Source organism: Thalia democratica, chromosome 8 (genome assembly GCF_965202585.1).
Source record: "Thalia democratica chromosome 8, ktThaDemo2.hap1.1, whole genome shotgun sequence".
Classification (NCBI taxonomy): domain Eukaryota; kingdom Metazoa; phylum Chordata; class Thaliacea; order Salpida; family Salpidae; genus Thalia; species Thalia democratica.
In genome coordinates, this window is record NC_139172.1 from 7339245 (window position 1) to 7483423 (window position 144179).

Sequence of the window (144179 nt, forward strand, 5' to 3'; positions counted from 1 at the left end):
TTGAACTCATTATTTTCAAAACTTTGTCTGTTTTAAACTTGAATTTAAGTTCATCGTTTAAGCGTTTGTAACTTTCATTCAAAGAAGTAGTATTTTTGAAGCGTAAGTCAGATTTATTTTTTTGTTGATTACTACTTTGTTTTAGTAAAGTTTCTAACTTGTTAACTCTTTCTTGAAGGCTTTGATTTTTAAGCTCAAGACTTCGATTTTTAAGTTCAACTTTTGATTTTTCTTCTATAGTTGTGTTTAGTTGTGTTTTTAAATACTCCTTTTCTTTGTCAAGATTGCATTCTAAGTTAATAACTTTTTCAAACAAAGATTTTACTTTGTTGAGTAGCTCGTTAATACTGTCTTCTATAGCTTTACTAAGTGATTTTAGATCAACTACTTTACTTTTTTCACATTCTATTTTTTCGTTCAAACTTTCAATTTCAGCTTTGTAATTAAAAACTTCGTTTTCAAAATTTTTGTCATTACAACCTTTATTTAAGTATTTTGTTTCGGCTTCACTCAAACTTGATTTGCATCCATTTAACATTTCAATAAGACCTTCAATTTTTTCTTCGTATTGGTTAACTTCATTTTCTACTAACTTATTTAATGTCGAAACAATTGTTTTACCATCATCGCTTAACTTGTCTCCTGTTTAAATTAATTAAACAAAACTTTATAAATAAGTTCTTAAAATATTTCAGATATTAAAACATTAATAAAAACCTGAGTTTATTTAATAAGACTATTAACCAAAATGTGTTTTATGCTTAAAACAAATATTCTCTTATATTTTTAAAATAACTGTAGCTATAGCTTTTCTTTTAACTGTTAATTCACATATTTGTAAAACTTGTTTTACAATAATTTTAATAGTTGTCACAAACAACCAATAGTTTATGATAACCTTAAACATCAAAGTAAAACGTAAATATTAGTTTAAGTAAAAATATAAAAATTCATTTAAATTAACTGAAGTTTAATACATACTTGATAAAGTGACTACTTTGCCATTATCTTCAACTTTTGTTGAGTTTAAATAACAATCACCAAAAACTGTTACTTTAGGCTCATTTTGCCTGTTTATTTAATTTATTCGTTTACATCTAAATATGCATAATGCTCAAACACTTAACATAAAAGTTTAATCTTACATTTTTTTTTTGAAACTCGTCAGTCAGTAACAACCCAAAAAACCTGCAGTAGTCAATCTATAAACGGTGTATTTTACCATGTGTTAGTATGATCAAAACTTTATTTTAATTTGAGCTTGTCTAATGGCATACGAAAGTCCAGGCTTAAGCTTTGTAGACTTTCGTAAATGTTTTCTTTGGCAATGCTTAAAGATGAAAAATAATAAACAAGCGAGATATATAAAATATGGGGTCAATACAAAACTTTATTACTTTTATCTAACTTATATAATATTTTTATTTAAAAAGTTTATTTTTAGTAAAAAAAATTCTAGTTTGCATTAAAATTACCCACGATAAAAAAAAATAGTAGAATTCGACTAAAAAGCTTAAGCTCTAAACAATAAATAAAATGCCCTTACTTTTTAAACCAGTTAAAGTTACTGATTTACTTAACTGAACATATTATTATAAATTAATCTGCCTATTATTGTTAACAAGAACATTTCTTCAATAAAAGAATATTTTTGTATTCCAGTAGAAAAAACTTTTTTTTTTCTTTTAGAAAATAGCTTTCTTTAAACGTTGGTTTTTTAAATATAAAAGTAAATAAAAAGTTTAAATGTTAAAAATAATTTTAAAAAGCACAAACATTTTAAATTTTAAATATGAATAGCTTTTATTTGCAAACTTAAAGCATATGCAAACTTAAATAGCTTTTACTACTTTAAATTTTTACTAAAATAGTTGTTTCAAACAGTAACAAAAAGTTTTAGGATCAAACGTTTACAAGCTAAAAGCTGCACAGAAATTTTTTTAACTTTAATTAAGACTAAACTAATAAAAATTTATACTAGTACATATAAGCCTAAAATAACTCACATTTTAAATAACTAACTATGCTATTTTAATAAACCCAAAGGTGTTCTATTTCTAAGCTTTTGTTAATAATGTTTGTACAGTGGCTTTTTTATTTGTTAAAATAATTCTCCTAAAAATTCTTTTACGCTGATAAACTAATTGTTATACTTTTATCTACACTTCAGTAATTTTCTGTAATCCTTAAAGCTATATGCTTCACAAATAATCAAGAACTTATGCTAAAAAATAATTTTAGTTGAAAAAGTTAACCATACATACTTTATACTGATATTTTTTAATTTGAAAGACTTTGTTACTAAAGAAACTATAAAATATTAAACTCAATAAAAAGATATTTTATCAACGTACAAAAACTAAACAAACGTGTTTTCATTTTTATGATCAGTTTTAAGCTGTATCATACCAGAGTAACATTTTAAAAAAATACACAGTTTGATATTTAATAAAGTTTTGATAAATAAAAAATGAATCACTAAATGTATGCTACTTAAAAAAAAGTTAACTTTTAAAACGAATGCCTTAGTTTACTAGATAAATAAACAGGAAAAGTGGAATTCTAGTTCTTTTGTAACTAAATATTTGTGTTGTTGTTTAAATATCATGTCCTTTTTTATTTTTTTGCGTAAGACATTCCCCTAAAAAATGTTATGGTAAATCACCAGATAGTAGAACAAGTAATCAGTATTTTTTGAACAAAAAGAACTGTATCAATAGCTTTAAACAATCATTCGAAAAAAAACTTTGTTTTGGATAAAACGGCATTAAAAAACTTAAACAGACGATAGTTAACAAAAAAAAAATTACATAAAAAACAGTAATTTTCATCATTCTTCTCAAATTAACGATGGCAAACTTCAAAATTTTATATATTTTCAACAAAAGTTTTATATACAATAAATCTTTGCTTAACTGTATATTAAAAGCTTAACAATTTTTGCTGGATGAATTTTATCTCGGAGTTCAAGTAATGTTGTTAAAAATCTATTTTGTAAGTACTGAGAGTTTTAAAAACGTTTTCATCTTTATGAAAATTTGTATTTTTTTTTTTGGACGTCAAAAATATTAAATTGTTGAAGTAAATGACTAAATACTTAGTTTTATGTAAAAATACAAAAGTCTAATAACTAAAAATAAGAAAGTTAAATTTCAATGCTCAAAATTATGGTAATTTGAAAAAAAAACATTTCAGTCATTGAGCTACATACCTTAAAATGCCTTACATGGCTTTTACACTGTTTTGAGCTTTAATTTTTAAAATTAATTGTTATACTATTAAACTAATAAACTAAGTAATAAATTTAATTTAAAATATTGGTCACTCATTTTTAAATCCAGCAACAGCCAGTATTGAACCTGGAAAGTCTCCTTCCTTAGGTTTTGATTTTTACGATCATTTACGTTCATATTTTTCTGGTTGATTTTTCTACAAAAGCAACAACAAAAAATGCAACAAACAACTCAGTAACAAACAAAAAGGGGGAAGTGGTAATGTCACTATAAATAAGATGTTTAGTATAACATAAAATTGTAAAAGCACAATGTGTTTTTAAGTAGTGTCTGTCTATAGATATTTTTTAATGTGATTATAAGTAAGTAAAAAAGTTTTTTTTTCTAATTTAGGTTATAACTAATACAATTTCCTACTAATAGCTTTTAGTAACTTTTTTAAATATAGGTGCTTTATTAGTATGATTGTGTTTATAAGGTTATGTAAACATTTACAAGCTAGGGGTATATTCAGATTGTTTTCTTGAAGTTTATGCAACCCCGAAAAAAATAAAAAATAAAGTAAAAGAAAAATCTTAGAAAATCCACACTAGAATATATAGTTTATTGAGCGACAGAAAAAGCGCTACAAATACTAGCACCAAGAACCTTTCGGTAATCGAGTCACACACCACGGATATCTTTTAAAGTCTTGTCCAAGACTAAAGGCGTTGCTTAACCAAAAGCTTTACATACATTAATAGATTTGCTTCTGTATTCTACTAAAAAAAAAATAAAATTAATTTTGATTTTACAAGATAAAAACATTTAAACTCGGTAGTTTAATATTCTGCAAGAAAAATTTTAGAAATCAGCTGATTTAAAATTTTAATTATTAGTTCGTTGTAATACTATAACAAATTAAAAACGAATTGAGAGCCTAGTTGCATTAGGAAACTTTTACTCATAAAGAAAACATCGGCGTAAGTCTAACAGAGCCTGAGTTTGGAAATTTGTATGCAGTGAGACAAGATCAAGTTAACACTTATAATAATCGATAATAAGACCACAAGCTTTCGGTAGACTAAGACCAAGACTTTGTTCTTGTTGAAACTTTTCAGTCAATCGAAACCAAAAAACCTCCTACCGTCAATCTACAAACAGTTTATAATGTTTACCATGAAGCTGACGTTTGCTAGTGTGATCAGTGATTTCATCTTTGTCTGTTTGTTGTCCAATTTTTGTCCACTATATGCAAGACAACTGGTACGCTTGTTTTAAATACGATCAAAAAAACATCGGCGATTACTCGTCAGTCAGTCCTTAATAAAAAACCTGCAATCGTCAATCTTTAAACACCTGATTTCAAACAACCGAATTTCAGCATGCGACAACACGATTTGCTGGAACTACAAAGAGTTGATTACTTAAATTATAATGTTTTAAAATATTAAAGATTTTTAGCAAAAATAGGTTTTGAAATTATACAACTTTTTTTTTTAATGATTTTTCTAGATATGATTGCTACTTATTGTTTTATTAAATATTATTTCTAGCTTTTGTTACAAAGTTTCTAGTTATCAAAATAAAGCTGTTTTTTTCTTAAACTAATTTGTTAAAATTCCTATAAATGTATTAACATAAAACTTTAAAAATACTAAAATAAAATTGAAAATATGTTTAAAAATATCATTGATTTGTATTAGGGAAGTGGAAAGTTGAACATGTAAAAGCTAATAAGATTTTATGTAAAAAGCTATAAGATATCAAAAAAAAGAAAGTATTGAAAAAGTTTCTGCAAAACTTGTCATCATTTAAATTATTGTTTACTAAACGACAAAAAAGTGCTAAAAGTAAAAGTTTACAACTGTTTTTGTTCAAAGTAATATCTTTTTAATCGTTATATGAAAAAAAAGTAATACAAAATATACCTTACAATCTTCAAAACAACCTGAAAATAATTAATAAATAAAAGATTGTACTGATATACTTTACAAAATTTTCAACTTAATAGTTAATACTCTAAATTATTAAACAATTTTACTAATAATAAAGTTTAAATGATTTTTTTAAATAAAAAAATAGTAGTTTAGCATGTTGTAAATATATGAATATACGTAAACAAAAAACAAAAACTTACATTAAAGGTTACATAAATTAATACTTATAAATCTAAAAGAAGCTTTTTTGTTCCTTTGACATAGATAATTAAATCTAAGTATGTAATTACTGAAAAGGTAATTTAATCCTACTTTTGATGTGTTTAATAATAAATAAAATTCTGTATTATAAAAATATTTATTTATAACTTAGGTATTTCTCATACTTTCAAAATTTTAATATTTTACATATAAACACTTTTTAAAGTTCTAGGCTTTTCTTGGTTTATACATTATTTTTGTTTAAAACTAAACGATTTTTTTAAAGTGTAAAACTCCAAATTTATTTTCCTTAATTCTCAAATTTCAGGTACTTACATGTTTTCAATTAAAATGACCACCTTGTTTTAAAATCGTATGTAATTATTTAGTTTGTCATAAAATTATTTTTTCTTATCATTCTAAAAGCTTTAAGAAAAAGATTTTTCGCAAAAAAAACTCCTGAAAATTGTAGGTTAACTGCTTAAGAAATGAAGAAGAGTTTCTTTAGTATATATTTCAAAGTTCTGAGAAAATAGTTGATAAAAAAAAACACAAAACTGACTATATCAAAAAATTAATTTAAATCTTTATGTGCTTCAAAAAAATCTTAGTTTAGAACATGAGCTTTCAAATAAGAGTCAAAGTTAAGTTATGTAAAAAAAAAGTAAGATCTTCTTATGCCTTAAGGTTTCACACAAATTAAACTTTCTAGATTAGCCAACTAAAACTAAAAAATGATATCTAATAGGTGGTCTAATAAATAATCTAAAAGTTAGTTTTAAGGTTTAAGTATAATTAAATACAAAAAAAAGAATTCAATTAAGCTAATAAATGTGTAACACTTTTATCAATGCGAATATATTTTAAAAAAATTAATACAATATAAAAAAAAAATTATTATTAAAAAATGTTTAAATTGTTGAGTCTTTGGTTTTTTTCTCAAAAGTTTATTATATAGAAAACTAGAGCAATTTGCCAAGTGTTGCTACCCGTTTGTTTAGCTGTGAGTTTGTTCTGACATTATGACTTATATGGTTTATATACTTAACATTTCTTGATTAAACTTCAAAATTTAAAATAAAAAGTGTTTAAGTTTTTTTTTGGAATTTATTAAAAAGTTTATGTTTTTTTTCAATCTAATTCTAACAACCACTTCAAAAATTAAGTTTTGTAAAAAGTAATCTCATTAAGTTTGTTCAAATATTGCTTTAGTTTTTTTTTAGTTTCAGTGCAACATAAATTGAGGTAAATAAATAAAATTTTCAGTTATAATGAGTCAATACATCGTGAGTAAAGCAACTAGTCTCCTGTATTTTTTTATTCTCTCTTTAAATTTAACAAATTATATACTTTCATAGATTGCTAAGGAGTATAGTAAACATACTTGTATGTTAAAACTGGTTGATGGCAGTGCAAATTTAAGTAAAAATTGTAACTAAAAACTACAAAAGCAGAGTCTTTCAATCTTTAATGCTAAAATATATACTTTACTGCAGATTTGCAGAAACGTACTAGGTACATACCATGATCACAGTATACAAATAAATTAAATCATATTTATTTCTCAGTAATAACATTTTTTTAAGCTTGTGACCTTTTGTTTATTATTTTAATCCTGACTTTAAAAAAACAGTAGCAACGATTTCTTTTATTTAACAAAAATGACAAACAAGTTAGATGAAAACTTAATTTTCAAGCTAGTTTTAAATGAGCAGGATCTTTTATTTAATCTTAGTAATTAAATTAACTTGATCTTCTTTTCTAACAATCTCCCTTAAATTAATCCATTCTAAAACTTTTGAGCGATCATAGCAGTTAAATACTTAATACGCTTTGTTCCATTTTTAAAAGCTTTAAAATATACACTTATATTTAAAATATATACATAACTTACAATTCAATACTGCTAATGTTTGTAGAAATTTACGTCTGAAAAGGTTTATTTACAAATTAACACTAGAAAATATAAGTATGAAACTTCTTTCTAAAACCTGTACTGACCAAAAAAAAATTTAATGTATTAAAATCGTAAGTAATTTAACATAAAATATTCATTATCGTGAAATGGTAATATAATTTAAACAAGTAATAAGTTTTAATATTTTATTAGGAAATATTTTACTTACAAAAAGTTCTTGGACTAATTAGCGTTAAAGTTCTTTGAATTTGTTATTTTATTAACAAAAGAACATCTTGGTTATTAAAATGATATTAGAATTTTAAAAGTTTTTGATTAAAAAAAAAAGTTTTTAAAAAGTTCAGTATTCTATTATTTTAACAGTTACATTGACTTGAATTATATTGTTTAACAAATAAGTTTGATAAAAGAAATAAATTTAAGGTCAATAAAGCTTGTTTTGTAAAAACCTACATATCACTATCATATTTTAAAATATTAATTGATATCAAACACATTTATTACTAAAATAAACTTTAATTATGAACTTGGATGCATTAGTCGTATTTTTTTAATGACTTGTTTGTGTAAAAGTTAAGTTCATGTATATTAATAGTGCAAGGTTAACTACAAAAATATGCAATGACTAATAAAAAACTTATTCATACGTACATATTTGTTATTACACTTAACTATTTTTATCTCTAAAAATTTATTCTAATGTAAAATTATAACATAAAAACAAACTCATGAACTATTTTTATTTAAAATGTCAGTAAAACTGATGGTGTAATTTATAAAAACTTATTAAAAAATTGTGCTGAAAAAAAAATTAAATAAACTGTAATTCAAAAAAAAAAACGTGTATCACTAAAACTTTTAGGCAATATGAATAATGTTACTATTTTATGCAATTTAAAAAACTTTTAGTGTAATAAAATGTGTATGTTGAAGATATTTTCAGTACAAAAAAAAGCTTCATATAAAGACTTGTTTTTAGACACAGTTTGAAATTTGTTTCGACAACAACTTGCTTCAGTTTGAGCAGCTACATTAAAGCTTCATAAAAGTGTTAATTTAATTTAAAACAAAGTAAAAACGTACAAGGAATGGTGGCTTAAAATTAGTAAAATTAAAATATCCAAAAGCCTTGATTATGAACTGGAGTTAAAATACAAAATTAGTTTCTTAGAAATTACAGAGCAAGCTTTAATGATGATGTATCCATGATTAAATACCCAAAAAACACCCTTCTATTACAGTGAAATTTTTGTTTTATTTTTTGTTTTTGTTTTAAATCGAAATTCCTTGCTTCTCTGACTTCACAGCTAAATACTGCCAATCATGGTCGATTTCTCCGTACTGTAAAATATTTTAATAATTAGATACGCACTGTATCCAAATAATTTCAACCTACTAAAACTAGTTTAAAAAGTACTTGTGCACTTTGAACAGTCAAGCGCTAAAGTAGGTACTTAAAAAAAAAAGCATAATTGCCATAATTTAGATCTTTTTATTTTTGGCTTATGTAAATTAAGTGCTAATTCACAAAAACGTTTTTAGTGATGGCAAGTGTGAAAAATTACTTTCAATGTACAACAAACAAACCTGAATAGCGGCAAGATGTTTGTAGAGACGGAGGGCCAGACTTTCGTTGGGGGTGGGGATGTAAAGGGACTCGTCCATGTACAAGATTCTCTTGATGGGGCAGACCACACACGCGGTACCAGCTCCGAACATTTCAATCAACTGTAAATTTTAACATACTGATTGGTGTAAATTTACTTTGAAGCAATTAAATATAAAAAACAATGAAAAACCGATTTGTCGAAAAAAAATCATTTAGGCCATAGGGGGATCCACTTTTTCTTTTATAAGTTCATATAACTTTGAAAATTTTTATTCTAACTATCAAACAATGTTAGCCGCTTAACAATATAGTGTAGCATATAAGAAACGAGTTATTTAAGTCAGCGAGTTCAATAGGTATAAAGTAGGCAAAAACTAAAACTACTTCATCTATGTATATTTAATCCATCATTCTTTAACTAATCCTCTTACAATTAGTCCATTACTACTATTTAAACAACTAAATTTAATAGGGCTGCCAAAGCTTTTTTGTAATTTTCTTCCAGGTTTTTAAAAAACAAGTTTTTCAGTTTATTTTTAATCTAGATTAAACTTAAGTTTAAAAAGAAACAGTGTTAAATAAAATACTTTAAATAACAACATTAAAAACATACTGTATAGGTACTTTAAATAAGTTTTAAATCAAAAAAAAAGTTTAATACAATTTTTTTTTCGTGATAGATTTTTTGCATATTATTGAAATTTCAGTACTTTAAATATAAAAATACTTAAAAATTACAGGTTTTTTAGTGACTTTTGTTCAATATTTCTTAAATTCAAGGTTTTTTGGCAACTCTAACTATTTCATAAAATTTCTTTTTAACTTTTGTAATTTAAAGTTTTCCAATTTTTCATCTTTTTAACTATTAAAAGAATATTTCAGGAAAATTGAAGTATTTTAGTGAATTCTTAAATTTATGAGAAAAATGACATTCTAAAAATTCTTCTTATTCAATTTAGAAACTTTATATAAATTTACGAAACTATAAATTTATAGTATTCCATCAAAACTTTACTTAAAGTTTATACTAAATCTTTCACGAACCAATGCTAATTTTAACAAAAACTGCCTTTCTTCCTATATGGCTTATTTACTAATAGTTCAACTAACTCTGTCCTCATTGATGGCTTTGGTGAGGTCGGCCATGGTGAGCGTCTTCTCGGTAACTTTGAAGTCTCCCCATTCCCGGCTCACTTCCAATATTGACTGGCGAGTTATACCCGGCAGCACTATTCCTTCGCCCAGTGGCATCGTTGCCAGTTCCTTCTCTGTTGTATATATATTATTTTGATTACCTTAATTTCTTGACAACTTTTATAATTTTTCTCAAGCGGCCAGAAATCAAAATAAATAATTTGAAAAAAAAACGTACCAAAAGTTTCTATTATTAACGATAATCATAACAAACTCAAAAGATATATTCACAACTATTCAGAATTTGAATTTTTGCGTAACAACAACTAATAACGGAAAATACAATAATTAATTGAATCGGTAGACAAACCTCCGTTTTCGTTGTACCAGTGAACAAACACGTTCATGGTTCCAACCTCGGTGATCTGGTGGTCCTGCCCGTACAACCACAATACTTGCTCGCAACCCAACTTCGCCGCCTCCTGCTGAATGCGGATCGTCGGCCCGTAGTTGCTGGTAAGAAATTTATATTTTTATAGTTATAATATATTTATATTTATTTTTTGCAAGAATATTTTTTTGATTGTTACAAACAGGTTGAATTATTTATTTTGATAAAAATGGAGTTTTAGGCCTTGTTGATTTAAATTAAACTTTAATATCTAAAAGTTTGACAATGAGATAATATGTTTGATATACAAATAAGTACTGAAATAAATAAATTACAAATAATTAAGTAATAGGTTATCATGCATTATCATATATTTGAAGTACTTTAAAAAACAAATAATTATTCTCGAATAAAAATAGGTTAAATTACAAGAATATGACAAATTGAAAACTAACCAGACACTTACAAATACTTAATGACGCAGTAAAAATCGTGATAGTAGCTATTCACTAAGTTATTTTAATTTACTAAACACTTTTATTCAAAAATGTACACTTTCGAGTTTAATTTTACTTATTTGCACACTTTATATATATAAAAAAATATGGATTTCTTTGGTTTCTATTTATACAAGATAAATTGTTCCATACAACTAACCAAAAAAATAGTGTTTTTTACTATAGATATTATTTGTGGTTACAAACTTGTGTATGTTTTTAAAATAACTTTGGAAAAGTTATTTGGTATTAAATATTAAATAACTACATAAAGTAACTTATATTTATTAAAAATTATTTGTATGATATAAAATACTTATTACCAATGTTAAAGCTGAAAAATTGAAAGAAATCTAGTTTTTTATAATGTTCCGAACAAAATATAAACAATTTTTTTCTAATTACAATAAAATATGAGTACAAAAAAATATAAGTATTTCCTACTTATTAAACTTTTACCAAATTTATAAGAACTAATTTTTTTTTTGTTTTATTGTTAAGAAATAAAAAAATCAAAAGCCGGTAAATTTTAAAACTAGTCATAAAAAATTAAGAGCAAACAACAAATGACGATTAAGTTGGAAAATGACCAAATGACCAAGAACTTCAACTTGCACAGATTGTACTTGTGATATTATTAAACTATTCACGCGCGTTGCAACATTGCGTCAGCGCTGCTCAGTAACATTTTGCGAAACTTTCCATTCCACATTCGAGCGGCAACTTTTTGTTTTTTTGCAGCGCAGCAGCAGAAATTTTCAACTTGAATTTTTTTCAATGAATTACTATTACTGACGCTGCGCATTACGCTTATTATATTTTATTTTTATTATTATCTTATTATTATTACTCTTATCTTATTTTAGTTACTTATACTTGTGATGTCTTCAAACGTAATTTTTACATAAATCATGTTAAGAAACTTTTTAAAGAATATATAACTTATTATGTTATTTTTGGTACATTCAAACAGTTTAAAATAAAAATGACTAATACAAAACGTAATGTCTAAAATTGTAATTTGTTTTGTACATGTTATTTTTATCTTAAAATATCTAAAGTTTTTCTAAAACTAAAAAATGAGTTTAGTAACATCCTTTATAATTATTTCAAAGATTTTTGTAAAGGTATTTAAATTTTTAACTACTTAATAGTTGATTTTATTTATAAACAAAAAAAATTGGTTTAAAATTAAAACAAACTGTAAGAATTATATTAATTATTTATTCCTAAAAAACATATATAAACTATTTTTATGCTTAATAAACTTTTAATCAAATTTCTTACTTCATACCAAAATTCAAAACAATAAAAATATCTGTTTTTTTTTGAAAATAAACGTTCAAAACTTTAGAATATATTTATTTAGTTATATTCTAAAACTATGCTGAAGCAATAACTTTAAATTACCCTTTTTTTAAATTCAAAATTATTTTACTTAGGTTGTAATATATTTCAAATATACATTTTTCAAAACCCTGTTTTTAAACTCAAGTTTTAAACAGAGTACTCCTTATGTTGTACTCTTTATTTTATTAAATAGTTTGTATATGCCATATGATTTCATTAAATTATATGTTTTATGTATATTTGTTTTATATATGTATAAAAATATATATAACAAATGATATATGTAGAGATTTTGTAAAAACATACTAAAATTAGTTTTCCGTAAAACTGTAAAATTACCGATTTAAAGTAGAACAATTAATGTACAATTCATTTTATTCAAAATATAACGAAATTTAGGTCTGAATACCAAGGTAGTATCTTATCACTGTTTAAAAAAAAATAATAATAGTGTCATGAAGTAATACTATGTAATATACACTATTAGACAGTAATAAACATGAGCAAAATTAAACTGTTTCTAAAAACAACTTATTGCACAAAAAAATTACCAACTTGTAGTGAAACAACATTTACTCACCTTCCGAGCTTGTAAGCGCCGAACCCCCCTTTAGCGGCTCGCACAAACTTCGGGTCGGCCATCAGCGACACTGCTTCGAACGTTCCGGTTGCAAAATACGAGCCCACCGGGCACAATATGCAGTAGAGGAGGGCAGAGGTGGACCGGTCCACACCCAGTGTCGGCTGTTCATTAAAAAACTTATTATTTGTTTATAATACCAGTTAACTGTAGCAGGGAAAACAATCTTGAAAAAAAAAATTAGTAATGGAAAAACTTCTTGAGTCTTATTTTTTGAAAAAGTTTAAAAAAAAAGACTGGTAAAGGCCAAAAAATATATTAAAAAACAAACTTGTATTTTTAATACTATAAATAGTAATAACAAAAATACACAAGTAACACCTTTTGGATTAAAAAGCATAAATGGTAAAGTTGTATGCAATTTTAAGTCATAAAACAAGGCTAAAATTTAGAAAAAATTAAATAAAATCAAGCTTGATTATTTAAACTTATCTAAAAAAAAATTTAAAGTAACTGAGTTTTTTTAGGTATTAAGTTCAAATTCTAAATAATGACAAATAAATATATGAACATTTTTTGTATAAATTGGAATAAATTGAGTAATTTTATTGACCATTATTTCTATAATTTCAATAAATCTTATGTACCTTCTTTCTTTAACTTATCTTAACTTTTATGTGTTTCACTTAATAAGATAAAAAGCTTTAAAGCAAAAAGATTTATTATATTTTTTTGTGATTCGATTCTTACTAGTTATGTTATCACTGATTTGGGAAAATAATAAGTTGTGTTTAAAGTTTCATGTATAAGTACAAAATTATTTGATCAATCATAATACTTTTCTTTTAGTATACTAAGGCATAAATTTAAAAAACAAAAATATTTTTCACAAACATCAACTAAGCACTTTACTTTTGTTAACAAATAAAACTAACATCAGTTCCAATGAACGTGGGTCTCATGTAAAGAGATGAGTTTTTCGAGTAAGGCACCCAGTCCTGGTCCACTCTCACCAACTCTGCTATGCACTTCAAAAACTCGTCCCCGTCAAATTGCTGAAATGTTAAAAATATTTTTCTTGTGTTTACGATAATTATACAGAAAAATATATAAAGTGCAGTGTCTTTAAAATTCAAAGTATATATTTTACAACTCTAGGTTAACATACAATGTTTTTATAGCTTAATTCGTAATTCAAAGTAAGTTATTGCAATATTTTGAAAACATTGATTTATTTTAGATGTCATGTTGCTTATTTTTAAAAACAAACACCAAAGTCTTTTTCAATAAACTCAAAAAATTACCAAAATAGATCTTATGAACTTATATTAAAACTTTACTTTTGAATAATTGATAAAACCTGGCTATCACAACAAAGTTTTAATGGTTAAGTTAGAAATTAATACAGCATGGTAAATATGAATAGATTTCCTTAATAAAATTTATTTTCATTAGAGTTTTACTTACAGGCAAACAAGCTTTATGAGAGGATCTGAGCATCCTGTCCATATTCAGTTGGGGTCTGAAGAAAGATATTTCGTTTTTTGGTGTTCTGTAAGCCTTCATGCCCTCAAAAAGCTGAAATAGAATTTTATTTTAACAATTTCAACCACATTTTGAAAACATACACTGTGTAAGTGATTGGTAAAAACTGTAGTACAGTATTCTTCCTGTTGAGTACGCATTTTTGGGCAGTATTCAAACTGCAAAACTCAAGTGTAAAATTATTGTATATAAAAAAGCTTATTATCTAGTTCATAGGGGTATGGTTAGTTGTTTACTAGTTAGTCTTTTTTGCTTATCTTACTTTATATAGTAATTATAACTGTTACGTATTATACTTTATACCATACTTTATAAACTAAACATGCACCCGAACAACTTTAAAGTTTTAAGATTTAAAAAATTAAAGAGTGAAATAATTTTCTTAATGTAGGTACAACAACTAAATAAAAATACTATTTGTTTAACAAACCATTTTCTCAATAAATACACAAGAAATTGCTTTAAAGATTTTTAGTCAACCTTCGTTAAACAAAAAATAATTTAATGAAAAAAAAAACTAAAATGAAGACTTAGTCTAGTTAAAATCATGTTTTTTATTAAATAACATTTAACTTTTACAAAACAAACTTATGCCTTATATTTTTAGATTGTTGTATAATAAAAACCTAGAAGATGATAGACAGCATTTTAAAAGTCTGATAAAATTGATAATGAAAAAAACTGTATTTCAAAAGTTTACATTTTACAAAACTAATAATATCAAATTTATTTTGTGAAAATTTGTAACAAATATATGTAGATTTAAGATTTTATTTAAATTTTTTATGTATGTTATTTTAACAACATAGAAAAAAAATCTGACCACTCCCCAAAACATTAGATAAACTTATTTCAACATTGAAAAACAATAACTTGTGAAAACAATACTAACAAACCACAGCATAAAAAGACGTGATAGAATTTTAAATGTCATTTAAAACAATGATAAACAATTTTATAAATTCAGCAGCTAAAATTACTTGAAATGTTCTAGTGAATAATAGAAGTTTACAACATATTCTTACTTCAGTAGCGTAATGGAAGACGGTGGTGGCAGGGTGCAAGCTGATGTTCTTCAGGGGATGGATGACCGGATTGGCCCAACCATTGTCTTTGTCCCACTTGACGCTCAGCATGTGGTCCGTAAATGTTTTACCAAATTGGCACTTGTCCGGGTCTTCTGGTTTTGGCTTCAGCTTCTTGCACAAGTTGTATTCCAGATCCTCAGCCTGTTTTGATTGAACGAGTTTATTTATAGTTTAAATGAAGTTGTATTTGTTTTATTTCATAAAAGTTCAAAATTGTATTACAAGTTTTAAATAAAGTGGGAAACACATTTGATCTCAACCGTAAAAACTAAAAAAACATTTAGTACAAAAATTTTGTACATACAAATAATTCTTTATATCAAACATAACAAAGGTAGGAAGGTATACTTACTTAAATTTAAAATAATTATAATTAAAGTATCTTGTAAAAGTTAGTCATATTATTCAGTTAAATAAACAATATGATAGTAAAGACGCATGTTATAAAAACTTTTAAATAAAAAACATTTGATAGATATTAATGTTTAATAACAGAGTATTCTTTAGTAGCCTATTAGGCCTACATATTTCTTTCAGTATATACAATGTGCATTTGTTATTGTGTATAAAATTGTTTTAAGAAAGAAAGAAAAATGTGAACACTCACAACTATGGTCAATGGATTGGTGTGGAAAAAAACCTTTTGGTCATCGAGCCTCACACCATATATTTTGTAAATAACTTTGATAAGTGTTTGTTAAAACTTTTATAAAATTTATCTCTAAGATGAATTTTGTTTTTCTTTAAGCTAAATAAAGAAATTAATTCTAAAAAAATAAAGCTTTTGAAGTCAAGCTTTGGAATAGTACTTACGTTAATATAATAAAAAAGCTACTTAAACAATATTATTAAGGTTTGATTTATATAATAACACTAAGATTATTTAAAAAGTCATTAGGGCCTAAATTCTCTATAACTGTAATAAACAAAAAATACATTAGTAGACTTTATTAACAAGTTCTTTAGATTTTAGTAGAATATAGCAGTACTTACTCTGAAAGTTTCTTTGTGTGCTGAAATAGATGACAGTGTTAAAGTTCTTCTACCCTGTAATTTAGATAAATTGAGGTATTACTTATATTTAGATTATTTATGAAATAATTAAAGATAATAAAGAGTAACTTTATGCATAAATCAAAAAATTCATTTAATGTTTTACTACTCAAGTATTATATTAAACTTTTTTTTCATGAAGCATGAACAGCCTAGCTAAACTTAAAATTTTAAATAAATTATAAGTAAATAGATTTTTTTAAAGTTTATATTATGAATTGAGCACAAAAATTTTATAAACGGAATGTGAAATTTTAACTTTAGCTAAAAGTAAATTGAAATTAAAAATAATAACAAACTGTGATTATATTTTTAATGTTGAAAACTTAAGTGGTTTTTTCATATATTGAATGACAGTTTAGTCATGTTATATTAAAAATAGTTTTTATACTTACAGTAACAATGTTACTTAAAAACTTTCTTTAAAAAAATAAATCATTTAACTAAGATTAAAAGTAATAGTTAAACTTACAATTATAAAAGGCAACATTTTTCCAATTGAGACTTCAAGTTTTCCCATGATTGTGACAGATATTAATTAGTGTAATTATTTTAATTACTAAATTTAAATTAAATTACTCAATTTAAAAAAGTATTAAATACTCTAGCATTGTTATGACAACATTACATGTTTAATATAAATAACAATTCTTTTATTTATGTATGTAAACTTTTAATACAAACTTTCTTCAGCTATCCGAAACCAAAATAAATTTATGATCTATTAACAACTTATTAATTATTATAATTAGTTATTTATTAACTAAATAGTATTTTAGAAAAAGGATTATTAGCAAGTTGCAATACAATAAATGGGCTTTCAGCATTCTCTATTAAAACTTCATATACACTAGCTCTGATAACTAGAGTTATTATTATTATTCTTTTATTTACTAAATAGAATGTTTGTTTTTTTTGTATTACTCTAACTACGTTTTTACATCCTCATAAAAGTTTTTACTTTAATTTTAGCACTCTTAAAGTTTGGGGAACTGCATAAAAAAGAACAATAATAAAGCATTAGAAAATTAAGCTATTTATATTTTGATTTTAATTAAACTACTTTTCTATTAGATATATTTAAATCATTAGCTTAATGATTTTTGTAAATATGTAATTATGTAAAATTCTATATGTCTTAAACTTGGTTTCAAACTTGCATTCAACTCAGAGTTTTCAAAGCCCATTAGGACTTATAAAAGGTAGAATACTTTACCAACTATAAAAAAATTTAAAAATCTTATTAACTCAATTAATTAGAATTAGCTGTCCATATGTTTTAATGTTGTTTGTAAGCTAAGTAATGAATGGAAATTTACAGAATTTTTACCAAATTCATTGCATTAGCATTTATTTTAAATATCAAACTTAATTCGAAACTTGGTATTCAAACTATAATTATATACTGTAAGGACCGGAAATGGAAAGTATACGAATACATGATAGTAGTGAATAAGTTAAATTTTTAAATAAAGATAGAAATATTGAAGTCAACAGTATTAACTTTAATTTGTTAAATATTGTAGAAAAAATCATCGTTTGATGTGATTAAGGTATTTTTTTAAAGTTAAAAGTGTCTTACGATTTCTGTTCAATTGAACATAAAAGTTGCAGTAAAAAAAAGTTTAAGTTTGTTTAAATAAAATAAGTAAAATAATAGTGGTTTACAATTCTTACTAAACGAACAAAAGAAATTTTTCTATTGTATACTTAAAAAAAAATACTATTAAGTTTATTTAATTAAATAGAAGTTGTTTATCAACTGCCAAAAGTTGTAACAAGCAAAAATTTATTAAAAAAATAAGTACCAGCTGAATAAAAATTTTAACAAACTATAAAAAAAACTTTAAGTTAATTGCCCGGGCAGTAAAAATACCATCTGCTTATAAAACTAATGACTTTTTTACATGGTTCAGATTTAAAAAAGCGCTTTCACATTGATAAATGAGAAAATATAATTATTTTTATAACTACTTTAGGTAAAATAACATAAAAAACTTCTTTTTTCAGTTTAGATTTGTCCTACATTAAAGTTTAGATTTGTCCTACATCAACAACAATTATTTTTTAAGTGCATCAATAAAATTGACGTAAGGAATATTAACTAAAACGTATTTAGAAATAAAACATTTTAAACTGCAGCATTAAAAGCTAAATCATAAGTTTTTTTTTAATTTTTAAAGTTAAGTTTTTATCTAAAATAAAATTTAAGTAGATCTTTTTAACAATGACTTGAACAAAATAAAGTTATAAAAGGCTTTTACATTAAAAAAAGACGAACTTTACAATGCTGTTAAAATAAAAACACTGTTCAGATTTTGATTTGAAAAAATACTAAACCTAAGTTTAAAAGGATACAATGCTACTATAAAAACTGTAAAATAAAGATTTGTGACTACAAATTTACTTTTAACTTAAAAATGTGCCGATTTTTTCTCTTTATTAAAAAACGAGAGAAGGAGGTGTTTCAAAAGAAGGCGTTTCACGTGTGCTTCGTTTTGATTGGCTGAAAAGTGGCGAGAACTTGCGTTTGGCACAGAATAACCTTTCGTGTCTGATGTTTTTCAAGAAAAGACTTTAAAGTTTTTATTCAACGATTTATAGTTATTAAATAGATTTTGTTGTTAAACTTGTAACCCTTATAAAGTTGAAGTTACAAAGATTTAAAAAATATTTTATAGTTTTACAATCTTTTTTTAAAGACGCTTTAAAAAAGTTCAAAAAACTGAGCTTACTCGGTATAACAAACTAAAACATGTTTTTAAAAAGTTTAAATAGAAAACCTTTTATGAACTTAATTATAACAATATTGGTTTAATGCTTATTTTCAGTTCTTAGCATATCACATAAATACAAAAAACAGTTTTAGTTTGTTTTATTAAATAAGAACATATGTTTCATATTTGTAACAAGTGTTTTATAGGTTTTTTTTGTGTACAAGCATGTGTAATACGTAAGCTTTTAAAAAATTCAAAACAGTATTCGTTTTTTATAAATTCTCGCTTTTAGCAGTTATATTATGTATTTTATATTTTATAATAAAAAAAGGGACCTTGTTTTATAATTACTGAACTTACTTTTACTTTTGTCTAAAACTTTTTATAGTAGTTCCTAATTTATGTGATACTAAGTGTACTTATTTCTATTTATCTTACTCCGTACATTTTTGTAAATAAAGTAATGTCACCAAAATGTATCAAAAGTTCAAACTAGTTATAACACTTTAAAACCTTCTAAATAGTTTTAATTAAACTTGTTATTAGAACTCATTTAGTGCGCAAATGGAACGTTTATCTAAACAATTCTAATTATAAAGTTTTTTAATCATTTATCAAAACTTCAGTTTGAAGTTGAAAAATATATTTTATAAAGTTATTAAAGCTTTGGTTACAATAACTTTTTACTTTATGTAAGTATTGAAAAATTTATATTTTTCATCTTTTAAAAAGGTTACAGACAAAAATACACGCCATAAAAGAATTTTCTACAATAGAATTAATAAAATTACTGAAATTAACTACTTGCATTGTTATTTGTGTTTCCAAAATAAATTAATGATGTTTCTATCTATCATCAACAATCATCATATTTATTAAAGTTTTTAATTATTTCACTATTCGAAGGAAAATTTAAAATGATTGGTATTGTTTTCCCAATTTTTTTTGCGAGATAAAACGAATACTATCAGTAGATTTTTATAGATTAACCAAAATGTATTTTAGAAAATAGTAAAAAATATTTTTCACGTCAACTTTTCTTTGTAGGATTAGTATTATTTCTACGATTTATAACAACCTGTACTAAAAACTATCGTTCATCTCAAAAGAGTTTTAAACAATCAATAAGTTTTTACAGTAAATGAAAAACATACAAAATGCTTTACTTCGTGGTTAGTTTTACTTTTTAATTATCATAAAGTTTATTTGATTATAATTATTTTTGCATTAATTCATTTTTTTAAATAAATTGTAAATTCAGATCATTTGTTAATACATTTTAATACAGTGACTAATAATTTCATAATAAATATAAATACTTATTTACTTTCATTTTTTCTACTCCGACGACATCAAGTGATTAAAATGTAAACATAAATATAGAGTGACTTAGTTAAATTAACAGTAATTAAAATAAGCTTCAATGAAGACTAAATAACAAAATCAAAAGAGATTAATAAAAAAAAATAGTGAGTTGGAAACGCTAACTTAATAATATATTATTATTTAAATTGCTTCCTTTTTTTCTAAAAGTAAAGTTAAATTATTACTCATTATATTCAGATTTATCTTAATTACAAATTTTTCAAAATCAAACTCATTTCAAAAAATATATATACCGTAGCCTCAAGTAGATAAAATAATAATATTTTTTGAACTAAACAAAAAAAGTTAATTGTACAAAGAACATTTTTACTTATAGAATTCTATTATAACTACCATTTTGAAACTACCAAGTATTCCTTTACAAGTTTTTTAAAATTAAATGATAAAGCTACTTAAAGTTTGTTGCTTCTAAGGTGATAATATATTGCTCTTTCTAACAAAGTCATTTTGTGTAAACAATATTACTCAAGCATTAAGTATATAAAACCTCTAAAAGTGTAACTTATTATCATCAAGTAGAAATTATTCTCATATAAAAATACTTCAGATAAAAAAATCATGATACATGTTTTAAAAATCTACTTTTAAGAGAAACTTTACTATCTTAATTACAAATTTATTAACCTTTTGAATTATTATAAAAAGAGATTTACAAAAACTTACAATGATCATTCATTTGAAAATATTTAATGACTTAACGTCGAAAAACCATAAATTATTAAAAAGAGTACTGTTAAAAGTTTTTTCAGATAAACTACGGCTAAGTTTTTAAATTGATATAAAAGCTTATAATAAAAATACTCATTTAACAAAAACCATAAGAACGTGTAACAGTACATTTATATTTAGCTAAAAATGTTAGTTAACGAGTCATACATTTTATTATCATTAAGTTAGTTTTATTTATATTGTCTATGTTCACAAATACTAAACATTTACTTCAAACTAAAAAGTACCACTTTAACTTTTACGGAGATTAAAAACAACTTTATTCATTATAACACCAGTAACTTCTCAGTTAATTAAAATGCTTATGATTTACCTCACAATCTTTCAATCTTTAAAGTAAATTTTAAAAATATATAAATTTTATGTTGTTATTTTATTATTGACTACTTTATTATTGAAAATGTTTGAAGATATGCTGTGTTAAGTTATATAAATTTTATAAACATTTTTTAAACACTTTTATGTGCTTTATTTTATATTTTTGTTTTGTACTGAATAGGTCATATTAGCTTTAGCTATGTTATGATTTCTCTCAGCATAATTTTAAATATTTCTATAAAAATTTACTTGTCATAATGATAAAAATTGTGCAATAAAATAAAATTTTAAATTATGTTATTAGATACTTTTTAAAGGTTTAAAAATCTTTACTTCTTAAACAGTTAAAATAAGTTTATAACCTCATGTGTTAGTAGTTTAACATTTTAGGTATTATTCGTGGAATTTGAGCATTAAAGTTGTAACTGTAATATAAATTAACAGTCAATAGCAAAAGTTATTAAAAAGTCCTGATCGAACTGCACAAAAGTACTTAAACAGGGAACGGGTAAAATATGCACGAAAATTTTTTGTACGAAGACAATTTTGCACGAAAGTAAAAAATATATAAAGTAAAAGACAGACTGATCTTTAAGCATACTAGCCTTTTTCTAAGCAAAATTCTCAAATTCTTTTTTATAAATTTAAGTCTCAAAGTAATCACACACTTTCAAAGTCGTAATACAGTTTTTTTATTAAAATTTTTAATATTTGTTTAATTTATTTGTTTTTACTCTTAATTTTTTTTTTTGAAATTAACTGACTCATTTCGAAATTAAACCAATTAGAAAACAATTTTGTGTAAAATAGTTTATAACTAAATTTTCTTTTTTCTTTATATTGCAAACTCATATAGTTTTCTGTGATTGTTCTCTCTAGATACAAAAGTTTGAGTCAATATTTTTTGATGTTTGACAAGATTTTTAAAAATAGCCAACTTATTTTCTACCACAGAATTTTTTTATTGACTTGTGAGCTTCATTTAGAATAGTAATACTTCTTGATAACTAGTAGCAATTTTCAGCAAAGTTGAGATGAGATGTTTTAAATTAGGACGGGTTAAATATATACGAAAGCATTTTTGCACGAATACATTTCTGCACCAACACATGTTTGCATGATGAGTCAATTTTGTACGAGAGCAAAAAAAAAAACCAATAAGGACAAGTTTTATGGGTAATAGTGATATTACAAAAAATGTTATATAATAAACAAAAAAATAAGTCAAATAAGTATGATAGTAAAAAAATAATTAATTAAAAAAAAATTCAACCCGAGCAAAAGTTATCCTTCGTGCAAGAGTTTCTTCCTGTAGTTATTTTTCCATTTTTATCTAATTATTTTTTATCACTTATAATTTTACTCTAGCTTATTTGTTGTATTTTTCATTTCAAATTCACTGTTTTAGTTTGTATTTGTTAAGCATTTTTATCTTATTCGCATTAAAAAAAATTGTATAAGTAAAGACTTAATCAGATTTCTACTCTTTTCTTCTCTTTACCTATTCACTCTTAACTGTACACCAGTTTTTGGACAACTAGAATGCACCTTTAACAAAAATGTAACTATCGTCACCATAATTTAAATAAAACAACTTTTACTCCAACTAGATTATAATAACCTTTGTTCCAATAAAAGAGAACTTGTTACAATTTAATGAGTCTACTTTTCAACTTTTTTTACAAATAAAACTATTTAAAGTAATTTCATCCATTATTCTATGATAAGTTTAGACGAACTATTTAAACTGCTTCGCGCAGTACAAAATACATACCTGTTAAATAAACATCGATGTTAGAAAGCAAAAATATTCGAATGCTTTTAAGAAAGTTGTGTAAAAACGTTGCGGTAATCTAGTCGTTACGTCATCACGACTTTTTCGCGCAAAACTTTTAAAAAGTTTATTAAATTGTTTTAACTTTATTTGTTCTCAATTATTTTACAAAACAATTTCGTACTTTTTTAACTCAATATATCAATTGCACCAAGGGGCCCTCAAAGCATCATTTTGCGGTCCGCGATATACTTTTCAGAAAAAAAAACCCTTTCTAAAATAAATAAAAAAGTTTAGTTTTAGTAATAGAACTTACAGTAAAGCTCCATTTTTAACTATTATTAATTTTCTATTATTTCATATCTTTTTAATTTTTTTAAAGTAACTGCAGCTTGAAAAAAAAAAATTTTTCTATGAAGTGCGGCCCGCAAAAAACTTTTGGTAAAAAAATTAGCCTGCAAATTATAAAACTCTTTTCACCCTTATTTAACACTTAAATAATGAATTCTATAAACACTTATTAGACAAAACATATTTCCTATAACTTGGTAAGAATTTTACGAGCAGTATAATTAAACTAAAATAAAAATAGATTACCAATGTACTTTAAGGTAGTAATTCTTAAAATGTACAAGAAAAAAAAAACTTTTAAGTAACAAAACTAACACAAACATGCGCATTATGTTATAAAACCGCTTTGATTTATCTTATTTAAAAACGTGAAGTCATCTTTGTGTGTAGTAAATTTACTCAAAAAACATTATATTATATGTTATTCTAAAACTTATACTTTTTATTACAACAAAGTCTTAAAAAAACTTATATGAGAATTAATAAAAAAGTTATTGCTATACTTAAAACAATATTCAAACTTTCCATCTACAATGTAGAACATTATGCAGTTTTAGTTAAACTAAAAAATGAACATCGAGTATTTATTCGTAAATGTTAATTTTCTCGTTACAATTTTTTTTAGTACAAAACGCTAATTACGGTTCCTACAAAATCTTTGAACGTAGTACTTATTTTTATAATAGAAAATCTTTGAACATTTTAGTAAAAAAAATTAAACATTATAAGTCGAAAAACCTAGGAAAATTCACTTTTTATATAAATTAAAACTTATTATATATACTTTAGATTTAAACACATGTTTTAGTTTCTTTATACTTAGTTATAATTTTAGGAATATAAAATTATTTGATATAATGCTCACATAATAACTTTTATAAAGTATATGGTAAAACTTTAACAAACTATTTGACATCGTTGAAATTTCAAACATTATAGTGTTATTATCAGCGAAATAAAGTAAATAAAATTTAATAAAAATGTCGTATTTTATAAATGAATGGCTATATATTCTATGTATGTATAATTTTTTACTCAAATTCAATACATTAAAAACTTCATTAAAATTAATTTTAATTAACTGTAAAATCTTGTTTTTGCTTACAGTTTTCATTAAAAAAGGGCAAAAAAAGCTGAGTTAAAAAAAGTCATCTAATAACACTTTTTTTAATGCAAATTTCTTAAAGTCCAAAAAATGTTTTTAATGCGTTACCACACTGATAAAACATTTTTCTACTTATTATACTTTTCATATTAACAAAGTTAAGTTGGCGATTTAAACGTTACAGCTATTACATCTATTTTTGTTCGAAGTATACTAGATAAGTTAAATTGTTTGAGTACTTTTAATGAGTTTATTTTATTTTAATATTTTTATCACTTTTTTTACCAATGAACTGAGAGAAATACTAAATCATGTAAAACTTAAGAAGAATTAATTTAAGTAGTATAAAAAACTTTTAAAAAATCAGTAATTTTTAATTAAAAAAATTGTTTAAAGTTAGTTATAAAATATTAACTTAATCTAAATTGACTACCTTTTTTTTCTATACATATAGTTTTCTTCCTTAGCCTTCCCTTACAGATTTTTTATTCACTTTTTTTTAGTTTTGTATAAATGGTACATGCTTTACAAGGTAAAGATATACTTTTTAAAAATCATCCTTTCAGTAGTACCTTTTTATATAAATATTTATCTATTTAAAAATGTTTTTTTATGTATTAAGTTATCGCTTTAGATTTAGTTTTTTTTTATAGCTTTTTTTTTATTACTATCTATTTTAAATAAGTTAAAATAAGTTGATAGTAGAATCTAAATTCTTAAACATACTTTTTAAAAGAACTTAAAAATTCTTTATTAATTAATTTTTTTTTTTAATCATTTGAAAAGTTAAATTATTTTCTAAAACTGTTGATAAACTTTGAAAATAAAATCAATTCAGGTTGAAACCTTAACTTTTAACGTAGAGTTCAATATATATTCTATGTGTGTATAATGTTAGATACTATTGTAAATAAATTCTTTTTTATTTTTTTGGATATTTTTTTAGAAAAATATTTAATTTTGTAAAGCTTAATAGTCTCATTTTTCATAGAGTTTTTCGTTTTAGAGTTTAAGTTTTGACAGTAAACTTTTTTTTTCCTTTTCATTTTTTTATTTTTAGCTCATTATAATTTATATTAAACTGGGTATGCAACTCGATGACCGAGAGGTCTTTTTGCGTATCGAGGTCCTTGAACCAAAAAATTTTGAGAAATTATTTTCTTTCTTCAAAAATCCACTATTTGGAATCCAATATTGCACAATAAACATAAAACAACAAATAAACACACTAGAAATTTAAAGTGTTTTTTAAGTAATAAAGTTCTAAAGTTTTTTTTTTATCACAAAAGATATCGTTTTATATAAAAATCTTCTTACCAAATATTTTAAACAGCCCAAATAAAGGGAAGTATCTTGCAGCTAACGTTACAATTTATTTTGATATTCTTCGTGAGTTTTTTTTTAGTGAGGCAGCTTGCAACAATAAGCTTGTTGGGTAAATAATAAAAATGAGTGTTTTTACCACTCTGGTTTCTTAACTTTGAAAATAACATTTTGGAACATTTATTCAGTTATTTAAAGCGTTAAATCTTAAAATAAAGTTATTCGTCTGTAACTATTTTTTTAATTTACGTTAGATGTATAACGCTTTAGCTGTTAACAATCTAACTCTAAGTTTGTATTTTATTTAAACAGAAAGGAGTTTATAAGAAAGTCAAAGCTTTTTGCATAGATTTATTAACTTTTTTTCTGTTAAGATTTTAAACTGGCGTTCTCTTTGTAATCAGATATGCTGTGTTTTAAACACCAACTTAAAACTTTAAAGTACTACTGTTGTACACTAAATCTTATAGTTGCATAAAATTTTACAGATTCTAAAATCAAAATTAATAACAGTCGTTTAGTTATTAAATTTCCTAGGTTATTTTTTTGTTTAATGTCGTTGTACTGAATTAAGTGTAAAAAAATTAATAAAATTCCGCCTTTAGTCTATTAAAATAGCTTTGAGTCTCTTAATGCGCAAAGGTCGGATGTTTTAATAGTTTTTCGTAAATTCTCAAAGGTTAAATCGTATTAGCAGAAGGACAGATGACAGTTATAGAGATATAGAAACTTTAACTAAAAGAGAAAAGCTTTATTAGAACAGTGGTCTTCAAGTTAACAAAAAATATTCGACCAGTAAACTGCTTAAAAAAATAAACTTTGCACCTAAACTGTAATTTAGTGAGCTTCTAGTGATAGAAACACGTAAACACTTTTAATTAAACTCCTACTTTTTAATCCTACTGCAATTTATGCGCTTAAAACTAACCTAAAAAACTTTCTTTTTACATGAAAACTTCCGATGCTCTTATCATCAAAAATTTTAAACATTTTTCCTTTGTCTTTTTCATATCAACTATAGCCAATAAAAAAATTCAGGAGGACAGGCAGCTAGAATCATAACTAGATAATCAACTGCTATAGTTGCAAGAAGTTTTTACTAAAGAACTTAAAGTGTTTAAACCCAGAAGTCTGAGTATTTGTCACGGAAGTAGTTTTCTTTAGTTATAACTTAACTTAATCAAAAGGTCATTAATAGCTTTATCCAGTTTGTAATCTTCATCATTCTTAACGATAACTTTATGTTTAACTTTCAGGAAAATACATAAAAGAAGAAAAAAGGTCAAAATTATAAGATACAAACTACTTTAATTTACCTTCTAGCTCATGTTTTCTGGCTAATCGTTTCCCAATTGTATGGTTTTAAAAGTTTGTAAAGACTTAAAAAGTTTAAAAAAATCTAATGTTTTTGGCGAAGTTTATTAATTTTCATTTCATAGGTTTGTAATTATTAATAGTAAAAACAATCTCTACTTTTTTCTGCAATGAAACATTTAACTTATTAAGTTTAATGAAAGTACTAGACAAGCAGCTAACTCTAACAATTCATTTTAAAACTCTGAACAAGTTTGCACTTTGACTCTACTTTAGTAAAAATCAGCTTGAAAACCGTTAAAAAAGTGTTGTGCACTCCAAAATAACTTTAGTGAACACCGTAAAGACCCATGTATATAGAGAAGGGGTGGGCAACGTACGGCCCGGATCCGGCCCCCGGAGTCAAAATGACCGGCCCCCAAACCTTTTTTTAATTTAAATGGAATCCGGCCCGCGAGTGGATGATCCGGTCCGCTCGGCAAATAAAATTTATATGAAATCCTAAAAGCAAATATAAATATTACAAATTTTGTACAAAACCTTTTTTAAATTATTTTCACAAAATAAACTGTAAGACTTAAACGTGAAAAAGTTTTTTAAAATGACTTTTAATTTTTGTAGTAATAAAAACACTGTTTTGTTGTAGTACCTTGTTTTGTTTCAAGTCAGTTGAATTAATTCTTTCTCAAGTTATCAAAAAAAATTGTTCGCTGAACTAACTTTGATGATCTTGCCTATCATAATGATTTTCATAAAAAATTACATATAAAAAATTGATGTTATTCCCAGATGTGTAGTGAGTTGTTCTTATAAATGTTAAGAAAAGTAGTTTTAATAGCATTGACACCTACTATGAGTAAAACTGATCAACTTAACATTTTAGTAGAATATTCCAAGTTGAAACTACAGTTTGCACTCTTTTCTGCTATTGATATTTTAATCAAGGAATTTTTGATTAAATAAATGGTTAAGTTTAATGTTGACCAACTGATGAAATATTTCAAAACAATATCTCATTAACTTTAAATATTATTTGTTTAGGAAGTTTATTTAGTATGTTTGTAATAACAGTATACAATCTAACAAAATTTTGAATTAATCTTTATAAGTTTTTTTAAAATGAAAGATAGTAGTTTAATATTGTAATGTTAGTTAAGTTATGAATAACATTATTAATGTAGCCTCGAGCCAAGGATTACCAAAATTAGAATATTTCGAATAGTTAAAAAATTTTAATGTTTTTGTTTGAAATCTTAGGCTCGAGTATCTTTTTGTGAGTAAATTATTGTTTTTTTAAAACTAACTAGTATTAATTCGGTCCAGAGTTGAAATAAATATAGAATTATGATTACCTAATAAAGATTAGCTTAAAATTTTATACTTGAGAACCTTGGTAATTAATAAATTGATTCAAAATTTTAAAACACCAGATCAATTAGCATCCAGCCGGATCCAAGTCTTTTGAAATTAGTTCTATTAGGGTACGAAACCTTATCTAAAATTAGTATTTAACCGGACCCGGATAACATTATGAATAAAGATCCAGATCTAAAAAAGGTCCAACTGAATCCGGTAGATCACTTACTCGAAATGATCCGACCCGCTGAGGACTAATTTTTTTTGGATATGGCCCGTCAATTATTTACGTTGCCCACCCCTATATTAGAGTAATAACTTTAAAATAAATAAAAAAATTTGTAAAAAATTGAATAGATTGTTTGTTGAAAAAGTTGATTTTTGACTAGTTTTTTAATTACTTAGTTGTTAACATTAAGACAAAAAATAATTTTTTCAAGCTGTGGCGACTACAGATGTGATGTCTGTTATATGAAACTCTGTGCGAAGAACCTTAAGTTGCTTCAATATGTGGTACTGTGAAATATTTTTCTGAAAAATCACCTTGAAAAATTTAAGTTGAAGCTTATAAAATGGAAAAATAAATTAAAATAACCATTTTGACTCGGGTGCACCACTATTCAATTCTTAAAAAAGATCATTTTAAAGTTGGGTTTCCCAAAGATTTTTTCAAAAGGCACTCTTCAAAGAAATTTAAAAGCTGTGGCCCCCACCAACAAGATTTATCAAAAAACTAGCTATAAAATTTTCTACAACTTTTTTATTTATTTATCATCAACTCAAGAATATCTAATGTAAATTTCAAACTATGGACTTGTGGTTTTCCCTTTTACGGCTTGTAGCCTCCTTCATTTCCAAAAATGTTTTCATAATATCTAGGATAAGTTTCAAAACTAACATTAAAAATGCCTTAAATATTTTTATCTTTTGCTGTTCATCATCAACTCCAGAATATCTCGTGTAAATTTCAAATTATGATCTCATAGCCCCTTTAATGCTCATAGCCCCTAAGGGTGCCATTTGGCCCACTTTGGGAAACCCTGTTTTAAAGAGATACACCTAATTTTTTCATAGTTTATTTTGTTGGAGCTTTGACTTTACATTAGTTTTTATAAAAATAAAACGAGGCAAAATAACTAGAATTAGTGCTAAAAATAAATATAAGAGACAAATTAATTAACACGATATAAAAATTTATACATTATCATTACATAGTAAGATAAATTACAAGACTAATAACAAAATTTTGGTAAACAATCATTTATAAAGATTGAAATAATATTTAGACAAAATTCTTATTGGTACGTAACACCTGTTTTAGTTAATCGTTTGTTTAAAATTGCAGTATAACGTTTTATAAAAATCTAATGGTTTATAAGTGTCATGTCTTATTGTAAAAATAAACGCTCAAGTTCGTCAAAATATAAAGATATATGTGAAGGCAGCTCAAAAAAATGATTAAAAGCTATTTAGGTTGCATTAAATTTGTATATTTTTTAATTGTAGAATATCAACAAAATATTTTTTCTAATTGTTTAAAAGTATTCTTATTAAATATTGTCTTTTTAATTTGTTTAAACTAATTATACCTAGTTAACTTTAAAATAAAGTCAAAAAGTTTAAGAAACTTAATGGAATCAAAATAAAACCTGATCAAAATTTTATTTTTATTGAAACAACTCAGAAAAGAGCCATCTCAACTTGACAAACAGGAATAATAAAACATAATTGTTTACTTTTACTGTCAGTTTTTTCAGTATATGCACGCATCACAGTGGGACAAAATCAAGCGACCATATAACGTTTCAGATGTTATACATAGCTGTACTTAGTGTATTTGAAATTCTTTTTACGAAAAGGTTCAGTTTTTTCAATATGTTTTAAGCATATACGTCTATTTTTTATTTAGAAGCATCAAAACTTTTTATTTTATCACATAATAATTGTACAACAACTTTTGAAATCCAAGTAGTAAGTTGTATTTAGTATAAAACGAGAACACAAAAAGCAAGAATAAATGAAAGACTGCAATTTCAAAAACTGCTACATATTATAGAGAATCAGTATTAGTAAAAAACAAAAGTTAAAAATATGACAAAGTAAATTAGCACGTTAAAAAAATAAGTTTTAGTAACTTATATGAAACTATTTAAATTATACGCTTTTCAAATAAAATATTAAAATCAAACTGTCATAAATAATACTTATAAAAAAATGTTTTAAACAACGAAATGCATGGAAAAGTTTGAGATTTAAGGACACAGTTTATTTTCGTTATGAAAGTTAATTGCTTGTCGTACAGAGAGAGTAGCTGAATCAAAATAAAGAAAAAATAAAACAAGTTCAACAATGCTGTTTTTGTTTAAAGTTCATGTGAAGTAACTAAATTGTTTCCTACTTGTAACTAGTTTTATATTAGTTTCTGCACACTAATACAACTATATAAAATAAAAAACATATTTTGATTTTCAAATGAAAAACATTTGTAGTAAAATTTTTAAAAACAAAATGTTGTACATTATCAGAAAATAATTTTTCTTGATAAATGTTAATAAATGACAAAATTCTATGTAGCAACCAACACAATTTAATTACAACAATAGTAGTTTAATTAAAAAATGTCTATATAAAAATCCAGTTTGTAAGGTTTTTGTTTCGAAATAAAATTGTGCACTGATTTTTAAAAAATTCGACAGCCACTGCTTCAAGGTATAAGTTTAATTTTAATAACATTTAATGGAAAATTAATTTACGAACTTCATAAAATATCAATTCAAAGTCAATTTAATCCAAAAAATTAATTTAAAACTTTTACACGTTCTCAACGCCTGACCGGTGATGTTCAAAAAACGACTTGGTAAAAAACAAAAATAACTTGGAAGATCTCAACATTGTGTCCTTCTGAACTGAAAGTTGTCACTTTCCCCTGTAGTGGGCCGCCAGGTCGCGCGCCGTCTCGCTGAACGTCTTCGCCTGGTCGGCCATGTCCTGCGTCCGCGACTCCAGCTCCGACACCTTCGCGCCCCTCTCCGCCACCTCCCGCTGGTTCGAGCTCATTTGCGACCGCAAGTCTGTTCGCAAGAAGTTGTTGAAGTTTGAACGAAACTGCGGTACTGCGTTCAGAGTTCGCAAACATGTAAGCTTGCGATATGTAAAAAAAACTGAGGAAATATTCACAACATACGTTACTTTTTCATAAAAATCAATAAATTTCTCTATTATCCAAATAAAAAATTCAGAAGCAGTTGAATTTACTTATTGTCGGTTTCAAACACATGCAAGGTTTACAATGCTAAACAAATGAGGAGACACTCAATTGACTAGAAATCTTTGAGTAGATGTTAATAAAACAACGAATGTTGTTTCAATGTTTCCAAAACTGCAAGGCACATTTTCCAGTTGAAAAAAAAGCATCGAGTATTTTCAATACACCGAATTATGATGCCGTGTCCAATGAATGTGACACGCAACGTGACGTCATAATGCTCTCTAGTATGCAAACAATGTTCGTGAAAACATTTCGCCATATTTTGTACATAATGCACTTTTTTCAGTGCTTGAATGCTCTTTAAAATCATGTTTTTTTTTTTCACTGAAAGCATGCTTCAACTTTGATGCGTTAAATTTATTAAACAAAATTACGTTACAAAAATTCGCCGATGAATATTTGTAGTATGCAAATTCAAGCCTGGATAATTGGTGCTTTTCATACCAATTATACTTTAAAATGAAGACACAAGATACGAGTAGTTGAAAATATAAGTATTTTGATCAAAAACGTAGTTCTTGTTTCAAACTGATAATAAACATTTACTTGTTTTTCTTTTCAAATTTTTTGAAAAAGTTATTATTATAGTTTTAAACGGATAAAAAAACAGGCAGCAGTTATTATATTTATTGTAAGTAACATTATATAGTGGGCTTGTAAAAGCCATTTACTTTTTGCTTTTGGTGACTTAAAAAAAGTTTCATACATAATTGGATAGAAAAAGACTTCTTGTTTACAAAATTTCTTTTGTTTATTTTCTGCTCCCAAGTACTTTTAAAAAGAGATCAATTTTTGATCATTTAAGGTGAAAATACTCAAAAAATTCACAATTTGAGCTAGAACTTTAGACCTATTTAAACTACACAGAAATATCTAAAATGCTTACATATATGGCTATTTTTTAGCGGTTTTCTATAGTGCAGTGATTTCTTTAAAAAAAGTTCATGGAAAATTAACAATTTTTGGTATACTTTTATTTTCAAATTCAAAATTTCTGAAAAATTATAAAGATATTTTAAAGACAACTTTAAGATCAGATCACATAACTCATAAAAACCTATTGGATACATTACTTCATTTTCCCCCAGTTTGAAGAACATATAGGGGGCTATAAACATTTTATACAGAAACAGGACTTTTTTTTGTTTTCGCAACCAATATTTTAACGTTTTTTTGAGCTTATTTGATATTTTTATAAAACTAGAAGATATAAACTTCGTGTTTGCAAACAATTTATCTTATTTCTTATAAGAGTTTTAAAAAACTTAACTATACTTAACTATATGTTTAACAAGTTTAGTTTTAAATTTGCAATTCAAGTACATTGGTATGGTATTCTATTACGACAAACATCAAAACTACTTATCTATGTCGTTTCAAACCATAACAAAGATAGAATAAAAAATACGTGTGATAGAAAAGTGTGTTTTGAATCAAGACATTTGTGATTACAGAGACTTCAAAGTCCACTCTCTACTTTGGTACTTACCCTTAAACGGAACTGGAAACATAAACATTGAAGATAAGCACAAAACTAAAACAAAAAATAAAGTTAAATTATATTCGAAAGTATTAAAGCAAAGTTGTTTACAAAAGCTGAAAAGTGTTTGTAACAACTGTGAAATAATTATTATTGATAACTTTAGAGCATACTTTTTGATTGATTTTTTAATTATTGTTCTTTAGTTTAGATTACTTTAGCTTTTCGAAAAAACCTAAAGTAAAACTTCACTTACGCTACTTTCAGCTAATTTAAAAATCAAAACATAAGTATTTAAAGGTAACATGAGCCAGAAATGAGTTTAAACAACTAGTTATTAATCAAATAAAGCGAACAAGTTCTATATATTCATCCAAAAAAAAAACGTGACAATAAATAAACGGGAAATTTGGAACGAAAGTGGAAATAGAAACAAATATAAACAATATGCGGCGGAAAAATTTTATTTGAAAATAAATAATTTATCGCGTATCGATCCGTATACGTATAAACTTGAAACATTCACAAGTACCAATATAATTCTTTAATTTTCTACACCAAACTTATTAATGTATCATAAACTATAAAACATTTAACGTTATAAACTATTAAATTGTACTTAAGAAAAAGTCGCTGAAATACTAAGGTTTTATTAATTTAAATATTTTCTACAGAGGTTTTTGGAGTTGATATAACTGATTTTAAAGCTACTAAAGAAAAATATGTAATATAAACCAAAACAGACAACTATTTTGTGAGTCCTAAGACTTTTTTATTTTAAAATTCTACTTTTATAAATAACTAGTTTTTTATATAAAGTTAAGCACATTTAAATTACTAATGTTAATAACAATTTTAAATTTTTTTTAACTAAAAATGCAAAGAAAATACAAAAATAACTACCTAATTGATTACAATGCTAACCAAAATTTCGTTATTTCTTTAACTGTAACTTGGGATATTAAAACAGTATCAAATAAAGAATGAAACATTGATTTAGTTTAACGAAATAAATGAACTTAAATATAAAATATTGTACTCGAACTTAGTACTGATGTTTAAAAAAATAATAATAAATTGTTAAAGTATTCTACAAGCCTTTTCTAAATTTAATTTTTATCTATTGTAATTAGTTTTTATCACTAAACTACTTGATTTAAACTAAATCACAACTTTTTATAAGCTTACATTTAAAATTTTACAATGCTAACAAAATAAAGATTTAGATATTAGTAAATATATCCTAAAATCAATTTGAAAAGTTGACTTGAAAAGGTTTTAGAACATATTCTAACTTCAAAATTTCTTACATTAGCATTTTTAATTCTTCATTTGATGTTATAAAATAAGTTTTAAGTTTTTTAAATTAAGAATAAATATTAAAAGACAATATAAAAATTACATATATAAGTTGAATAATACTGTTAATTTGATTTCTAAATTTATCATAAACTCATTGTTTATTATTTAGTAAATTAAGTACTTCTGTTATCATTAACACATTTAAGTTATTCGACATTAAGACAGTTATTACAAGTATCAGCAACCACGAAACAGCCCTGCTTATTAGCGCAAATTTAAAAAACAGCCATTTTACAACAACTACACGACACTGACAACTAGTGGCAACTACCTGATAATCCAGTTGAATTGAAAAATTTCCCGAATATTTCCCCTGTGTTTTCATTGAAAGTTGTTTAAAACGTTAAATAGATACACTTTATTGAATTGAGAATATGTGAATTATTTTTTTACTACTTAACAAACTTTGGATTATTTCAACCACACGAATAATAATAATGTTATTGACAAGGCAAATTAAGACGTAATTAAACAAATTTATATTCAACTTGTATTTAAAAAACATTCATATCTAAGGGTACGTCCTCTGAACAGCTAGTTTTTCGAAACGGTATAAAACATTTATGTTAATTAAAGCCTTAAGATTTTTTTTTGGATATGCTTCAATATAATATTTTTAGCTTTTTAAATATGTTTATTAAAATTAAACTCATTAACTTATCTTTCAATATTAAGTTAGTTATAAAAATAAACAAATGACAAAATGCATATTTTAATTTTTAATCAGCTACGTTTTTATGTAAGTTTATAGTTTTTATATTAAATAAAGTATTCAAATAAAAACACTAAGCTATTTTTACTGGTAACAGTAAAAACTTTAAATTTCAGTAAACTTTCAAATTATCATAAAAAAGAACGGAAAAGGTTGGCAGCAGAGTTTTGATGAAATTGAAGAACAGTCGGTAGTCCATCTAAATTATTAACACCCACTGCTTACTCTAAATGTATATACTGCTTAAATTCGCTGTAGCAACTTGTTAAGCTCATTTGCACCTATTCTATCAAAATTGTATTTTACTACACTGAAGAGGGCTTACTCCGATTTTTTACTTAATATTTTGTAGGTATTAATATTTTATAGCAAGAATAGTATTTAACCCACAATTCAAAAATTAAAAGTTTTCATTGGCGACAATAAATATTTTTAAAACTTTTTCACTAGATATTAATCAAATGTATCACTATTTTTGAACTTTTGATAGTTGAATAAATTAAATGTCAGCCTTTTTTCGATTAGTATAAATTAAAAAATCTTGTTAGAATTCTTTTTTATTAACTAGAATAAAGAAGGACAAAACATATATATCGTCACATTTCACAAAAATATAAAGAGCTTTACAAGTTTAAAAACGAATTCATCAGAATACTTAACTAGGATATTTTAAGCATACTTATGCAGTTTTTTATTCAGCACTTTTTTAATGTTTTAAGTTAATATTCTTTGTTGAAGGGACAAAGATTTTTTTAAACTAACTACACTACATTAAGCTTTTTAAAAGTTTTAAAGTAGATATAAAAAAAATCTTATTTAAAATTTATTTAAATGCTAATTTTTTTTTAAATTTTACTAAGTGCTGGTTTGTTTTATAAACCTTTATAATCTTATTAAATTTTTATTTTAAAAAGACGATACTAATACTGTCCTTACATTTATACATCCTTAAAATATTTTTTAATGTATATAACATTCTAGATATAATAAAAATCTTTTAAACCTTATCAAAATCGTATTTAAAAACTATTGTCAATTACAACGACGATATCAACATATTGCGACATATTTTGTCAGTTATAAAAATGTGTTGATTTTACTTATTGTTATACCACGAAATAAATAATTATATGTTAAATGCTTTTGCTTAAATTTAGTTTAAAGATCTTCATATAATATCGATAAAGTACATTATGTTTGAATTAAAACACTTTTAATTGAAAAATTAAAGAATATAAGACTTAATCTGAAAAAAGCTGGATTCAATAAGCATTAGTCCTAAACATATGTACACTGGATATTTAAGACTTATACCCAGTAAACTATTTTTTTAAAGAACTCTATATCACAGTATAAGACTTGTAATAATTCACAGCATTGAAAAAAGATTAAAAACGGTAAACAGTCAAGTGTTTACGTGTAAAGAAGGCCGCAAAAAGAGAAATTTGGATGAATGTGTGCGGGTGAAAAATTGGAAATAAATTAAATTTGCTTCTTTTGCCTTCTACGGCTAATTTGCTTCTAATCGATGGGAGTCGATCGTGTAGTAGGAAGGTTTATTTGCTTAATTACTTCGTTAAAAATGCTCATTCGCTTGGATTAATCTAATTACAGCGCATTGATTCAACTTCTTAACCACTTTTTGCAGACTACAACAGCTTGTTTACTTTCAAATGACTTCACGTTTGTTGTATAACAATAATGAAGGTAAAATCAATAATTGATAGAAAGAATATTATGTAGTTATTTTAGTGATTTTTGTATTTGACCTTTAATATAGAATAAAATACCTCTTAATATAATCGAGTATTGATCAAGTTTTAATCCTTAAGATTTTGTATATACGACACAACATTTCAATATTCAGAACAACTTTTATCAATATAAGCTTAACTAAAAGTTGTATAAATATTAAAAATTTATTACTAATTAAAAATAAATATAGAAAGTTTTAAGTTTTTAAAAGATTTAACTTATTTTCTAAATTAACTGTTACAAACCAGATGTGTTGGGCAAGTTCTTCTTTACTTTGTTCGAACAATTTTCAAAAACTGGCGGTGACAAGTTTGGCGGGAAATACTTGCACGCTTGAGCGATTCCTTCCAAAAACTCCTCTTTGTGATTGGGTTGAGTGCACTCGAACCTGAAAATTCTCTGCTGCTGGAAGTGCAGGTGGATTTGCAGGCAGCTAGGAGAAACGTCCCTGCCGTCCACTTTCTGTTTGTTTTAAATATAATATATGTAAAAAAATGTTTGTCTGTAGTGAATATAAAATCAATGATAAATGACTGAATACTGCGTAATACCGCAATTTGTGATTGTACCACTGATTAATACGCTGTTGACTAAATTGTTAAACAAATCTAACAAAATAAAACATAGTTTATATTTAGACTAAACTAAGGAGACGTAAAGAGGGGATAATAAAATAAAAAATAATACAACTTTTGATCTTTTTAATATGGCACACAAATGTTTACAAAATATTTGCTGATTTTAACGCATTTATTTTACATTTACAACTTATTTAAAACTTAATTGATATTAATGGATAAAAAAGCCTTTTTTTGCCTTAATTTCATATGAATTATTTTTATGTAAATTTCATTTTAAATGGCGTGTACATCTCGAACCAAAATACTAGCACTTTTTAGGCAATAAAATTAAATAATATATTAGCCAAATAAATATTTTAAGTTAAAAGTAAACAAAATCTTAAAAGCTGATAAGTTTTGTTTGTATTTATTTGAAATTGATATTAAATCAACAACAAATTCGGTTTTTAATGAAATAAATCAAATGACTTGTACAACTAGCATAATTTTAGCAAGTGAAACTGGAATATACATCAAAGCAAACGAAACTATACACTACCAAGTTTACATATTTTGTATGTTTGAAACAAAACAAGGGTTTTCTGTATAAGTTAAAACATTTTTATCAAAGCACAACATGGTACTAGCGCTGATCAAAGTTAACCAGAGAAATTCTTATTATTATTAATGCGCGTTGGGAAAATGATGCATGGCATTGATAAACATCAAAACATATTTCCCTCAAGAGTATCCGAGTATTATTTCGGTTCCTACTTAATCTTTGAACATTGTAATATTTAAAGTGTAAACTTGTTAAAGTTTTTTTCCTTCACATTGTTCAGTTTAGTGTTGATAGTGGCCGACGAAAAAGATATTAAAACATCACTGATGCTACTTTAACTTAAATATTTTTTTACATACAATCAAACGCTGAAACTTCGCTATTTTTTAAACTACAGATTTCTTTCGATTGCTTTTATTAACTGATTTTGTATTAATTATTTTAAATCTACTTTACACTTAAAGTCTTAAAGTTTTTAAAAACTTAATGACTTTTTAACTTTAAAATTTGAAACACTATCTAAAATACTCTTTATAAATGATAAACTATAAAATAAATATTTATCAAAAACACCAAAATAATCTTTAAAGTCATCAAAAATGTTTTCAAAAGAATAGAAATTTATTACTACTCTTAAATGTTGTCATAAAGCAAATAATCTTTAAAAATTTAAAATCGTATAAAGGCGTTTTCAGGATGTTTGTCTACCAAAAATAATTTTAATAAAAATTCCTTTTTTTTCACAAATGCAAGATATATAACCATTTAAACCACTTGTTAAACCATCTCAACATTGTTAGGTTTAAAAAATCATTTCAAAGAAAGTTATAAGTATTTTATTGAGTTAAATATTAAAACATCTAGCACTAACATCATTCATTTTGTTAAAATACTTAAACCTATCTAAAAGCTTAAGAAGTATTGAAATGTTTTTTAAATTATAACAATTTCTAAATAAAGGCAATTTGCATTTGTTTTATATTAAATCAATAACTATCTGCTTAAATTTCTTAACATTTGCTTAAGTGATTTCATGTTTCAATTAGTAATGTGAAGAATCTTAAAAATAAAGTTTTTGAACATATCGTTACTTAAAAGCGAAGTTACTTAGAAAGAAACTAAAACTTGTTTCAAATTGGTATAAACACACTTAAATTGCACCAAGTTTGAAAAATTTATTAACTTTAGCATAATGCAATAGGTACAACTGTCAAAAAATGATTAATTATAGTTTTCATTTGTTTTAACCGCATTAATTTTTAACTTAAATAGCAAAACCAAACTAAGCAAAAAGGGGTCAAATAAATAAAAAAGATAACTTAAGTAACTTTGTTATATAATAAAGTTTAATTTATTGTAAAAAGCTAGAAAAAAAGGTAATGCTTGAATAAGAATGTAACCTTGTTTTTTTACATTAAACATTCTAATCAATACTTTTAATCTTATTTAGGTATAACATATTTTAAAATTAGAATACCAACTAAAATAAATACATGTATATTTTTATTAACAATTTAGTTACAAACTTTGATTATATACGGATAATTTAAAAACTGAGTTTAAAAAACAAATGTCTCTAAGTCGCGATCTTTTAAAATTAAAGTATGTCAGTACCTTTATTTCCAAAATTTTTTTAAAAAGGATTAAAGAGTCTTTAAAAACTGACTTAATAAAAGACAAATTAATCTTTGAAAACAAAGTTAGGAAATAGTCAATTCAATTCGTTAGCCATCCAAGATTTTCAAACTGCATTAAAATCAAAAACTTGCCAAAAATTGATTTTATTTACATTTAAGCTATTTCCTAATTTATTTTCGTATAAAAAATATATAAACCAGGAGCCGTATCTGTTTCTTTAGTTGCTAAATTCTACAAACTTATAAAAAAATCTATTAATTTAAATGCATCAGTATTTTAAAACGTTGAATTTTATTGTAGATGTAAATACGTTAAGTTGAAAAATTTCGGTTTGATTTTTGTTCTACTTTTATTGATTTTTTAAGAAATAATCCATGTTTACATGTTCAGTCAATTAATCCGAAAAATTCAAAAATAAATAAAACAAAGTTTAAAAACTATTTGTAAAAATTTTTATTCTGTTGCATAAAAGACATTCATATATAATACTATTTTCTTTTATTTATTTAAACAAAGTATTAATTGCGGCTTTATTTATTTATATATATAGAAGCTAAATACAAAGTTTAAGTTGACATTATAAATTTAAATGTCAATTCTTATTTTGAATAACAGCATATTTTGATATTAAATTTCTTTGGTATATGATAAGTCGAGTAATTATTTTAAATCAGAATATATATTTTAAACAAAGTAAACAGAAGTATTTAAAGATTTTTCAGATTTAATTCAATCCATTACATTTGTAAGACGTACATTGACTAAAATATACATATTTCAATCTAGATATTTGATTATAAAGAATATTTTAACTCTTTTATTGCTACAAAACACTTTTTGGCAAAAGTTGGAGAGTTAAAATAATTGAAGCTGCTTCACAAAATCCAAAAAAAAAATTTCAATTGATTATTTTTATCAGTATATATATGCAACTAATTTCAACTACAAAAAGGTTTAAATTTATAAGTTATATATATCATATTACTATTAAATGTATATATATATATACATGTATATATATAGATACAAATTTTTTTTTCCTATGAAATAAAATACAAAATCTAACAGTTAATTCCTCGATTGGCCATTTTCTTCTTTCCTCATAACCGTCACCTTTATCCGGACGTCTGTATCTGAAAACATAAAACATATTTACTTTTAAATAACAAAATAATTACACTAAACTACATGAAATTGAAAAAAAATTAGTGTTTAAAATTTTAATTCAAAGTGTTTAGTTACAAGTACAGTTCGAAATTTAACAGCCAACACTATCCAAGTTTACAGTATAACTAATTATTTAACAAGTTAAGAAGAAAAATTATTAAAAGTTTTGTCGAGGGATAGCTCTACTAACAGGAGCCAAAAATAAATAGGTGCAATTTTACACTTAAGAAGTTTATTACAATACACACTGTTTTAACCATTAGGCAATGATTAGAATTAATAACTCTACCAAACACAGTACACTACTTAACTTATACTTATAGGATAACTAACTATAACAAAAATTATTTATGATTTTTTCATAATTGTTTTTGTTAAAACAAGATTCGGATCTAGGCAGATCCTAAATTGTGGATAAAATTTTTCTGTTCTACTTGAATAAGATTTTTATTTTCTATATGAATAAAATTTTATTCAAATGAAAATCTCGTTTGATTTAATTTAAATAAAAGAAACGTTGTTTTGTTTATAAAATATTAAAATTTGAGTTGATCTGGTAGATCACTAGTTTTAACAAAACTTAATTTAAAATAAAAAAAGTTTGTTGTATCAAAATTTTATTTGAAACATATAAGGGATTGAAAAATTATTTACTATGCATTACTAAAATTTTAGAATAAACTGAAAATATATCTGAAAAACACCATAAACTTAATTTAATAATTCTACCAGACACAGTACACTACTTAACTTATACTTATAGGATAACTAATTATAACAAAAATTTATTCATGATTTTTTCATATTTTTTTTTGTTAAAACAAGATCCGGATCTAGGCAGATCCTAATTTGTGGATAAATTTTACTGTTCTACTTGAATAAGATTTTTATTATCTATATGAATAAAATTTTATTCAAATGAAAATCTCGTTTGATTTAGTTCAAATAAAATAAACATTGTTTTGTTTATAAAATATTAAAATTTGAGTTGATCTGGTAGATCACTAGTTTTAAAAAAACTTAATTTAAAATAAAAAAAGTTTGTTGTATCAAATTTTATTTGAAAAATATAAGGGATTGAAAGATTGTTTACTATGAAATACTAAAATTTTAGACTAAACTGAAAGTAGATCTCAAAAGCACCATAAATTTTAACAACAGTTATGAAATTCACCTGCTTATGTAAACTTTTTGTGGTCTTTTTGTAGTAACTGAACAGCATAAATAATGAACATTTTCTTTATTTTTCATGAAACTCAACCCGCTTGTCTCGGTTTTTGCAACCTACAAACACAATTTGTTGAAAAATAAACTAACTTTTGTCGTCCAATTAATAAACTATATAAACCCTCTGAAAAAAAATATCATAACAATCTGAGTTGTCAGAACTTGAACTTTTATGTAACCACTACTGTCAGACATATTTAACATTTAACTTATAGAGTGGTAGCTCACTTAATGTTAAACTTTTTTAATAACTTTAACTACAGCAACACTAATACAGTCACTTTATGATTAGTCCTTCTCACTGTTAATGTATTTACCTTTTGCAGATAATCCTTTAATACCTTAATTGAAAAATATATATTATAAATCCCTACTTAAAAGTACAAAAATTAAATGTATATTGAAAAAAAATTAAGTATTTAAAAAATTAAAATGGAATTTAAACTTAAGCTTAATTTAAATTTTAACTTAAATTTAAGCGTTATTACAGACTATTTGTAACAATTTGCCATCAAAAAAAAGATAACCAGATTTGGCTTGTTTAAGATAGTAAAAACTTAGTTTAATAGAGACCATGTTCATAAGCATGTATCAGAATATATTTACAAAACTCTATATATTTCATAAGTAAACTTGATTTTTTGTTCTATAAATTATCTTATAGTTCAGTAGCTGCAAAATTAAGGTAGTTGTAGGAAAAAAATATTGCCCTCTTTGGGAAAAATTCATTTTTTATTAGAAATAAGTTTTTTATCAATAATCATTTTCCAAATGGGACAATATCTCCCCTTTTAGAAACCGTGTTATAGTACTAAACATTATGTGTTCATATAAAACTAACTTAACTTTGATTTCAAATAACTTGATCTTTATAGCCTTAAGTACTTTTTTAAGATCAGCGTGATGAAACATATTCTTTTGTACTAAGTATTTTTTGAAATGTATAATTAAATTTTTAGTTTCAATAGTATTTAAAAGACTAATAACAGTACAATAATTAGTTTTTGGTACTATAGTTAATAAAACGTGATCAGCAATGTTTGATCATGCTGATCTTATAAGGCTTGTATATTAACAACTAAACCTTAATCAAGGACATAGGGAGGTCCACCTTGTTTTTTACAAGTTGATCTTATTTTGTATGGGTTTATTTGAGCAGTAGCAAATTTAATTGCTTGAAAAAATTTGATGTAACTTTAGATATATAAGCAATCAAAGTTGCTGTGCTCAACAGGTACCCAATAGAAAACACAAACCAAAAACACAAAAAAAAAGACTTTTTCAATAAATATCTATATTCTCCTAATTAATCTTCTTGAAATTTTTACAGAAAGTCAATTACTAATGCCTTAATCGATCGAATACAGGAATTTTTTTAACTTAAAAAAATAAAAATCACTTATTTTTTGTTTTTTTTTTTACTTTTTAATATTTTTAAAATCATGCTTTTTACTGATTTCAAATTGTAGGCAACAATAGGTTACTTATGGAAGGCGCAAACTAAAATGGCAAAAAAAAAGACTATTTCACTAAAAATCTAACTTTTCCTATGTTTTTTGAAATAAACACCTTAAACTTTCAGGAAATTTTCATTGCAATATTTTTAAATTTCTGTGGAGGGAGTTTTATTTTAATTATAAATATATATATATATATATACATACTTTAAAAAGACAAAAAAAGATTTTTTTTTTGTATTTTTTCAAAAAGTTTTGATTTTTTCATTTATATAATAAAAATTTCCTGAAAGTTTGAAAACCTTTCTTGAAAATTTGAGATCTCTTGCTCAAAAATTGAAGGAGAAGATTGATTTTTAGTAAATTTCTAAATTTCCAAGAAAATTGACACTGAACAAATATTGGTCAATACGTTTGTATAGGAACTTTTACAAAAACATTTATATCTCAAAAACTCATTAGAAATTTTTACCTTAATATAAGAACCATAAGTTTAATATATTGAAAAAAAAATGTTGGACCCACCTACGCCCTTCAGCATATTTTTATTAAAAAAAAAATAAATTATCTACTGTGTCTGTACACATATTTTTATAACAATTCACCCCTTCTTTTACCTTGTATGTACAATTATGTACCTTAAACTAAAATCAGTAAGGTTTATACTGTAAATATTTTATTTTCACACTTGTTTAAAAACAACAATTATAAGTATTTTAATTTCAATTAATCATATGTTTTTACCTAAAATTTATAATCATCGAAAGTAATTATTAGAACTAAAATTAAATAAAGAATATTAAAAACTGAATGAACTTAAACTTTTTTAAATTTTTTAAAAAACTAGTTAAGGTTACCCTTAGTAGACTGAGCATGTATCAACCCTATATTTTATGTATAAGGATTTTTTTATAATATCACCTGAAAAGTATTGTGTGAGAGAAAAAACCAGACTAACTAGTTAACAAACCTGAGTGTAACCAAATTTATACTGTAAATATTTTATTTTCACACTTGTTTAAAAATAACAATTATAAGTATTTTAATTTCAATTAATCATATGTTTTTACCTAAAATTTATAATCATCGAAAGTAATTATTAGAACTAAAATTAAATAAAGAATATTAAAAACTGAATGAACTTAAACTTTTTTAAATTTTTTAAAAAACTAGCCAAGGTTACCCTTAGTAGACTGAGCATGTATCAACCCTATATTTTATGTATAAGGATTTTTTTATAATATCACCTGAAAAGTATTGTGTGAGAGAAAAAACCAGACTAACTAGTTAACAAACCTGAGTGAAGGCAAGTAAACGTTCACCATTTGGATGAAATACATTTTTGTGCAGAGTATGTTTAACTTCATGAGGTCTTGGTGTTGGCAGAGGTGAAGACATCTTCAAAGAGGCTTTACTGATTAAATCAACCTCTCTATTGTTGCTTTAACTTAATTTAAAAACAAACTGCAAAGTTTCTACCAGTGTACAAAGGTTTAATCGAACTGTTTATAATTACTGTATTGTTTAGAAAAAATAGATTTCAACTGAAAGAGTTTTTATACTTTTTGTTTACACTTTACAATTTTAACTTTAAACAAAATCCAACATAAAAATTAAAATGAAATACAAATTTTATTACCTTAGATTTTAAAATAAAAAACTTTGGTTTAGTAATCATAATTTAAACATAATAACAATAGCTTTCTAATTTAAATAAAGAAATACTTACAATACGAAAATAAACATTTGTAAAAACAAATATGATCATGTTCAATAAATACTAAAAGTTACTTTTTACTCTTACACCTTATGAAGTTAAAATTTTTCAACAAAAATGTTTTCTTTTTTTTATTTATTTCTGTCAGTTAATCCTAGTAATACATCAACTGGTTTGTATTTCCATTCGTCTTTTTCAGATTCTTTTAGAATGCTTCTCAGATTTTCCATTCTTTCACAATGTTTTGCCTCTTCTTGCACTTTCAAATACCTACCTTCGTTGGACTTGGCTTTTGGGACGGCTTTTCTTGACTTTTTTGGTGCTTTTTTGCCCAATGCACTGCTGGAGGTTGGTGAGGCAGAGTTGGTTGGAGTTTCTTGTTGGCTTCTTTGCCTCCTGTTGCTTACTCTTGGCATTTTACTTATTTATTTGTCTGAGAAAATATTATTCTTTAAATTTAACACATCAAAAAGGTTGTTTATGTATTAAATAACTGTTTTTCTTATAAGTAATTTTATCAAGTTATTTTGTTTTTAAAATAAAAAATTTATATAAAAAACAGACTACAAATGTTTATTTTTTAATTCTTTTGTGTCGGGCACAAAAGCTTTTTTTTTTGTACATAGTTAGTTAGGAATGAAGTAACTTGTCCAAAACAAACACTTTTTGCTAATAAAGCTAATTGACTAATTACAAACATTCAGGTTAAAAACAAAGCTCATTAGAAAATCAAAAGGTAAAATATGTTTAGTTTTAACTAATATGGTTTTAGATTATACAGAGTTTTTGAAAAAAATTCAAATAAAAATAAACCAGTTAAAGTAATAACAAACTTTTAAAAATTAAGTGTACTAAAATGATGTTTTTTATCTTTGGTCAATATTATATGACTAAATAATTTGTCTATATCAGGGGTCAGCAAACTGCAGTCAACAAGCATGTTTTTCCACAAACATGAAAATTTGGCTTGCAAAAAAATATTTGAAAATTTACACTAATAATACTAAGGTTTAAAATAAAGAGTTTCAGATAAAAAAGGTCTCAGGTAGAGTTAATGGGAAATTAAAAACTCACATTAAACATTTTGGATTGAAATGAAAACTAAAACAACAACTGTGGCCTGTGATCTTTTTTTATTTTGAAAACTTGGCCCAGCCACCAAATGCTCACTCCTGGTCTATTTTGAAAAAATAAAAATAAATAATACTTATCTGTTTTATACACTTATAAATTTAGTAGGGCTGGCACTCTTGGTGGCAAAGAAAGTGTCTTAAAAAACAAGTCAGAGTTAACTTTAATTGATAAACTAAGAAAATTGGTAGCTTTTACAAATAGACATTATTAGTATGGTGTAAAACATTTTGTAGATAACAATTACTTACAAATATTAAACTTTTAAGTTAAAAAACTAGTTAGAGATAAATAAAAATATCTAAAGTAGTCTTTATTGGCCAGGGTTGTTTCTGAGAGCCCTAAGTGAGTGGCATCCCTGCTATAGGGTAGGGAAAATGATCCTGAAGTTGTTTCAGAGTTGACTTTTTTTGAATCGAAAATATTGTCATAGTCCTAGGTGATCTCAAACTATCCTAAGTCATCTTGAGTTTTTCAAATCATTTTAACTTTTTAAGAAAAATGCAAACATTTAGTAAAGTTAGGGAGGTGGGAACCCTGTTAAAATGTCTTTAACAGTATAAAACCATTGAAAAGATATTGTAATGCTGTATTAATTGTGTTATATGCGTATCTCTTGAACTTATAAAACCTTAGTATTATAATGTTCTTCAAAAAGAAAGCTTGTTTTCTTTGTAGTTTGATTAAGGCCATAGGGTAGTCCAACATTTTTTTTTACAAAAATTAACTTAGGCTTTTATATGAAAGCTTTAATTACAAACTACAAGCTAATTTTTATAGAATTCAAAAATATCATTTAACTTTTGAGATATTTAAATTTTTGTAAAAATTTTCCAATATAAACGTATGGACCGCAAATTTTTTAGGGTCAATTTTCTTGGAAATTTTAAAATTCACTAAAAATCTATCTTCTTCATTTTTCAAGCAATCTTCTTAAAATTTTCAGGAAACCTTCCTTATAATAAAAGGAAAAAACTTTATTTCAGAGTTTAAATAATTTAAAAAAAAAAAAAAATTTATCACAAAAATTAAAAAAGAAAGTGTTTTTTTTTCAAAAAAAAAAATTTTTACAAATTTTTTTTTTAAATTCCAAAGTAAAGTTTTTTTTTATTGTATAAAGATTAGACTGTGAAAGTTAGAAGAAGATTGCTTGAAAAATGTAGGAGGAGATATATTTTAAATTAAATAGTCTTTTTTCGCTGTTTTAGTTTTTCCTTTCCATAGGGAACCTATTATGCTGCTGGACTTTGACTGGTCATATCTCAAAAAATTATTTGAATTTTTTAAAACGATAAGAAGCATCTTGAAGCTTAGAAAAAACTCTATAAAATAGGATCAACTTGTAAAATCATGGTTTACCCCCCCCCCCCCCTATGGCCTTAAATCTGGTGTGTATAAAGACAAAAATATTTACTGTGAAGGCAGAGTTCATTTAAAAAAAACATAGTTGAGACGTTCCCAATTTGATAACTATTTGTTGTCACCACAAGCCAGCTCTTTTATGGTTTGAATTGGTCAAAAACTTGAAAACATCTTGACAATTACAATGGAGCATAGGAAACTGTAATTGTTGATTTTGGTATAGTCCAGTGCTTCTGAACCTTTTTCCAGTGGCGGAACCCTTTTTCAAAGTTCAATTTTTCTGCGGAACCCCTAATTTTAATTTTACATAAAATGTTTAAATAAATAAATTTTCTTTTTTAAATTTCAAAAGGCTTTGCGGAACCTCTGAGAGGCGTTGCGGAACCACTGGTATAGTAGTCAATACCCACTTACAGTTTTTGATGAGAGGAAAGCTAAGGTAAAAAACTTAAGTTTTGTTTGGTTAAGTTGCTGCATTGATTGCAATAAATTTTTAATATATACTATTGATGACTTTTATTGCAATACCTTTTAACTTTAAGTTAATCCAAAAAATTCCAGCAAAAAAATTAAGAACAGTTCTCTTACTGTCCTCTTATAAGAAGAACAACTTTTTTTTGTTTATGTGTCAACCACAGGCTTTAAAAATTTTAAATAGAGTTTTAAGAGAGTAACATTAGGACCTATTTAGCCCAAAATAGTTCAAGGGGACAAGTCGCTTTTGTTATAAGTAACTTTTGCATAGATTTGACTTGCATATTTTGAAACATAACTACATAAAATTCGTAATAAAATAAAATAAACATATTATAACTCAAGTCAGCATTAATGAGAAACTAAACTTATACAAAAAATATTATAATTACAACAGACGTAGATACTAAATAAAAATAGCTCAAAAGTGACTTTTGTGCATTTTTAATACTTTCACATAGTATATTATGTTGAAAATTATTAAAAAAGCATGTTTACAGATGTTTTATCTATATAGTAAGCTTTTTTGGTGCAATATGTTAGAGTAAATTCTAGTCCTTGAAAATCATTTTTGGTTCTTACAGAAAGATCCATCAAACTCCTGGAGCGCTCAAAACAATTAATGTTGGGAACTCTTTTACCTCATTCAGGAAATAGAGAATTAGATTAAAAGATTACAGCAGATTGGCAGGAACATTTGCTAACAATCAGACTCTGTAAACTCCACCAAAAATTAGACAAAATATGGTTCCCAAAAAGCCAGCTATTATACATCATTCGCCTCATAGAAGAATGAGTAAATCAATTTATTTAGCTTAATTTTGTTTTAAAATAATATAACTTATTGGTGCATTTCAAATTTAAATAGATCATCAGTACATCAAAAATATCTTTTTATCAACATAAAATTTGTTAAGTTTCAAAATTGTAAGAAAAGACTAATGATCATTAACTTTTGTAGCGCTTTTTGAATAAATAGATACATTTCACAGAAACTGTTATCTGGTCTTCTTACATCTAAGGTTAACACTATCCACACCCTACTATATTTGCTCCAGGCTACTTAGTATGCACTCATATATTTATATGGATGGATAAACAAAACACTAGCTAGCTTTTTTCAATGCTCAGTTTTTAAAAAATTAGTGTATATAAGAGACAACTTCAAATTTGAAGTCAGGCTGTAAATAAAATAATATTTGATTCAATAGTCTAAGAGTGAATTATAAAAACAAAAACATTTAAATATAAGTTTTTGTATTTAAAGTATTTAAATTTTAGCAATAATTTACAATAAAAAAAATGAAATATATACATTTCGATATAAATAACTGATGTTTAATAGCATACTTAAATTTATACAATAAAAAAAAAACAACAAACTGCGTGTTTAATTATGATTCTTTTTTAATGTAGTTTTAAAACAAATGTCACACACTTTTTAAAAGTTCGAAATTTTAACTCGCTTTTTTTAATATATCAATTTAGTACTGTTTACAAAAAACGGTACAGAAATTGACAACCAAAAATAAAATCAAAAAACTGATGTGTAAAAATTTTTTTGATCATTTAGCTACTACTACACACTAAAAGTATATTTTTAAATCTTTTTAAACATGTTAATTTTCACAACTATTACTTCAACTGTTTTACATTAAGTAACATTGTTTATTTGTTTCTTTGTTGCAGAATTTGCAATAAAAACAAATATAAACAGTTAGTTTTCATCTTTTCAGGAAACTATTAAAAATTACTTGATGACTAACTTCTACTATTAATAACTACAAATAAACTATTAAATAAACTGGGCTAGTATACTTAAACATCAGTCGGAGTTTTAAAAAAATCTGATTCAGCAAAATAAAGATTTTTTTAATTTATTTTTAATTATAAATATTTAAACTTTATTTTTGATTAACTTTATTATGATTTTGTAAGATGGGTTATAGATAAGGTCATAAAAAATATTAAAAAAAAAACTTCAAATAATTTGCTGACTTAGATCTTTCAGCTAAGTTAAGAACACTTTTCAATTAATTGTAATTTTATATTTTTATTTGATAGATCAATTTGACTTGAAAAACTAAAAAAAAAATATCAGGCATACCGCATAAAAAGTACTACATTACATTTAATACATGTTTACCAAATAAATACGTAATAAACACAGTTAGTAAGCAATGCTGACACTAAATACCAAAAATAAAATTAAAAGCATATTTTAAAACGATTGTTAATAAAACGATTAAAATTATTTGACGTAAATAATACATCTTGTTCAATCTAAAAAATACGTTGTTGCCTGTGGGCTGTACAATTCACGTAGCTTCTAAGGAATTTAGTAGAGATATAAAAGTTGCTGGCAATAATTTTAACCTTGTTATACAGTGTTTAAAATAGATTAAACCTAGCTGAATAAACTTATTACTAAATAGTAATAAAAACAAAAAGAGAGGATATTTAAAAAAACAATTTTTTCTAAGGACGTTGGTGTACGAGAAGATCTCTCGGTCATCAATTCTTACACCTTGAATAGCTTTAATATAAAAATAAAAATTCAAGTTTACATCTTAAAGTGTTTTCATACCTATGAAACAAATATATTTTAAATTATAAGTATAAATAGCTAAACCGTTTTTTTTCTTAAGTATAACAGTTTGTTTTTTCTTTTGAAAGACTTATTTCATTTGTAAGCATTTTTATTATGTTTTGAGTATAAAAAGGTGTAATAAATGTTCTCGACAAGACTTTAAAAGGTATCCATGTAGTGTGTGACCCGAATCCCGATAACTAAAAGGTTTTTTCATGCACTAGGTTCTAGGACTAAGTATTTTGAGTTTTTTTTGTCGTTCAATAAATTATATAGTTCAGTACAATAGTTGTGTATGAATTTTTGCTTAAAAACATTAGAAATGACTATTTAGTTTGATATTAAGCTAGTCGTGAAAACTAGGTATAAAATTGCTGTAATTTAGTGATTTCATTTAAAATTTCTACCAAAATCTTTTTTCAGCCTTATTTAAAAATTTTAAAACTAAGCCTTGACTTTATTAACATAAACTTTATTGTGAATATTGAACATTTATAGTATAAGCAAAATATTTTCAAAATTACTTCATTGTAACAAACAACAAAAGAAGAATAAGACCAAAACCTTATTATATAATATGTCTGAAAAATGGATAGCAGTATTAAAGAAAAGACAGTCTGATCTTTCTAAAGTAAGTCAAATTTTCAATAATACAGTCTGCTAGCTCTTATTTTTCTATTTAGAACTGTATTAATAAAGTAAATAATGTCTTACAAAAACTAAGTTTTATTAAGTTTTTTTTAAATAAAGTAAAAAGTTTAGAATTTAAAATAAAAAAAATGACTTTTAGTGTTCTTTTTTCAGGCTATGCATGAGATTTTTTGATATTTCAAAAGATAAGTTCTTCTATGACATAATAACATTCCTAATATTTTTAAGGATTGTATTAGTTATGAAATTAGTTGGTAATTATCTAGGATGATATTGCACCAATATCAAACTGAAAATGTATTATATTTGACTACTTTTTTAACTATAATTATATGCTAAAGATATATGTTTCAAGCTAATATGTTTAATCTAAAATGATACACTTAAACAAGCTATGTAAATACATAGTTAGAATTATTTTTTTTTATGATAAACAAAAATATTTAAATGACTTTATTTTACAATATTTAAATCAATATAAATTATTGTATTGATATAATCGCTTATATTTTCAAATAAATTATTACATATTTAAGTTTTAGTAGTTTATGATAAATAAATTTAATTTTATTTATTTGTTTATTAAATACAAATTTTAAGCCAAAAAATATGGTTAAAAATGTCATTGAATTAAACGTATTTTTAGTTTGATATTTGTGCAACATCATCCTAGGTAATTACCAATTAGTTTACATGGTATTTTTGTAGTTACTAAATTAAGCTAATTCTCAAAATTTTTATTACTTTATTTTTAGGTTGTTTTGTTATGAAAATAAGTAGTATCACTTAGACTAGTCAGTTTAGATCAGGTTAGCTTGTTAATGGAGTTATCACTAAGGCCTATTAAATTAGTTTAAATATAATTAAAAACTTAGACCAACTCAGGGTAGTTTGACATTTAATCTATTTAATTCTTAAGCTGTTTTTCTACTTTTAAAAAAATGCAAATTAAAAAACTCTTCTTATTGAAACTCTTTTTTTTCAAACATGAAAAATTAGGTTATTGTATAGGTTAGCAACGCCTATTTTATTTATTAAATTTATTGTTTTCAAAGATACTTTTTGACATCATATTAAATTTTTTTTGTTTGTGGGGTTGCTAATTTATTAAAAGTATATATTATAAATTATTAACATAAAAAACAAAATTAATAAAAAAGTAAAAATTAATAATAAACAAAAAAGCTACTGACCAAGGGTAAGGGTTAGGGGTAAGAGTGATAATAGAAAAGTTGATAAAAAAAAGTTAATAAAAAACTAAATAAAAAGCTAAAACTAACTTTGATAATAATTGTAAATATTAGCAGGGCGTAGTTCCTAAATTAAACAATAACCAAAAATTAAACTATAAAACTTCAATATTTTGTATAGTTAACTCATAGTCTATTTTTTAACTTTTCTTAATTTTATAGTAATAGTTGAATTATTATGTATATCTTTTACCCTAGAGCAGTGGTCTTGAACCTTTTCAAAAGCTGTAATTTTTATTAGATTATATTTGAATTATTATTTTTATTTTTCTTGGTTAAATTAAGTTTTAATTATAATTTATTAAAAATACTGCCTATTTTCATGTGCTGAGTTCCTTAGTATATAATTAACAATTTAAAATCTATATATGTCATAATAATGGAACCTAAATTATGCTTAAATTAGCCAGGAATAAAACATGGAATTTGACAATTTAGGCTTAAAAACATAGAAGTTTAAAAAACTCAAAAGCCTGGAATTTTGAACAAAAGTCACTAAAAAACCATGAATTTTAAACAATTTTTAAATGTTGTTAAGTAAAAATTTAATTTGAAACAAAAATCTATCATAAAAATAAAACATGTTTGTCATTGTCAAAATTTTTTTTATTTAAAATCTAATTTAAAGTAGCTTTACAGTATCTTTTTAATGTTGTTATACTATTTAAAACAATTTTTTTACTCCTTGTGTTTAAGTACTTTATTAACAATGAAAAATCTAAAAAACATTAAATAAGTATAAATATTAGCACTCATATATAATATGAACACAGTAAAATGAACCATAGTTCAATTATGGTACAATTTTCAACTGAATTTTTAAATAAAATTTGACCCAAAAACGTGTACTTTCAACAACCTTAAAGAAATTTTGAAAGTCTGGGAAAGTATTCCAAAAACCAGTAGCAACCCTGTATTTTGATATGCCAAAAACAACAGTAAACAATCATGTATTTATCAGGTAAGGATTCTAGTCACGCAGATTAATTCTCAGCCTTTACATGTTTTATAAATTAAAATAATAAAAGCTTAGGTAAATAGAATAATGTTGTATTGTAATTTTACTTATTTATTTGAGTGCATGGTTTGTGTAAGAATTTATTTATACTGTTATGGGTTTTAAAAAAACAAAAATTTATTAATTCATAATTTCACAAATCAATAAGATAGCAATTCTTCTCTTTTGATGCAAGTTAAGAAGTTTCATTTTATTTTTATTGAAAATTCTATTAAAATTCAATTAATTAAAAGTATATAAAAATACAACAATTAGTTTTGTTTGAAGTATAAAATTTGAGGCAGAAGTACAAAATTAATTTTATTTAAGCTTTCCTGATAAACTCAACTGACATCTCTAACTTTTGCTTTTAAAGATTTATTTCCTAAAATAATTATGACCCAGGTACATGATAATAACAGTCACAACTCTGACTATCACTTTAAAAAATGCACTTACACTGTTGCCACACTTACTCTACTCATTAGAATACATTAGAAATTTGTATGATTTTTTTTTGAAAACTCTGACTACTTCATATTTTTTTAATATACCTCAGGCTAGTTTTTATTCAAAGTTTTGTTTTCATGCATTAATTTTTTATATAATGATATTTTAAGCTGTTTAAGGTTAAGTTATAACATTTTTGAAAGAATATTTTATTGACTTAAAATGTTTGACAATTTCTACTATGTAAATTAATTAAATTTTAAATTTAATTCTTTGTTTAGGTGATCAAAATACATTTTGGTTATAAATATATAGTCAAATAACTACTCTAGTTATTACTTTTTTACTTTGATAGTGTGTATAGACTTTAAGTATTTCTATAATTCTACTAAAAGTTTGAGTAAAAGTAATACATTAATGTAACTAAATTAACTAAATAATTTTTTTTGTAACTTTTGTACACAGATGATCCATTTAGTTACAATTTAATTATAATGTTAATTATATAACTAAAAAAAAAACTCTTTAATTTCAATCATTGCATACTTTAAAAAAGTTTTATTTATTCAAGTTTATAAACCTTACTTTCAATTAAATAAGCTATTTATAATGTTTGGTTGATAAAAATGGTTAATTTCATATAGGTAAATGCAATCTGTCAGAAATGCCTTGAAAAGGGTCACTGGACATATGAATGCCGAAATCCCAGAAAGTATGTGAAAAGAAAGTCCAGGACGTCTGAGTTGAAGAGGCGCATGAAAAATGAAATGATAAAAGAGAAACCAATGGTAGGCATAATTTAGTTTTTAATTTATAATTTACAGTTTTATAGGAAGTATAATTTACATCTTTAATAACTTTCATTTTTAAATAGAAGAGTGAAAGTAGTTATAGTTAAGTAAATAGTAGTATTAGTAATCTAAAAAGTAGAATAAAAAATACTTTGGAACATTTTATATTTATGCTTATAGGTTCTAGAATACTACTTTTTTATCATGTACAAAAAGTACCTTAAATATTTATTTCTCATTAATAGAAGGCCATTTTTAACCAGGTTTCAGTTAAAAGAAAGAGGAAATCTTCATCAAGCAGTTCATCTTCTAGCAGTGATTCGTCTAGTGATTCAGACAGCTCCTCTTCTTCAAGCGATTCTTCATCGAGTAGTTCGTCATCTTCTAGCAGCTCTTCATCCAGTAGCTCCTCAGATTCTGATTGAACTTTCTTAGTGAAGAACTGTTCGAAATTGTTTATTAGATTTATTTTTTGAAAAAGTATAGAACTGTAAGATAGTCTTTCCTTCAAAGTTAATTTAACATTAAGTAAAGTTTCCAAGTTTTTGGCGTTTTTTAAGAAAATGTTCTAAATTATGATATTATTACTTTATTTATCTGAATTTGATTTTGTTTACATAACTACCTAAGAAAAATGTTTTATTTGGTTATGTGATTTTAAAAGAATACTTTAATAAAGTTTATTTCTCAAAATAAACTTTAAAAAATTGTATTAGTCTAAAATACTTAAAGCAACGAAAAATAGTTATTTTATTATTGTACATATAAACAAGCTTGTTTAGTTTTTATTTAATAATAGTTATTTATGCTAATAGTTTGTTATATTTTTTTTTATTGCGAAGACTTATACCACACATTGAAGATTTGATAATAGAAAAATTTCAAAATCTAATGTTAATATTTTGAATTTTAACAATTTTTATTTGTTTGTTGCCAACTTTTCAGACTGTTCTAAATCTGTAAAAAATCTAAAAATTTAATTTTACTAACTATATTCTATTTGCTTAAATTTTACAACCAAAAAAGTTTAATAAAGCAAGTTTACTATAGTTATTAAATTTTTGTTGGGTAACAATTTACATTTTTTTTAAATATTAAAAATGTTTTTTGACCATAAACAGTGCTAAAGTTTTGAGAATAAAATATTTTAATAGTAATAGAAATAATATGTATATATAACTAGTCGTATGACCTACATTATACAGAATATTAAATTAAAACGAAAAAGTGCAAACTTAAATTATATTTTTAACTCATGAAGTTAATATTGTTGCTCAAAAACTTTAAAATACGAAGCTACTAAGTTATTTTTATTTTTAGATACTACCAAACTTATTGTTTTAAGTAGTTTTCATTTTGTTATTTTAAATACTTGTAATCATAGTTTATTAGGTACTTAGCTCTCGTTAACCCATTAAATACAGTAACACTTAATTTAAAGTTATACAAATTGAAGTCTATGAAGTTAATATGTACGTGAGTTATTTTATATGTTTTAAACTAATGTTAAAAGTGTTTTGATCTTCAATTTGTATAAAAAAAACTATTTTTTGCATATATAGCTTTAGTACAGAAGTTAAGTAATATTAAAAATACTAAATTTCAATCTAAAAAGAGATAATTTTTGTAATTAGTTTGATCTTAATAATGCTGCTTAACAAGTTTTTAAACTTTTATTTACCCTTTAAATGTTTTAAGTTATAAATGATTAAGAAAATATTCCGCAAGAATGAGGAAAAGTTGTTTTTATTTTGAATAATTAATATTTTGCGTAAACACACACGATTTAAGTACATTTTAGTCGTTGTTTTGAATAAAATACTAAGAAATTTTAAAAGTATTTATACTTGTTACATACTTATAGATGCGTTACTACTGTTTTGATAGAAAGTTGCTTTATTAATTGCGGTAGAATGGGTAAATACATGTCATTAACTGCTTTGGAATAAAAAAAAATGTTTAAAAAATAAAAATTTAGATTCAAGTAAAACAAACTAAAAACCTTCTGTTTTGTTTATAAGTTGAACTTTTTCGAGAGTTTTTGAAAGGTATCTATTCAAATTGCGTTGCTTTCCAATAAGCAAACTTTATAAAAACAACTATTTCAAATGGTTTATTTGAGTTAAAAAACTACAATACTTGAATTTTAAAAGACTGCGCTTTTTATAAAACGGTTGTTAAAACTAGACTAATAAATTTAGGGGAATATAGATTATTAATTTAGTCCATTTATGTAGTACCTGTTAAACTCTTAGACTTTTTATGTTAAACATTAATTTGTTTAAAGGCTACTACTAGCTAGGTTAAATGAAGATATTAAAAATTCGTTCTAAAATAGTTTGATTCTGAAAATCAAAACAAGGATTCGCTAATTCAGAGTATGTTTTCAAATAAAATCTAATAACTTAAGGCTCAATTACTTTATTTTAATATTTAAAATATATAAGAGATTTTTGATTTGTTTATAAATTGAAATAAAAATTCTATTTTATCCTATTACTACACTATACAATTTAAATGCTTAAAAAAAATATGACATAGTTTTATCTGTTAAAACTATCACTCTTAGTAAGGGACATAGCAAACACATGTACTGTATTACACTGTTTATAACACAAATAAGTCGCTAAATTTAAAACTTCACTTTATGTCGACGGTTTAATATTTCTATTTCATTAGCTTAATAATATAATGTTTGAGTTATTATTCGTAAATCTTTATATAAGATAGTTTAACCTCAGATTTTATCAAAAATTTGGTTATTATTGGACCACAATATTTACTTATAAGTAAAATTATTGGTTACAGTCAAAACTAGACCTTGTTATTACTCAATTTATTTTCACAATAACTCACAAAATAAACAGTAAAAAGTACTTTTTGTCAATTTAAAAAACGTTATATAGTAATTGAAACGATATGTAAGTTTAATGCAGGGTTTCCCAAAGTGGCCTATAATTTGAAACCTACACTATACTTTATGGGAGTTGATGATGAAGAGCAAAAATGGTCTTATGCATATTTAAGGGTAGTAGAAGAATTATTGTCGAAGGAGGCCATAGCTTTTTTAATTTATTTGAAGGAGGCTTTATGAAAAAAAGTTTAGGAAAACCTTTTTTGAAGGAAATTAGACTTGAAAAATATCAATAACTCATTTACAAATTTACCTGCTATTCTACAATGTGACGATGTAAAATTTTCAATTATATTTAAAGATTAGAATAAATAACTTTATTTATTCTGTATAAAATGTTAGTTGAACTTAACTATTATAAAAAGATAAAAAACTGAGCTTAATATCGAAATTAAAAAAAAATATTTATATATACATATTTCTAGTAGATATCAACTAAAAAATTTTTAGCCATTACATTTAAAGGGTTAAGTTTATAAAATAGCTAAATTAAAACACTTGACGTAAACTTAAATTTGATAATGCTTAAAAAAATGAATTGGCGAATATACTATCTAAACTTTTTCTATTAGAACTAGAATAATGTCAAAATTTCATATTTTTTAATTAACGTAAAATAGTTACAAAATAAGTTTGATTTAAAGTACATATTATTATAATTTATTAAACGACACAAAAAAAAGATGCTCAAAATATCTGGTCCTAAGACCAAGTGCACGAAGAACATAATCATGTGATTGATATGCAGCACTGGACAGTTTCAAAAACTTTGAAGTTGACAGCGCGTAGTTCAGTACCTTGGTCCAACATAAAACGTATCTTTAATGTGGCCGATCAACCACTCGCAGAAGTCCATAACCTAACAAAAAACTTTGATTTGTTTTTATATTGATACTTGACTTAACAATGTTAAATTAGATATTAAAATTACGAGAGTACGTAAAAGTGATTTTACCCGTCGAGCTTCTTTAAGTTTTCTTTCAAGCTTTCGTCTCCTTTAGTTTTCTAAAATCAAATATGAGTTTAAATGAAAACTTTAAGAATTATTCTTAGATTATTCCGCATTAAACTTTTTTTTATTAAAACATGTTTAACAAATCGAAACTTTAAAAAAAGTTAGGTACTTAAAAATTTATTTAGGGGAAATATAAAACTATATTAAAAAAACCTTTAAAGTGCACTAAATATTTAAGAAAACACGTGTTGTTCATTTATACTAAATTATTTAAAATAGAAACTTCACTAACTTAGCTTTACTAAACCAATGCTTTTCTTTGTATTCAACTTTCTTATCAAGCTTCTTTGTAAACTTTTTTATTTTCGTAGGTGGTTCGGAATCTACTCGCTAACATTCTTCTTTGACTTCTTCCAATATATTTTTGATAAATGATTTTTCTGCATCTTCAATGTCTTTTCTCTTCCTTTCCCTCTATAAAATCTTAATATAAGAAAAACTTTGTTCAGATAAGTTTGTTTCTTTAACAAACCCCAGTTAAAATAATCTAAAAATCAACAACGTTTTACAGATTGGACTAGAAATGGTCGGGTCAGAAATAAAAGGGATATAAATGATCGTGTTAGAAAAGAAGGGATTAGACATGATCGGCTAAGAAATGATCGGGATAAAAACTGTTTGGTAATATATAACCAGGTAAAACCTATCAGGTTAGTAATAAAGGAACAGATATAAAAGAGTTAGAATTTATCAGGTTAGTAATGATCGAGTCAGATATGAACGGGTTTGAAATGATCGGCTCGCAGTAAATATAACTACAGCACGGCTTCCTAAAGTGACCTAAAAATAGCCTGAGTTTATAAGAAAAATAAAATATTAATATAAGCTAAACTCTGTAAAAATTACTACTAGTCTAAACCTAATGAAGCTTTAATACTAATCTATAAATTTATAAAAAAAACTATGTTTCAGTCAACTTCCATTTATTGAACTCTCAGTTGTATTGAGTATCTTATTCAAATAGAAGATTAAATGCCAATAAGTATAAAATTAGTAACAAAAGGACTTAATTAAATCAAATTTAAAAACATTAAAATAAGTCATAAAAAAAAGCTTGAGATTTAGAAAAATATCCTAACTATCCTGAGTAGTTCGACTGTGTGGCAACCCTGTACTTACTAAACAATCTGGTGTGCGTAAAACTTCTTCATATACTGTGCAGTGCAAAATTATTAAAAGCTAGAGAACAGCTGACTGAAACTTTTTACTTTTATACTTATATTTGTCAAATAAACTATGCTTAAAAAATTGTTAACATTTTATATTGTTTATATCATCTATAATAACACAGTAAAAGACATTTACTTTAAACAAGTACAGGTGCCACAGTTGGCCAGTAAATGAAACGGCAAAAATAAAATTTTAATTTTTGTCTGAAAAATTTTCAAGTAGAAAGCGCTTTAAATTAAACTAAAAATTCAATCTCTAATAAATTTATGCTAGTTGGCGCAAAGCATTTAAAGTGTTTTTGAACATCAAATTTTGATGTCTTTGAAAATCGAAAATAAACGGCTAAATGGAAAACTACTTTAACCTAAAAGTATCTTATCTTTTTTAAGTTTAAAATCGGTGTATTAAAATCTCCTGAATAAAATTTCAAACTTTGTACTTTTATCAAATTATACTCTCTAGTAAATCTTTGAAAACTAAGGTAATTTGAATGCACCGGAAGTATAAATGTATATTTATTAAAAAATCTACACTTTAGTAGTTTATAATAAAAAAAATGACAAAAAAAAACACAAAACACACAGCAAAAACATTTTAAAATAGATATTACTTTAAGTCTGTTTTGTTTTATAATAAACTTATTATTTAGTTTGGAAAACTCAATAGATACACTTTTGACTAGATTAAAATTAAATATTTGTGATGATTTACAAATACTGATTTTATAAGAAAAACTATTTCCTATTTTCTAAATAAACACGATTTGGGCCCACTTTAGAGTAATCACAACATAATCGTTGATCAATATAAAAGTAGTTATTTTTGGCATTCTGAATGATTTTGAAAGGCCTACTTACATGTTTATTCATACACAGAAATTAACATATTCATAAAAAATAAATCACCAGCATAATTGAGATCGGTCCAGTAATAGTCAGGAAAGTAAAAAGTCAGTGTTTTTGATGACTTTAAAAATTTTATCCAGGGAAATCCAGTAGTTTTTATAACTGCAATTATTTAAAGAACAATAAAGTAAATGACACAAATAATATTTTCTATAATAAACATTTAAAAAATAATTATTAATTAAGCCATGCAAAACTAACAATATCTCTTAAGTAATACGTTTTCTTTCGGTTTCGTTTTGTTTAGGACTCTACCTAATAAGAAATTAATAGTTTTTTTTTTAAGTATATCTTTTAATAAACAAACTTTAAAAATAATCTTTAAATTATTCAGCTACTAGTATATTGTTTTATTTATTTGTTAATAGCAGCTTATATCTTAACTTCAATTTAATCATAATTTGGATTTAATTTTTTTTAATTTTTTATCAAAATCATAAGTGGTCTAAAATTAAATTTGTTGCACTATTTATATAATACTTTGTAACATACTGTAGTTAAAAAGCTTGTAGTTCTTAGTTTCAGATAAGTACAAATACATGCTTTAAAGTTTTGTCTAACATATTTAAAATATATAAAATAATTTATTTCAGTTAAATACTAATAATGAAACAAGTAATATGTGTTGTGCTAAACATTACTTTTAAATTTAATTAAAAAAAAATTAAACTATCTAATTGAACAAACTACCATCATATTTTTACTGGTTACTGTTTTATTTGCGACTCCTGAAAAAAAGAATAAAAAAAGAAGGTTAGATTATTCACTAAAAATGATGTACAGTAACCTCTCGCATCTTTACGTACTCGTAAAGTTACGCACTCTCGTTTAGTTACGCATTTTAGAAATTTTTAATCTTTTTTAATATTGCACAAATTAGGTTTATTATATATTTTTATAACAAAATGTGTTTTTAAATGCTAACTCACCTCTCTATATCTTTAGACTTTGTAAAATTATGTTCCTTGACTAATTGATAGACATTTAGTTATACCAGAGTATATCAGAAATTTTGTTAACAATAGGAGACTAAATTAAAACTAATGAATTAAAAACCAAACGCATATTTTTGTAAAAAGCTATAGAAACAAATTTTAATATAGACACTACACCATTGTTTAATTGTAAACAAATGCTTGATTATAAATAGAATTTGCTAAGTACAATAGAATATAAATGTTAAATATCAAATAAGTCGCGTATAAATAAAGATAAAAAATACTTGTTATTAAAATTAGTAAAATTATTCTAAAAGTGTTACTATTTTATATAAATTTAAATCATTTTTTTAACGTATGTATAGTTTTATCTTTTGTTTTCATATTTATTAATAAAGTAAATAAAATATTAAAAGTTGTAAAGTCCCCAGTCTGCTTTTAACCAGAAGCAATATCAAAAAACAGCCATTATAATAAGTATATTTGGTACCTGTCGTATCTTCACGATCTCTCGTATCTTTACGCATTTTTTCTGTGGACACAATGTGCGTAAACAATCGAGAGGTTACTGTAAATAGATATTTTGTTTATTTTTTAGTATGTTTAATGATAAATGTTTAATTTGTTTAATAAAAACAATAAACATTTTGACTATGATTTTACTATTTGCATGTGCACAGTTTGCTGTCAGCTAAAACTTATTTAAATTTAATTTTTTTAATAAATTAATTCTTTTAAGAAGCTTATTTTTAGAAAGATTCTTTTTACAAAATAACCTAAAGATTACTATAAAAAATGCTATTCAATGTTAATGAATGGTGATTATGCATAGTTTTTGTAGTAGAAAGTACAAATTTTCTTCAAAATTTGTGAATTTAATTACTAAAAGTTAAAAACATTTATTTGATTGTATGAAATTATTTGAAGCAAACCTTATAATTTTAAATTTTATATAGCAATAGAAAATTGAGTTGAATGACACAAGGTCAAAACCTACAGGTAGACAAAAGAATTTTTCAAGTTTTGATTTTTATAGTTCAATGAAAACTGAACTATAAAAATACTACTCGACAACGACATTAATATTGAGACAACATATTCTTTAAAATTTTGTTTAAGAAAATAATTAGAATCCATATGTTATAAAACTATATGAAGTAAAATACTCAATATATAAGAGCTTAATTATTAAATATATTTTATTCATCAATTGTCAGTTTAAGCTTACGCCGTTTCACCTAGATCTAGAAAGATCTTCAGACCTTTTTAAGTGATGTTTATTTTTATCAAAACAGCTCTTAAAAACTCTCTTTTTTATAAAAGTTAGTTTGTCATCATCAAGTATTCAATTTTTAATTTTTAAATAATTTTTAAAACTTTATACAAAAAAATTACTTTTAAAATGAAATACTATTTTTAATATACACGAACTTTTGTTTAATTTTGTAATTTAGTTCTTATTTATTGAAAAATAAATTTTTAGATTCCCGTTTTAAAACAAATTACTTTTTTTTTAATTTACATAAAATTAAATTAGACTTTGTAATTTAGTTCTTATTAATTAGAAAAATGTTAATATTCTGGCTTTAACACAACTTCTTTTTGAAAAACTAGTACATTTTTAAACTTCAGCTGAAAATTATTAAATCTCAAAATACTTGAAAAAATATGTTGTTTTAAAACCTATTTAAAAAAAAACAGTTTTACTAATGAAATAAAAACTGTATTAAGAAGCAACTGTACTAAGTAGATTGAATATAAAAGGTGGTTTTTATTAAAAAAATGTTAAAAAAAACTTATAAAAGTAGACTAAATCGTAACACAAATTAGTAAAATTTTTTAACTCTACTGGTTGAAACACTAATGGACAGCGGCTAATGTGGTTGTAACCAGACATGTTAAAAAGCTCTGCTTTGTTTACTCGAGCGTGAAACTAATAACTTAAAACAAACTAAATTTTATACGCTTCATTGCTGAATTACCATAGTAATAATTAGCATTTTAACAAGTCTGGTTGTAACCTCTATACAAACAATGCTTTACGTCAATAAGTTAAATACTGGAGACATGTCGTTAGAAAATAAATCTTATATAATCTATTTTATTAAGGTTCTTTCTTTTTTTACTTTTTGAAGAAGGTGACCAGCAAAATTTAGTCAAAAGTTTAATTAAATTTTTAAAAATTATCAAAATGAAAATTTTTTAAAATAAGTATAGTTTTTATAGTATTTTCTTGGTATAAATAAACCATATAAGTTGAAATGAAATCATCAACATTGAAATAAAGGTAAATTAATCATTATACCAAACAAATATACCAAATAAGTATTTAAATTAATTTTTGCAGGCGCATGATGTGCTCTATTATAACCTTAAAATTTCTGTAGTTAAATCATATCATATTGTTTAATTTTCAAAATTTTGTAATTTTATGACTAAAACAAACTATAAAATATACTAAAAAATGGCTTATTTAGTACTAATGATTTATTCTTTTTTAATTAAAATATTTTTGAGATATTTCTCTATAAAATATTTTATAAAAGTTAAATCTGTTGAAAATTGAATTGTATTAGTTTAGATAGTGACATAACCATTTATATTACAACTTTTGATGACTTTTTTGTGTTTCGTGTTGGAGAACTTTTTATTTGCTTTTAAATAAAAAAAACTCAGATAATTTACAAAAGGTAGGCTTTTGATAAATTTACAGCTAACAAAAACAGAAGACTAAAGAAAAATTTACCAGCGTTTAAGCTACAATTAGAAACTATAGAATTTACTACTAGTTTTTAGGTGATAAATCAAGTTTTATATCTAAGTGTTCGTAGTAGTACTTCGACTAATAAAATCCTAGAAGCAGTTGGTTAGTTGATGCTTTTTGGAAATAAACAAAAATACCACGAGTCGTTACCTCGCATTTTTTTAAACTTTTATTTTTAAAAATCTAACTAAGCAATGACACATGATAATTGTAGCTTTTTTTATTTTTCTAGATATTCTTCTTTTTTCAAAGCAAAGTAAGTTTAAATGAAGGTTTATTAAACTTCGTTGTTGAAATAAAATAAAAAAGACTTAAATTTTTCAAGATGATTTGATTTTTGACGATTCAACTTTGAAAACTACACTACTTACAAATGCAAGATTTATTTAAATCTTAAAAAGACTTAAATTTTTGCAATTATAGTAGTATTTGTCACGTTTTTCAAAATTCATACTTAGACGTTTAGGACCTGAATCTTTTTAGAAAGACTCGAAAACTTGTAAACTTATTAGTATTGTTTCCAAAAATCATTAAAAAAAATAAGTTGCAGATACTTAAAATCAATGATAATAAATTAACAGTTTTTATTTCATAAAAGATTTTCCCCAATTTTTTTTTTTTTTTGGAAAATAAAAGACATGCAACAGGAAAAAAAATTAGAATTTTTTTGTTTAACTGGTAAGAGTAAAACAAAATTGAAATGTTTTTAGTACTACAGTGTTTCCTCATTTATCCGGTCCATGCTTATCTGGCCGGTTTTAGTTGAGATATAGAATTATTTAAATAACCTAAAATCAATGCTTTACTACAGGGTTGCCAAAAAACCTGGAATCTTGGAAAAACCTTGAATTTGAAAATTTAGGCTAAAAAAACTTTGAAAAACCAAGAATTTGAGAAATTGAAAAATAAAAGTGTAGTTTTGAACAAAAATTAACATTTATAAAACAACCTTTACATGTTAAGCAGTAAAATTTCGATTTGACACAAAAATTCTATTGTAGAAATAGATTTTATTTGTGATCATCAAATTTTATTTTACTAAAAAACACACTTAAAGAAGCTTTAAGATATCTTTTCAATGTCGTTACTCGTGGCACGGATACATTTTAACGTCTTGTCTAGGACTAATAAGGTCAAACCTTAGTTCAAAGGAAATTATTATGAAAAACAACGCAAAGAACGTTCTTTAGAATAAAAAAGTTTCAAGTTAGCTTTAATGACAACGAAAATAATTGGATTTAAAGTTTGGACATTTTTTAAAAATTGAATAAAAAGGTATTCGAGCCAAAGTAGCCCTCCTTACTTAATTCCAGTTCATTCGGGATTTTTTACAAGTTGTAAATGTTGAACAACATGCTCAAAAAGAAATTTGTTTTTTGTAAACATCACTTCATTTCATTTGAGCTAGACCCATTTGACTTAAGAAACTCTTAAATGTCTGAAGACTCAAAGTGTTGACTAGAATTCTTTTTTCAGTTCTACTGTTTTATTTTGATGCAACAAACTATTGGACCAAAAATGTAAGTAAACTTACTTATTTTAATATTCTAAGTAAACAGAACATAAAAAAAAAATAATATACAAGTTTCCCCTAAAAATATCCTGTTCCTATGGCAATTTTAACTTGAATACTCATTAAAAAAAAAAGTTCATAAAAAGCATAATCTTTAGGCTTGATTTTGTAGCTCATTAAGCATCTTGTTTATACTTTTGCCTTCTCATTTATTTTACTATAAACTACTAATTTTAATTCAACTAACAATATTGTGCGGTCTTATAGCGTAAGGAGTTCAATATTACAAGATTTAAATACCCAATCGTTGACAATTGAACAAAAATAAGTAATTAAACTTCTCAACATTATTATACTGGAATTCAAAGGCATAGGGGCTCCACCTTGACTTTTACAAGTTGATCTTATTTTGTTGAGTTTTATCTGAACTATCAGACATTTTTAACCGCTTGAAAAAATTCAAAGTAATTTTTGAGTTATGAGCAATCAAAGTTGGACGTTTCTATAGTTAGCTGAATATTTGCAACCTTAAATTCATATTTATATCCTAAGGTACCAAACCTTAAATTGAGGTTGTATAGTTTTAATACTTCATATATGTGTTCTTGTAAGTCGTCTAAACCTTAACTTAAAATTAAAATTAAAAAAAAAGCATTTCTGACGTCATAATCGACACTTAAAGACGAAAAACTCGTAAAAACCGTCTAGTTACGTATATCCTAGGGCACCAAACCTTAAATTGAGGTTGTATAGTTTTAATACTTTTAAAATGTGTTCTTGTAAGTCGTCTTAACCTTAACTTGAAATTAAAAGTTTAAAAAAAGCATTTCTGACGTCATAATTGACACTTGAAGACAAAAAACCCGTAGTAACCGTCTAGTAACGTACATCCTACGGCACCAAATCTTAAGTTGAGGTTGTATAGTTTAAATACATGTGTTCTTGTAAGTCGTCTAAACCTTAACTTAAAATTAAAAAAAAAAAAACATTTCTGACGTCATAATCTGTCACAACTTTGACAAAAAAGTACAACTTGTCATATTACAAACAACTAACATAATAATTGAAAATGTTTGAGTTGTAATAAACATCTTTATAGAAAAAAATGACACTCAAAATATTTGGTCCTAGGACCTGGTGCACGACATATCACAGATACCTTTTAACGTCTTTTCAATGAGTTTAATCAACTTTATACTAATTTTTACTAAACATTGGTGTTTTTATCATTGCACACTTGCGTAACCAACTTTTAACATTTTTAAGTCGTGGTTATTTTGAACATAAAAAACAATAGTTTTAAGTCTCTCCACAAAGTTACTAAATACATGAATGTTACTTTGTATTAGAGTTGCATTTTTTTATCTTAAATTTATTTAAACGACAATAAAACTTCTATTTCAGCATTTTTATGGTGTGCTTGTTGGTGTTTAAATAGAAATAAAAAGTACATTTATATATAAAAAGCGCTGATCAACGTATACAAACATTTAAAATGTTGTTGATGTTTTATATTAGATTATACCTAAATAAGTAAAATATAAATAATACTCAGTCTGATTTGCTGAGTCAACCATTATTTTTATAGTTTCAGTTATTTTTTTACTCATTTATATCCTTATTCCTAATCTACGTAACTGAAACATATTGAAAAATCAGATCCGAGCAAAACAAGTTCACTGGAAGATATAATAATAACAATAATAAGGGTTAACACACTTCAACAGAGCTATGAAAATCAAGATATAAGTCAAATCAAGATTATTTTCTTGATTTTCATAAATGCATTGAAGTGTGTTGATCCGTTAAGACACAGAAACATGAGTTGGTGTAACAAATAAAGAACACTGTTTAATTTGTTATTATCATGTAACTCTTATAAATAATATGACGTGTACTTCCCACGCAGCCAAGCAAGCAGAGTTGAAGCGCAAGTTGGACGACAACCGGGACATGGAGGAGGTGGTCAACTCGAAGCGGCACAACACGCAGTACAACAAGACCACCAACCTGGTCGTCCTTGGCCTGCCGTGGAAGGTGGATGAGAAGGGGCTGAAGGAGCATTTCAACCGGTACGGCGACCTGACCGTCTGCATGGTTCGTTGGTTTATGTTTCACGTGAGAGGCGAGTACTTTTTTGCTCATTTTTTTTCAAACTTTTTATTCTTTTTATTTACTCATTTTTTTTTTGGATACCTCAAGAGAACATAGCATGGTTGAATAACATTTAATAAGAAAAATGTTAGTTACCAACATGTGAGCTTTGTCAAGAAAGTATGTGTACAAGTTGTAATGGTAAAAGTAACTGTGGTCAGTAAAAATGTTTAAGCTGATGTTTCCAAAAAACTTTACTGGGTTTATTCATTAACATATTAATATTTAAAGAAAAGTGTGGTAAAAAAGATTAACAATTTAGACAAATCGTTAATAAATGTAGCTTGTAGGACTCCTGTTATGTTATTAAAAGTTTGCTTAACTGTTGGTAGTTTAACTGTTGAAGCATTTGTTATACCATAAACATGAATATGCTTAAATTTATAAGATTCTAACTGTGTATTGCTTATCATGTGTACATAAACATAACATATCAACATTGTTTTCAGGTAAATTGTCTTGTAAAGTATTAACTACTTGATAAATTTTAGTTTTTCGATTGCTCTATGTACTTATGATTTTCTGTGCTACATTAGAATAAATGCTGTTGTAAATTTTATATAGTGTTTATAATACAGTTTTGGTATTTTATTTATTTAAGTGTCACAAAACTGACTGGTTATGAAATTGCAGTCAAGTACAAAAATGTAATGACATGGTAATTTATGTACATTTGTGTATAAGAGCATTTCACAGTTGTAAATGAGCAAAATGCTTAAATATTCATGAGAATTACAGGTGAAATTATATTGCTTTTGTTCTGTTTCACTGCTAATTTATGCTATCTTTGAATGAATATTTAATGACTGGACGTGCACAAAAAATAAATATTTTTGTTCTGCTTATGTTATGTGACTGAAAATTGGAGCTGAATGTTTTTGGTGAGAAAAAAAATAAGCACTGGATTTAGCGATGAGTTGATGAGTGGTGTTTGCTGTGTTTTGATTGACTGAAATCACTGGGGCGTAACGAGCACAGGATATACGGTTGGTTGCATGGTTCGTTGGTTTATGTTTCATGTGAGGGGCGAGTGCTTTTTTGCTCAATTCGTTTCAAACTTTTAATTCTATATTTTTTTACAAAGGCGTTTGACAAAAGTTGGGCGTCTTTTTATACCTCAAATTTTTTTTTCACTACCTCAAGAGAGTCGTGAACATAGCATGGTTAAATAACATTTAACAAGAAAAATGTTTGTTACATAAATGAACCAACATGTGAGCTTTGTTAAGAAATTATGTGTACAAGTTGTAATGGTAAAAGTAACTGTGGTCAGTAAAAGTATTTAAGCTGATGTTTCCAAAAAGCTTTAATGGGTTTATTCATTAACATATCAATATTTAATGAAAAGTGTGGTAAAAAAGATTAACAAAATGGAAAAATCGTTAATAAATGTAGCTTGTAGGACTCCTATTATGTTATTAAAAGTTTGCTTAACTGTGGGTAGTTTAAATGTTGAAGCATTTGTTATACTATAAACATGAATATGCTTAAATTTATAAGATTCTAACTGTGTATTGCTTACCATGTGTACATAAACATAACATATTAACATTAATTTCAAGTAAATTGTCTTGTAAAGTACTCAACTACTTGACAAATTTTAGTTTTTTGATTGCTCTATGTACTTATGATTTTCTGTGCTACATTAGAAAAAATGCAAATTGTAAATTTTATAAAGTGTTTATAATACTGTTCTGCTATTTTATTTATTTGAGTGTCACAAAACTGACTAGTTATGAAATTGCAGTCAAGTACAAAAGTAATTTATGTACATTTGTGTATAAGAGCATTTCGCATAGCAGTTTTAAATTAGCAGAATGCTCAAATACTTATGAGAATTACAGGTGAAATGATATTGCTTTTGTTCTGTTTCACTGCTAATTTATGCTCTATTTGAATGAATATTTAATGAGTGAACGTGCAAGAAAAATGGATATTTTTGTTCCGCTTATGTTATGTGACTGAAAATTGGAGCTGAACGTTTTTGGTGAGAAAAAAAATAAGCACTGGATTTAGCGATGAGTTGATGAGTGGTGTTTGCTGTGTTTTGATTGACTGAAATCACTGAGGCGTAACGAGAACAGGATACACGGTTGGTTGGATTTTTAATTGTGATTGTTGTGAGAATACTTCTTTTTAGTAGCTCGTAAATCTGTTTAAATCCTTATAAAAGTTAGCAAATTAGTTAAATAGTTTTAAAGCTCAAAAGTTGTGATAATTGTTTTTGAGTTTTATTCAACCATTATTTATTGACTTAAATGTATAGTTTTTTCGGCAAGTTTTGTACTCGAACAAAAACACTTGTTGTTTTTCGGATTAAAAACTTGAAAAATAAAAACTGAACTATGACAAGTAATTTTTCCACGCAAGTTAATGTTCTCACGTTTTACTGACAAATTATTTAGGTCAAAATACAAACGACAGTAATAAATGCTGATAACGCAAGAGATAGCGCTGTTTGCTGCCGAGAAAGTTAATATAATATAAGTCCGGTTTACTTTTCACTGTATGCGACTTTTAAAATTATGTAAATTAAATCATAATGGTAAACAATATATATGTAATTTTAATAGTTTAAATTGTGAAAATGTTTAACTAAACAATGTTTATATTAAAAAGAGACAAAAAAGAACTTTTTTTCAGGTTGAAGTTATCTGAAATGTGCAAGTGAGCCCCATGGCAAAAGTTGAATCTGCTTAAAGTATTTAATTATATTTTTATTTTTCATTCAAACATTTAAAATTTATTTGTATAACAAACTTTTTACTTAAGAAAATAAACTTAAAAATTATAGTTTTACAGTAGTGGTTTTAAAAGTTTTTAAAATTAAATTTACCAATAAAATCTAGATTATGAAAATCAATTTTAACAAGTTTTTCGATGTACTCAAATAGTAATTGTTTTACTAAACTTTTATGTTAATTTTGAAAGTAAATGTAAGTTGTGATTAAAACTTCATTTTATTGAAATTGACCGCATTATGTATGAACTCGTTTAATCTTCATGGCTTCCAACTATTTTGCCTATCACAACAAAATATTAATTGAAGTAGTCGCTGAAATAACTTTTGTTTTTCATGTAGTTAGTACATGTGATATCACTATTAGACATTTTTGTCTAGTTATTCGTCCATAATATTATCAAAAAGTGTCTTTTTTGAACATTTTTAGTACTTTCAAAATAAAATATTTTCTTGAATTATATTTACTAACTTGTTTTTGTTATGGTTCTTACAGTCGTTGTGTTTTTTTTTTTGCAATCGATTTAGTAGTCTTTAACGTTTGATTAAGTTGACTAAATTAACATAACATTTTTGACATGAAATTTTATTATAATCTCAAGAGTTTATGTTTTTTTTTTAAGTATCTGCACATATTTTGATTTTTTCAAGAACTCCTGAAGATGTTTAAATTTTCCAATTATATTAATTTAAATTATTCATATCATTACTTACATTTATTGTGGTTTTTCACAGTTGCTCAACTGGTGTAATTTTAATGTAGTTGATTTCTCTTTTGTTTATTTTCTGTATACTTTCATTTAAATATCACTTTATTTAACTATTGCTTCAAATAATTGAAACATGATGTGTGAAAAAATTTATTCGAAGTGCAGGTTTTGAAGTGGTTTATTCTCAGTGTTAGTGATTGTTCACTTTTCTGTTGCTTATATTTTTCGTACTAAGCTTTCATCAATTTTGATACAAGTTTTAGAAATTCTAAAAAAATTGTCTTTAGCTCTTATATAGACAACGGGGTTAGTTAATTCGAACGCTATTATGTGTTTTAAATTTTCATAAAAGCTCTCTTGTAAAGCTTTCATATCAATTTCATATTTAGCTTTACTACGGTTTATTAACATAACAGTATAAAACATCTTCTAATATATATAGCAATAGGAAAAATATAAAACACTGGACATGGTGTCAGTATAAAAACTTCAAAATAAAAACTTATGTTTGTTTTGAATTTATTTTTGTTTAATTTTAATTATTCCCTTAAAATGAGAATGATAATTTGATTCAGAGTTGCCACAAACCTGGAAAAACCTGAAATTTGAGAAACTTTGAAATAAATCACTTTAAACCTGGAATTTTAAACAAATTTCACAAGTTAAGTAGTAAAATTTTCGTTTGGCACGAAAAATATATTATAATATAAATTAAAATTTTTGTCTTCATCGAAATTTTTATTTCTAAAAACACATTAAAAACAGCTTTACAGTATCTTTTCAATGTTGTTTAACACGGATTTTCACCTTAACCTTAGCTCTTAACTAAAAATAGATCTAAATACGTGTACTTTCAAAAAACTAAAATATTCAGAAAACCTGGAAGAAATATATTAGAAACCAGTGGCGACCCTGTTAGATAACAAAGTTAACCAACAATTACTGAAAAAACACATAAGAGATAATAAATGATAAAGCGGAATGGTGGAATGAAAAATTTGCTTACACAACATGAGCATAATATAAAATTTTCATATTAACACAGATCAAACGCGACGGAAGCGTGTTGATTTAGTCATAAAAATAAACAAATAGAAATATTTAAGATCAAATCACTTTGACGGTAGTGTATTTTAATAATTAATTTTATTAATTGGTTATTTTCTATACAGATAAAACGCGACGGGAGCGGCAAGTCTCGCGGGTTCGGCTTCATCAGGTACGAGAGGTACGAGAATCAGCAGAAAGTTTTGAGGGAGAAAAACCACATTGTTGAGGGTAGGAACTGCGAAGTGAAGGTTCCTCATCAGAAAGTTTGTATTTGAATAAATTAATAATTTTATTATTAATATTTTAAATACGATGTTGTTGGGGGTAGAAACTGCAAAGTTAAAATTTAATAATGATTCAATAGATGATATATTAAAATATATTTGATTTTTATTGGTGTTTTACTTTATTTAAAAAAAAATCATTATTTTACTAACAAGGTACTATTTTACTTTTTTTTTTTTTATAATATTAGCTGTTGTTGTTTTTTTTTTCAACTCTATAATTTTAAATGATTTCTTAATTGAAGTTGAGATAATTTCTAAGTTAATTTTTAACTATGTAATGTTATAAGATTTTAAAGCTTGTAGTGTTAATGAAAGCTGCACAGTTTTATTACTGTTTTTTTTTAGGTAATAGTATTTGCTGATTACTTAAACTATTTGAAATAGTAAAAAGAAAAACAGTGTAGTTATATGCTTAATTATCTTGAAATGATTTCAAACTCTTGTAGAAAACAATGGAAGAAATATTAGTAAAAAGAAAATCATATGCTGGTCTCACTAAGGTTTGTTTTGTTAGACACAACAAGCTTTACACACTTTAAATAATTTTTAATTTTTTTTTACTTCAATTTACGCAGGCAAATTTTATCAAAAGATATAGCTCACTTAAATACATGTATTTAGTTTAATATAGAAGTAGTTTATATATTTTTTTATAACTGTTGTATATATCAATCATAAAACCGTGTTACATACTCTTATGATAACAATGAATAAATTAACATACGACAACTTAGTCGTATAACTACTTAACTTAAATTAACTCTCTTACACTGTATATTAACTCAGTCACATATATCAAACAAAACATTCTACAGTACGTTTCATATGTAACCATTGTTTCAGTACATAGCGATGGATTGTGAGATGGTGGGTGTTATAATAAGTTAAATTAATTTTTCACTTATATTAAACAGTACATGGCATTTTATAAATTAATTCTTTTAAAGTCAAAATTCTGTCATACATAACCATTGTTTAGTACATAGCAATAGATTATGAGATTGTAGGGGTAATGTCAAATTTAATTAACATTTTCTTAAATTTCAAACAGTACATTTTATATCAACTAATTTATTAAGTATGTAAATAACAAGGTATTAACTATTTAAATAAGTTTAGTACAACATTTTTTTAGTACATAGCGATGGATTGTGAGATGGTGGGTGTGGGGGAAGGTGGTAAGAAATCAGTACTGGCGCGATGCTCCATAGTAAATTCTAATGGACACTGTGTGTACGACACTTTTGTTAAAAGCAGGGAAGAAGTCACCGATTACAGGACATGGGTCAGGTTTGAAAATCGTTGATGCGTTTACCTTAAAGAGTTTTTTTTATATAAATTGTACTAAAGAAAAAACAATAAAGTTTAATAAATCTAAATTCTTTGCCTATCATACTAAAACTCCATTTAAGGTATATACAAGTAGAAATATTTTTTAATTGGCTTATAACTTTTTATCTACTTTTATACAGTTAAGAACTCTTTATTTAATTCTAAAACAAGTTGTGTTTGAGTTTGTTTTCAGGTTTTCTTATTTTAAAACATCATATGACCGCTTTCTTACAAAGATTGATTAATCTTCACCAAAATAAGACCTTAAAAAATAGATGACTTTTATTATCAATTTATCACTATCATTAAGATCATTACCATTTATTTGATTCCTTTATTTTTAAATTTGAAACATTTATTCAAAGAATGTAAGAAAGTTCATTCATGATTTTTTTTTTCACAATCTTTACATTTAGTAAACTATTTCTACATTCACAAACAGCGGAGTGCGCAAGGAGGATCTGGAAAGCCCGGATGCGAAGACGTTCGAAGTGGTGCAGAAGGAGGTGTCGGACCTGATGAACGGCAGGGTTCTGGTGGGGCACGGCCTCTCCCACGATCTCGACGTCTTGTTCCTCTCTCATCCCGAAGCCAACACCAGGGACACCTCCACGTCGGTTTCTTATTTTGATTTAAAATTCTTTTGCTGGTTTTGAGAAAATTTATTAAGTTTTGTTGTCAGTAACTACGCTTGAAAAATAAATATCAAACCTCCACGCGAGTTTCGGTTTTATTTTAGGGTTTTTTTGAATTTTGAGAGATTCCGTGAATAAGTTTTGTAGTGTTTATAATTACACCTTGTGAAAGGGAATCACTAAAAAATAAATTGTTTTAAAATATAATGCTATGAATACTTAAGCACTCATTTAAAATCATTTCAAGTTTGTTAATAAGTACCGAAATAACTACTAGTTGATCATAAAACTAATTTTTTTTTTGTAATTATTTTAACTATATTTTCCACAGATACAAGAAATTCAAGGATTTGTGCGGGGGTAGAAGGCCCGCGTTGAGAGTATTGTGCAAGAAGTTGCTGAACTTCAACCCTCAGAAAGGTGAACATTCTTCTGTCAAGGACGCGCAAGCCGCTATGAAGTTAGTGTGACGTCATAGTTGGTTTATATTGCGTGTTATTTTAATATTTACAATTCATGTACATTTGACAAGAAATATACAATTGTATTTGTTATCAAATTGTCTAGAAGGCACAAGCCACTATTAAGTGTTGTTATGACGTAATAATGTATTACAATCATTGATAAATAAAGTATTTCATTTATAGAAATTTCTGTTGAATTCATACCGATTCTTTTTATTTATGATAGTTTGAATAAAACTTTTGATCAATAAACTAAATTTCTACAAACCTTGACAAAATGTGTGTAAAAGCTAAGTACAGTTGAAAATAAGAATACACTGCTCTACTCATTTACTCATTAAGTTTTTGAGTTACTCATTACATAAAATAAAACATGTACTTTTTTGGTAATAAATTAAAAGTTTTCTTAAATTTACTTTAAGTTTTTTTAAAACTCCTAATATTAAGCATCAAGCCAAAAAGTTTATGTGAGCAAATTTAAATGGTTTGTCAGTAGAGTATGGTCTACTAGAGCAGGGTTTCCCAAACTTATTTACTAAATCGCCCCCTTTTCAGAAATTTGAAAAAAAAATTGCCCCCCATGATTTGAGAAAGTATTTTATTCTCCTTGAGTACGTACTTTTGAGACAAAAAAGTTGTATTCGAAATGTAATTTAGTGCAATTCTTATGCACGCACTTTTGGGCTGTGTTCAAAGTAATTTACAAGGCTTCAAAAATAATTTACAGTTATTTCTTTATAAGCCCAGTAAAGTGTATTAAAACACTTAAATATTAAAAAGCCTTATGTAATCTGTAATCAAATCTATTTAAATATGAATTGTTATGAAACTAATGAAACCTTTAGGTTAGTTGTGCACAAATTTTGTAGTCAGCAAGTCATTTTTACTAAAAAATCCTTTCTAGTGTCGACTTTAAAAAAAGTACTTGCGGGCTGCATAATTAAAAAACTAACATAACAGAAAATAAGAATTCTGTTATTTAATTCTGTTCACAAATGAATTTGTTTTCTAGCTATCAACCTATATTAATTTAACAGAGGAAAAAGTGAAAAATTAAAAGCTAGGGTTGAAATGTTAAAATAAAAAACACATTTTAATTGTCAAAATACTTTGAATTAACATAAAACAAAAAAACAGTTGTACTAATCGTTCAAAATTCTTTAATATAAAGATTTTTTAAAAATAATAAACCAAGCTAGAAAATAAAACTGACTTTAAGAGTCTTTTTAGTGAAATACTTAAAGTCATTTCAAATAGAGACCTCAAATCTATACTCTTTTAAAATCAAAATATCTTTTTAGAAATAAAAACTTTAATGGTTTACAATATTTTTTTTACTTATACAAATTAAACAAGTAATAACAAATTTCTGTCACATAAATATCTTTTAAACAAATATATTATTCACTATGCTATAAAAACTTTTAGTGTAAGGTTAAACGACAAATACAAACTACAAAACTAACCAAGTCAAAACATAGCTGTTAATAACTTTAAAACATAAATCACTAAAAAAATACAGTAGACTTCCGCTTGAATTTGCACTTTAAACAAAATCAAAAAGTGCAAACTCAAAAACGCATTATCATTTTTTTTTTAATGGCAAGTTTCAATATGTTAATTAATGCAATAATTTTATGAATAAAGGTAAAATCAACTAAAATATAAATTAAACATTCGTTAAAAAAGATTGATCTATATAAGATATTAAGTATAATAAAATATTTGTTTTATTAATACTTAAAGTTATATACTTTGTTTAAGTTAAATTTAAGAAATGATAAATTTGCACTTTTTTTTTTGGTAAAAAGTGCGAACTCAAGAGAAAGTCTACCGTAATTAATATTCATAAGGCATTAAGCAAATCTGTTGTAAAATAAACAACTTAATAAAATTGTTATAATATAAAGGCTACTTAAATACAATACAAACCAGCTTAAATAAGAATCCTTTAACAAATCGACTAAAATTGCAGACCTTACAGAAAATAATGTCTGCAACTGAAGTCTAATCTAATGTGAAATATGAGCTTCATGACTGCTCGAAAGTTTTTCATTATCTGGTTCTAAAAAAGTCAATTAAAGCCTCAAGTCACCTCCTTTACAAATATATAGATTATATATTTTGTTCAAGATGTTGATAACTGAACTGAAAGCTTTCTCAAGAACATAGCTAGAAGGAAAAGCTATAAATAACAATCTAACCTCCTCCCAAATGATTGAATACTTTTGTTTTAGTTTTCGTTGAGTCAAAAAGCTTTCATATCGTTCTTTAGTTAAATTTACTTTAAGTTCAAGGTCAGTTTGTAAGTCTGAGAAAGTTTCCTGTAAGTCAACGTTTACTTCAAAAAGGTCTGCTTCGAAGGGACCCATAATCCACTTCGGGACGTTTAATTGAAAAACGTCAGTAAACCGTTTATCAATATCACACTTAAGCTGTTACAGATGAGATGAAATTACTTTTACTTCACCTTTTCATTATTTGAAGTTTTAAGTTTTCCAAACTTTCAAACTGTGAAAACTGGTTATTTTTGAAAGTATTTCCATACAGTTCAAGTTGGTTTCTAAAACTGGTTATCTAACTTTTGACTTTTACAAGATTTAAGTTTTTAACTTGTAAAGTTTTGTTCAGATTGTTGATCTTACCATATAAGTCTGACATGTAAGCAATGTCTGTTTTTATTTTAACAAGGTTGTCTGCTAATACCTTATCCTTTTCAGAAAAAAATCAATATATGCACTAAAAACAGCCAAAAACCATTCTAAACAGTTTCCTTTTATAACCATTTCACTTCTGTATACAATATCAACTTTTTAAAAACCTCATCATTGTCATTGCAGAGCTGTTTAAACAGGAGACTTTGTAAAGCATGCCTTTTTATTATGTAGACAGATTTTATCACAAAGTTCAATGAGTCATTTAAACAAACGCTCAAATTTTTTGCTACTTAATGTTGGCGATGTACATCGCAATGGTTAGTAAATTTATCAGGGTTTAACTCTTTGTAATATGTGATTAATTCACGATACTTTTCTATCATAGATGGAGCACCATCTGTTGCAATTCCTATATGATGTTTTGAAGATGTTTTATTTACTTCAAAATATTATTTTAATTTTAAAACACAAACCTTCCTGTGTCATGCGTTTCCATTAGTTGGGAGCTCGCTAGTTCTTCGTTTGTTGCATCATTAACTATTAAACGCACGCAAACAACAAAAAGACATTTATTTTCCGGCAAAGTAGACTCGTCAACCTGCATCGAATAAAAAATACTGCACATTATTCTAACTAATTTTTGTTCAACACATTCTGACATTTCATCTATACGTCTATTCACAGTGTTGTTGCTTAAAGGAATAGAACGTAAAACATTACTGTTGTTTTTATGACAAATGAATTTTTCCAGAACTGTTATTAAAACAGGAATAAACGTTTTTCCCCCATGGTGTGAGGCAGTCCTTGTTTAGCAACTATGAGAGACAGATAATAAGAAGCCAAATGTCCATCTTCAATACTTTGTGTAGATTTCTCAAACATTTTTGTAATTTTACACTGTTTTGTTTTCTCATCTCGATGTTTTCCGAAAAACTCTACATTCTTATCTACATGTTCGGAATGAAATCTATACTTTACGTATCAAAATGAACTTTTTTTGTTTAAGTTTTACCTTAGGGTCAAATATTTAATGGCAAGCTAAAACAAGTAAAATAACAAGATAAAAAGTAGACTGCCTAAAATTTTAAAATCGCCCCCCATTCGCCCCCTTACTAGTTATCGCCCCTCCCCCCCAACTTACCAAAATCGCCCCCAGGGGGCGATATCGCCAACTTTGGTAAACCCTGGTCTAGAGTGATTGTGAAGTAGTTAATAACTATATACAGCTAACAAAAGTATTTTTAACATTTTTTTTTCAGGTTATACATGATGCACAAGCAAGAATGGGAAAAGCTTTTGGTTCCTGAATATTATACAAAAAAAATTGATTTTATCAATTTTTTTATTATTATTTTAATTATGTTAATTATACAAAGTTATATTAATTATACAATAAAATATGCCAAATAAAAAAAAATCTATATGTTTTTTTTTTGAAAACTTAATATTTAATTGTTTTGCTACTCACTTTTGCTCTTATTAGTAGAATGTGTTGTCTTGAGAAAATTTTCTTTGTTATTCTTTAGACTGTACTATTACTTGTTAGTATAGTAGGTCAAAGCAGTTATGACAGCTAATTGTTCCAAATTGTTCTATGATATATAAAAAGTCTGTCCCAGGCTGAAACTTTCTTAACATTTTTATAAACTTTTTTTTTCTTTAAAAACGTTTAGCTTATACTTTAGTTTAAATAGTAAACTACAAATCTTTCCTTTAAAAACTCTAAAGAATGATTTTATTCATTATTTTAAAAATGTTTTATTTTTTAAGTTGTATTGTAATAAACAACACAAGGTATGTATTTGTTAATGTTTTGTTTGCAATTTGATATTATACCACGGTTTTTCAATAAATGGTTTTAGTACTTATGGGAAATGACCAGTAAAAGGCAAAGGAGGATTGATAATTTTGGTTCATATATTTATTCTTTAAAAAATTTATTTTACAAACTAAGTTTTGGTCAAAGACCTCGTCAGTGCTTAAATAAATTTAAAAAAAAGATATGTGACAGTCATGGAAAATAGCATTTGAACAATTAAATTAAAATAAAAACAAATTATTACTGAAAATTTTTACTTAAAAAACTAACAAATCAAGTTTTAATATTAAGACTGAGTTTTAGTAGAAGTTTAAATTTTTAGCTAAATTTTAAAATAAATATAACAACAATAATAATAATAATCAAAGCTGTATGTGGCTTTCTTTTTTTTTCTAGATAATTTACAGAGTAAACATTGCTTAAGCAAAAGTGTAATTAATGAAGTGAGCTTAAAATTTAATTGAATTTGTTTTCTTAAAACCAAAACATACAATATAATTGGTATTATAGTAATTGAAAATTTTTCAATTAATATTAACACACAAGATACACTGCAAATAACGATTAAAACAAAAAGTCATAGGGATAATTGACGATAGATTTGAAACTTATGCTAAATGTTCTGAAGTTTGCTTTTCGACATTTATTGACGGAACGATTATTTTTTATAACTATCTGAAAAGATGTAAATTATGAAATTAAATTTAAAAAACATAGTATAGGCAGACAGATAGTTTAGAATAAAAGTTAAGTTCTAAATTTAGATACCTATAAGATGATATTTTAATTAAATCAACTTACCAACAAGCTTTACATTTTTAAATGTATTAGAGAATAAATTGAATATATAGTTTGTAATACTATCAAGATTTTTTTGTAGTGGTTTGTTTTAAAACGTAGAACAATTGCAAATTTTCAATTTGCTGAAAATTATATAGTTGAGTTTTATTATTAATAAAATTGATACTCTAAAAGATATTTTAATTGTATATTATTTCACTAAGAGATTAGATCAACTAATGACAAATAAAATAATATAAAACTATAAACAAGATGTTTAAAAAAAACACTTTATAAAATTTGTACTGATTATTAGTTAAAATTAGGATTTTAATTAAAAACGTAAGAAAATATAGAAAGGTAAACTATTTAATAGATAAACATCATCAAATTTAAAGATTGTTTTATACACTACGCATTTTAAGATATTAAATGTTTACATAATTATAACAAAAGTAGTTGGAAAACGATATACAAATGAAGCAATAAAAATCTTTTCTATTCGTATTATTTAAAATAAAATTTAAGACATGATTCGTTCAAAAACATTTTATTCAAACAAACAAGTAAAATCGATTTCAGCTAACACTTATCAACTATTTTTGTTACAACTAGTTTAAAAATAAATTTTCAGTAATTAAACAGTTAAAGGTTTTATCAGAAAATATTCAATTAGCACTATTTAGCATAATTAAGCAAAACTATAAGAGATAGATTAACAGTTTATAATTACATGATTACAGATTAATTAGTAGTCTAACTAAAATAAGCAACGTACAAATATAGAAACAAACAATGAATATAACAAAATAAGCGACAAAAAAAATCATAACAACTTATAAAGACCAAATTTATAAACGTATTGTTGCTTGCATAAATTAGGGTTAAACAATTTTATAAGTAAAGATTCTAAAAAACTTATATTATAATCATTACTTGCTTTACTTACAATTAAAAAATAACTCTTATTATAATTCTTTGCACAATCTAAATTGCTCAATAAGTACTCGGCAATCGCCGATTACCTGTATCTGTTTTTTTTCAAACCCGTGTCCATCCAACCTGGATGTGTTTATGGATCTAAGGGAAGCTTATTACAATTTGCCAATAGAAAAAATAATCTTAGAATTATGCTGCGATAATCACACATAAATGATTTGGGTTAAAGAATGCCCCTAACAGATTTCAGCAGATGATTGAAAGTATGTTTATTTCATGTCAAACTTGTACGTTTATTTATCAGGATTATATCTTAGTTTTGTCAAAAACAGAGGAGAATCATATGTCTTATTTGAAGAAAGTTTTTAAAACACTATTTGACAATAGAATTCACTTCAACACAAATAAAATTTATATTGCTAAAACAAAACTATGTAATTCTGTCAGTGTTGAATAACTTCTACTAAAAGATTGAAGCTATTCAAAAATAACCTAACACACAAAGAGACCTAAAACGTATTTTGGGCCTAGCCAACTATTATCATCGTTTTATTTCCGAAAATTAATGAAATAAATGCACCTCTCAATGATCAATCGTGAGGTTCAAAGTCGATCTAATAATAAACGTAGTGAAAGCCATGTTCAACTTTCTTAAAACAAACGGCTACCTTGTCTTACGAGGATCATAGCAAACGCTAATGCTTTTTTTCAGATGCATCTGATACAAATGTTGGATCTGTTCTCGAACAGGAAGGCAAGAATGAAGGACGCGTCCTTTTGTATTCTTATCGAAGAAATTAAGTTAGCTTTATGCTCTTTACCTAAACTTGAAATATTTGCAGAAGGTTATTTATGACTTATAGGTGGGTAATTCATAAACCTAGCAGTTGTGATCGACGTCAGCAATTTAAAACTTTTTGACAGACTGCAAGTTGATATAACTTATAAATTTATTTTCAGATGAATGAGTTTATTTAAAATGTTACGTTGCGTACCAGTGCTTAAGAAGAATATTAATAAACTGACTAGATACTAAAATTTCGAGGACGCGTTATGTTTTTTAAAATACTAAATATTGAATATAGATTGGGCAAACCTGTAATACCTTTAATTTACACATAATTCTCAATTTACAGCGTAGTTTATTAACTGTAAGTAAAAGATCTAATAAAGGTGTTAGTATCAAATTATTTTTTTTTTGTTTACCTGTGCTTAATTTTATACAGCAAGCTCAAAAGAGATATCTTTGTTTTTATTTTAAAAAGGGTGCTCAGGCTCCGAGAAACTAGTTAAAATACATACACCCTAGATCAGGGTTTCCCAAAGTGAGCGATTTTAGTAAGTTGGGGGGCGAATTTTAGTAAAGGGGCGAAAGCGGGGAGGGCGATAATTAGTAAGGGGGCGAATGGAGGGGGGGGGGGCGATTTTAAAATTTTAGGCAGTCTTAAAACGTCTATTTTTTATCTTGTTATTTTACTAGTTTTAGCTTGCCATTAAATATTTGACCCTAAGGTAAAACTTAAACAAAAAAAAAAACATGTAGATAAGAATGTAGAGTTTTTCAGAAAACATCGAGATGAGAAAACAAAACAGTGTAAAATTACAAAACTGTTTGAGAAATCTACACAAAGTATTGAAGATGGACATTTGGCTTCTTATTATCTGTCTCTCATAGTTGCTAAACAAGGACTGCCTCACACCATGGGGGAAAAAACGTTTATTCTTGTTTTAATAACAGTACTGGAAAAGTTCAATCGTTATAAAAACAACAGTAATGTTTTACGTTCTATTCTTTTAAGCAACAACACTGTGAAAAGACGTATAGATGAAATATCAGAATGTGTGAACAAAAATTAGTTAGAATGATGTGCAATATTTTTTATTCGATGCAGGTTGACTAGTCTACTTTGCCGGAAAATAAATGTCTTTATCTTGTTTGCGTGCGTTTAATAGTTGATGATGCAACAAACGAAGAACTAGCGTTCTCCCAACTAATGGAAACGCATGACACAGGAAGGTTTGTGTTTTAAAATTAAAATAATATTTTGAAGTAAATAAAACATCTTCAAAACATCATATAGGAATTGCAACAGATGGTGCTCCATCTATGATAGAAAAGTATCGTGAATTAATCACATATTACAAAGAGTTAAACCCTGATATACTTACTATTCGTTGCGATATACATCGCCAACATTAAGTAGCAAAAAATTTGAGCGTTTTTTTAAATGACTCATTAAACTTTGTGATAAAATCTGTCTACAAAATAAAAAGGCATGCTTTACAAAGTCTTCTGTTTAAACAGCTCTGCAATGACAATGATGAGGTTTTTAAAAAAATGATATTGTATACAGAAGTGAAACGGTTATCCAAAGAAAACTGTTTAGAAAGGTTTTTGGCTGTTTTTAATTCATACATTGATTTTTTTCTGAAAAGGATAAGGTATTGGCAGACAACCTTGTTAAAATAAAAATAGACATTGCTTACATGTCAGACTTATATGGTAAGATCAACAATCTGAACAAAACTTTACAAGTTAAAAACTTAAATCTTGTAAAAGTCAAAAGTTAGATAACCAGTTTCAGAAACCAACTTGTACTGTATGGAAAAACTTTCAAAAATAACCAGTTTTCACAGTTTGCAAGTTTGGAAAACTTAAAACTTCAAATAATGAAAAGGTGAAGTAAAAGTAATTTCATCTCATCTGTAACAGCTCAAATGTGATATGATAAACGGTTTACTGACGTTTTTTTATTAAACGTTTAATTAAACATGAAGTGGATTATGGGTCCCTTCGAAGCAGACCTTTTCGAAGTAAACGTTGACTTACAGGAAACTTTCTCAGACTTACAAACTGACCTTGAACTTAAAGTAAATTTAACTTAAGAACGATATGAAAGCTTTCGGACTCAACGAAAACTAAAACAAAAGTATTCAATCTTTTGGGAAAAGGTTAGATTGTTATTTATAGCTTTTCCTTCTAGCTATGTTCTTGAGAAAGCTTTCAGTTCAGTTATCAACATCTTGAACAAAATATATAATCTATTTATTTGTAAAGGAGGTGACTTGAGGCTTTATTTGACATTTTTAGAACCAGATAATGAAAAACTTTCGAGCAGTCATAAAGCTCATCTTTCACATTAGATTAGACTTCAGTTGCAGACATTATTTTCTGTAAGGTCTTCAATTTTAGTCGATTTGTTAAAAGATTCTTATTTAAGCTGGTTTGTATTGTATTTAAGTAGTCTTTATATAATAACAATTTTATTAAGTTATTTATTTAACAACAGATTTGCTTAATGCCTTATGAATATTAATTACGGTAGACTTCCTCTTGAGTTCGCACTTTTTACCCAAAAAAAAGTGCAAATTTATAATTTCTTAAATATAACTTAAATAAAGTATATAACTTTAAGTATTAACAAAACAAATATCTTATTATACTTAATATCTTATATAGATCAATTTTTTTTAATGAATGTTTAATTTATATTTTAGTTGATTTTACCTTTATTCATAAAATTATTGCATTAATTAACATATTGAAACTTGCCACTTAAAAAAAATGATAATGCGTTTTTGAGTTTGCACTTTATGATTTTGTTTAAAGTGAAAATTCAAGCGGAAGTCTACTGTATTTTTTGAGTGGTTTATGTTTTAAAGTTATTAACAGCTATGTTTTGACTTGGTTAGTTTTGTAGTTTGTATTTGTCGTTTAACCTTACACTAAAGTATTTAAAAGATATGTTGATTTTAAAAGAGTATAGATTTGAGGTCTCTATTTGAATTGACTTTAAGTATGTCACTAAAAAGATTCTTAAAGTCAGTTTTATTTTCTAACTTGGTTAATTATTGTTAAAAAATCTGTATATTAACGAATTTTGAACGATTAGCACAACTGTTTTTTGTTTTATGTTGATTCAAAATATTTTGACAATTAAAATGTGTTTTTTATTTTAACATTTCAACCCTAGCTTTTAATTTTTCACTATTTTCCTCTGTTAAATTAATATAGGTTGATAGCTAGAAAACAAATTCATTTGTGAAGAGAATTAAATAACAGAATTATAATTTTCTGTTATGTTAGTTTTTTAATTATGCAGCCCGCAAGTACTTTTTTTTTAAAGCCGACATTATAAAGGATTTTTAAGTAAAAATGACTTGCTGACTACAAAAGTTGTGCACAACTAACCTAAAGGTTTCATTAGTTTCATAACAATTCATATTTAAATAGATTTGATTACAGATTACAGAAGGCTTTTTAATATTTAAGTATTTTAATACACTTTACTGGGCTTATTACGAAATAACTGTAAATTATTTTTCAAGCCTTGTAAATTACTTTGAACACAGCCCAAAAGTGCGTGCATAAGGAGTTCCAGACTAAATTACATTTCGAATACAACTTTTTTGTCTCAAAAGTACGTACTCAAGGAGAAAAAATTATTTTCTAAAATCATGGGGGCCGATTTTTTTTTCAAATTTCTGAAAAGGGGCGATTTAGTAAATAAGTTTGGGAAACCCCTACCTAGATTCATACTTTTGTCGTACCGTTTGTTATGTTTTTTTTAAAAAGAAGTAATTTAGGAGAAACCAAAAGCAACAAAGAAATCAAACGTTATAAAAGGATTCGGGAAACTACGGCCCGCGAACAAGTTTATATTATAATATTCAAGCAATGAAAGGCTGTCCATGCAAGGTAAATCCAGCGACCCTCGAAAGTAACTTTATAAACATACATGAGCTAGTTTTGAATTTGAAATAAAAAGCATAAAGAATTCTTAGGTAAATTTGACAGAAAACTTAGAAAATACTAAAATATTTCACGTATAAGTTAGTCCTCGAACATTTTTATTTTTCGAGTTTCGCCTGCGATCATACTTGTTAAAACTTACTAGATTTATTTATACCTTATGAGAGTAAGCATGAGAGTTTTCAATCAAAACCGTCAAAACTTTTTAACATCCATTAATCTGCTATTCAGATTTTTTATTTTTCAAAACCATAAACTTTTTTTTAATACTCTGTTCGGTGGCATAGCAACAAAAGCATTTTAACAAAACCACCTGCCACCTTTTAATGCCTACTGACCAGAGTTGGTAAAATTTCAAGACTTGTTATGTCAATTGAACACTAAAGTGTATAAACTATTAAATGTTGTAAAAAATATTGACTTTTATAATTTATTGATTTAAATTATAAAAAAAAAAACATTGCTTTTTACCAAGTCTGCTACCGACCCTTGTATGCATTAGATAAAGATAATGTTATAAATTAAATAAGTTTTAACACACATTAAAAAATAAACAAAAGTTTATTTTTGGACTTTTAAAACTGAAAATATAAAAAAACAAAAACATAATAAGTAACAAACATCTTAACTGCACTATACAGTACATCAGAAGTTTAGTCTTTATTTTGTCTATAAAAAGCATTGCAGTTTTAACTTGATAAATTTATTTATTGTTAATATGGTGTTCTTTGCCAAAAAATAAACTTTTATTTAATGTTTGGTCTAAAAATGCATAAATAAAATGTTTTTAACACAGTTAGAAATTTTAGACCTTATTTTTATAGGACATCACTTAATTTCAATTTTTCAAATAAATAAAAGAAACGATCGATATAAAAGCTTCACTTAATGTATTTTTATTTTTGGAAAGTACGTTTTGGGCATATAAAATTTAATAAAATAAAATGTGTTTTGTTGTTTAATTCTAGCCTTTTAATAAAAAGCAAAATAAGTTAATATTAGGATGAGCCTTTGATATTTTACTTTATTTATATTAAGATAAACATCACATTGTTTTCATATAAGTCAAAAGAGTTCTATAGAAAATAATTTTATCGAGTTTATCGAATTTTTCTTAAAAGTTTGTGTTGTGATAAACTTGGTATAAAACCTAGTTTTATTTATGATCCATTCAACCCAAAACAAATTAATAAATTTAGTTTTGTCATAAAGTATATAATTAACTATTTGTCTAGTCTATATAAATATTAGCTATAAAAGTAATTAAGATAAAGTACTTACAGTGTAATGAAGTGCTGCATTTACTTGCATTTCGTTTGCTTTGAACTTTGAATACCTAAAGTCAGACGACATAATGACCAGGTATAGAAGGACGAGTGTGAAGTTAGCTTGATCGCGTTTTTCAAGGATTTTTTAAAAATGTCCAAACTTTTGACTTAATTATTTTCCGTATCTTAATATCTAATTAACTATATTTTTGGTTTTTTAGAGAACGATCCTTTGCGTCAAACTTAAAAAACATCCATTTGATTGGGGTTTAGTTTTTTGAGTGAGGCCCCTTTGAAAAAATTGGGTTTTTTATGAATTTTCTTATTTTTTGAGTTTGAGTAATAAATAATAATAATATTTTCTAATCTTCTTATTAATATGTGAACTACTGGCTATATTTTTTTTTTACTAACTGTCAATACTTTGTATAATTTGGCCTTAATTAAGTTTTTTTATAGGAATTTTTACTCAAGCTCATAATGATCTAGTAGTTCTAAGATAATAACTATATAAATTGGTATGTAATTTATTTTATTTATTATGACTAGTAGTCCAAACTCCAAACAAATTAAGTATACAAACATTTATATACTATAACAGTATATAAGTTTAGTAAATCACATAAATTTATAAAACGTTGTTTTTTTAAGTTGAAGTTGCTTATTAGAAATCAACATAATACTTGTCAGTTTTTATCAAGATTCTGACCCTGATAATATTAAAATTTAAAATTATTTGCAGAAATATTCACATAAAGATCCAAAAATTAGTTTATACTCTGTATGACTCTGATTTACGGTTACATGACTATTTAAGTTCGGAAAACTCAAATTTCGACAATTCAAATTCCCAAAAAAAACTAAAAAGACTATATCTCATAAAATATAATAAATTTTAAGAAAATGTTTATGTAGATCTTATTAACATCTAAAAGCCACTTTTTTCTTTTTTTTCAAAATCTAAAATATTTTTCAAGGTATCTTAAACTTACTATAAATAACAATGTTTTTTTCATTTATTTTAGCCATGTATCAAAAAATATTCAATTTTTTCAAAAAAGAAAAAAACAACTTGTAGATATTAACATGACCTACATATGAATTTTGTATTTTTGACAAATATACTTTATTATTTACTTTAAGCCATTACAGTTTTTTCTTTTAATTTTAATTGTCCGAATTTGAATAGTCGTGCACCCCCGATCAACAATAATATACATTGTTATTAGCAGTTTCATTTAAATTCACACTCATAATTTATTTTTAAAGTTTTTACTCGGTTAATAAACACCATATGAATTTATTTTGTTATGTTTTTATACACATAAATTTTAATTGATGAGTGATTTTTCTTCTTATTCGATTTTTTTTGTTGTATGGTATAAATATTTTTTTTCCAAAAATTAGTGTTCAAATACAGGGTTTTCTCATATTTATGGTTGCCAAGCTAGTTTGAAATTTAGTAAAATGCAGGCTAGTTCAAGCTAACTAAGGACAACTCAGGTTAATTTCAGTCATTTTTGAAAAACTCAAGATGACTTGGTTGGACTAATAAATAATTAAAAAAAGTCCAAATTCTTTAAACTCAAAATTTTTTTTTTTTAATTATGGGGTTTACAACTACTTTTTAAAATGCTTTAAAGTATATACATTTGACTAAAAGTTTTTTTATTTTACTTTTAACACTGTAATGATATTTTAACATTTTTTAGAAATTGGCTATTTTGTACATTTTGATATTTATTAAATAAAAATTGTAAGCACTAAAATGATATGAACGTTTTGCAAAATAAAGTAAATATAAAATCTAAAAGTTAAAATGCTAATATAAAAGTGTAAAATTAAAAAAGTAATTTAATTTTTGTTAATTTTTTTTTGTTTATCTTTCCGTTATTTTATCGCTAAATAGTTTGTAGAAACAAAACAAGTGTAATTGGTGATTTTTTATTTATACTAAATCTGATAATAACGTCTGAAATCAGTTTAACCTATTCATGTCCCTGAATTAAAATACTTACTTAAATCGTTTTAAATTTATATGATCAATCCGACCCTGACAGTGTTTCACATTTAAAGTGTTTCTTTGAAAACAAGCGTACATAAGTTAAAAAAGTAGGAAGTAACTCGCTATACTGACGAATACAGTGATCTACCTTAAACTTAATTTTAAACTAAAAGAAGACCCTAAAAGGTGTAATTTTAAAAACCTGGAAAAAACTTTCCAAAAATATTTGGCAACCCTGTTTACTAAAAATGTATGTCTGGCTTGATCAATAACTAAGCAATCAATTTATCGTAACGTGCTAATTCTCTAAAGAATTAAACTTGATGTTATAAATAACATTTTTTGCGCTACACACAAATAGGAATATTAATCCAAGGGCTACTCCAAACATCAAATTTTTGATTGCGATGAAACCGAGTTGTATTTAATAATGTTTCCATATATTAGCATATACACAACCAGCGGCATAAAAAAAAAACAGAAACAAAACAAGAAAGTGTATTACAAGTCACAGTCACATCACAAACTATCCGATTTCGTGAAATTTATGCTAAGAAACAAACAAAGGTTGTGTCAAACATACCTCCATTCTTTCTTTTCCAAGGAAGAGTGCCAATATAAGTTAAACTTTTAACGATGTAATTTTTTTCGTTAAATGTGAAACTTATAAAGTTTAATTTCGGTTGTTTTTGTCTGTTTTAATTATTTGCTTTGTTTAAGAAGTTAAAATTTTGTACGTTTTTTTGTATGCATTGCTCGATATTAATGAGATAAACTATTAATATGTTTACTAAAATCAAACGATATTTAGTTTTTATCAGGCCAAAGGCTTATTCGGCCTTACTTACCAAAAACGCTTGCCCAACAAGGTCGGGTAAGTGAGGAAGTTACATTATTTTGTTTAAGTTTTATTTCTGGGAAATTTTGTCTATGAAGGTTTCTAACTTTATCATTTTAAAAATATACATAATAAATAATCAAAATTATAAAAAAGAAATTCAAGTATAGTTCATAAAAACTGTATTAGGCTTTGACTTACAGTTTTATTTTGCATTTTTTTAATGATCAGGTATGATGGATCCTTCACTATAAGTATTCATATTTTAACTAAATATGTGTTTTAAGAAATAAATATTCACAACTTTGTTCAATGGGCCTAGGTTGAATGATGGCCTATTGGTAATTGAAAATTTAAAACTTTAATCTTTGATCTTTGTTTAAAAATATTATATAAATAATTAAAAAGTAGTAGAAAAGAACATTAGTGTTATTTAGTATTTAAAAACAACAAGTTTTTTCTATGAGATTCTGCCACTTCAATTTCATCTTTGACAAACTTTTGTATACATTTTCAACTAGCTCGCTATTAAAGCTTGAGATAGAAAACTTAATAAAAAATTATTTTAAAAATCTGAAAATCAATATTTTTCAAAGTAAAAAAACTAGATAAACCTAAATTTATTTATAGAACTTTTAAAACTTGAACTTTTGAACAAGGTAAATAAAAAAAATTAGAATATATAAGAAATAACCATTTTATACAAAAAAACTATACATTTAAGACCATAGGGGGGTCTAACTTTTTTTACAAAAATTAAATGTGGCTTTTGTATGAAAGCTTCAAGTACAAACTACAAGCCAGTTTTTATAAAATTCAAAAATATCATTTAACTTTTGAGATATTTGATTTTTTGTAAAATGTTTCCATTACAAACTATGGACTGCAAATTTTTTGAGATCAATTTTATTGGAAATTTTATTTTTCACTAAAAATCTATCTCCTCCTTCATTCTTCAAGCAATCTTCTTCAAATTTTCAGGAAATGTTCCTTATATTATAATAAAAAAACCTAACTTACAAATTTAAATAATTTGCAAAAATAAAAATTATATGACAAATATTCAAAAAAAAACCTTTTTTTATAAAGTCTAATTTAACAATTTTTTTTTATTGTATAAAGATTAGACTGTGAAAGTTTAAAGAAGATTGTTCGAAAAATGTAAGAGGAGGTGATTTTTAATGAAATATACAATTTTTTTGCTGTTTTAGTTTTCCCTTCCCATTAAAAACCTATTATGTGGCCTGACTTTGACCGATTATATCTCAAGTATAATCCAAATTTTTAAAACGGGTAAAAGCAACTTGAAGCTTAGTAAAAATTCTAAAAAATAAGATCAACTTGTATAAACATAGCTATATTCTTAAAAGCTGCAGCTATTTAAAAAAATGTAGTAATCAACAAAACACAATGCAATAAAAACAGGGTGGCCAATAAACCAGGAAACCTGGAATTTGACAATTTAGGCTAAACCAGTCTGGAATTTTAAACAACTTTTACATTTTAAGAAGTAAAATTTTGATTTGACACAAAAAATCTATCATATAGATAAAAAACTTTTTGTCATCATCAAAAAACTTTTTTTTTTAAACAAATTTAAAGTAACTTTACAGTATCTTCTTAATGTTGTAATACTATTTAACACAGTTTTCAACCTTGAACTTAACTTTAAACTAAAAATAGACCCAAGAAAAGGTACTTTTAAAAACCTGGAATAAATTTCTTAAAGACCAGTGGCCACCCTTTTTAAACCAAAATGTAATTAATGATGCAGTACTAAAGCACTATTAAATTAACATTTAACTAAAGCCTGATTGTAAGTTTTTTAAAAATTATTTATTAAAAAGTGTTTTAAGAAATTAATTAGTTTTAAATAAAAATATAAATTGCAGACTGCATTTGGCATATTTTCAAAACTTAAATTTTTAAAATAAGAATGCCCTTAGATTAACAGTGTTTCTAGCAATTGCTTTTCATCACGTTTATATAGGTTTTTTAAACTATGTAAGATTTTTTCAAAAACGTCTTAAAACAAACTATTTTCTATTGAAGTGAATGTAAAACCTACTATAGAGAAAGTACAAATCTTTACGTAATATATTGATAGTAAAATTAAGTTAAAAAACGAACTTAATTTATTTATCTCTTAATTAATTAGACTCTATTCAGTGAATTTTTTTACTAACAAAAAAATTACTGTATGTTTTTTTAATACTATTTTTAAAGTTTAAAGCCATAAGGAGATTTTCTGAAAAAAATCTTTAAAGGTAAAAGGGATTTAATTTTGTGACTTCTATACATTCCATATGGAAGGTGCAAATTTTAATGAATAAAAAAGAGTACTTCACTACAAATATTACTTCTCCTTCAGTTTAAGCTTCTGGTCAATTTTCTTTCAAAACTTCTTACTATTATTTTTAATATTTACAAATATAATATTATGAAAGCCTTTCAAATCAATGAATTTTTCTCAAAAATGTTTAAGATCAGTAGCTCAAAAAAAAATTTGTTAAATTTTTATATGAAATACAACATTAACAAAGTTAATAAAGTTATTTGTTATATCAGATAAACAAAATTTTAAAATGATTGGAAGAATATTCAATAACTTTGTAAGAAAAAATAATATAAATTCTATTCGCCCTGATAGATACTATAGAATAGTTTCTGCATCATCAACACACCTGCCTAATTATGTAAGTTGATTAATATTTTTAACTATTTTACACAACTCAAAAATTTAAAAATAAACTTTTTAATGTTACATTTTGACCTATAAAAGTTATGTTCACAGCTATTACTAATAAAAATTAATTTCATTTATTACCTTGATAGTATAATTGATTTTTATATAAGCATATGTCGATTTCAACAAGTTTCTAATTAAAAAACACTGCATTTAGTAATTATAAGCTTGCTCAGATATATTAAACTAATGTTGTACAAAAATTAAATACTTTTTTCTTTGTGAAGTAACGAAAAAATAAGTAATGTCTTCTTAACATTAAGCTTTAAAAAGTTATTTAAGTCATTTCTGAAAACAATTTTTAATCACAGAACACACAAAGCTATGAACAACACAGACACTATTCGAGGAAAGGTTTTTTTGAAAATCTTGTGGAAAACATTAAACATGAGTTTGGTAAAGACCCGGAACTTAAAAAGAACATAGAGAGGTTCAGGCAAGACTCAAAAGAACTGGAAGACTCGGAAGCGCTGCAAAAAGCCAGACAGAAGTTTAAAGAGCTTGAAAAAGAAGCCACTGGTAGCAGAAAAGTTATGGAAGATACGCTTGGAAATATAAAGTCTAAAGTTTCTTCTGTTAGTTTTTGTTTATTGTATTAAAGTTTTGTATTTAAAAAATACCAATGAATAAAAGAAATTAAAAGTTAATGTTTTTAAAGAGTTCTAAATCATCTTTACAGTAGGGACATTGATAAGGTGTGAACTTTGAACCCAGAAGGCACACTTTTTTCTCACTGAATAACATTTAACTTTTTTTTTTTTATGGTCTAATATAGTACCATTACTTGATACATTTTAGAAATACTTAAATTAATAAATGTTTTATATTTCTATTGACCATATTAAGATTATGTTTTTGTACGTTTAACCTTGTTTACTAAAATATGAGAAACATTTGTTTTTCAATTGTTTTTTTCAATAAATTTTTGAGTTTTTTTTTTACAAAGTTGTGTATTTTCTAAAATGTATACTATAAAAAATTCCCTACAATATCTAATAAAAAATTGTTTTATTTACTTTAAAGCTAATGTACTTTCTATGTTAATATTTCAAATGTTTAAATGTAATAGTGATGTAAAAAAGCTTTAAATCAGTATTATCAAAAATCTGGAAACCTTTAAGTATTTGGAAATTTGACAATGTAGGCAAAAAAACCTCAATTTTAAGAATTTTTGAAAAAAATCTTTAAAAACCCGGTTCTTTAAACTATTTCAAATTTAAAATAATGAAATTTCAATTAGATACAAAAAAACTAATCTATTATGTATCATAAAGAAAAAACACTTTCAAAGTAGATTCAAGTATCTTTTGATGTTGTTATACTATTTAAGACAGTTTATTATCTTAAATTTAGGTTAACACTGAAAATAGACCCAAAAACATGTACTTTAAAAAACCTGGAAAAAGGTTAGAAAATCAGGAAAAAAAATTCAAAAAACCTTTGGCAACCTTGAAATAAACTAAAAGGTATTTCTAAATATTTGAATGAACAACATAGATAAAAGATGCATTTAAATTTACAAATATTCAGGCAACAGAGGACTTGAGCAAGACGCAAGTAGGGCAGGGGGCGCAGAAAATCAAGGAAGGAGTATCATCAGCAGCCAAGTACGCAGCAGAGAGTGAAGCCGTCAAGAAAGTTCAAACTAAAATAAAAGACATCGCTGAAGGCGGTGGTGAAGCTCCATCAACACTTTACAAACCACCCAGTTTGTTTCGTTATATGTTTTTTGGTAGGTATCGAATATGCTTGGAAGGTCACTTTTGCTTAGGTTGATATTTTATTAATTTTTTAAAAATTTTGTTGTTTTTTCTATCATTGTTAACCCTTACCCTTGGTCCTTATATAAAAAAAATATAATCTTTATTTTTTAATTTATTCTTTTTTTTAACTATCACTTTTACCCTTAACCCTTACAGTATTATATTACTTTTTTCTCTTTTTTATATTTTTATTTTTGTTTTATTGTTATATTTTTTTACTATCACTGTTACCCCTTGCTCTTGGTTGGTAATATTTTATTGCATTTTATTGTTTTTAATTTTTTTCACGTGCAATGTGAACCTTTGTGTAAAAGTGACCTTTTGTGCATATTTTACCCGTACCCATGTATTTAGCTTATTTTAAATTTTGTTTAGTATTCTTTATAATCGAGTGGTGGTTGTCATATAATTGTTTCTTTAATGAATAAATACATGAAATTAAAAATTACTAAATTTACTAGTTAGATTAAAAATCAAACTTTAATTATATTTTACCAAAACAGAAGTGCTTCGCATGAGGAAGCCGATAGTGGAAGGTGAGGAAGAGAAGGAGGTGGAAATTGACACTGAAACAACAAACGTGGTCATGCACAAGGATTCCGTGTGGAACAAGCAGTGGGAAAATATAAAAAACTCCCCCGTTGGCGAAAGTGAGTGAAACAAGTTTATTTTTTTATAGATACAAAATTGATTGAATAAAATTATAGATTGAAAAGTTTGTACTTTACTTGTTTCAATTTTAATTTACAACTTTTATTTGCTTGGTAGGATTGACAGAGATGAAGATGAAATACGAGGAAAGTGACAATTTGTTGGTCAGAGGAACAAGATTCCTCACTGATAAAGTCACCAGTGCTGCAGGTGATAATAAGAATAATAATATGTACACTTAGATGAGCAACTTAAACTTTTTATAGTTGTGTCACAAACTTAAATAAATTGTTAAATAATTCTCTTATATTAACTTACACTGCGTTTTTGATATGAAAACAGCATTTGAAATAATTTGCTATATACTTCAACTAAGACGTGACATTATCACAAGCTATATACAAAATAATTTGTATGAAGTTTATATGTATCACGCATAAAAACAGTTTATATTTAATTTTTCATACTGAAATCAATACAACAGGGGGTATTTTCGGTGGCACGGACATATCGAAGGTGATGACAGAGGTGCAGAAGATAGAACCCAAGTTCAGTTCGACCTCGTTCACCGACTTCTGCAAGAACGACATGATCCCCAACATACTGGAGGCGCTGGCCAGGGGTGACGAGAAAATACTCCTCGACTGGTGCTATGAGGGGGTTGGTTCATATTATGCATAATAATGAATTAAATGCAGACGATAGTTTTTGGATGATACTTTAATAGTAACAAAGCCAAAAAATAAAATGATTTTTTTGTAACATATTATATATATGTAGCTTTATTTAATGAGAAGTGCTTATTTATGTTCTTAATGTAAAATGATTGGATGATTTATATTCAATTTCTTAATAGTATTAACTATACTGTATTTCGTTGCAAAAAAGTTATTTGAATTATAGTTTGCTATAGAAGTTTGATATAAGTGCAAAAGTATTTTAATATTCTAATAATTATGAAGCAATTAAAAATTGTTTTTTTTATCTCTTAATGTTGATGTAACTTATTTTATCTATACATTTTAACATCGTAGCATACTTTTTTTTGAATGAACTAGTCTGTTAAAATATTTAGTTTATAGCCACTTAAGGAAAATTTTCTTTCAAAGCTTGAGAAAAGTTATTTAGGTTATTGTAATAAATTTAAATAGTATTTAGAGAAATGTATTTAGATTATTAAAACTGAAATAATTGTAATAAGTTTCAATAGGGTCCTAAAAAAATAAATATAAAATTTATTAAACAGAATAACTAAAGTTTATGTGCTACTGTTTATAACTTAAATATTTAATATTACATTTTACTACTTACCCTATAAGTGATTAATTATTTGTTAAAATTTATTCAATTTATACTTAAAGCCTCTTATTCTCGTTTAAAGTATTTTTCTCATCTTATCTTTATTTGACAAGTTAAGGTAAAAATTGTTTAACTGAGTTTATAACGTGTAGTTTAGTCGTGTCTCTTTTAGTTGTTTATCAGTTTTAAAAATATTAGGTTCTTTAGTATTATAAGTTTTATCTTACATTTAAACCTGTTTTCTCTATGTTTAATTGCGAAAATAATCTATGTTTTGTAAGATTTTATTTTAAATATTATATATTTTTGTATTTATAATATTACTAATTTTTTTTGTGTGTCTTCTGTTTAAGTGGCTCAGGTTTTGATTTCTGGGTCCAATATTGCACAAAAAACTTTTAAAGTATTCGACTAAAGTATAGCATACCAGTTATATGCTTCTAAATACTAAACAAAACAATATTATTAAACTACAGTTATCTCTAGTGAATCTACGCACATTGTGTCCACAGGAAAAATGTGTAACTAAATGAGTGTAACTAAAATGTGTACCTACTATATTACTTATTCTCTTACAATGCATTTGATCAAATACAGTTTATAGACTTTCCCACTTTTTTGTTTACAAAAATAGTTTTCATTCAAGTTGTACAAATATGTTAAAAGTTTTTTTTATTAAGTGTTTATGTGTATACTTTTTTATTCTACTTTGTTCCTTACCTTGTCTAAGAACATACTTGTCTTACATTGCGTAAGAGTGGGCAAGGAACAAATTAGTTAAAATTAAGAGATAGATTGAGTTGAAATAAAACCTTATGCCATTAATGTTGTGAAGAATTGAACATTGTACCTTGTTTTATTAAAAGGTATAAAGGGAAACTAAGACACCAAAAATTTAAAGAGCAAAGCCATAGAGTTCAAAAGATGTCTTATAAAAGGAACGAGTTAAAAGTGCAAAAATATTATATTAATTAAAATTTATTTCCTCTTACATTTCAAAAGATGTTTACTTTATGTTTTCTTGAAGTGTTTTTTTCATTATTGTTGACAAAAAACCTGGATTTCTTTAAAACCCTTGAAATTTAAAACAATATTAAGGGTATTTCAAATTTTATTTTATAACTTTTGAGAGTTCTAAAATGCGTAACCAAACGAGAGTGCGCATATTTGCGAGAAGTGAAATAAAAATCATTATTTACTAACAAACCTAAACAATTTTTAAAATAGTTTCGGTTGCATAATAACTTTAATATTAGGGCTCATAGAAAAAATGTTGGCCTCAATTTAAAAATTTTTGCATTCAAAAATTTAATCGATAAGAATACAAAAATAATAAAAAATATAAAGGATAAATTGAAGAATGCATTTATCACACCAAAAAATTGACAATCAACACTTATCCTCATCAGCTTTGCAAAAGGTTTAAAATAAATGGCATAAACCAATTGCAAGAACATTGTTTATTAGCTATGAGAAACACAATTTTTTTGCACGAAAATTCTTTATATACTCATTGCGTTTCGCTGCCAATAAAATATGAACAGCTCTACAATACTTTTCATTTGATAACAGCCAGCCACCCAGCTGATGTTCGGAATGAAGCAAGCCAAGCACATCGGGTGCAAGTACGTGTGCAGGGTGGTGGACATCGACCACGTGGACATCATGAACGGGGTGAAGATGGACCAGGGACCCGTCCTCATCGTCACATTCCAGTCCCAGCAGGTCATCTACGTGCAGAACAGCAAGGGGGAAGTCGTGGAAGGCGACGCTGTTAGTTTGATGCTTTTTTAACAATTTTGTATGTGTGTTATCAGCATTCAAATAGTATGTGTGTTATTCAGTATTATAGTATTTATGAATTATTTTATGTCGATTGAAGGCTGTTATTGACAATCTGGTTGTTACTTTAATTAAAACAATTGATCTTGTTATTTTTGTAAGAAGAATTTTTTAATAGCATGTTTTAGCCATTAACTTTTAACGTTAGCTTAAAAAAAGTTCCAATTGTTTTTTAACTTTTTTAAATAATTTTGTTTTTATTCAGATGCAATTTGCGGTTTATGTTCTTAAAATTTTTGACGAAATTGACTAAACTTTTTAGACTTTATGTCCTTACTAAGTAATGAAAATAATTTTAAAACTATGTTTAGAATGTATAAAGTGTGTTAAAGATGTTATGCGTACAGAAAAAAGATTTAAACAAGTACAAAGTTCTAGCGTGTTTAAGTAAACATAAAGTTATAATCATGATTTATACTTGATAATTTAAGTAACTATTGAACTTGTGATATTTCAACACTTTGTTTAAAAAAATATTAATAAGTTACCGAATAATTTATTAGCACTTTAAACTCCTGTATTACTTTATTCTTACTAAATATTTCGAACAGTCGAAGATAATGCAGGTCCACCACGTGTGGGCGCTGTGCCGGGACATGGAGGAGTTGGACCCACTCGCCGGTTGGAAGTTGATCGAGCAACAACAGCAGGCCCAAGCGCTCGGTTTCTAGTTTAAATAATCATTTTAGTGAATTTTTGTTTTAATTTATTTTTTTACATGATTTTTTGTTGTACTTGGTTTTTTGTTTAGGAAAAGATTCGTTTTAATTAAAAAAAAAAATTCTATTTTAGTGAAAAATAATTATAATTTATTCAATAAGTTTTAGTAAAAAAACGCTTTTGAACTTTTGTTTTGTTAGATTAATTTTTGAATAAACATTTAATTTTAATTTTTTTTTGAATAAATATTTCACGCTGTATTAGAAAAATAATTTTTTGTTTGTACCTAAGAAGCAGTGTAAGCTGCAAACATTATTATATAAAATTACATTGACACTATACTTGATTGTAAAGTAGTCATAATAATATATTCTCAAAGTAGTTTGTTTATTAAAAAATAATAAAAATTTCAGATTCATTTCTCAAAGTTATAGTAATTTTATGGTAGTGTGTTAAATTTGTAACAAAATATCAAAATAGCATTTCTGATATGTTTCTAAAATGTTTTATAAAGTTGTAAAATTATTGCTGATGTTTAGTATGTATTAATATAAATAATTGAAGTTGTTATTCATAGTTAGAACAAGCTTGTAAAATTGAACTGATTTTAATGCAAGTTTATTCTGAATAAAAATTGTTTAGTTCTAGAATAATTCTCGATGCATTAAATAGACAAGACTTTCATTCACAAAAACTTTAAAAAAGCTAGATTTTACTAGATTAAAATAACCTTTAACTGTGATTAAATTAGAAAAAGTCTAATCTAATATATATTTTAAACTTATCCTTGCGATCTAAACTATCTTAGTTTTTTCAATAGAGATTATTTTTTACAATATTTTTAAATAAAACCTTAATCGTCAATAAAAAACTGTCTAGAATTTTGTTTAATGTAGTTTAAACAAGCTTTTTTTGGATCATCTTTGAAATATTTTACTTATACATTTAGATAGTTTACATACATTTCTATAAATCTCATCAGAATTAAAAATACTTAAGTTACAAATACTTTTTGATCTGACTTAACAACCTTAAGTTACAATTAAAGTCGTTTGATAAAACTTTAAAGTTAATCTTTAATACTAACTAATAAAAGTGCATTTCATAATTTTTTCATTAGTACTTTTTAGCATGTCAAGTAAGAAAGTTTCAGAGTGTTTTTTCAAGTGTTTTTTTATGTAAGTTTGCTAAAGTACTCAAAGTTTAATTGTTAGAAGCACTTTTTACCAATAAGTTTTATTTAAAACTAAATGACATAGAATTTTAAACTCATATAACCTTGATTATTATCGTAACATCACATATATCTATAATTTTAAGAGTTAATTTTCAACTAGTTTTATTTCTGTAGCAGTAATCGACCGGGTCAAAATTTAAAAATAAAAGTACTACTTTTCTTAGATAATTTAATAATCAACGAAAACAAAATTAAGTTGATAAATCAATTTTTAAGGAATATCTTTACAATTCAATAACAAAATTTAGTTAATATAATTACGTAAGCTAAATTTACAAATAAATCCTATTTTGTTAAAAAAGGTTTTTAATTTTGGTATTTATTTTTAGTAGCGCAAAACTAATTTAGTTTACAAAAGGTACCTTCTTTAGTTTAAAACAATGATAACTATAAATTTGGGTTATATTTTAGATAGACAAATCATATTTTGAGCATGAACATTCCTAGAATCAATCGATTTTCAATTCACGATGCTGTTAAAGAATATTCCGAATTAATTTTTGCTATATCAACAATGAGATAAAAATTTAAGTGCTAGTGACTTTAATTTTTATAGGCAACTTATAAAGTTTAAAAAAGTTATTTAAGTATTTAAAATGTTACTAATGTTATAGTGTTCTTTACGTTAAATAAAAATAAAGTAAGGTTTAAATTTTGAAAGGCATTTCAATCTTTCATAACTATAATATTTTATATAAAATACTTTCTCACATTGTTGTTACCGAAATGTTTAATTGTACATCTGGAGTTTTTGAGTTATACTTTTCTATAAACTGGTAAGTTTAACCTTAAGTTGCTCACTTCTAATCTAGTGGTAAATATACTCATAATACTGTTTTGTTTCAAATATTTCTATCAACTTTATTACAATTTGTAATATTTTTGATTTTGAATGTCATTATTTGAGAGAATATAAAATCTAATAGCTTGTTTATTTTACAACTTTTAACTAAGAGTCCTGTGTTCTGTTTAACTTAATTCTTTTTATCACTGCTGCGGCTTGCATATTCAAGCTATAATTAAGTAATATAAATAAGGTTAATAGTGGTCTGTATCAACTATTTTTTTAATCATGACATAGAAAGTTGTCTAAACATCTCAACTGCCATGTGCAGCATCAAATGATAAATTAAGTATTGTCTCTGATAATAATTAATAATACTATTATCAAAAAAGCAAAGGAAACAATTATAAATTATTGTAATATTGTCAACTTGAGTAAACAAAATATTTGTGTACACTATAGAAATACTTTTTCAAGGAGGTTTATTTTTGACTATGATATGTAAATTTAAATATTCAGTAGTTTATTTAAACTCAGCATCTTTAGTTGAATTGAAAATATATTCCATTGCTAATAATTTGTTTTATTCTAAAAGTTTTCAGTTCGATTTTAAATTTAAGTAGAATTTCATTTCAAAGTTTTATTTTAAAAGTCAAACTATGCATTAACACTGATGGTTTAAGTGAGACAAGCTAATAATAATGAAATGTTTTTATTTCTCAGTTTAAAATTTACATTTTTAATTTGTTTATATTTAGAACTGTTTTACTCATGTAAATTTGTTACTAAATTAATTTTGCATTTACTTAAGCGTTTTTTTTTTGTAATTATTTTCTTTTTAAAAATATTTTTCGTGGTTTAGTTCACTTTAAGGTTTAACTTTTTTTTAGCTCATTGTAGTTTTAATTTAAGCATGTAAAGGAAGTCTAAATGATCGGAAAGTTTTCTCTTAAACCAGGTCCTTAGACCAATTTTACGATAAATTTCGTGTTTTTTAGAGTTAAATAAGCTTTTTACTTGATTGGTTTTTTCATAATATAAAATTCAAATTCTACACATCTAAGTTTAAGTTTTTAAACGTAAATATTAAATAATTTCAAAAAAGAACATCATTATTTTCTTGAAAGTTTATTAAAAAATGTATTTAGTTTATTTTTTTGATATATCAGTAAAGGTTTCTGTAGCTTTAATTAAAGAAATTAAGTGGAAAGCTTGAAATAAAAATGATGTATCATCATTTTCAAGGAAGGACCCAAGTAATGTCTGAGCTGTATGTCTTGCTTGGTCAACACTTTTTACATTTTTTATCTCATTAATATAAAATTTTAACTCTGTGATAAATTTATAGTTATCAGAATGAAAGCTGTATTAACTTTAAAGTATTTAAGATCTTTAGATTGAAATTTCAAGCATAATAGTTTCTCTGCGTCATCTGAAGTCTTTATAAAACATTGTTACAAGTAGTCTTCTTAAAAACGTTAACAACATTTCAGAAGCCTGTCATTTACTGGCTTGTAAACAGTATCTAATTTTATTTTCCTGGACAAGACGTTAAACTGTATCCAAGTGGTGTGCGACTCGATAACCGAAAGGTTTTTTCGTGCACTAGGTCCTAGGACCAAGTATTTTGTACATTTTTTTCGTTGTTCATTAAACAATAATAATAACAAAATATAGTATTTTTAAATAAGATAATTTAATGATTGATCGTGTAATGTGTAAAATGAAAGTTGTTATAATTCCAAAATTTTAAAAATCATTCGTTTTTAGTTTAAAAGATACATTATTCTCATCATCGTCTGAAGAATTCTTCTACATGAGTCTTTCTAATTGGTAAGCGTGACATGGATTGATAATTATCTTCAGGTAAACTATATTTTCTATATCTAAATAAGAAGCATGTAGTAAGTCTTGTAGCTGGTAGTTGCACTTACTTAACATTTTAATAAAAACGTTAACACTACAACTAGTGCAACTTTTATAATAGTATCATCATTCATCAGTCAGTAGCTATTAATGGACATAGTCAATGTGCAATATTTATATAAAAAATGTATTAAAGTTCATTCCAGATTTTAATAAACTGATTTAACTTTAGGTTATCAACTTTAACACAAACATATTTAATTGGCGAGTTTTGCTGCTCTTTATTAATTTAAATGTTCTCATTATTGCGTAGCCTCTAAATATTGTAGAGAAGAGTTGGTATTTTTTGTTGACTTGCTGTTAGTTTGGTAAACTGAATTTTCTACTTTTTTACTCACTGCACAATATCTCGTTGTGGAAACCAACTCAAGTATTTTGCTGCTCAGAGCGGGCAGACGGCTTGTAAGTTTTATAAGTGGGTGTAAGCTTCTATAAAGAAAAATATTTTGGACCAATGCAAGCTTGATTTGATGCTCTTTGTAGTTATTTAGCGGCAGTTGCAGATCAAGGCATGGAACTTGTTTGATTAGCTGTTCACTGAAGAAAAGATAACTCTTCTTGTTGTTGGCTTGTCTGACTCTTCTTTCTTAATTTTTGAAGATATTTTTTTTATAACACTTTAAAGTGGTAATGCTTTAATAAACAATAGACTACATACATTACATACACGGGCGACTTCTTAATTCAAATAAAGTTTAAAATAAAATACAATAAGTTTAATTATTAAAACACTTTTATAGATAAAGCACAAAACTAACATAATAAAAACATTATTCTCGTAATAGTTAATGGAGTTATATAAATAAGTATGCATTCAGGTAAAAATTTAAATTTTTGTTGTAATAGCTTTTTTTTTTTAATGCTAGTTTTGTTATACTAGTTTGAAGCTTGAATATTTAACCAACAAAGTAAACGTTAAAATGATTTGATCATATGTACTCTAATATTCTAACTCCATATAAAAATTTTTTTGTTTTTAACTTTTATACAACTTTATTCTTTTTTGTTTTATAAAAAATGAACACAAAAGTTTTTATGGTGCAGTGTGACTGAGAACTACTTAAGACATTTACTAATATTTTTTTTGATAAATTCTCTACAAACCTTATTAAAAGTTGAAACTTGAAAAAAAAATGTTTCAAATTATAAGTACTGCACAATTTGTTAGATCATTAGATAAATGGCCTGATGGCGTAGGGGTCCTAATGATGGCTTTGAAAATTTTGAATTAAGCGTTGCAAGAACGAAGCCAATACAAAATGATTCATCACTGGTCACTGGGGGGTAAACACTGATTTAGTCGCTCAAATTAGACAAAATAAAACTTTCAAATAAGTTAAAGTTTAAACCTTTAAAGTATAAAATTTTGTTCTAATTATTAATATTTAAAAACTTTTTATTTAGTTTTTTTAAAGCTGAACTTTTTTATTAGTGAAATCAAAATTAAGAGAGCGGTATAAAGCTGAATAAAATATGCAAAAAAAAAATCACTAAAATACATTAAACAGAGCATTTTGAAAACTTGTTTTGGAAATCCTGTTCTACAGGCTGCTTATTCATAACTTGATAAAATTCATAATCAAATTAAAATCAAAACTGGATGTTATAGCACACGAAAAAGTTTTTAAACAAACAACTTATAATTAGTTTTCTCGTATTAATAACAACATTGGTCCTAATACTGAACCATGTGATAACCTACGTCAATTTTTTCACATAATGTTTACCCACCAAAGTTAAAAGACAGTTTCCTTTCAGCTAAATATTATCTTATTAATAATTGCATTCCAAACTATTCGAATTTTTTCACCATAATCCATCTGTTAACACTGACAGAAGCTTTATTTGAGTCAAGTAACACCTCACATGCTGCTTTCACCATATAAAATATGCATAGAACTCTTTCTACTAGTTCAGACTAATCAAATTGTCAATTCAAACCATAAAAAAGGTTGAAAGAAATGGGACCTGATTTGAAGCTAAGTTGCAAATTAGAGCTAAAAGAACCTTTGGTTAATGTTTGTATGTGGAGATGATTGCAATGTTTTAGAGATAAAACAAAAACTTTAGCTTTCATTTAAAGGTGGTATTAATGTCTAGTGGAAACTAGCGATAGTTAATTGAGATAGTACTCTATTTGTTAAAATCATATAAAAATTGTTTGAATATTTACATTTACATATAAAAAGCGTATAAACTTTATGAAAATAGTCTCGGTATTTTTCAACGTTGAAATCTGAATAAGTTTTATAAGATGAGTTGTTGAAAATTAACTTTCTGATATTTAATTTTAGATAAGATAACGTTAAATACTTCTCTACAACGAAAATAAAGTTTAATAACAACTTAATGTACCTAAGAAATTTTTAAAAAGTTATCTGATAGCCGTTAACTTAATTCTATAAAAAGAAAACTAAAAGCTACTACATAGATTACTCTGTTATTGAACAAAAATAAAAGTGCTAGAACTAAAAAAGCCTCTGCTTCACACATACAGCTTATTGTCTAGCCCAGGATACATTAAAAAACTTTTTTGTTATAACATGCTATAATATTTAATATTTTTTAGTGGTAAAATTTTTGATATGGTATTTAACGGAAAAAAACAGGCTAGTAAATAAGCTATATTTAGTAGAAGACATAAATGAAACTACCAATTATTTGTATTTACTACCAATTTATTTTTAATTTGATATCCAGTAACATATTCAACATATTACAAAAAAAATCAAGAAAGCTTATGAACTAGTTTACAAATTGAAATGTAAAACGAATAAGAATTTTAAATTGTATGAATATTAGAATATGAAGTTAAATAGTATTAATAAACTTGTTACTTTTAAAACTCATTCTCAAGTAATTAACATATGCTAGAGTAAATTTACTTGCAAGTTAAAAAAAGGTAAGTTTCATAAACTTCTTTTTAGTTCTTCTTAAAGACTAGTTTCCACCCAAAAAAGTTTTTAAATCATACTTTTGCTTAATGATTACTTAACAAAATTTTGTGTCGGCAGCTTCAACAACGGAATGTATTCATTATAAAAAATTCTTTGGGAGCCCAATTAAAAACTTATTTGCTAACTTTAGTACTTATTAATAAAATTTATGTGAAAGCAAATATTTTACTAAATAAGTTTACTCACAACTATAAAAAAATATAAATTTTGTCGTAAAAAAGCCGACCGCTGTATTAAAGAAGTAACATTTTAAATTTTACCAGCTTAAATCAGCTAAGTAAAGGTTTGTTTTTTTCCATAAGTATCTTGTTTATTTAAATTATAAAAATCTTGTATAAAGCTTACCAAAAATGTATAACTATTTTTTTTGAAATATTAAAACGGTTTAAAAAAATAGTGAACTATAATTTTTCAGGGCAAAATTAAATAAAAAGTAAAGTTTGTGAATAACATTTCTAAATACTTTAACAAACGGGAAAATAATCACTAGTGAAACAAAACAATGTATTCAAAATATCTGAAAAAACTACCGAAAATTTTATTATTCAAAAATTTTTATAAAAACGCATTCTCAATTTTTCTAAGCAATCTAGGAAAAAAAAATCCAAATTAAATTTTGCTGGAAAAACTTGAAGTTTTATCATCAGACACTAGATTTTAACTTTTATTTAATCCCTAAATGATTTCAGTACTAAAATTTTTTAACTGCGACACTACAATTCAAAGTTAATATACACTTAATTCTTTAACATTTTTTTATATCATAACCATTATTAGTTTCAACCTTTTTGTTAATTAGTTTCTGAGGTATAACTAATAGAGATGTTCAAACCTACTAAAATATAATAGTTAATTGCAATTATGATATTTTATAGAATAGTTATCTTTCTTTTTTTTTTACCATCATAACCTTTATCCATTGGATTTTTTAGTAAAGTTCTTTTAATTTAAAGCTGTTTTTTGTGTTAAACAACGTCATGTTACAATGAATTAATGTTAGTTGAGATTAAGCTAATAAAATTTTTATTGCTGTTTAGAGATACTTGAGTTTAACTCCTTCGCAAATACTTGGCTCAGATAACATTAATAGAAAGAGAGACATAAGTTTATATCAAAGATGTTTAAAACTAGTCACAAAAAACTAAACATAGATAAAAGGGACTCATACAACTACAATTTTTTTTTATATGAGTGTCTTCTTATATGGTACGAAAACAACTTTGTAATTTTTAACTTAAGTGTCTCTCTTGAATTAAAATTACTTACGAACAAAAGACGTCAAATAAATTTAACAGAAAATAGTTTTTATAAGTATACATTAGCTTACAATCAATGTATTACTACCATAGTACAACCTAAAAACAGCAGTACTAAGTTCCCTAAATTAGCTTTTAAATTATTTTTATTTTAACAATTGCAGTATTTATCAAAAATAAGCAAAAAACTAATTTTGTATTCGAAAAGCAATTATATAAGCTATATAAGTTATAAACCATAACACTTTTTAACTTCTACTTTTTATTTTTCCTACTTAAAGGTGAATTTACATGTTTAAAACTTGGGTACTTTTTTACTTAATTTTATTTATTATAATTTGAGATTTTCAGGATAAAAAAAAGTTTCAACAAACTTTAAAAGAACATAAGTTACATAGAGTTCAAGAATCAAACTCGTACTTATTTTTAAAAATATGTTAATATAGAAAAAAAACTCTATCAGAGAAAAGTACTATCAAAGAATTATTTTTCATCAAATTTCAATCATTTAAATATGCTAATGTGAAACACTTAAATAAATTCATTTGAATTGTTATACTAAAAATTTTTTATTGTTGTTTATTTTAATAATTTATTTAAATCACCATATATACCAAAAGATTATAAAATAACTCAACCAATTTAAAACTAAACGAAGTCCAAGTTATTGCTGCATGATAAAAAATAAGTTAATAACAGAAAATAAAACTCAGATATATTTGTAAAGTTACTACTCACGTCTAATCTAGTAATTAAACTCAACTTTATGATACCATTGAATTTTCAAAACAATACTTTTACTAGAACATTTTTAGCTTTAAATTCTTAGTAAAAGGATTATTAAAAAGTTTGCTTTGTTAAAAACTAATCAGCTATTTATTTAATATTTTGAAAACATCTTAGATTTTACTAACATTTACTATTCTCTATTTTTATAAACATGTTATACAGCTTTATTATTTATTGTTAACTGCTATTACTCTACTAGCGTAGTAATTATCTATTAGTTATTACACAAGAACAAAATATTTTATTAACTAAAGTTTGATAAAACTTCTTAACAATATTTTTTTACGAAAACATGAATAACTTATGAATAATCTTTACATTTAAAATTTTAGAACAAACTGAAACTCAGACTAGTAGTAAAATTAAATGCTATTTGTTGTATTACAATAATATTACCTAACACTAAACTTAAAACTAAAATATAAATTAGAAACGAACAATTTTACAAACAGATAAAAGAACATAAGCTATTGTATTTTTTGAAAATAAAACAGCCATGAAAAGTTACCTTGTACTTAACAAAAATTTAAATAAAGTACAAAATTAAAACTTTATTCTATAGATAAATATTAAGGTTGTTATAAATATAATAAGGTTTTACATTGAAAAATTTTAAAGTGTTACTTTTTTTATTCATACCTACATAAAAACAAGTTTCACTTACATGATTAACTTTTTGTTATTTTTAAATGCAAAATGTAATGTACAAATAACTGATATAAGATATAAAACTTTTACAACAATGACTGCAATCTTGTAAACAAAAGTTTATAAACTAACTGTGAAAAATACTACATTATTTTAAGACTTTATAGCTGAAATAAAAAACAACTTTTCAAATTTTGAAACTTGTTCAAAACTAAAAATAAATACATATAGCTTTTAACTCTTTTTAATTTAGTTACTCTAACAAAACTGATCTAACTGAAATACTATCATACTTTGAGCCATAATAAATTATTGAGACTCTTTACAACATAATAGTTATAACTTATGTTTCAAAAATAAGTTTAATGCTCAACTTTTGTTTTCAGGCATTTGTCTTGTTTGTCATGTGCTCTATCTCTATTTGCATTAGTAGAACTCTGTTGTGATTCACAATTTTTTGTTTTATTTTTGCATCTAACTTCAGGGTAACCGTGCACTGTCGGCTCCGATTTAATTATCAAACCGGGTTCTACCTTTATGTCAACAACAGGCGCGTTTGAAGGCTGAGCTTGAGAGGGAAGTTGCTCCAAGGCTTTTTGAAGATCTTTTATTTGAGCTTTCAACTTTTCCTTTTTTTCGTCACAATACAAACTTTCATCTGAGCTGTCTTTTGATGAAAAATAAACATTTATGAGAATGTAATTAATAAGTTACTATTTTGATTATTTTCTCATTTCAGGGTTGCAAATTTCCAACGCAAAAACTCTAGCATAATCACTACAATCTAGAATATGGGTCTGCAACAAACATCCCGTCGCCTGGCCCGCAATATATTTTTGGCTTGTAAATGCAAAAGTATTAAAATTGAGCTATTTAAAACAAATACTATAAAATGCGCTATAAATTTAATTAATAACCTACAGTTGTGCTTAACAAAATATTATCTAAGTTAAATTTTAAGTTTATACAGTATTAAGGCCATAGGGGGGGGTAGAAGCCATTTTTTGACCAAAAATAACATATAGACTTATATTATAGTAAATTTCATAATCTTTCAGATGCTTTTTATAGATTTAAAAAATATTGAGTAACTTTTTTTTTTATGACCGGTTATATAAAGGGTTGTCTTTATAAAGGGTATGTAAAGGGTAACTTTAAAGCCGTTTTTCTCGAGTTTTTAAAAACGGGCTTTAAAATCTATCTTCTCCTTCATTTTTCAAGCAATCTTCTTCAAATTTTCAGGAAATGTTCCTTACATTATGAGAAAAAAACGTTATTTGTGAATTTTAATAATTTTAAAAAATAAAAATTTTATGACAAAAGTAAAAAAAAAAGTGATTTTTTATCAAAAAAAATTTTTTTTTTCAAAAAATAGGTATTTTTACTTAAAATTTTTTAAAGTCACAAATAACGTTTTTTTGTTATTGTATAAAGAATAGACTGTGAAAGTTTAAAGAAGTTTGCTTAAAAAATGAAGGAGGAGATAGATTTTGAATGCATTAGTCTTTTTTCGCCGTTTTAGTTTTTCCTTCCCCATAAGGAACCTGTTATGCGGCCCGACTTTGGCCGCTCATATCTCAAAAACTAATTCGAATTTTTAAAAACGGTAAAAAGCAACTTGAAGCTTAGTAAAAACTCTATAAAATAAGATCAACTTGTAAAAAACATGGCCTACCCCCCCTATGGCCTTAATTTTTGTTTTACTAGACTAAATAAAATTTAAACTACAAGGGCAGTGAAAATTATTTTGAACAAGTCCAGCACACAAAGGGATTTTTTAGTAAGTATAGCCGAAAGCTAAGAAAACTAACTGCCCATTTCTAATTTAGAACATATTTATCTGATTGTACAGATTTATTTTAACACAAACTCCTATAAAATCTAACAATTCTTAGATTTAAACTCAATACTTTTGTTTAAATGTATAGAAATTTAAATCAACACAATCGATCGCAAACAAGATAAACTTTATTATAGCGTGAAAAAATAAACTTAAGAAATATTTAGTTTATTACATATTGCTCTGCGTTTGATAATATTTGTAAGTTTGCATTTTCTGTTGACTAAAAATTATATATTATTCTACTAAAATGTAGAGAGCAGTAAATTTTTGGAGAACTGTAATTTAGCATTTAAACGCTTTCAAAAGTACTTTATAGAAAGAAAAGGCTCAAACTTTTAAATATAACCAGCATAAGGCATAAATATAATTCAATTAAATAACTAATAGACAATATAAAATTAGTTATCAAATATAATATACTTAAAAACACACACATTAAATTTGCTAATTATGAAATGATAACTAGCAAGTTTTTTTAAGAAAAATCAAAACATTTAAAACAAATTTGAATTAGTTGCAACCCTGTAATACACAACTTAAAAAATATTTCAATTCTTCGTTTAAATTGTAAAAAAAGGATAAAATCAACAGTATGAAAAGTGTATATATGATTTTATGTCAGATATAATAAAACAATAACATAAAACAAACCTTCTTCAGAAGAGAAATCAATTTCTTCACTTATTTCATCAGATTCATTAATTTTGAAATGCTTCTTCTTTATATCAAACAGATCATCATCACTTGATTCGCTTGTTGATTCATATTCAGATGAAGAATCGCTTGTTGATGAACTTTCTCTCACTACACATTGTTTTTTATTCACTGGTGATAATAACACAATGCTTTCTCTCTTTGCCTTTTCTTGCTTTTGCTTCATGTTCTAAACAGATATTACTAATATTAGAAAAATGAAACATATTATTAACTTTAAGCATCTGATATATAAAAAGACATAATAGAACACAGTTGGATGAAATGAAACTAATTACGTTTTGAAATAATAATAATGTCATATTTCAATAGTTCAATTTAGGTATAAAATACTTCTAAGAAAAAATAATGTTATATATTCTAAAATATGTTAAATTCGTATGCAAACTATTATAAAAGTATATTGGTACATTGACTCTGAAATACATACAGTGAATAGAAGGCAATAAATAATCAAGACAGTATTAAACTTAAACAGTATAAAGAGCAATAAGTATTACACAAAATAAAAATTAAATTTTCAATCTGATATAGCACTTTTAAAACAAACGGTAACATTTTGAACATTGCATTTTTAGTTCTTCATTCAAACATTCATGATGTTACTAGTTATAAAGTACTTGAAATTTTAAAACTACTGTAGGCAAATCACCAAGGTATGACTTAAAAAGCTAGACACCGGCGTAAAGTAATTTCAAAAAAGGGCGGAATCAAAACTTCATTCAAAGAAATTTTTTTTTGATATTTTACTGAAAAGATGAAGTTAAATTAACCAAAACATTACCTAAATAGAACTAATGAAATATAGCACCATTATTGTTTGAAAATAATTATAGTAACTAAAAATGAACGAAAACAGATTGTATCATTATAATATTTAAATATTAGCTATTTACGATGTAAGAAGAATAAAATTTTTCAAAATGCTTCATAACTGTAAAGTATGCATTTCTCTTATGACTGAGTTCAATATGCGTACCTTACCAAAATTACTACTGTAGTTTTTTAAATATAATACACATGCATAAAGCTTATCCAGTAAATACAATTAAAGAAAAAATACTTTATGAATTGAATTTCTTTACAGAACACTACTGTTCTATATTAATATTTCAACACTTAAATGTACTTCATCTAGAAACAAGCTATAATCTAGAATTTTGGTTAATAAACGCTTGTTTAGAGTAACATTTAAATTGTCTTTTTGTTTTTAAGTTCTGTTTAAGTTTTAATGATAACATTGATTTAAGTAAAACATTTCTGTAAGTTAGCTTACTTGAAAGTGTTTGAAAAACTGTCTTTTTAATACATAACAACAGTGATGGTGATAAGTGCTTTGAACAAATAAGTCCACAGTTTTAAATTTTTTTGTTGTCAACTTTTGTTTAAAGTAATAAATTAACGTGTTAAAAAAGACTAAAATGGTTTAATAAATAATGGACTGACTTTCACAAGGTTATTTTACTATTTATCTATTTATGGATAAAAATTAAAATAGTTTTCAAAATACATTTAGTTTTTTTATTTAACAATCATAATGTTTTTTGAAAATGTTTATATGAGTTCCATGCCTTAAAAAAAAGGGAAAGTATATAATTTTTTATTTTGGTTTTCAGTTTCAAAAAAAATTGAAGAATTACTATTTATACTTTGAAAAAACTGAATAAATATAAAAATACTAATTGAGTTTTGTATTTTAGAAATAACTAACCTGTTTTCAAAGAACTTTATTTGTAAGGCAAATATAAAAATTAATTAGGCAAACTTTTTAGCCTAAACTAAACAAATATTAACTAAATTACTTGTTTATAGAACTTTTGAGCGTCTCTTCTCATGCCTTCAAGTTCTTCTTTCGTAATGGAGTTAAAGCTTTCAACTTCTTTTTTGGAAGATACATGTGTCACCTTTTGAGATATGGATGACTTTTGTTTGTTGCTGTCTTCCAAAGAGTCAAAATCAAAACAGAAACCACCACTACTACCCTGTTATTTATTATTCTAATAGCTGTTGAAATATTTTTTTTAATTAAATTAATTTTTTTCTTAATAATTTTAATAACTTTGTAGTTAAGAATAAAAAAATCAAATGGATTTCAGTACAATCAAGCAGTGCAAACTTTATATTTAAAAATAAAACAAACCTTTTCAGTTAAAAACATCCAACTATCAGCATTACTTAAAGTTTAATTCTATATTAAGTTGAGGTTTGTTTTACAGCAGTTAAAGACTCTCAGTTTATTACAATACTTATAAAAATAGTCACCTTAAAAATTTCAGCTGAAAATCAATTTACATTTAAAAAATATCACAAAAATTTTCTGTAATTTTTTTTTACAGATTTTGTTAGGTGTAGATAGAAGTGAAATCAATTTTTTTGCAAACAACCTCTAATTAAATTGTAAGTAAATCCTTAAAGTTTTTAGTTGGAAATTTTTCTTCAAACACCAATCATCACAAAAACTTAAACAACTTGAACAAAGTTTTAAGTAAGCTTTTCTTAGTTTATTCAAAAAAAACTTTAAATTAAGTAAAAATTATAAAAAATACAGAAAATCAAAAATATATTCCTTGAAACTTTCTTCAAACTGTCTTAACAAAGTAATATTTTCTAAATTGAAATTGATTTCAAGTTGAAAATTCAAAGGTAGCAATTTTAACAAATACCCTAGTATGCTTATACATTTGTAATGCTTACAAGTTTAACAAAAAAAAATATTGAAATACAATATGAATGTGTTAGTGTAAGATGTTGTCTGTTATCTTTTTTTATGATAATTTTCACTTGACTTGAAAAATATAACTAAGGATGTGAGCTTTTAAATAGCTAATGTTATACACTAAACAAGTAATTATTGATAATAAACTTAATTTGAATACAAAGTACCTTGAAGTAGTCTCAGGACAGTTTCTTTAAATATTTAAGCTATAAATTTTTTGAAATGAACAAAACTAAATAAAAGAGCTCTAACTGACCAAAAAACAAAATTTCAAATTTCAAGAAGTAGTTGAATCAACACTATACTATAAGTATCAAATAGATGGATACATACATTAAAAAACCACAGATGTTCTTGTGCTAAAACTTTATTTCAACTAACGGCGTTTCACTGCTCTCAAATAGATTTAAAAACAGATCTACTGAGTCTATAAAATATTAACACACATTAGAAAAAAAGCAGAAAAAGCATGTATAATTATGTATAGTGCTATAGTTAAAGGTAGTAACTATAAATGAACTTTATGGTTTAAAAACAAAGTTTGGGATAAAAACATAAAATTATAAAATTGTCTACAAAAAATATAAATTTAATAAAAGTAGGCACTAACCTCAAAAAGCTCTAAGAATAGGAAAGTTTTTAGAATGAAAATTAAATTGAGTTGTGCAGAAATGTTACATCATAATAAATTTAACAAATTGGTCAATAATTTATACAGCTTAAAAACATGAAGTATTAAGCTTTCAAGTGTATGTAATTGTAATGTGAGTGTTGTGAAATAAATTAGTACATAAGTAGACAGAGTTATTTAAAGTAGAATTGTCGGTTGTGGGGACAAATATTTGATAAATCTTGCCGGAATAAGCGTGTTTATGTCTAAATACTTCATGTTTTTAAGCTGTATATATTATTGACCAGTTTGTTAAATTTATTATGACGTAACATTTCTGCACAACTCAATTTAATTTTCATTCTAAAAACTTTCCTATTCTTAGAGCTTTTTGAGGTTAGTGCCTACTTTTATTAAATTTATATTTTTTGTAGACAATTTTATAATTTTATGTTTTTATCCCAAACTTTTTTTTTTAAACCATAAAGTTCATTTATAGTTACTACCTACATAAACAGTATACATAATTATACATGCTTTTTCTGCTTTTTTTCTAATGTGTGTTAATATTTCATAGACTCAATAGATCTGTTCTTAAATTTATTTGAGAGCAGTGAAACGCCGTTAGTTGAAATAAAGTTTTAGCACAAGAACATCTGTAGTATTTATTTCGATAAGCTTAGCTTATCAAGATCTCAAGAATTTAATGCCTTTTAACGTTACATCTTATATTAAAAAACTATATGAAGTAGAGTGCTCTGTATACAAAGCTTACATTAATTTACAAAACAAAAAGATTTTAGAAGCTTAAAACAAAACAAATAGAACTTGCAACTGTAGAAACAAGATGAATTGCCCATTTAACGGTGAATGCCTCTTAAAAGGAGTATATAAAGCAAAAGTTACATTGGTTTCACAGGAAACTCATTTAAGAAAAAAGGCAGCAACATAAGTATAGCATTATCAAGAAATTACAATCAACACCTTTGGCCAAATTTACTACATCAAACAATATTGAATTTTTCGAAATTGAATGGCAAATATTGTTTAAAATTAACTGCTTAGTTTCAAAAAAAACAGACAATTGCACTATACTCAACCTAGAAAGAATGGCCATTACTGAAGCGGACAGAGATAAAGCACTCAATGTAAGAAAAGAACTAACATCGATATGCCCCCATTTCAAATCTAGTTATTTTTAGTATTATTTTAGTGTTATTTTTAGTGTTATTTTTAGTTTTAATTTTGATATTTTTTTTATTTATTGTTTAAATATTCTGTTTATTATACCATCTTAAGTTTTATCTATTTATTAAATTCTGTATTACAAGCAATTTGTTTATAAGTAGTCATTTATTTATATTTTGTTTGAAGATAGTTTTTGTTTAATTTTATTTTTACGATTAGTTAATTAACTTCCCTTGTATTTGCTCAAGCACATAAAAACTAATTGATTAATAACTAATTACTTTCTCATTACCTAATCTCATTAAATATATTTGTGTGCTTCATTTCATTTTATTGTCAATTTAAAAAAGCTCTGAAGAACTTTCTAGGTGAAACGTAGTTAGCTTGAATTGACAATTGTTGAATAAATTATATTTGATAGTTAGATGGATAGCCTCTTTAAAATATCAAACTATTATAGGTATAGAGAAAGATATAATAATAGAATTACCATTTTAGCTGCATCAAAATTTATTGCTTTTTCTTTGATAGCTCCCCTTAACAACATGTTTGATTTCTTCAAAAGCTTTTCAACTTTCTTTTCTGCATAGTAAAATTGTTCCCCAGTTGGGGCCCATACAATGACTGCTACCTATTTTTAAATTACAGACTTATCAAATTAATATTTGTTTAATATTGTTATACACAATGTTTACTAAATAATACAATAAATAAAAATATACTAAATAATTATTTTTAAAATTTTTTATTAACTTAAAAAAAGCCTGACAAAACTTATGAACTGGATTACTTATAAAAGATATTAAAAAGAATATAAAAGATATTTTCTGATGTTTTTCTACCTTAAAAAAAAAACTTATCTTTTATAAATAATCAAAGTTAAAAACTATAAAACAACCAATATATTTAAAAATACAATCTAGTTCACTTCTACTAGGATAAATTTATTTGTAAAATTGTATAACGGAATCCAAAACATATTAATCAAAATTTTGATAGCAAAAATAATACCAATAGCTTTCATACTGTATCTAACCTGTGCACCAGAACAAATTTCAAGTCCAGCAGCTTTTTGAATTAAAGTGTTCTTTTTTGGGTAAAACGTTCTGTCCCAATGACTTTTACTACTAATATCCTCCAGTGCAATGTTCCTAGCTCTAGTTTTCCTACTCATATCAAGATATTCTGTGAATATATTTATACATTTTTGATGAGTTGATTTTGTCTGAAAGAATCCTACAATACTGTAAAAGCCCCCTTTGTACAAAAAGGACAAAAATTCTTATTTTAAAATTCCTTGCTTTGCTGGACCAATTTAAATAAAAGTTACGACATGACTAAACGCCCTCATTAAAAGAAATTTTTTCTTTAAACATAATGAAACTTAACATCAAATTTAGAAACCTTGATTTAGTTTTCATTTAAAACAACAAATTACTTAAAAAAGGACTACGAAGTAATTTTAGTTGATTTTTAGCTTTATTGGTACCGCAACAAGGCAGAAATAATTCAGGAAATTGCATTTAGTGGAAATTAAACATAAAGGTCAGTTTAATTGGCATATTTGCTGAATCACTATTTAAAAAAAAAAGCTTTTGTAATTTTTTGTTTTATTTATACCCTGTTTCCATATCCACCTTACTCAAGCAAATTAAACATCAAGCAAAAAATAAAGTTTTAATAGTTTAAATAAAAATAAAATAAAAATTACGTTTGTTGACTTAGCAAATAAGAAAAACTATTATGGTCACGACTGACCTTCAAGTTTGATATCAACATCAAACAGTAAAGTACATAAAAATATAAAAAATACACTTGTCTACCTTACTGTAGGAAGCTGTATATTTTTAATCTAAAAATTGTCAAAAATAATAAATCAATTTTTAGCCATAACAAATCTTAATAAAAGTTTAAAAAAAAAAACAATTGTTTTCGTGTAGTCAATTGTGCTTCAATAATTAAACTGTAGATAGGTTAAATAACTAAGTAGTTAACCAACTAAATTTATCTAAAGATAAGTTTACATATACAACTTATTTCCCTAATTAGGTAAAAGCATTAATGCAGTATATTTATTATGTAAACTATGACCGTAAAGAACTACTGAAAGTCTAAGGCTACTATAAAAAGGATTTTTATAGATTTTTTTTTATAAATGGTAAATAATTCAAACATAAATTTTAATTGTTTGTTCGGTCGGTTTCAAACTTAACGTTAACACTATTTTATTACACAAAACTTCTAAAGCTTATTTTTTATTTAAAAAAAGTAAATGATATAATATTTTTCTAAAACATTTAAACATTCGAATTACATAGTTTTTAAGTTTCGTCGTACTTTGATTTTTTTTTTTGTCCTAAACGAGACGTTAAACTGTATCCGAGTAGTGTACAACATGATATTTGAAAAGTTTTTTCGTACACCAGGTCCTTATACTAACATTTTTGTACCTTTTTTGCTGTCGTTCAATACAGTAATACTAATTCCATTAAGGTTTTTATATGAATTTCTAGTTAAAAACGTGTAGCTGAAGTTAAAATTGAAACTAACTATATTTTTTCAATTATAATTTAGCAAATCTCATAGCATTATTGTTTTTAGAGATTAATTCTGCAACTAACTTCTTAAATAAAATATAATGGAGAGTAAAATCTCACATTAAGCTGACAATGTCTAAGACGTTGGGCTGTGAAGATTTGCCTGCGTCAATTTTTCGGACTTTACCTACAAACGGTCGCTTCAGTACTTCGTACTTAAGCCCGCTTGGTTAGATCACAACAGCGGTTTGTTGCGACTATTTCTGCCTGATGAGTCCTAATAAGGACGAAACCGGTCGTAGGATTGTCTCGGATGCTGTTGTTGTTGATCTTGCGGTGAAGTTCATTGTTTATATATATATATTATTAAATTTAATAAGGAAGTTATGTATAAAGATTATAACTTAATTAACCATAAAAAGAACTTTTTTGAACTTTATAAAAAATTAAAGATTTTTAAGCAATGATAAGAGCATAATATTTTAGTTTCTAATTCAATTTTTCATTTAATACGCTTTCTAAAGTTTGATTGCTGGTTAACCACTTACATAATTTTGCTTTAATTGTGAATACTAAAACTAGAAGTTTTGCTTTGGGTACTAAAATTGTGAAAATAAACATTTTATTTTAAAATTGGCAAAAAAATTCATCATAAAAAGTGAAACATCAATAAGATCTAAAATTTTCTTTACACTCCTGGTATATTTTAATTTATAAATTAGAACGAACTCTAAAATGTGGGAAGAAAAGGTAAGCAAAATAAAAATATCAAAGAAGATATTAGATATTGAAAGTATTCAAGTATGACTTAGGAATTTTTATGCACAAATTCAAAAGAGATATATTATCAATTAATTTTAAACCTTACTTTACAACAAATTTTAAATATTAATTAAAAGATGTAACATATATCATTTAAGTGTTTTAGAATCTCTTTTTATTAAAATCTATCAGCCTATGCTTTGTGAACATAAGTTAGTTTATAATAATGACTTGTATAAACTTTTATAGTTTTTATTTAAATCCAAATTTTTTTCAATATTTTTATTTAGTTTACTTTATTTACTGTTTTTTAATTGAATAAGTATATTTTAGTGTAATTGTTCTGAAACTTTGATTCCTTAATACTATATATATTTTTTCCTTTTAAATAAGTACAATAACTAAATTCTGATAATTACAGTTTACTTCAAAACTTTTCATAGCCTTTTTATTATTATATACGTAACGTTTATATATAGTTGCTCTTGTAGAGAGGGCAACAAGAAAAATGTAAACGTACATAATCATAAAAATCAAAACCTTTGGGAAGAGACCGTGTGGTGCCCATGGTAGAATATGCTTTTCATTGTTTTAATTGGCAGTAATGGGTTTAAGAAAGAATGCATACCATTTTTTTTTTCTTAAAAAATTAACATCTTTATTCTATTAAGTATAAAAACAAATTTATTTATATTGATTCTATAGTTAAATTTATTAAAGTTCTAATTAAAACTTATCAAAGTTATTTACAAAATATATGGTGTGAGGCTTGATGACCGAAAGGTCTTTCTCCACACCAATCCATTGACCATATTTGTGAGGGTTCACATTTTTCTTTCTTTCTTTGAAACTTGTATGTATGCACTTTATTGTACCACCTTTTACCATCTTAAGCTTTCTTTTCTTCTATTTCTATATATTTTCTAATGCTTAAAAGTCTTGTTTACTTAATTTTCACCAAATTCCTATCTAAACAGTATTTATTTCAAATTGTTAAATGTGTTTTGAAATTTTTTATATTTCATTAAAAATGTAATGTATTTGTTAATATTTTTTATAAAAATTTTGTACACCAAAAAAATTAGTTAGTTATTTACTATTACTAAGTTTTAATGTTTTTTAGCTTTTACTATCACATTACCATAATAGGTCTTAAAAATATATTTTTGAGTTTTGGTATATTTAAACAATGTATTAAGATGCCATTTATTTTTTAATGTTTATTTAATCTGTTTATTCTTAAGAGTTTTGTGTTTATTGTAAATAAATTATTTTTAGACTTAAATTAACTAAATACTGATTTTAGAATTTAAACATAATTCATATTCATCACCTGCATATTCAGAAAAAAGTTGTTAAATTGAAAAAATGGATTAATTTGTTATCTGAAAGTAGTCCTGCTAATAATTAGATAAAAGGATGTTTCAAAAATTTTCTGTAAAGAAAATAATATTTTGCAAAATAATAAGCAGTCATAAATTAAGGATTACAAATAATCTTTTGTAATATTAACAAAATATATTAAATAAAAAAATATTTTATTTAATTTTTAGTAATAGGTACTAGATAGTTTTTCTGTTTCGATGTAAGATTGTGTCAGTCCATTTATTGATAGTCAAAACAAAAAAGTTGAAGTTTTAACAACTGACACAAAATAACCTTAGGGCATAGGGAGGACCTTGTTTTTTACAAGTTGATCTTGTTTTGTAGGGTTTTGTTTGATCTACCAGAAATTTTCAACTGCTTGAAAAAATCAAAAGTAAGTTTTGATATATAACCAATCAAAGTTGGTGTTCTATAGCTTCTTAATAGAAGGCACAAACTAAAAAAAGACAAATTAACTGAAAATCTATCTTCTTCATTTTTAACCAATCTTCTTTAAATTTTCACAGAAAGTCCTTTACTAATGTTGAAATCGATTAAATGCAGAATTTTATTTAATTAAAAAATAATAATTAAAAAAAAGCTTAATTAAAAAAAAACACCAGTATATATTTTCTAATCGATTTATTTATTTTTTAATATTTCTAACATAAAATCAATAAAAGTCTTTACACTATAAAAATAGTAGAAGCTTGTCCTGAAAATATGAGGTCTCTAGTTTAAAAAATAAAAGAGAACATAGATTTTTAGTAAACTTATGAATTTCTGACAAAACTACCAATGAACAAATTGTGGTTTGTACGTTTGTATAATAATTTTTTTACATTTACAACTATATTTCAAAAACTAATTAAAATTTTTATGTTCTATAAAAACTGACTTAGTTTATACTTATAGCTTTAATATAAGAACCAATAATGAAGTTACTAAAAACAAATGTGGACCACGCTCTTCCCTTGAAATACCAATTTAAAAATTAAATAATAGAACATGAGGTCTTTTATGGTGCAGTAATTTAGCCTAAAAGGTTTTCAATGGAAATGATCATAAAATTGAAAACTTAAAGAGGTAGACACCACATAAGGTACACGTTAAATCTCAAAAATGAGTGAGAAAGTTTAAAGAATTAATTATAAAAAGAAAAAAAATTGTAAAGAAAGAGATAAATTTTTAGTAAAATATTGTTTTTTCAGCAGCTCATAAGGAACTTGTTTGACTCTTTTACCTTTTGTACTTATATCCCACAAGCTATTTTGCATAAAAAATTAATAACACAACTGGTATTTTAGCTACTTATTTAAAAAGTTAGACAATAATAGCTTAAAAAATGTTAACTTTTTCAGATTAATACTGCAGTTTTTTCAGATTTTGAAATGTGTAAAATAGTAAAGTGAGATTTTGAATTTCAAATCATACAAAAAGTTGTTAAAATTTGCATCTTTGAGGCAGAATATTCTTCAATTGGTCTAACTAAATACTCTAATTACTGTTTGTACTCTAATTTTTTATGATTATTTTTTTAGTCTTGTTAACAGGAACAGCTCACTAAGAGGACATGAACAGGAAACTAAATAGTTTGTTTTATTTAGTTTCTTTTTTAGTATAAGTTCCAGTAATTATGGATTGAATTAATAGTGTTGTTTTAACAATAGCTTTATTAAAGGAATGAGTTAGTTTAATATTTCATTTTACTTAAATATGTTTACAATACTGTATATAAGGATCATAATAAAGGTTTGAGAACATTATGTAGTTTTTTCAGTTGTTAATTTTTTTATTGGCTTTAATGTTACTCATCTCTTCTTTTCATTGCATTTAAAAGTTTTATACCATTGTTGTAAAGGCTAGATTTTTACTTATTTTATAGCAATTAATGCTGCATTATCAGGTCAAAATTATTGACTTTATTTAAGAATATATTGTAAAAGACTGCCAAAAAATCAGAAATTCTGGAATGATATAGCTGAGGTTTGGTTAATGTAACTCATACTAATCTCAAAATGTCTTAACTTTTGATCAGTGTAGATTTTTTTCCTAGAAGAGTAGCAACTCTGATTAAATTAGTAGTATTTATTTATTTTGTTAGAATGAAATAAACTTTTACTGACTCAGACTGGAATATTTGCTTCAAAGGGTAGTTGAAATAGATTTTTGAATTTATTGTTTTTGAAATTTATAAGTTGTTCTGATGAATTTCATTAATAAAATTAGAAATGTTTAGGTAGATATTGACAAGGTTAATATATTTTTTATTTTTCTAAATTACAAGACAGAATCTTCTAAATAATGCAAGAAACATTTCCTAAAATTTTTAGGTATTTATCTCAAAAAATGTAAGAGAAGTAGATTTTCAGTGATTTCCAGTTATTGTGACTTTTGAATCTGCAAGCAGAGTAAAACAATATTCTTAAAATAAAGTAAAATTAGTAGTTACAGTATTTTGTTATTCTTTCCATCAAAACCCAGTTGAAGTGTGTTGATTTGTTATCACACAGAAACATATGTTGGTACAATAAAGGAAGATTACTGTACAGTTTGTTTTTATTTAAATTCCAGTGAAGTTATTTCACTAGGATCTTTTGTTAGCAAACGATTAAATGTATATTTTGAACAGTTTCAGTATTTTGTGTAAATTTAATAACAATGGATATTAAGGCCATAGGGGGGGTAGGCCATGTTTTTTACAAGTTGATCTTATTTTATAGAGTTTTTACTAAGCTTCAAGTTGCTTTTTACCGTTTTTAAAAGTTAAAATTAGTTTTTGAGATATGACCGGCCAAAGTCGGGCCGCATAACAGGTTCCTTATGGGGAATGAAAAACTAAAACGGCGAAAAAAGACTAATGCATTCAAAATTGATCTCCTCTTTCATTTTTTAAGCAATCTTCTTCAAACTTTCACAGTCTATTCTTTATACAATAACAAAAAAACTTTATTTGTGACTTTAAAAAGTTTCAAGTAAAAATACCTTTTTTTTTGAAAAAAAAAAATCACTTTTTTTTTTATTTTTGTCATAAATTTTTTATTTTTTTTTATTATTAAAATTCACAAATAACGTTTTTTTCTCATAATGTAAGAAACATTTTTTGAAAATTTGAAGAAGATTGCTTGAAAAATGAAGGAGAAGATAGATTTTAAAGCTCGTTTTTAAAAACTCGAGAAAAACAGCTTTAAAGTTTTGGTAAATTTTTTTATGATTTTTTTTGTAAAATTTTGGCATAAGTTTATGTAATCAACATCAATATATTTAAATGGCGTTGTTTATTAATTATTTATTTTATTATACATAAGTTTTGCTTACATTTTAATCTAAAGTATTTGTATTTTCTTTCTTAAGCCTTAAACAACAACAAAATTTATAAAGTAAACACGAAGTAACAGCAGACAGAAGAAGTAACAAAAGTTCTAAATAAAGGAAAGATAAACTTGAATTTATAACTTGTTTAGGCGCAAATGTATTTGTATTTAGTGAATTCTAGAATCGTATAATTTTAATAACTTATTATTACATCATAACCATTTTGCATAAACTAAAAATTCTAAAACTTTATTACGATTTAAAGTTGGCAGAATGTTAAAGTTGTTTTAAAAGTTGTTGGTTTTGAATTGCTTACATTTGGATAATCTGTTTACCAGTTAGTCAATAGTTTGTTTTACTTAAATTTTAAACGATTAATTGTATAATTTATTGTCTAATATTTATTATAATTTGAATTGTTTTATTATTAGTAAAACAATTCAATTAAAATTAGATGTTATGTTTAAATAAAAAAAAAAAAAAAACTGATTTTCTCTGCTTCGGTTGCTTCCAAAAAGATGTTTCCGACAACCGTTTATATAACCGGTCATAAAAAAAAGTTACTTAATATTTTAAAATCTAAAAAAAACATCTGAAAGATTATGAAATTTACTATAATATAAGTCTATATGTTATTTTTGGTCAAAAAATGGCTTCTACACCCCCCCCCCCCCCCTATGGCCTTAATCTGTTTAAAACAGCACAAAACTTTTTTAATTAATTTATTTTTTTGATAAGACCAATATATTTTGAAAACAGAAATATGTTCAACTCAAATTAAATATAAAGTTTTAGTGTGTATATTTCTAATTTTTATAAATTTGTTGGCCTTATTAATGGTTGCTAGAATAGTTCTAAAAATAATAAAACTATGTTGTAATACTTATGATTACTTTGCAGATTTTTATAGTAAATAGAACATGGACTTCCAGCATAGAGCGGGAGGTAAAACAGGCACTGGAGGTGTGGCATCTGCCTCTGATGCCAACAGGGACAGAAGAGAGCGTCTCAGACAGTTGGCCCTTGAAACCATTGATTTGAATAAGGTTTGTTTGAACTTTTAACTTAACTTTACTAGTTTTAAATATTTCAAATGTATAAAGCAATGATATTAATCTAAATGATATAAATTTTTTTGAATGTAAAAACTAATAGTTTTTTTTAAATTAAATTTACAATGAGTATATTCAAAAATTTTAACAGGATCCGTATTTCATGAAAAACCATCTTGGAACATATGAATGTAAGCTTTGTCTCACTCTTCACAATAATGAGGTTTGTTTTTATTATGAATGTATTTCTAATAAATTTTAAGAACATTTTAGTCCCAATACATTCAACCCAGTACGGCTCTTAACCCTAACTATTCTAACTAAAATTATTTGAAAGTAAGTATGATTAAGTAAATCTTAAAAAAAAAAAAACTGTCTCTTTGTATAAACTTAGTTGGTACTATTGTTTAATTTAAGACTAGAATTAAAAAATACATAACCAACAAAAATAGTTTTTGAAAAGAGTCAGTTTATTTTTTTTTTTAATAATAATTATTATTTTTAGGTTTGTTGATTTAATATCTTTATAGCTTTTTAAAACAAGTTTGCCACTCACTCAGGATAACTTAGGCTAGTTTAAAATTTTTATATAAACCAAGTTTTATTTTGGCAAACCTCAGGCTAATTTTGACATTTTTTCTAAATTTCAGGCTACTTTTTTTTGAATTTAGAGCATTAAAAAATTGTTGCCATTTTTTTATTACTTAAGTTATTTAAGCTTACTGTACATTTTCAAGTTTTAGCTCATATATTTTTTTAAATGTTCTTATAATAAAATGAGGACAACTCAGCTAGTTTTAGTCACTCATGCTGGCTTATGTCTAAAATATTGGCAACCCTTTTAAAAACAAAATGTTTTTTGTTCCCAGATCATGCAAACTTTTGAAACAAGGTTGTCTTTACAAAAAGTATATTTAAAAACATTAGCTGCTGTGTGATCCTTAAATTAGCTTGTTTTATTAATAATTTTGTATCTGGCGTCTATAAATTATTTAAACTAGTTAATTAAACATTATAATAAGAATCATGATAATTCAAAACTATTTTAGACTTATTTCGTTAATTATATGAGATCAGTTTCATAAATATCAATTGCCTAAAGTCTTTTTAAACTAGTTTATTAAATATAAAAATTAACATAGTAATAGAATAGTATAATGTTATTAGCTATTAAAAGATTTAATTCCTTTATATATTTTTTAATTATTTGTATATATTTTTTTGGATTTTTAAAACTAATTCATTAATCTTTTTAGTGGTATATGTATTCACTATAAACATTTACTTGTAAGTGAAAAAGCAAGCTCTAAGATTTTATTTAACAATAAAAAAACTAGGTTTTATTTTTTTTTTAAAAACAAAAGTATAACTTTATGATAACAACTTGCTTAAGGTATAAATTATTATAATGTTAACTAAAATACTAAGTTATAAAACTATGAAAGAACACTTAAATATAAGTAACAACAAACTTGTGAAAACTATAAACAATTACAAACCGAATTTTTAAATGTATGCAGAGTTTTTATCAAAAATTGAGAAAATTTTGCAATAAAAGTCACGTATAACTGAAAATAAGCTAATTGTTTTTTACTATTTAATTGTTCAGGGTTGCTACTAATTTTGCTTAGTATGAAATATGACTAATAAAACTTTTTTTATCTTCTACTATTTTTTATAAGTTTTCTTAACTTAAAGTCATTTTACTGTTAAAAGCTGGTTTTGTAACGATAAGTTAAACTTTATATTTAGTTTTGTTCCTTTTTTTTGAACAAAAAAAACTAAAACTTCATTTACTTTTTTTGGACTAAAACTCTAGATTTTTTGGATACTGCTACTCGTTTTTTTTTGCTTATAAATTAAGACTGTATTTTTTTTACTTTGAAAAGGAGCTTAATCTATAAGTATTTATAATCTACATAAAAAATTTCTTGAATTACAAAAATATGGTAGAATTATGTTTTTATATTTTATAGTACTTTTGGTGATAACATATGGGTTTAACTTTTAAAATATCGACCTTTTTAGAGAAACTTAAACTAATCTATGTCACAGGGACTAGTTATTTTCATCATAGTTAAAACTTTGTTATAGATTTTTGTAGCTTTAGTTTCACAAATCCACCAAATCATTTAAATTTTTATTTGATAAAATATTTAGTTTGAATAATCAGATTTATTTTATGTACGATCTTACACAAGTTTAAACAAGATCATTTTCAGGTTATTTAAATGAGGATAAACGGTAAAAAATATAAAACTCTTATAAAAGAAACTATACAGCTTAAACTATTTATTTTGAAATTTAAGTTTTAAATTAGTAAATTTGGACACAATCATAAAATAAGTTATGTGAATTATTTTAAACATTAAGTATTAAAATACAAACTTTAGGGCAGCTACTTGGCGCACACCCAAGGCAAGAAGCATCAGTCGAATTTGGCGAAACGAGCCGCTAGGGACGCTCAAGAGCAGCCCGTGCAACCTGCGCCGCTCAAACCGGTTGTTGAAGTGAAAAAGTTCGTCAAAATTGGAAGACCCGGTTACAAAGGTTACTTTTACTTATATTATCGACATCAACATAATTGAAATAGAAGTAGCAAAATCTTTATATTAATTTAAACATTAATAGTTTATTAAATATTTCAAATTATGAACAATAGTTCATACACATTAAAAAAAAAAGATTTATCCAATTTTCTTTGTGAAATTTCATTACTGTCTTGTCCATTTGTACATACTTCCTGATGCAGGTAATCCATGTTCTTGTGTGCCTTAAGTATAATTTCTGCTTAAGTAAAACAGGTAAGTATTATGGGTAGCTGTCTAATTTTCACGAGGGTACAAAATTGCACGAATATAAAATTGCAAGAAGACACTTTTGGACGAGCAGACAATTTTGCACGGACTATTTTTTATTTTATTTTTTTATTAATTTTGTTGTTTTTTTTTTTAATTTTCTTTTTCTTTTTTTATTATTACTTGTATCCCAACCCTTACCCTCAGTTAGTAAGTTATTTTATTTTTTATGATTTTTTTATTTTAAATTTTTTTAATTTTTTTTTTACTATAACTGTTACCCCTAACCCTTACCATCGGTCAGTAAGTTATTTTTGTTTTTTTTTTGGTTAATTAAAAAAAAATTTGTTTATTTTTATTTACTCTCGATCATAAATGTAACTCGTGCAAAATTGACCCTTGGTGCAAAATCGTCTCGTGCAATTTTGTTCCCTCGTTGCAATTTTTTTCTCGTGCATTTTAGTTCCGTCGTGCAATTTAGTAACCTCGTGCAATTTTATCTTTGTGCAATTTAGACCCGTTCCCAAGTATTATATAGCTGCTCACCACTATTAATATATGATACTGGTTTCCTTTATCAACAATAGCATAAATTCTCCTACTATTTTATTAGCAGCAGCTATTTTTAAAACAGAATTCATTGGCATGTTACTTTAGAATCGGGTATGATCTTGGAATAATAAAAATTAATTAAATCTTTGCTAAGGATAATTTATCACATTTTTTTATCAAATAAACTTCGAACTAAATAAAGTGCAATCCATTATCTTTAGATTTTTGTAAAAACTTTATTTACGTAGCATACTACAGTAGTTAATCTGTGTTGCATTCTTCTATTTCCTAAGATTGGATACATAGAGGCTGCATATAAAATATTTTTACCTTAATGTTGAATTGAGTTCGTTAACAGTATATTTGATAAATACTTACAAAAGAATTAAAATACCGAAGTCAGTTTAGTTATATTTTAAGGGTGAAAAATAATAGTGAATATAAATTTTATTAATTCTATTAACGTTAGGTTGATTCCTTTAAAATTTGTAAAGAAAGTACATTTTTCTTAATCATGTTAGTATTGGGTATCATTATCAAATATCTTTTCATATTTAAATTCATTCTCTTTTTTAACCTATTACCTATAATAGTATAAAAACAAATTGTACTATACACATGTTCAGCTATGACTTAATTGCTTGCAATGAAGCTTGTTTTGAAAAGCAGAACCATTAAAAACGAAGCTTTGATAAGCTGACTAAGTTGTTTTTAAAACTTACTCATTTTCTTTTGTCATTTTAGGAGCTTGACCATCCAAGTGTATAAACCCATAGCATTTACAATGGCTGTATATAAAAAAATCTTAGATTATGGCAACTGTTTATGACAATATAGATAAAATTTTGAAAGTGATACTTCGTGCAAAAACGACTCTTTGTTTATTAGGGTCACCAAAAATTACAAATTTCTTGAAATTGAAAAACAAACAACACTTTAAAGTGCAGTACAATATCCATTCAAAATATTTATAGCTTCTCAAACCACCTGGAAATTTTAAGTTTAAAATAGTACTATTAATTTGTAGACTAAAAGATTCCAGAAAACCAACCAAATTTCCATAAAAACATTTTGCCACCGTAATTTGTTTTGAATTAAAAAAAGCTCCAAGTACTCGAAAATCTAAATTTTATTATTTCAACCACTGATTTCATGCGTACCAAATTGATTAAAATAAAGTTACACACATTGATTCAAAATAGACTAAAAAGCCAAATTGTCCCAACTTATTATAAAAAAAATCATAATTGCAAAAAATAGTCAACATTTATTGAAAATATGCTTACACATAAGTATAAATCAATTAAAAAATTTTGAAAAGTTTAAAATTTTTAAACATTTTAAACAAGTTTTTAAATTATTAGAAAACCATTAGAAAAAGTCTGTAACATCTTTAATTTTTATCAACATGAGTATTTTTCACATAAAAAAAAATCTTATTTTTCAAGAGTGTAACGAAATACTTGAAATAAAATGTCACAGTGACGAAGCAGCGGGTGGCGGAGACGAAGCAGCAGTCCCTGTTGTTTCAAGTGGATTACCCGGAGATAGTGGACGGGACCACTCCCAGGCACAGGTTCATGTCGGCGTACGAGCAGCGGGTGGAACCCCCGGACCGAAAGTGGCAGTACCTCTTGTTCGCAGCGGAACCTTACGAGACCATCTCGTTCAAGGTGCCCAGCAGGGAAATTGACAAGGACAAGGGAAAGTTCTGGACTTACTGGAACCCGCAGACCAAACAGGTAGTTGAACGTTGAATATTTTTTATGAAGTTGCTATGAGACTATCAAGTAGGATGTTTGTTGTCCAATGTTTTAAATTGAAATTGTAAGTTTTTGTTGTAAGATTTACATCACATATAAAACTTTAGATTTAAATAGATCACGGAAAGCAATTAAAATTTTTTTAGACTTGTTAAAAACTCAGGTATAGATACTTACGATACTTTTTTAGTTAAAAATTACTTGAATATTAACTTTTCTTTAAAATAAAAGTTTAATTAGCAATAAGGCTCCTAGTAAACTAAGAGCGATTTTACAATTGTAGTTAGCGTAGTTGTTCTAAATAAAATTTAAATACTTTCGACGGGTATAACAAAGTAATAACTTTTATAAATTTGTATTAATTTAAATCTATCAATCAGTTTGTGCTAATTAAATTACTTTGTGACCTCAACCTTTTTTTTTGGTAAATTTTTAATATATTGTTTTTCTGTATTTCTTTTAATTTGAGATTAACTTTTTCAGGGTAATAAAAGAATACAACTTATATTTAAACCAAGTAATATTGAAACAAAACGTCAATTTTTTTTTCCACAGTTTTTCCTGCAGTTCCACTTCAAAGTGGAGCAGCGACCCCCACCCATGCATTCCACCCAAGCCAGCTTCCCCCAGTTGCCAAGCAACCAGCCCCAGCAGCATGACGACAACGACCCGTTGCCGCCGGGAGTGGCGCCCCAATTTCAAAACAGGCCGCCCCACTTTCCGCCGCCGCGACCTCCGATGCAGGGGATGCCCCCGCCGCCCCCCATGATGAGACCGCCCCAGATGGGCGGAAGTTTCGGGGGTTTCGGAGGCCCTCCTCCCCCTCCCATGATGGGCGCCCCACCCCCGCCACAGGGTGGTTTCCCGGCTCCCCCGCCCCCATCCAACTTCTGAGTGGGGAGAAAAAAAATTGTGAATAGTTTCTCCTAACATGTTAAATGGATTTAAGTTTCGGTCTTTTTTGTTTAAATACTAGTATTTAGTGAATTTTTTCATGTAAATTTTTTATTATGTATATGTAAATTTATTTTATATCTTGTTTGTAAAAAGTTTCTAATAAACTAACATTTCCTAAATTATGATTTTAGTCTTATAGTATTTTTTTATTTTTGAAAAACATTTTAACTTCTCTTTTAAGTGGTCTACTCTACTAGATCCAAATGATCAACCGAATCCGGCCGGATTCTAATTTGAAAAATATTCAGGTCCATTAGATTACTGATAAAAAATATTTATTTTAGCTTTCCAGAGGTCTGCACCTGCTTTGAAAAATTGTAAGTAAAAATTTATATATAATAAAGAATGAACTTCACCGCACGATCAACAACAACAGCATCTCAACTTTGTTGATGACGGCTGAAATAAATACTGGCTTAAACTGATAAAACGAGCGTGGAGAGTAAAATCTCACATTAAGCTGACAATGTCTAAGACGTTGGGCTGTGAAGATTTGCCTGCGTCAATTTTTTGGACTTAACCCACAAACGGTCGCTTCAGTGCTTCGTACTAAAGCCCGCTTGGTTAGATCACAACAGCGGTTTCTCGCGACCATTCCTGCCTGATGAGTCCTAATTAGGACGAAACCGGTCGTAGGATTGTCTCGGATGCTGTTGTTGGTGATCGTGCGGTGAAGTTCATTGTTTATATTCGACGGCATAAAACATCTCAACTTGTTGACGATGGCCGAAATAAATACTGGCTAAGTAAAAATTTGAAACTTACACTGTTTGAAACTAGATATATCAAAAAAAAATTGAGAAATTCGTAGAATCCGGCTGGATCCAAATTTTTGGTTCCGCCTGGATATAAGTTTTATGGATCCGGTAGATCACTAATTTTAATCATACTTAATGTCATTTTTAATTAAACTTAATATTGACGATTACATGAAAGCTCAAAAGGTCAGTTAAATAAAAAAAGTATATTAGTTTTTGAGATGTTGTCACTTATACAAATATTTTTTCATGGGCCACGTTTTTAAAGTTTCTCGGAAATCAATAACTACCAAAAATTTATCTCCCATTTTTAAACAATCGATCTCAGATTTTCAGGACACATTTTCTGGCATTTTCATAAAAATATCCTACAGTAGCGATATCACAGGTTTTTTTGATTTATTGGTAGAAAAAATAGATTTTTAATGGAATGTTTTTTTTTGCTTTAAAACTTGGCCTTTTTTCAAAAAAAATTTGAACTCTTGGAATTTCACCCTTAAGTCTCACAAATATAATTCTTAATATGAAAAACGGTAAAATCAGCTGATCTGACAGAAATTTAGGTTATTTTGTAATTCTTTAATTACGCAATAAATTCATTTAACTGATTAAAAAAATTCAAATCAACCTTATAGATAAGACCAGTCAAAGTAAGAGACTACCATAGATCTTTTATTGGAGGGGAAAGCAAAACAATAAATAAAAAAAAAAAAAACACAAAAACTTATCTCCTTTTTTACTACTTAAGCTACTAACCTAAAAATTTTAGGAAGTGTTCTTAGCATAAATTGATACAATTTTACTTGACATAATTCGAAAACATAAAAGATAGAAATATGGAAAAAGTTATAAAGTTAACTGAAAATAAAATATGTACTACAAAAAAAAAAGGTTTTCTACATAATCTTAGAATTCTATACACATAATGAAAAACATGGTATACATTCGCTTAAAAATGAAGGAAAATTTTGACTTTAGTCTAATAGTTTCTTTTTAACTGTTTTTGCACCTTTCATAAGGGATACTTAACTTTTCCTATTTTCTTAAAGAAAAGAACATTTTTATTTATATTTCTTGTCGATTGCGAAAAATGAAATATTTCAATTAAATTTAAATAGGGTTTTACTAAAAAACAAAATGAATAAACTTATAAATAAAGCTTTTACTTTCATAACATGAATACTAAGCAAAAATATAAAATACTTAAAACCAGTTAGATATCGCAAGTATCCAAAAATATTTTTTTACTTTTAAGTACATATTTATATTACATACGTAGCAAATATATTTTTTAAGAATATCTATTTCCGAATTAAGATGTATTGAAACTAATATTTTGAAATTTTCTTTTACATTAAGTTAGCCTAATTCTTTATATTACTTTATGATTTTAATTTAAATACTCAAAACTGAGGGATTTTTTAATTTTACAATGTTAATATGCAGCAACCCAAAAAGACGACGCCGAGCTTTGTTTTATAACTTTCATATTACTTAATTATCTTTATTCTAAATGAATAGTTTTGGTTAGTGTTCTTCAATTCACACTTACATGTGCTCAGTAGGATGTTAACTGATTTGATTTTAAACACTAGTTTCAGTATAATTTAATTTTTATTAGATTTGTTTACTAAAAAGTAACTATTCAACATACAAAATTAAGCGTTGGCTAATAAAGATCCTAGCGATACAAGTTTACTGAAATATATAACAAATTAAACAGTATTCTTTATTACACTAACACATGTTTTTTTTGTGATAACGGGTTGACACTCTTTAATTGATCTCTGTAAAATAATAAATACTGTAAGGAAAGAATATAAGTTAAAGTAGGTATGTATAAAGGTATATTTATGTTTTTATAAAAGAAAAACTATAGACTATTGTAGATTATTAATTCATATGTTTTTTTAATAAACACATCAATAAAAAGTACTGATTTTACTTAAAAAAGCTACGTGCAAAAGTGATATTCCTTGCTTAAAAATTCCTATGCTGAGTGACGCTCTCTTTTCTATAATGTCACTTTGTGTTAAAATGTATTATAATTATATACTTGACAGCTTTACTTAAGTATTTTTATAAAAGACCTTAAGTCATAAAGAGTCTTACTTTATTTTTCAATTAAAGGTATTTACAGCTTTACAAAACTTAAAATAGCATGTAAGATGTAAGGGATCAATTTTCGATCAAAAAATTTACATAAAAACTATGTTTGTTTTAAACATTCTGTATAAACTAAAAAATAGTTCTGCTTGAAAAATATTTACTGATCTTTGTAGAAGTGGCACAAACTTTTTTTTTTGTTAAAATACCTATAAACAAGTTTTAAATTGTACCAATAAATTGTTTATTGAACGACAAAATAAAGAGCGCTCAAGATATTTGGTCCTAGGACCTGGTGAACGAAAAACCTTTTGGTTATCGAGTCGTACACCACTTAAATACCATTTAAGGTCATCTTCAGGACTTACTAAGCTACAATTTATGTTTATAGATTAGTAGTTAGTACACAACTATATTTTTTTACATCAGAGAAATCTAGATTTTGTTGAAGGTTTTAAGTTCTGAAACCAAAACAATTAAAAAAAAAATAATTGTTATAAAAATTACTTTTGTATCGTACCATTGCATCGTAAATATGCCAATGTATATTATTGTTATCTTTCAATATGTGAAAACGACACCATTTTGTTAAGCTTGTGATTTAAATATATCTTTATTGTAAACTATATGGCAAACTTGAAATAACTATTTTTTGAAATATAATTTTAGGATTAATCTTAACATATTTAAATTGGTCTTAATATCAACTTAAGATCATTGTGATGCTTGTTTAAGTCTGTAAATCCCTGTGTAATATTTTTAATAGAATATTGATTCATCAGGCTCCGACTAAAAAGAAAAAAATGTTATGAGTATACATGGTATATATTGTAAAGAATTTTTTGTAATTAAATACTTATGCTTTATTAAAGATTAATTAAAATTTTATTTTACTTCAAAAAACGCTTTTTGTTATTTATTGACAATTTAAACAGAAAATTCGCTTTAAATTTATGCCTTTTCTTAAACACTTGATAAATTTTCAGGTACTTGTGTAAATTAATTATTTTCTAATGTACATAGTACTTTTTTAGTTTTTATAATTAAAAGTATTTTTAAACGGTGCTACAGCATCTTGTATACCTGTCAATTGACTAAAATTAAAAGACTTAGATACGATATTAAACAAATAAAACCCAACTTATAAACTATACTTAATATATCTATCAAAGAATTACATAAATGCTTTTAGAATACTATATTGCTGATCGGGTTTAGAAAGAATATATCTATAAACTGGGAACGGGTCTAAACTGCACGAAGATACTTTTGCACATAGTAAAAAAAAAACAGAAAAAATAACTAAAAAATACATTAACAAAAAAGGTGTAACAGTATTAGTAAAAAATTTAAAAGTTACCGACCGAGGGTAAGGGGTAACAATGAAAGAAAAATTCAACTCGTGCAAAAATGTTTTCGTGCAATCTTTTGCCCTCATGTAATTTTGTCACATCCAGAAATTTTGACAGCTACCCCTATAAACTAGTATCTATGTAAAAATTTAATTTAGTTGAGAAATAAACAGCTATACACAATTTATCGCATTCATGACTTGAACAGAAATAAAATACGCTAAGACATCTTTCCACGGTTCCTTACGCTAAATACCGATGAAAAATGAGCTTTTCTATAATTACATACTGTCTACACCGTCTATCCTAATAAAAATTGATCGCGGGCCGCCATATTAAGAAAAAATCGATTGGGGGCAGCATTTGTTTAAAAAAATCTAGTAATCGGTAGAAAATTATTATTTATGATCAAAAATATGATAAATTAAGCAATATTAGAGCACTAACAAAGAGTATTTATTTATTTAAGAGCCCAATTGTATGTTTTTATTACAAAAATTGTAATTTATATTGTTTTTAAAATGTATACCTTTGGCTGAAATGTAGCACATGGACCGCAGATTTTGACTTTGAGGGCCGCATTTGCCGATTTTAAGGTCTAATACTTCGATAAATACTTTCATAGATCTTATCCCCAAGTCACAAAAAACTAAGCTCTTATGTTTATATAAGGTAATATGTTTAAATAATCATGAAAAGAAAACTAACGTAAAGAAATAACTATTTAATATGTTTGACGCAATTTTTTGATTTTAGTTCACATATAAGAAGTAGAATATTATAATACATACCGCAAGATCTTTAGAAAAAACTGGTGATTACCTCGGCAAATTTTTTCCCGCCAAGTAAAAATTTTGGCCCGCGTTTGGTTTTCAAGTTTGAAATAATTAACGCATTCAAAGCAAGTTCAGGCACTCATGCTTATAAATTATGTGTAAAATTTGTAAAAGTTCATTTGTATAAAAAAAGCAATTTTTGTAACTAACCAAAACTTTCTCAAATTGTTTCACACACACTACACAGCGATACTACTAAACTAATCTTGTTTAAAATGTATAGTAAAAATAATTTGGTTTATATATAGTAGTTCACAAATATTTTTATTTTAACATAATTAAGAATCCTAATGTATGGTGACTTTTAAATTATAAAAAACTTGTCATCATTATAATGTTACTATATATAAAAAACTTGTTGAAAGAATTTTAAAATTGTTTACTTACATACTAAAATAGTTCAAAAATTTTAAATGCAATTAAATTAAGGGAAATTCACAAGTAATTAAAATACTTTGAGATAGTTTAAAGCGACCTCACAAAAATTTGTAATAAATTTACAACTATGACTTTCACAATTAATATCAAGCTCTTTTCTAGTTACTAAGAATAATATATCTCATAGATAAAATGTTTAGTAATAGATCTAAATCAAAAGTCACACATAAAATATTACTATTTTTAAAAACCCCTGCATACTTTTTTAAGTAATGTACCTTTACATTTGTTAAATGTAATAAAAATGTTCGTGTTTTAATTTTTAGCAATTGTTATTTTCACTTTTTAATTTTCACAATATTTTTAATTCAGGTCTCAACTACAAACAACAAAAATAAAACTACTAAGTAAAATTTCAGTTTTGTTCATCTTTTTTTTCTTTACAAATCAAATGATATTAATTTCTTGAAATTGATCATTATTAATAATCTTATCTCTATTCACTAACTATTATTAACTAAATCATAAAACATAAACATTGATCATATTAATTTTAATTAACTAATGCATGATCAAATTATTTAGTTTGTCGTACAAGCAAAAATGACTAATATTTAATTGGTTTTGTAACTATTTACTTGTTCTAAAACATTTAACTAAAAACCTATGCACTACTAACTAGTTTGCCTATACCACAAAACATGTTATTCATTGAAAATAAACCCAAATTTATAACTATTTATAACTTTGTTTGTAATTTACACCACAAAGAAGCAATTCAATTAAATCCAAAATAATACTTAAACATATATAATCAACGAATTATAAAACAGTTAATGAAAATTTATTCATAATGAAAATAAACAGTAGTTAACATTAGCACAATTATTATCTAGAAACGTAGTAGTATAAAGACTTAACAGATAGTAAAGAAATAAATTAAATCAGCTTGTAGTGTTTTTCTGTGCATAATTTAAACACTGCTTTTCTATATGTAACAACAAAAACAAAATCTCAGTTAAAACTTATTTTGAATGTAAAAAAAAGTATTAAAAAATGTTAGGCCGAATATACATAAAAAACCTTCATTAGTAACAAGTTTGTAGCACATTGTTTTCATCGCAGCCAGTACCTCACTGCGATTCCAACCAGTATGCTGACAACAACCCCGTTGACAAGGTAGTATTTCCATGGAAACGACGGGTTTTTGCTCTCCTTCATCTTCTCCCGCACCTCTTCGATCTTCTTTCTCATCTCCTCTTCTCTCTCCCGCATCTTCGTCCTCTTCTTTGGCGGGCTATCGTTGTCTTTGGACTTGAGCTTGTTTTTGGTGGGCAGTTCAATTTTTACTTTTGGTTTTTTTGGGTCCATGACCACCAGCTCGTCTTGCAGCGCTCTTTTGTTTGCCGAGTGCTGCTCCCCCGCTTCTGACTGAATTTTTGCCGAAGGTTTAATGGAATTTTGTGAGCAGTTGTCTCGGTAGTAGTCTTGATACTGGCATATGGCGCTGAAACTAAACCTCAGCTGCTCTGGAGTCTGTATCAACCCCATCCTGAACTTTCTCATTTCCAGCAATTGCTCGCACACGTCAACATCACCGTTTTTCTGAAGGTACTGAGAGCAGATGTCCACCAGCACAAACGTGCCCGTACGCCCAATCCCAGCACTACAGTGTACAACCGCTGGTCCAACACTGCAGTCAGTTTTGCTGTTCAACAGGCCACTTTCTTGAACGGTGACCAGGAAGTCCAGAAAGGCATCCGGGCATCTTGGCACTCCAAAATCAGGCCAAGCGGTGAAATGAAACTGTAAAACTACTCGATAGTCAGTGTCATCAGATATTTTTGAAAGCTTTAAATGCCTGACAACGTAACAGTTGTTTGATTCCTCTTTCAGAAAAGTTACCTTCAGGTCAACTGAGTGAAAAACCATGACATGGTCTTCATCACCAGGCCAGTACTTGCTGCATTTGATGTGGCCCTTTTCAATGACTTTGTTCAACATGACCACCGCTTTCGAGTTCTGCTCCCACACCATTTGCCAGAAGTGGCAGGAGGTGCTGTCAAGCGGGCCCTGAGACAAGATGTACTGCCTTGGCTCCATGTCAAGAAAAGAAGCGTTGATGTAATCATTGTCCCCCGACTTCAACTTCACCCTGCAGTGGTCAAAGGGCGCAACATCGGCGTATCTGTTCCTTTCAATGTTGACCTGCTTCTGAGAAACTGTGCAATCGTAATCATACTGACTTGCCAGGCTCACTATCATTTTGAACTGGCGCAACCAGCTGCCGTCATTTTCTATTTGCTCAAACTGCTGCAAAACTGATGTCATTTTTATATCTGAAAAAATAATTAACATTTGTTGAAAAAAACTGTTATGTTTTAAACTTGCCCAAATTTTAAAAGTTTTGCTTATATAAAAATCAATTGTATGTGCAAAATATTTATCAAGCTTGAAACTCTTTCTACACTAAAAACATTTATTGCAAAAAGTTAGATAAGATGCAAACATTAGGTGCCCATGTGCCAGAGCTGAATCATTACGTTATTGCTAATAAAAAACTAATGCAAAACAAATAAAGTTATATTAATTTATAACAAACATTTCTAGATGGGCTTTAAACTAGGCTTTCAGTTAGCAATTATGTTTGCAGGGTTACCACACCTTGAAGGAAACTAAGGATATTTTGAAATTCTATAAAATCTCAGGATGATTCAGGGTTATTCAGGATATTTTGATTTGTTTTTAATTCAGGATGACTCAGACAGGGTTGCCACATATCAAGCTGAAAAAAATTCCTGACTTTTCTAAGTCTAATTGTTTATTAAAATTGATTCAAAAATACTTAACAAATGACTTATAAAATAAACAAAAATAATAAAACATTTTTAATTATTCCAAAAACTCAATTAGACCCTGAAACAAAAGATGGATTGCAAAAAAAAAAATAATAAAGTTAGCAAAGCATAGTTTTTAGTGATGATGAACTTTCTTAACAAAATGATTGTTATATAATATCAAACTTCCTGAAATTTCCTGATTTTTTTTGAAAACAATGATTTTTTCAGATTTCATCTTTTTTTCCTGTTTTTTCTGACTTTGTGGCAACCCTGCTCAGGGCAGTTTTGAATAATATCAGGACATATTTTTTTCTGGATCTATAATGAGATTTAGTTGATAAAACTTCAATATTTTGTAATTTTATATACCCAATTTTGTTCAAGAACATGATTTTATTGATTTTTAGATTCTTATCTAAATTTTTTTTGCCTTGCTGTTAGCTCTTCACTATTTTTAGAAATACTATAGAAGTTTTTGTTATAAATCTAAAATTCATATTTACCATGATTTAAGTTTATTTTAAAGAGAAACCGTTTAGAGTCATAACAGTTTAACTATGCATTAAAAAGTTTTAATATACTTTTTATAATTTTAGTATTTAAATAGTTTAGTAAAATTATATTGTTTTTTACATCTTATTTCATTGACAAAGTTGAATATTAAACTTATTTTCAAACTTTTTTTCAGTAAAAAAAAATGAGTATGGACTTATGATGCCTAATCTTCAAAAACTGTTTTTCTCTTAGTGAACACCTAATGAAGAAGCATACTCATACAACCTTTCTTTAACTATTAAGATGCAATATGATCATGAGAGGCCAGAGGCATTTTTTTGTTAATGATTTGAAAAAAACTCAGGACAACTTGGGCAGTTTTTTAACTTAAAGAGTGGCAACTCTTTGTTTGTTAATGAAATAGGGGTTAAAGCAATTTTTCTCATATTGATCTTCTTATTAAAATTTAAAACTTATTTATAAGTTGCTTTTTACAGAATTGCTACACTTTGAGTCAAAGAAACTATCTTGAGTGATTAAAAGCTATCCAGAGTCATTTTGAGTCTTTTTCAAATCATTAACAGAAAAAAATTTGACTCTGGCCCCCCAAGGATTTTTAAAAAAACTTCATAAGTTTTTCTGAATTTCTTTCAGCTTTTTTAAAAGTTAGAGAATAAAATTAAACTTCAGGTAAAAACTGTCTTGAATAGTTTAAAAATATTAAAAACATACTGAAATGCTTTTTTAATGTGTCTACAATAAATAAATTATATATGATACAAAAAATTAATGTATATAATATAAATAAAAACAAATTGTACAGTAATCTTCTTTTATTGTACCAACATATGTTTCTGTGTGACAAATAACACACTTCAACTGGGTTGTTAATGGAAAGAAAACATATGTTGGTACAATAAAGGAAGATTGCTGTACAATTTGTTTTTATTTATATTCCAGTGAAGTTACTTCACTGTGATCTTTTGTTAGCAAACGATTAAACCTATATTTTGAACAGTGTATTTAATATATTTTTGTATATAATCAAAAATTTTATATTTAATTTGTAAAAGTTCCTAAAATCCCAGGTATTTCTAGTTTTTTTTTTCCTAAATTGGTTTTTTGGCAATCGTGATATACGCTTCTACATTTGATGTTTACTTAAGTATTTTTGAAGATTCAATATTTTGAAGTGTAAATTAAATTTAAAAATATAAAATAAAGTTTGTGAATATTTCAAAGTAATTATGGTAGTTAAATCTATATACAAATATATATTTAATATAAAATTTATTAATGTTTTGTTTACTTAAACTTTTGTGCTTTTTATTGTTTTGGTTTAATATAAAATTAAATCGTTATATATACTAAATTCAGATAAAATTCTTAAACAAAATAGGTTATATAAACTTACAAAATACTAAAACTAAATCTCATTCAAGATCTAAAACTCTTAAAACTTTTGTTTATTGTTTTGAAAAAAATTTTCTTGAGTCAGCCTGAGTATAAAAAAATCATAATATTATGAGTTACCTTGATATTCATATAAATATAATAGTATCCTGAGTTATAATATTAGTGCAAGAAATATTATCTTATAACTTAAGATGAATTGAACACTTAAGTAAGGGTATTTTTTTTGTTTCATTAGTTTGTGCATTCCTTAAAAAACCTATTAGGGGTGGTGTCCAAAATGCACAAAGGTTCACTTTTGCACAGATAAAAACTTTATTTATTTTTCTTTTTTTAATCACTGTTACCCCTAGCTCTTGTTGGTAATTTTTTTTTTATTATTAGTAATATTTTTTTACTAATTCTATTTAACCGTCACTTTTTAACTTTTTTAAATTGATAAATATCCAGTTCTTTAACAAAATTGGTTATAAACTAACAAATATAGAAAATAAATCAACTAAATCTCATTTAAAATCTAGAAAAAATATGTCCTGAGACTATTAAAAACCTAAAGCTATCCTGAGTTTTTCATGAAAAAAACAAAACTATCCTTATTCAGCCTGAGTTTAAAAAAAAGTATCAAAATTTCTTGAGCTGTTCTAAGTCTCATCTTAAGATCTTGAAAAACTTCAAAATTAAATGAGTTATACTGACTGTAAGGCAAACCTGTCATGTTTTCCCTTTAAAAATAGTGTTGAAAACAAAAAAATCATTGTATACTTTGGAACATAACTTACCAGTAATATACAATAAGATATACAAAACAAACAAATTCAATAAAATTAAACTTATTTCGAGCAGTTATCCAGGATCCCCCTTGGGATAAATTAGCTAATACATTATGGGTTATATCAGATTTAAAATGATTCCTGTATTCAAAAATAAATTATTGTACCTCATGTATGTTGATGATATTTTTGTGTTAGTCATAAGTGATAAAGTTATGGATGAATTTTTCAATATTTTTTAAAATGCTAGTAAATCTATCAGTTTCAAAATGAAACAAAACAGATAATGAATTTGCAATTTTAGATGTATAAGTTAATCAAGAGGAAAATAGATTTGTATTGGTGTATAGAAATAAAACCTGCTGTTGTAAAGCAGGCTGTATCAGATTGACACTAAGACATCTAAGGAAAAGGATAAAAGACCATGTCCCAAAGAGTGTAGACATTTTTTTATTTGTCAGAAAAGAATGATGATATACCGGTCAAAGTTTTAAATGCATCTAAACATTAATCCATTGCAGGACATTAGGTAAATAACTCAACATGTGCAAACAGTTATATTCTCAATATATTTAAAATAATTAAAACTTGTGGTAGCATTTTAGATTTAATTAAACTATAAGCTATTTGTACTTTATTAGGGAAACCTGTTTTATGGAAGAAAAAAGATTTTGATGATACTGTTTCTTTATATTTGTTATACTTTAAAAGGTGTGTTAATGTCATTAAATTAAGGGCATTGGGGGGGTTTAACACTTTTTTCAAAATTTTATATTCTTTTATATAGTTTTTACTAAGCTACAAGATGCTTTTTACAAATTATAAAAATTCAAAATAGTTTATGAGATATAGACCGTCTAAGTTGGAAGCAACAATAGAATCCTTATTGGATGCACAAACTAAAACAGCAAAAATAGACTATTTCACTAAAAATCTATCTTCTCCTACATTTTTTGAGATAAGTTCCTCAAATTTCAAGAAGTGTTCCTTGATATATTTAGAAAATTCTGTTGGAAAGAATTTAAAAAAAAATAAAAAATAAAAATTTTATATAAAAAATCAAAAAAAAAATATTATTTCTGTTTTTTTGTTATAAAAATTTTTATTTTTAGTATTTTAAAATTTTGTTTGAAAGAATTTTCTAAACACTGCATGGAAAATTTCCTGAAAATTTGAGGTAGTTATCTCACAAAACGTAGGAGAAGATAGATTTTTAGTGAGTTCTAGTTATTTGCTGTTTTAGTTTGCGCCTTCCAAACAAAATATATTCAGTTTTATTGAATTTGTGTCTTGTATCTGTTTATAGTGCAGTTTTTTAAGCAAAAGAAAACCATTGAACTAAGCTGATTTTCATCTTCT

The 144179-nt window shown here is 25.5% G+C and overlaps 8 protein-coding genes across 9 annotated transcripts; 4 read left to right on the forward strand and 4 right to left on the reverse strand.

Annotated features, from left to right (window-relative positions):
• Positions 1-7996: 7996 nt before the first annotated feature.
• Positions 7997-17102, reverse strand: LOC145842028 (branched-chain-amino-acid aminotransferase, cytosolic-like). Its single transcript, XM_082949376.1, has 10 exons — positions 16991-17102; positions 16459-16512; positions 15403-15606; positions 14300-14410; positions 13768-13887; positions 12833-12996; positions 10385-10527; positions 9991-10148; positions 8859-8999; positions 7997-8612 (listed from the first exon to the last, which is right to left on the reverse strand). Exons 1-10 carry the CDS (start codon positions 17036-17038, stop codon positions 8544-8546), a joined length of 1212 nt encoding a protein of 403 aa, XP_082805502.1. The 5' UTR covers positions 17039-17102; the 3' UTR covers positions 7997-8543.
• A 13758-nt stretch (positions 17103-30860) lies between these two features.
• On the reverse strand, positions 30861-45583 carry LOC145842097 (syntaxin-binding protein 6-like). Of its 2 annotated transcripts, XM_082949478.1 has the most exons (6): positions 45376-45583; positions 42570-42679; positions 41295-41361; positions 37714-37930; positions 35273-35314; positions 30861-31962 (listed from the first exon to the last, which is right to left on the reverse strand). In XM_082949478.1, exons 1-6 carry the CDS (start codon positions 45475-45477, stop codon positions 31808-31810), a joined length of 693 nt encoding a protein of 230 aa, XP_082805604.1. In that variant the 5' UTR covers positions 45478-45583; the 3' UTR covers positions 30861-31807. The 2 variants fall into 2 exon arrangements, with proteins under 2 accessions (XP_082805604.1, XP_082805605.1); XM_082949479.1 differs by lacking the exon at positions 35273-35314.
• A 47-nt stretch (positions 45584-45630) lies between these two features.
• On the reverse strand, positions 45631-46224 carry LOC145842098 (uncharacterized). The gene has a single exon (XM_082949480.1). The coding sequence runs from the start codon at positions 46210-46212 to the stop codon at positions 45928-45930; it is 285 nt and encodes a 94-aa protein (XP_082805606.1). The 5' UTR covers positions 46213-46224; the 3' UTR covers positions 45631-45927.
• A 5670-nt stretch (positions 46225-51894) lies between these two features.
• Positions 51895-56111, forward strand: LOC145842725 (uncharacterized). Its single transcript, XM_082950203.1, has 3 exons — positions 51895-51984; positions 55346-55489; positions 55756-56111. The coding sequence occupies exons 1-3, from the start codon at positions 51931-51933 to the stop codon at positions 55915-55917; spliced, it is 360 nt and encodes a 119-aa protein (XP_082806329.1). The 5' UTR covers positions 51895-51930; the 3' UTR covers positions 55918-56111.
• A 10480-nt stretch (positions 56112-66591) lies between these two features.
• On the forward strand, positions 66592-80537 carry LOC145843443 (uncharacterized). The gene is made up of 8 exons (XM_082950928.1): positions 66592-66718; positions 68621-68808; positions 73488-73628; positions 74099-74152; positions 74788-74942; positions 75427-75597; positions 75951-76079; positions 80000-80537. Exons 2-8 carry the CDS (start codon positions 68665-68667, stop codon positions 80148-80150), a joined length of 945 nt encoding a protein of 314 aa, XP_082807054.1. The 5' UTR covers positions 66592-66718; positions 68621-68664; the 3' UTR covers positions 80151-80537.
• A 13177-nt stretch (positions 80538-93714) lies between these two features.
• LOC145842109 (mitochondrial import inner membrane translocase subunit TIM44-like) lies at positions 93715-100491 on the forward strand. Its single transcript, XM_082949494.1, has 8 exons — positions 93715-93838; positions 94200-94463; positions 95419-95596; positions 96155-96301; positions 96420-96512; positions 96787-96962; positions 99174-99374; positions 99995-100491. The coding sequence occupies exons 1-8, from the start codon at positions 93728-93730 to the stop codon at positions 100112-100114; spliced, it is 1290 nt and encodes a 429-aa protein (XP_082805620.1). The 5' UTR covers positions 93715-93727; the 3' UTR covers positions 100115-100491.
• Positions 100492-125654: 25163 nt separating this feature from the next.
• Positions 125655-131983, forward strand: LOC145842076 (splicing factor 3A subunit 2-like). Its single transcript, XM_082949450.1, has 5 exons — positions 125655-125796; positions 125954-126025; positions 128196-128352; positions 130635-130894; positions 131471-131983. Exons 1-5 carry the CDS (start codon positions 125671-125673, stop codon positions 131807-131809), a joined length of 954 nt encoding a protein of 317 aa, XP_082805576.1. The 5' UTR covers positions 125655-125670; the 3' UTR covers positions 131810-131983.
• Positions 131984-138130: 6147 nt separating this feature from the next.
• Positions 138131-139634, reverse strand: LOC145841973 (tyrosine-protein phosphatase non-receptor type 1-like). Its single transcript, XM_082949293.1, has one exon. The coding sequence runs from the start codon at positions 139631-139633 to the stop codon at positions 138419-138421; it is 1215 nt and encodes a 404-aa protein (XP_082805419.1). The 5' UTR covers position 139634; the 3' UTR covers positions 138131-138418.
• Positions 139635-144179: the final 4545 nt, after the last annotated feature.

Excerpts from the sequence above, each read along its gene's own strand:
- LOC145842028 (XM_082949376.1), bottom strand. The coding sequence starts at position 17,038 with ATGGGAAAACTTGAAGTCTCAATTGGAAAAATGTTGCCTTTTATAATT. Across the intron at positions 15,607-16,458 it reads CACACAAAGAAACTTTCAGA|GCTGAGGATCTGGAATACAA; the intron begins GTAAGTACTGCT and ends CAATCAAAACAG. Across the intron at positions 10,528-12,832 it reads GGCGCTTACAAGCTCGGAAG|CAACTACGGGCCGACGATCC; the intron begins GTGAGTAAATGT and ends ATTTCTTACCAG.
- LOC145842097 (XM_082949478.1), bottom strand. The coding sequence starts at position 45,477 with ATGTCTTCACCTCTGCCAACACCAAGACCTCATGAAGTTAAACATACT. Across the intron at positions 41,362-42,569 it reads CAAAAAGTTTACATAAGCAG|ATACAGACGTCCGGATAAAG; the intron begins GTGAATTTCATA and ends TTATGTTTTCAG. Across the intron at positions 37,931-41,294 it reads GGCCAATCGAGGAATTAACT|AAAGTGGACGGCAGGGACGT; the intron begins GTTAGATTTTGT and ends TAAAACAAACAG.
- LOC145842098 (XM_082949480.1), bottom strand. The coding sequence starts at position 46,212 with ATGCCAAGAGTAAGCAACAGGAGGCAAAGAAGCCAACAAGAAACTCCA.
- LOC145842725 (XM_082950203.1), top strand. The coding sequence starts at position 51,931 with ATGTCTGAAAAATGGATAGCAGTATTAAAGAAAAGACAGTCTGATCTT. Across the intron at positions 51,985-55,345 it reads GACAGTCTGATCTTTCTAAA|GTAAATGCAATCTGTCAGAA; the intron begins GTAAGTCAAATT and ends AATTTCATATAG. Across the intron at positions 55,490-55,755 it reads TGATAAAAGAGAAACCAATG|GTTTCAGTTAAAAGAAAGAG; the intron begins GTAGGCATAATT and ends ATTTTTAACCAG.
- LOC145843443 (XM_082950928.1), top strand. The coding sequence starts at position 68,665 with ATGGAGGAGGTGGTCAACTCGAAGCGGCACAACACGCAGTACAACAAG. Across the intron at positions 74,943-75,426 it reads GATTACAGGACATGGGTCAG|CGGAGTGCGCAAGGAGGATC; the intron begins GTTTGAAAATCG and ends ATTCACAAACAG. Across the intron at positions 75,598-75,950 it reads AACACCAGGGACACCTCCAC|ATACAAGAAATTCAAGGATT; the intron begins GTCGGTTTCTTA and ends TATTTTCCACAG.
- LOC145842109 (XM_082949494.1), top strand. The coding sequence starts at position 93,728 with ATGATTGGAAGAATATTCAATAACTTTGTAAGAAAAAATAATATAAAT. Across the intron at positions 95,597-96,154 it reads AACACTTTACAAACCACCCA|AAGTGCTTCGCATGAGGAAG; the intron begins GTTTGTTTCGTT and ends TTACCAAAACAG. Across the intron at positions 96,302-96,419 it reads AAACTCCCCCGTTGGCGAAA|GATTGACAGAGATGAAGATG; the intron begins GTGAGTGAAACA and ends TTTGCTTGGTAG.
- LOC145842076 (XM_082949450.1), top strand. The coding sequence starts at position 125,671 with ATGGACTTCCAGCATAGAGCGGGAGGTAAAACAGGCACTGGAGGTGTG. Across the intron at positions 125,797-125,953 it reads AAACCATTGATTTGAATAAG|GATCCGTATTTCATGAAAAA; the intron begins GTTTGTTTGAAC and ends AAATTTTAACAG. Across the intron at positions 128,353-130,634 it reads TGGAAGACCCGGTTACAAAG|TGACGAAGCAGCGGGTGGCG; the intron begins GTTACTTTTACT and ends AAAATGTCACAG.
- LOC145841973 (XM_082949293.1), bottom strand. The coding sequence starts at position 139,633 with ATGACATCAGTTTTGCAGCAGTTTGAGCAAATAGAAAATGACGGCAGC.